A 144,179-nucleotide genomic window follows, 5' to 3' on the forward strand; every position below is an offset into this window, starting at 1 on the left:
CCTCCCTGTCTGTCTTCCCTGCTCCTCTGTTCTCATCTCTTTCCCTGTCTGTATTCCCTGCTTCTCTGTTCTCATCTCTTTCCCTGTCTGTATTCCCTGCTTCTCTGTTCTCACCTCCTTCCCTGTCTGTCTTCCCTGCTCCTCTGTTCTCATCTCTTTCCCTGTCTGTCTTCCCTGCTCCTCTTTCTCCCACCTCTCTCCCCACCTCCTCTTTCTCACACCTCTCTCCCCACCTCCTCTTTCTTCCTCTGTTTTTATAATGCATGTCACGATCGTTTAATGACTCGTGGAACCAAGGCGCAGCATGATAAGCGCACATATTTTATTTGTAGTACACAACACGAACAAAACAAACAAACGAAACGTGAAGTCCTAGGTTACACAACACAAACCTTTACGGAACAAGATCCCACACCGACTAGTGCCAAACAGGCTGCCTAAGTATGGTCCCCAATCAGAGACAACGAGTTACAGCTGCCTCTGATTGGGAACCACCCTGACCAACATAGATCCACACGATCTAGAACTAACATAGAAAATAATACATAGAAACTCCACACCCTGGCTCAACATTTAAGAGTCCCCAGAGCCTGGCCGGAGCTGGACTGGACACCGGTGGAGCGGATTGCTCTGGCTCCGGAGTGGATCCGCTGACTGGAGTTGGACCGGACCCCGGTGGAGCGGATTGCTCTGGCTCCGGACCAGGCACCGGTGGAACAGGCACGGGCCGTGCCGGACTGGACACGCGCACCACTGGCTTGGTGCGGTGAGCAGGAACGGGCCGGACCGGGCTGGCAACGCGCACCACTGGCTTGGTGCATGGAGCAGGAACGGGCCGGACCGGGCTGGCGACGCGCACCACTGGCTTGGTGCGAGGGGCAGGAACAGGCCGGACCGGGCTGGCGACGCGCACCACTGGCTTGGTGCGAGGGGCAGGAACAGGCCGGACCGGGCTGGCGACGCGCACCACTGGCTTGGTGCGAGGGCAGGAACAGGCCGGACCCGGGCTGGCGACGCGCACCACTGTCTTGGTGCGAGGGGCAGGAACAGGCTGGACCGGGCTGGCGACGCGCACCACTGGCTTGGTGCGAGGGGCAGGAACAGGCCGGACCGGGCTGGCGACGCGCACCACTGTCTTGGTGCGAGGGACAGGAACGGGCCGGGCTGGACTGGGAATACGCACCACTGGCTTGGTGCGGGGAGCAGGAACGGGCCGGGCCGGACTGGGAACATGCACCACTGGCTTAGTGCGAGGAGCAGGAACGGGTCGGGCCGTACTGGGAACACGCACCACTAACTTAGTGCGGGGAGCAGGAACGGGCCGGACCGTTCTGGGAACACACACCACTGGCCTTGTGCGGGAAGCAGGAATGGGTCTGGCCGTACTGGGAACACGCACCACTGGCTTAGTGCGGGGATCAGGAACGTGCCGGACCGGACTGGTGACACACACCACTTGCTTGGTCAGAGGAGCGGGACTGGGTTTCCTTATAAACCTCCGCTCCTTCTGCTGCCTAACCAGCTCCTCTCACCGTGCCTCTACACTCTCCTTCTCCCTTAACGCCTCCTGTAGCTCCTCCCTCTGACCAATTAACTCCTGCTCCCTCTGGACCAATAGCCCCCGTAACCTGGTGGCCTCCTCTCCTAATCTGCAGCTTCGCCCTGTCGCTGCCTCCTGCCGCCTCGTCGTCCACGCCGTGTGCCCCCCCCAAAAAAATTCTTGGGGTTGCCTCTTGGGTGTCCGTCGTCGGCACGGTTGGCGCCGTTTCTCCTCTCCTGCCTGGGCATTTACCTTTGCCCATGGCCCTTTCCCCGCGAATATCTCATCCCATGACCACCATTTGCCCACCTGAGACATCGCTATTTTTCCTTCCTGGCCACGCTGCTTGGTCCTCTTTTGGTGGGATCTTCTGTCACAATCGTTTAATGACTCGTGGAACCAAGGCGCAGCGTGATAAGCGTACATATTTTATTTGTAGTACACAACACGAACAAAACAACAAACAAATGAAACGTGAAGTCCTAGGTTACACAACACAAACCTTTACGGAACAAGATCCCACACCGACTAGTGCCAAACAGGCTGCCTAAGTATGGTCCCCAATCAGAGACAACGAGTTACAGCTGCCTCTGATTGGGAACCACCCTGGCCAACATAGATCCACACGATCTAGAACTAACATAGAAAAGAATACATAGAAACTCCACACCCTGGCTCAACATTTAAGAGTCCCCAGAACCAGGGCGTGACAATGCACACCAGATGTGCATTGAAGTACAGATTGAACTTGTATTTATAATATATTACAATTATATTTATAATGCATGTATTATGTATTTATAACACTTGGATAATGAACTTCTTTCTACTGGTTGAAATTAAGTCTCTCAGTTGATGAAAAACTACACCTATCCTGTGTCAGATCAGTGCAGACGAAGGAAGTTAGATATTGAGATAAACCTGTTTTAGAGTATTTACATGATACATAGGAAGTGTAGTGTACTGTTTTTTCAATTCTGGTTCCATATATATGAATTACAAATCATCCTTTAACTAGTTAAATCATGTTTTCTAGCTATTGCATAGTTACAATGTGTAAGCATTGATGTCCCAGGACCAGGATTGGTAAACACTGTTGAAGTGTATAATTGTAATACATACATGCAGACAAAGACTGGAGTTTGGTATTGGATATGACTGAAAAAGAATGTCTCACAGACATTCATACCTGAACCACACCTTTTTTTGCCAAGGTAGTGTACATGATCAGTGAATATATTCAATGTACAGGCTACAATGTGGGGGAACTTGATAACTACATGTCCAGTGCATTCGGAAAGTATTCAGACCCCTTAACCTTTTCCACTTTGTTACATCACAGCCTTATTCTAAAATTGTTAAATTATTTTTTCCCCCTCATCAATCTACACAAAATAACTCATAATGGCAAAGTGAAAACAGGTTTTTAGGAATTTTTTGCACATTTATTAAAAATAAAAAAACAGAAATACCTTATTTACATAAGTATTCAGACCCTTTGCTTTGACACTCGAAATTGAGCTCAGGTGCATCCTGTTTCCATTGATCATCGTTAAGATGTTGCTACAACTTGATTGGAGTCCACCTGTGGTAAAGTCAATTGATTGGACATGATTTGGAAAGGCACACACCTGTCTATATAAGGCCCCACAGTTGACACTTATCTCCCTCATTAACTTTAAGCATCAGTTGTCAGAGCAGCTTACCGATCACTGCACCTGTACACAGCCCATCTGTAATTAGCCCACCCAACTACCTCATCCCCATATTGTTATTTACATTGTTATTTATTTTGCTCATTTGCATCCCAGTATCTCTATTTGCACATCATCTCTTGCACATCTATCATTCCAGTGTTAATACTAAATTGTAATTATTTTGCACTATGGCCTATTTATTGCCTTACCTCCATAACTTACTACATTTGCACACACTGTATATAGATTTTCTATTGTGTTACTGACTGTACGTTTAGTTTATTCCATATATAACTTATGTTTTTATCACACTGCTTTGCTTTATCTTGGCCAGGTCGCAGTTGTAAATGAGAACTTGTTCTCAACTGGCTTCCTGGTTAGATAAAGGTGAAATAAATAAATAAATAAACAGTGCATGTCAGAGCAAAAACCAAGTCATGAGGTCGAAGGAATTGTCCATAGAGCTCAGAGACAAGATTGTGTTTAGGCACAGATCTGTGGAAGGGTACCAAAACATTTCTGTAGCTATATGCAGATGACCAACTAGCTCGATGGAAAATGTTTGTTGAAAAAGGGTTGTACAGAGCTAAATCCGTCCAGTTATCTAATATAATATGTATACATCTGGCCCTTCATTGGACACTGTGTTAACAAACCTCCAAACGAGCTTCAATGCCATACAACACTCCTTCAGTAGCCTCCAACTGCTCTTAAACACTAGTAAAACTAAATGCATGCTTTTCAATCGAACGCTGCTGGCACCCGCCCACCCGACTAGAATCACCACTCTCGACGGGTCTGACCTAGAGTATGTGGACAACTACAAATACCTAGGTGTCTGGTTAGACTGTAAACTCTCCTTCCAGACTCACATTAAGAATCTCCAATCCAAAGTTAAATCTAGAATCGGCTTCCTATTTCGCAACAAAGCCTCCTTCACTCATGCTGCCAAACATGCCCTCGTAAAACTGACTATCCTACCGATCCTTGACTTCGGCGATGTCATTTAGAAAATAGCCTCCAACACTCTACTCAGCAAATTGGATGTAGTCTATCACAGTGCCATCCGTTTTGTCTCCAAAGCCCCATACGCTACCCACCACTGTGACCTGTACGCTCTTGTTGGCTGATCCTCACTACATGTTCGTCGTCAAACCCACTGGCTCCAGGCCATCTATAAATCACTGCTAGGCAAATCCCCGCCTTATCTTAGCTCATTGGTCACCATAGCAGCACCCACCCGTAGTCTGCGCTCCAGCAGGTATATCTCACTGGTCATTCCCAAAGCCAACACCTCCTTTGGCCGCCATTCCTTCCAGTTCTCTGCTGCCAATGACTGGAACGAATTGCAAAAATCTCTGAAGCTGGAGACTCTTATCTCCCTCACTAACTTTAAGCATCAGTTGTCAGAGCACCTTACCGATCACTGCACCTGTACACAGCCCATCTGAAATTAGCCCACCCAACTACCTCATCCCTATATTGTTATTTATTTTGCTCATTTGTACCCCAGTATCTCTATTTGCACATCATCTCTTGCACATCTAGCATTCCAGTGTTAATACTAATTGTAATTATTTTGCACTATAGCCTATTTATTGCCTTACCTCCATAACTTGCTACATTTGCACACACTGTATATATATTTTCTGTTGTATTTTTGACTTTATGTTTTTTACCCCATATGTAACTGTGTTGTTTTTATCGCACTGCTTTGCTTTATCTTGACCAGGTCGCAGTTGTAAATGAGAACTTGTTCTCAACTGGCTTACCTGGTTAAATAAAGGTGAAATAAAAATAAATAAAAAATAAGTTAACTGCTTAACATTACCCTGAATTGTGAATTTCTCTGCCCCCTACAAATGTTGCGCCTCTTCATCTATATTTTTCATAGCTGTCTATTTACCACCACAAACCAATGCTGGCATTAAGATTGCACTGAATGAGCTGTATAAGGCCATAAGTCAACAGGAAAACACTCATCCAGAGGCAGCGCTCCTGGTGGCCGGGGTCTTTAATGCAGGGAAACTTAAATCCATTCTACCTAATTTCTACCAGCATGTTAAATGTGCAACCAGAGGAAAAAAAACTCTGGACCACCTTTACTCCACACACAGAGACGCATACAAAGCTCTCCCTCGCCCTCCATTTGGCAAATCTGACCATAACTCTATCCTCCTGATTCCTGCTTATCAGCAAAAACTAAAGCAGGAAGCACCAGTGACTCAGTTAATAAAAAAGTGGTCAGATGACGCAGATGCTAAGCTAAAGGACTGTTTTGCTAGCACAGACTGGAACATGTTCTGGGATTCTTCAGATGGCATTGAGGATTACACCACATCAGTCACTGGCTTCATCAATGAGTGCATCGATGACGTCGTCCCCACAGTGACCGAACATACATACCCCAACCAGAAGCCATGGATTACAGGAAACATCCGCACTGAGCTAAAGGGTAGAGCTTCCGCTTTCAAGGAGCGGGACTCTAACCCGGACGCTTATAAGAAATCCCGCTATGCCCTCCGACGAACCATCAAACAGGCAAAGGGTCAATACAGGACTAAGATTGAATCGTACTAAACCGGCTCCGACGCTCGTCAGATGTGGCAGGGCTTGAAAACTATTACAGACTACAAAGGGAAGCCCAGCCGCGAGCTGCTCAGTGACACAAGCCTACCAGACGAGCTAAACCACTTCTATGCTCGCTTCGAGGCAAGCAACACTGAAGCATGCATGAGAGCACCAGCTGTTCCGGATGACTATGTGATCACGCTCTCCGTAGCCGATGTGAGTAAGACTTTTAAGCAGGTCAACATTCACTAGGCCGCAGGGCCAGACGGATTACCAGGACGTGTACTCCGAGCATGTGCTGACCAACTGGCAAGTGTCTTCACTGACATTTTCAACATGTCCCTGACTGAGTCTGTAATACCAACATGTTTCAAGTAGACCACCATAGTCCCGTGCCCAAGGACACTAAGATAACCTGCCTAAATGACTACCGACCCGTAGCACTGACGTCTGTAGCCATGAAGTGCTTTGAAAGGCTGGTCATGGCTCACATCAACACCATTATCCCAGAAACCCTAGACCCACTCCAATTTGCATACCACTCCAACAGATCCACAGATGATGCAATCTCTATTGCACTCCACACTGCCCTTTCCCACCTGGACAAGAGGAACACCTACGTGAGAATGCTATTCATTGACTACAGCTCAGCATTCAACACCATAGTGCCCTCAAAGCTCATCACTAAGCTAAGGATCCTGGGACTAAACACCTCCCTCTGCAACTGGATCCTGGACTTCCTGACGGGCCGCCCCCAGGTGGTAAGGGTAGGTAACAACACATCTGCCAAACTGATCCTCAACACGGGGGCCCCTCAGGGGTGCGTGCTCAGTCCCCTCCTGTACTCCCTGTTCACCCATGACTGCATGGCCAGGCACGACTCCAACACCATCATTAAGTTTGCCGACGACACAACAGTGGTAGGCCTGATCACCGACAACGATGAGAGAGCCTATAGGGAGGAGGTCAGAGACCTGGCCGTGTGGTGCCAGGATAACAACCTCTCCCTCAACGTGACCAAGACAAAGGAGATGATTGTGGACTACAGGAAAAAAAAGAGGACTGAGCACGCCCCCATTCTCATCGACGGGGCTGTAGTGGAACAGGTTGAGAGCTTCAAGTTCCTTGGTGTCCACATCACCAACGAACTATCATGGTCCAAACACACCAAGACAGTCGTGAAGAGGGCACGACAAAGCCTATTCCCCCTCAGGAGACTGAAAAGATTCGGCATGGGTCCTCAGATCCTCAAAAAATTCTACAGCTGCACCATCGAGAGCATTGTGGTATCGCGTCGATGCTGGTACCTATTGCTGTCAAACAAAGAGTCCGCTCATACTGAACTTTGATCATAAGGTTTATTCATATCACAAGATTTCAGCATGAGCTTACAGGTGTCAAGATCACCCGGAGAACGGCATCCCCCGAATTGCAATGGCCGCTCTAACCTCTTCTTCGCTTTTTACCCAGTATATATAATCTTCCCAAGATGTGGGTGGCTCCCTCTACTGTCCAATCCCCTGTCTACAACACACACTTCCTGTCTGTTGTATGTGGCGTTACACTAAAACATTCCCTCTTGATACTAAAATAAACATCCTCAAAGGTTCCACTTAAACCCATTAAGAAAGTCATAATCTTAATACACTACAGCATCCTGACTGGTTGCATCACCGCCTGGTATGGCAACTGCTTGGCCTCCGACCGCAAGGCACTACAGAGGGTAGTGCGTACGGCCCAGTACATCACTGGGGCAAAGCTTCCTGCCATTCAGGACCTCTATACCAGGCGTTGTCAGAGGAAGGCCCTCAAAATTGTCAAAGACTCCAGCCACCCTAGTCATACTGTTCTCTCTGCTACCGCACGGCAAGCGGTACCGGAGTGCCAAGTCTAGGTCCAAAAGACTTCTCAACAGCTTCTACCCCCAAGCCATAAGACTCCTGAACAGCTAATCATAGCTACCCGGACTATTTGCACTGCCCCCCCACCCCATCTTTTTACGCTGCTGCTACTCTGTTAATTATTTATGCATAGTCACTTTAACTCTACCCACATGTACATATTACTTCAACTACCTCAACTAGCCAATGCCCCCGCACATTGACTCTGCACCGGTACCCCCCTGCTGTTATTTTATTTTACTTCTGCTCTTTTTTTCTCAACACTTTTTTGTTGTTGTTTTATTTTACTTTTTTATTAAAAATAAATGCACTGTTGGTTAAGGGCTGTAAGTAAGCATTTCACTGTAATGTCTGCACCTGTTGTATTCAGCGCATGTGGTCAATAAGATTAGATTAGATTTGTCGAGATCAGTGGTGCCTTCATAGTACTTCGCCTGGTTGGAAAGATAAAATAAAATCTCCTCGATGGATGCCATTGAAGTGCAAGCTAAATACAAACAGAAAGCTACAATAACAGTCTGCTAAATAAAACTGGCTGGCTAGCTAGCTAGCTGGTTAGCTGACTAGGCAGGCTGAGTACAGTAGCTAGCTAAATAAAGTGGGGAAAACAAGTATTTGATACACTGCCGATTTTGCAGGTTTTCCTACTTACAAAGCATGTAGAGGTCTGTAATTTTTATCATAGGTACACTTCAACTGTGAGAGACGGAATCTAAAACAAAAATGATCACATTGTATGATTTTTAAGTAATTAATTTGCATTTTATTGCATGACATAAGTATTTGATCACCTACCAACCAGTAAGAATTCCGGCTCTCACAGACCTGTTAGTTTTTCTTTAAGAAGCCCTCCTGTTCTCCACTCATTACCTGTATTAACTGCACCTATTTGAACTCGTTACCTGTATAAAAGACACCTGTCCACACACTCAATCAAACAGACTCCAACCTCTCCACAATGGCCAAGACCAGAGAGCTGTGTAAGGACATCAGGGATCAAATTGTAGACCTGCACAAGGCTGGGATGGGCTACAGGACAATAGGCAAGCAGCTTGGTGAGAAGGCAACAACTGTTGGCGCAATTATTAGAAAATGGAAGAAGTTCAAGATGACGGTCAATCACCCTCGGTCTGGGGCTCCATGCAAGATCTCACCTCGTGGGGCATCAATGATCATGAGAAAGGTGAGGGATCAGCCCAGAACTACACGGCAGGACCTGGTCAATGACCTGAAGAGAGCTGGGACCACAGTCTCAAAGAAAACCATTAGTAACACACTACGCCGTCATGGATTAAAATCCTGCAGCGCACGCAAGGTCCCCCTGCTCAAGCCAGCGCATGTCCAGGCCCGTCTGAAGTTTGCCAATGACCATCTGGATGATCCAGAGGAGGAATGGGAGAAGGTCATGTGGTCTGATGAGACAAAAATAGAGCTTTTTGGTCTAAACTCCACTCGCCGTGTTTGGAGGAAGAAGAAGGATGAGTACAACCCCAAGAACACCATCCCAACCGTGAAGCATGGAGGTGGAAACATCATTCTTTGGGGATGCTTTTCTGCAAAGGGGACAGGACGACTGCACCGTATTGAGGGGAGGATGGATGGGGCCATGTATCGCGAGATCTTGGCCAACAACCTCCTTCCCTCAGTAAGAGCATTGAAGATGGGTCGTGGCTGGGTCTTCCAGCAGCCAGTCTCCAGACCTGAACCCAATAGAAAATCTTTGGAGGGAGCTGAAAGTCCGTATTGCCCAGCGACAGCCCCGAAACCTGAAGGATCTGGAGAAGGTCTGTATGGAGGAGTGGGCCAAAATCCCTGCTGCAGTGTGTGCAAACCTGGTCAAGACTTACAGGAAATGATCTCTGTAATTGCAAACAAAGGTTTCTATACCAAATATTAAGTTCTGCTTTTCTGATGTATCAAATACTTATGTCATGCAATAAAATGCAAATTAATTACTTAAAAATCATACAATGTGATTTTCTGGATTTTTGTTTTAGATTCCGTCTCTCACAGTTGAAGTGTACCTATGATAAAAATTACAGACCTCTACCTCTACATGCTTTGTAAGTAGGAAAACCTGCAAAATCGGCAGTGTATCAAATACTTGTTCTCCTCACTGTAAGTACAGTAGCTAGCAACGTCAATCTAAAAACAGCTTAAATTATTTATTCCTATTTAACCATATTTTCTTATAAAATAAAAATACAGTGGGGAAAAAAAGTATTTAGTCAGCCACCAATTGTGCAAGTTCTCCCACTTAAGAAGATGAGAGAGGCCTGTAATTTTCATCATAGGTACACGTCAACTATGACAGACAAATTGAGAAAAATAAATCCAGAAAATCACATTGTAGGATTTTTTATGAATTTATTTGCAAATAATGGTGGAAAATAAGTATTTGGTCGCCTACAAACAAGCAAGATTTCTGGCTCTCACAGACCTGTAACTTCTTCTTTAAGAGGCTCCTCTATCCTCCACTCGTTACCTGTATTAATGGCACCTGTTTGAACTTGTTATCAGTATAAAAGATACCTGTCCACAACCTCAAACAGTCACACTCCAAACTCCACTATGGCCAAGACCAAAGAGCTGTCAAAGGACACCAGAAACAAAATTGTAGACCTGCACCAGGCTGGGAAGACTGAATCTGCAATAGGTAAGCAGCTTGGTTTGAAGAAATCAACTGTGGGAGCAATTATTAGGAAATGGAAGACATACAAGACCACTGATAATCTCCCTCGATCTGGGGCTCCACGCAAGATCTCACCCCGTGGGGTCAAAATGATCACAAGAACGGTGAGCAAAAATCCCAGAACCACACGGGGGGACCTAGTGAATGACCTGCAGAGAGCTGGGACCAAAGTAACAAAGCCTACCATCAGTAACACACTACGCCGCCAGGGACTCAAATCCTGCAGTGCCAGACGTGTCCCCCTGCTTAAGCCAGTACATGTCCAGGCCCGTCTGAAGTTTGCTAGAGTGCATTTGGATGATCCAGAAGAGGATTGGGAGAATGTCATATGGTCAGATGAAACCAAAATAGAACTTTTTTGGTAAAATCTCAACTCGTCGTGTTTGGAGGACAAAGAATGCTGAGTTGCATCCAAAGAACACCATACCTACTGTGAAGCATGGGGGTGGAAACATCATGCTTTGGGGCTGTTTTTCTGCAAAGGGACCAGGACGACTGATCCGTGTAAAGGAAAGAATGAATGGGGCCATGTATCGTGAGATTTTGAGTGAAAACCTCCTTCCATCAGCAAGGGCATTGAAGATGAAACGTGGCTGGGTCTTTCAGCATGACAATGATCCCAAACACACCGCCCGGGCAACGAAGGAGTGGCTTCGTAAGAAGCATTTCATGGTCCTAGAGTGGCCTAGCCAGTCTCCAGATCTCAACCCCATAGAAAATCTTTGGAGGGAGTTGAAAGTCCGTGTTGCCCAGCGACAGCCCCAAAACATCACTGCTCTAGAGGAGATCTGCATGGAGGAATGGGCCAAAATACCAGCAACAGTGTGTGAAAACCTTGTGAAGATTTACAGAAAACGTTTGACCTGTGTCATTGCCAACAAAGGGTATATGACAAAGTATTGAGAAACTTTTGTTATTGACCAAATACTTATTTTCCACCATAATTTGCATATAAATTCAATAAAAATCCTACAATGTGATTTTCTGGATTTTTTTTTCTCATTTTGTCTGTCATAGTTGACGTGTACCTATGATGAAAATTACAGGCTTCTCTCATCTTTTTAAGTGGGAGAACTTGCACAATTGGTGGCTGACTAAATACTTTTTTCCCCCACTGTATATGTTAAAGAAAGAGTGTTCTCTTTCCAGTCTTTTCGGTCCTCTGAAGCAGTAGGTGACCGTCAAAAACACCATCCTTGGAGAGCAATTCTGAGGTAATAATTTTGCACGAACTGAGCGAGCTCTTATGAGGTGAAATAGAACTAGAACTGCCCGCATCCTCCGTCCTCCGCGACCGCTACGAGGTAAAATAAAGCCAAGCAACCAGTACAGCAACGTACGCTTTGGTTCATTACGTAGGCCTGTCAGAATTGTGCAAGTTCTAGCAACAGCCCTAGCAACGGAAGCTAGAACTCATCGAATCCCATTGTGACGCATGGGGGGACACTATTTGGCATGACAGGCCCCTTAAAATTATCAATTGTATTTTCTGGAATTCTGTTAAGTTTTATTTTTCACCGTTTATTTCAATATTACAATTATTCATAGAGAAACAACGAACATTGATGTTCTGAGTGCATGTCAACGCTTAAATCACATCAGATTTACATTTCCTGTAATTCCCCTTTAATTGCGCATTGTGGGAAATTATTTTCTTATAACTAGATTACATTTTACATTTTAGTCATTTAGCAGACGCTCTTATCCAGAGCGACTTACAGGAGCAATTAGGGTTAAGTGCCTTGCTCAAGGGCACATCGACAGATTTTTCACCTAGTCGGCTCGGGGATTAGAACCAGCGACCTTTCGGTTACTGGCACAACGCTCTTAACCACTAAGCTACCTGCCGCCCAGATGATGCCTAGCTTAGAAAGAATGCATTAATGATTAAACATAAAAGGTTTGTACTGTACTGATATAAATTGTTTAACCTAACAAGCTGTGATTAATGTGAGGAGCTGTTTTAGGGAGTAGGGGGAGATAAGAACTTGTGTCTCACATACACGAACACTGACTCTTTGTGATCTATGAACCGTCCAAGGACGTAGGTACAAGGAGTACAGGGGAACTGTGTCTATGGGTGCTGACTCGGGACAAGGTGTGATGATAACGACTTATGCCTGGCAACAGTGAAGCGCCAAGGGAGTGGGACCAGCCTGTGCGCCAACGATAGGCTGAGTAAGTCTAAACCACGCTCAGTCTCTACTCTGATAGGCCAGCAGGGAGCGGGAACTATCTCTATCAGAGTATTTAGGGAAGAACTTAGAACAATGGACCAGTTCTCTGTCTGCCCTGCGTGGTATTTCAGTGAGCCCGTATACGAACTCTCATACTTACCATTTAAGCATTTGCATTAATAAATACTAGACTAACTTGGATACTGTGCAATGACCTCTTTTGTTCCCAAATACCAGATTTGAATTGACGCAACTTTTCAGCATTTAGAAAGAGAGAACTGTGTCGGTCTGGCGACGTTTCTGTTAGGCCTACTGCTGCAGCATATGTTATGGCAGAGTTTGCAAAACAGTGACCACCCAGTTGAACCAAATAATCATGATATCTTTGTCAGTTAAGCCTACTTTGCAGTTAACATTTAATTGAGAAGGTTTTTGGGCAAAGTCTTTCTGTCTACCCACAAGACCATTATTATTACTAGCATCGCTAATTGGCTACATATTGAGTGATCGACAAATGCGCTCACCAAACAGACAGACGGGCAATATTGCTGGAAATTATTTGGCAGATAGCTATTGTGTTAGGTTAGGCTTTTTAAGCCAATAGTGGCTAACCAGGGGTGGGATAATGCCAATGTGGCTTTGATTGGATAGTAGCTGGGAGATGTCTGTTTATGACAGTTTGCGATGGAACAAATGAAAAAATTGCATGTACTTTCAGACAGTGTTGCCAACTTAGCGACTTTGTCGCTATATTTAGCGAGTTCAGACCCCTCTAGCGACACATCTTCATAAAAGCGACTAGCGACAAATCTAGCGACTTTCTCTGGTGTTATTGGAGACTTTTGGAGACTCTGACGTGAAAGCACGTATCGTTCTTACTCTTCTCAACGAGCAGCGGGTGCTGCCGTGGGCCCCGGGCCCCACCCCCAGTCCCAAAGCACTCCCAGGCGACCCAGTCCTCGCGCAGCAGTCCCTCCCAGCTGCAGTCAGAGCAGGAGACGTTCACCCCTCCGCGTCCAGACTGCAAATGAATCACGCATGCGGGATCCCGCCCTGGCTGATCCCATCCTGGCTTACATTCAGGGGGGATGTAAATGTGGGGTGTTTTTTACTCACTTTTTGTCTCTCCTACAGCGTTATTCCTCTTTCCTACAGCATTATTCCTCTCTCCTACAGCGTTGTGCCTCTCTCCTACAGCGTTGTGCCTCTCTCCTACAGCGTTGTGCCTCTCTCCTACAGCGTTGTTCCTCCCTCCTACAGCGTTATTCCTCTCTCCTACAGCGTTGATCCTCCCTCCTACAGTGTTATTCCTCCTCTCTCCTACAGCGTTATTCCTCTCTCCTACAGCGTTGTTCCTCCCTCCTACAGCGTTGTGCCTCTCTCCTACAGCGTTGTGCCTCTCTCCTACAGCGTTGTGCCTCTCTCCTACAGCGTTGTGCCTCTCTCCTACAGCGTTGTGCCTCTCTCCTACAGCGTTGTGCCTCTCTCCTACAGCGTTGTGCCTCTCTCCTACAGCGTTGTGCCTCCCTCCTACAGCGTTATTCCTCCTCTCTCCTACAGCGTTGTTCCTCTCTCCTACAGCGTTGTGCCTCTCTCCTACAGCGTTATTCCTCTCTCCTACAGCATTATTCCTCTCTCCTACAGCGTTGTGCCTCTCTCCTACAGCGTTATTCCTCCCTCCTACAGCGTTGTGCCTCCCTCCTACAGCGTTGTGCCTCCCTCCTACAGCATTATTCCTCTCTCCTACAGCATTATTCCTCCCTCCTACAGCGTTATTCCTCTTTCCTACAGCGTCCATCACAATTACATGCACATGGCCAATTATGCAAATTAGGTGATGATGTCATTTAGTGACTTTTAGGACAGCCAATAGCTGCCTTCCTTCCTGAGGAGTCGGCAACTGCTTCAGAATTGCTTGGTGTGCCATAGGTGGGCTGGTCGCTGGGGATCTACCTGTTGGAGACCATGGCTCTGGACTATACACAATAACGACAGTACACAATAACGACAGTACACAAGCTGCTTTCCATTTGGGAGATTTATAAAATAGAAAATACACTTTTGTTTCAGGTGTGACTTGCAACATCTTTTTCAAGTAATTTGAGATGCTTTAAGAGAATTTAACAAAAACACTATGTTCTTGCGTTACTTTATGGCACAACGGGTCCTTAACTCCAACTCACCAACAACAGAAGAATGGTTTAGAATACCCAGAACAGAATGCTACAAACGTTTCTATTAACAAAGACCCCCTGAGAGATCTCTAAGTAAAGCAAGGCAGGTTCTGTTGTATTATGTTGAGGGCGTTTCAACTAAAATATGTATAAAGCATTAAAAAGGCAGTATGAAATACATTGTCCCTCCCTCACCCATAATCTTCACATTTCTACTTCTTATATATCATTTCATTAAAATATTTATTTTCTACAAAAATGTACATTCTTGTGTCTGATATTCATGGTTAAAACCATATAGCGGTACAGCTGTTTTAACAATGGTCCAACTGACAACATGACGTCCTGAAGGGACCAATAACAGGTGAGGATCTCTCCCTCGGACTGGTACTAATATTAAAAGATACTACACAGGATACAATGTTTTTGTCAAATTTTTGCGTTGTAAATTCAGACTGTGTGACTGTGTTATCTAGTGGAAATTGCTCTGTCATTCCCTGGTTGCTAAAGTTCTACACTGTTCGCTCAATTTCAATTGATGTGAGAAAAGCACTTAATAGTATAGGGAATCATTGTACCATTTAAGTTGCTGTGAAATATATTTTCAATAACCCAAAAAATATTTTATAAAGCCGTTTGAAGCTTAATAGGCGAATATCACAGTCTTCTGCAGATATATTATGGACATTTTCTGAAATTACAATGTAAAAATTCCAAAAAATCCCATGTGTAGCACCTTTAATATCAAACTGAAACCTGGATAGAAAGCCCTTTAACATGATGTCCCCTTTACGCTTGAAACTAGAACCAGCTGTCCTCTGAAATAACTTCTAGAATGACTGAGCTGTCCTTTGAAATAAATTAAAATAATCTTTCTAGACAGTTCTGTACTGATGAAAACTGGACCAGGACAAAGCCTCCGTGCTGATACCACCAGTAGGGGCGCTCTCTTCAACAGCATGACCTTCATTCATCCCCACACCAAAAACAGTCAGAGATTCCAGCAAGGCACACTCAAAAGAACTGCCTGAATAGCTCTGCTTGTTGAAGGTTGACGGTCTGTCAGTCTGACAGGCATTAGATATAACGTCTAGCTGTTTAAGACAATGACCATCTTAAATTGGGGAAAGTCACCTGCTAACACTTGTAACACATTTCACCATTTACCATGAGGCTAGTGATGTCATGGCAACAGGCCAAAAGTCTACCTTAGACTGAAGATCATCCATCATCATGGACACATCATTGAACTGACAGGAATTGAAATAGACAACAGACGTTCTACAGCTGTAAACAGGTGTAGCTTCTATCTAATATCATTACTGTTACATCTATATACACATCCTCCTTATTAACAGGATATTAATGATAATAAAAACATAACGTCATAGAAGAAAACAATGTACATCTTTGGGATCCAGAACCAGGATCAAACATTCCTCAGTAAAAGGTCTTAGCATGTCCTAGTGTAGGTTAGTCAGTCCGTGCTATTCAATGTAAACACTATGGAGAGAGAGTCTGTTGCTTTGGGATCCAACCAATCACAGCCTTCTCTATGTTTGGCTTGGCCAGCTCTGATTGGCTGAGGAGGAGATGAGGTAATGTGGCATGTTTTCACTGGTCCACACTGTGTGTTTCCATGTTTCCATACCGTCTGTATGTTAGAGGCATGTTACCAGAGATAACATAACTGGACTGAGACAGCTCAGAGATAAAAATGGCTTAGGGCAGGCTGGGGGCTAGAGTTGGAGGGGTCTTCAACCGACTGGTAGAGTAGGAGCAGGCTGGGGGCTAGAGTTGGAGGGGTCTTCAACCGACTGGTAGAGTAGAAGCAGGCTGGGGGCTAGAGTTGGAGGGGTCTTCAACCGACTGGTAGAGTAGAAGCAGGCTGGGGGCTAGAGTTGGAGGGGTCTTCAACCGACTGGTAGAGTAGGAGCAGGCTGGGGGCTAGAGTTGGAGGGGTCTTCAACCGACTGGTAGAGTAGAAGCAGGCTGGGGGCTAGAGTTGGAGGGGTCTTCAACCGACTGGTAGAGTAGGAGCAGGCTGGGGGCTAGAGTTGGAGGGGTCTTCAACCGACTGGTAGAGTAGAAGCAGGCTGGGGGCTAGAGTTGGAGGGGTCTTCAACCGGCTGGTAGAGTAGGAGCAGGCTGGGGGCTAGAGTTGGAGGGGTCTTCAACCGACTGGTAGAGTAGAAGCAGGCTGGGGGCTAGAGTTGGAGGGGTCTTCAACCGACTGGTAGAGTAGGAGCAGGCTGGGGGCTAGAGTTGGAGGGGTCTTCAACCGACTGGTAGAGTAGAAGCAGGCTGGGGGCTAGAGTTGGAGGGGTCTTCAACCGACTGGTAGAGTAGAAGCAGGCTGGGGGCTAGAGTTGGAGGGGTCTGGGGGGAGTAGAAGTATTAGGTCACCAGTAAGGGACGCTGTGTTTGAGGCTGGGCTGATCTGGGACAGCTCTACAGTTTCCCCTGTTTCAGCCCTACAGTTTCCCCTGTTTCAGCCCTACAGTTTCCCCTGTTTCAGCCCTACAGTTTCCCCTGTTTCAGCCCTACAGTTTCCCCTGTTTCAGCCCTACAGTTTCCTCTGTTTCAGCCCTACAGTTTCCTCTGTTTCAGCCCTACAGTTTCCCCTGTTTCAGCCCTACAGTTTCCCCTGTTTCAGCCCTACAGTTTCCCCTGTTTCAGCCCTAGTTTCCCCTGTTTCAGCCCTACAGTTTCCCCTGTTTCAGCCCTACAGTTTCCTCTGTTTCAGCCCTACAGTTTCCTCTGTTTCAGCCCTACAGTTTCCCCTGTTTCAGCCCTACAGTTTCCCCTGTTTCAGCCCTACAGTTTCCCCTGTTTCAGCCCTACAGTTTCCCGTTTCAGTCTATGTGTTTCAGCTCTACAGTTTCCCCTGTTTCAGCTCTACAGTTTGCCCTGTTTCAGTCCCTGTTTCAGCCCTACAGTTTCCACTGTTTCAGCCTAAAGTTTCCCCTGTTTCAGCCCTACAGTTTCCCCTGTTTCAGCCCTACAGTTTCCCCTGTTTCAGTCTCTATGTGTTTCAGCTCTACAGTTTCCCCTGTTTCAGTCTCTATGTGTTTCAGCTCTACAGTTTGCCCTGTTTCAGTCTGTGTTTCAGCTCTACAGTTTCCCCTGTTTCAGCTCTACAGTTTGCCCTGTTTCAGTCCCTGTTTCAGCCCTACAGTTTCCCCTGTTTCAGCCTACAGTTTCCCCTGTTTCAGCCCTACAGTTTCCCCTGTTTCAGCCCTACAGTTTCCCCTGTTTCAGTCTATGTGTTTCAGCTCTACAGTTTCCCCTGTTTCAGTCTCTATGTGTTTCAGCTCTACAGTTTGCCCTGTTTCAGTCTGTGTTTCAGCTCTACAGTTTCCCCTGTTTCAGTCTCTATGGTGTTTCAGCTCTACAGTTTCCCCTGTTTCAGTCTCTATGGTGTTTCAGCTCTACAGTTTCCCCTGTTTGTCTGTGTTTCAGCTCCACAGTTTCCCCTGTTTCAGTCTCTATGGTGTTTCAGCTCTACAGTTTCCCCTGTTTGTCTGTGTTTCAGCTCCACAGTTTCACCTGTTTCAGCTCTACAGTTTCCCCTGTTTCAGCCGCTCTATGTGGTGACACAGCTTCAGGGCGGGGCCCAGCTTCAGACCCATGTACTTCATCACCATGTCACTCCTCAGCAGCATCAGGGCCTTGCCATCAATCTCCTGAGGATGGACAGACACGCAGGCAGACAGAGAGCCAGGCAGGGAGAGAGACAGGCAGAGAGCCAGGCAGGGAGAGAGACAGGCAGACAGAGAGAGACAGGCAGGGAGAGAGACAGGCAGACAGAGAGAGAGACAGGCAGACAGAGAGAGAGACAGGCAGACAGAGAGAGAGACAGGCAGACAGAGAGAGACAGGCAGGCAGACAGGCAGACAGAGAGAGAGACAGGCAGACAGAGAGAGAGACAGGCAGACAGAGAGAGAGACAGGCAGACAGAGAGAGAGACAGGCAGACAGAGAGAGAGACAGGCAGACAGAGAGAGAGACAGGCAGACAGAGAGAGAGACAGGCAGGCAAGAGAGAGAGACAGGCAGACAGAGAGAGAGACAGGCAGACAGAGAGAGAGACAGGCAGACAGAGAGAGAGACAGGCAGACAGAGAGAGAGACAGGCAGACAGAGAGAGAGACAGGCAGGCAGACAGGCAGACAGAGAGAGAGACAGGCAGACAGAGAGAGAGACAGGCAGACAGAGAGAGAGACAGGCAGGCAGACAGGCAGACAGAGAGAGAGACAGGCAGACAGAGAGAGAGACAGGCAGACAGAGAGAGAGACAGGCAGACAGAGAGAGAGACAGGCAGACAGAGAGAGAGACAGGCAGACAGAGAGACAGGCAGACAGAGAGACAGGCAGACAGAGAGACAGGCAGACAGAGAGAGAAATCAGCCAGGATTAGCATAATTTAGAAAAACTCCATCGTCAGTAAAAACAGTGGTTATAACTCTATGGTCAGTAATAACAGTGGTTATAACTCTATGGTCAGTAATAACAGTGGTTATAACTCTATGGTCAGTAATAACAGTGGTTATAACTCTATGGTCAGTAATAACAGTGGTTATAACTCTATGGTCAGTAATAACAGTGGTTATAACTCTATGGTCAGTAATAACAGTGGTTATAACTCTATGGTCAGTAATAACAGTGGTTATAACTCTATGGTCAGTAATAACAGTGGTTATAACTCTATGGTCAGTAATAACAGTGGTTATAACTCTATGGTCAGTAATAACAGTGGTTATAACTCTATGGTCAGTAATAACAGTGGTTATAACTCTATGGTCAGTAATAACAGTGGTTATAACTCTATGGTCAGTAATAACAGTGGTTATAACTCTATGGTCAGTAATAACAGTGGTTATAACTCTATGGTCAGTAATAACAGTGGTTATAGCTCTATGGTTAGTAATAACAGTGGTTATAACTCTATGGTCAGTAATAACAGTGGTTATAACTCTATGGTCAGTAATAACAGTGGTTATAACTCTATGGTCAGTAATAACAGTAGTTATAACTCTATGGTCAGTAATAACAGTAGTTATAACTCTATGGTCAGTAATAACAGTGGTTATAACTCTATGGTCAGTAATAACAGTAGTTTTCCCTCTACTCTATGGTCAGACGTCACTCACGTGTTTCCTGAACAGCTCAGCATGCGGGGCCAGGGCTGAGGGGTCGGCGTCGCTCACAAACTGCATGACCTCATCGATGGACCAGGTAGAGGGGTTCCTGCCCAACCCTGCCCCCCTGGGGGTCTGTCTGTCTGGGGCCGGGGGCTCGGGGCCCGTGGTGGAGCTGGCAGCTGGAGAACAAAAACAACCGAGCAGTAAGACTATAGTCTACAGCTTATAGTAGCATCAGAGATACACAGTAGGGAATAAAATGGTTATTCCTTGTGGTACTCCACAGATATTAGTTTTGGGTTTGGACAGTGACCGGTTCACATCCACCATTTCAATACGCCCCTTAAGATAGGATCTGAGACATTTCATGTCCGAGTTGTTTAAACCCAGGGCTCGTAATCTGAACATTAAGATGATTTACTGTTGCAAATGCCACTACGCTCCTTCAAAGAGATTGCAATGATCATATATTCCAGGGATTTGGGTCTTCAACTAAAAGCCAACCCAGTAGCAGCAACCAGACTGACACGGAGAGCAGAGTAGGGTTTTGGATATAGCAACACACCATGGGGAGAGACTGGCTCCTACAGGACTTACCTTCCACTCCTCTGTTGGTGTGTGTGGAGGGGAGGTCCGCAGGGTTGGAGGCGTGGCGGTGCAGTGGCGTGCTGTGGGCGCGTCCGGAGCCATGGCATGGGTAATAGGGGCTGCTGGCCTGGGAGTGGATGTGGCCAGAGTGGGTGTGGTAGTCGGAGGTGCTGCGCAGAGTCTGGGGGCGTGGCGTCATGGAGTTTGAGTCCATGAAGCACTGCTCCTTCAGAAGGCTGTTCTCCTCATGGGGCAGGGTATCTGCAGGAGAAATACACATCACCCTCTGCTTTATAAGACCCTTACTCTAACCTATCTGCCCAATCCAAATATACAGCGTATTCGGAAAGTATTCAGACCTCTTGACTTTTTCCACATTTTGTTATGTTACAGCCTTATTCTAAAATTGATTAAATAGTTTTTTTCCCTCAGCTATCTACACACAATACCCCATAATGACAAAGCAAAAACAGGTTTTTAGAATTGTTAGCAAATGTATTAAAAATAAAAAACGGAAATATTACATTTACATAAGTATTCAGACCCTTTACTCAGTACTTTGTTGAAGCACCTTTGGCAGTGATTACAGCCTCAAGTCTTCTTGGGTATGGCGCTACAAGCTTGGCACACCTGTATTTGGTGAGTTTCTCCCATTCTTCTCTGCAGATCCTCTCAAGCTCTGTCAGGTTTGAAGGGGAGCGTCGCTGCACAGCTATTTTCAGGTCTCTCCAGAGACGTTCGATCGGGTTCAAGTCCGGAATCTGGCTGGGCCACTCAAGGACATTCAGAGACTTGTCCCGAAGCCACTCCTGCGTTGTCTTGGCTGTTTGCTTAGGGTCGTTGTCCTGTTGGAAGGTAAACCTTCGCCCCAGTCTGAGGTCCTGAGTGCTCTGGAGCAGGTTTTCATCAAGGATCTCTCTGTACTTTGCTCCGTTCATCTTTCCCTCGATCCTGACTAGTCTCCCAGTCCCTGCCGCTGAAAGACATCCCCACACCATGACGCTGCCACCACCATGCTTCACCGTAGGGATGGTGCCAGGTTTCCTCCAGACGTGACGTTTGTCATTCAGGCCAAAGAGTTTAATCTTGGTTTCATCAGACCAGATAATCTTGTTTCTCATGGTCTGAGTCCTTTAGGTACCTTTTGGCAAACTCCAAGCAGGCTGTCATGTGCCTTTTACTGAGGAGTGGCTTCCGTCTGCCCACTCTACCATAAAGGCCTGATTGGTGGAGTGCTGCAGAGATGGTTGTCCTTCTGGAAGGTTCTCCCATCTCCACAGAGGAACTCTGTCAGAGTGACCATCGGGTTCTTGGTCACCTCCTGACCAAGGCCCTTCTCCCCCGATTGCTCAGTTTGGCTGGGCGGCCAGCTCTAGGAAGAGTCTTGGTGGTTCCAAACGTCTTCCATTTAAGAATGATGGAGGCCACTGTGTTCTTGGGGACCTTCAATGCTGCAGATATTTTTTGGTACCCTTCCCCAGATCTGTGCCGACACAATCTTGTTTCGTAGCACTACCGACAATTCCTTCGACCTCATGGCTTCGTTTTTGCTCTGACATGCACTGTCAACTGTGGGACCTTATATAGACAGGTGTGTGCCTTTCCAAATCATGTCCAATCAATTGAGTTTACCACAGGTGGACTCCAATCAAGTTGTAGAAACATCTCAAGGATGATCAATGGAAACAGGATGCATCTGAGCTCAATTTCAAGTCTCATAGCAACGGGTCTGAATAGTTATGTAAATAAGGAATTTCGTTTTTTTTTTTTTTTTTTATACATTTGCAAACATTTCTAAAAACCTGTTTTTGCTTTGTCATTATGGGATATTGTGTGTAAATTGATGAGGAAAAAACCAAATTGAATCCATTTTAGAATGAGGCTGTCAGTAAATGTCTGAATACTTTCCGAATGCACTGAATATGACCTTGGTGGACCTCTGTGGGACATTTTGATAGATGGAACAAACAGTTGTTTTTTAGGTGATTTTTATTATCATGGATGAACTACCATTCAGCTGTTGTGATCATCTAAAAATCTTATCTTGGACATCCAAAAATGTGATCTGGGACTTGGTCACCTGATCATCAAAAGGTCTTGACTTGTTTCTCCAACCTCTATATATGATTTGTGTTGATGTATTGTATGCGTGTACTGTGAGCCAGTAGACGGTGGTGCTAGGTGCTGATTGGCTGGTGTTACCTTCTGAAAGGTGTGCCTCGGTGCGCAGTAGTTTAGGGGAAAGAGGGGCTGCGTAGGGGGATGAGTCTCTGGAGAGACGTTTACTCCCCCGGCTCAGTGATGGGGCCTCCAATGCCTCCTCCTTCACTGGAACAGACAGACAAAGATATGTTGTTACAGCTACAGACATACTGCTAGTACAGACACACAGGGAAGATATGTTGTTACTGCTACAGACATACTACTACAGACACACAGGGAAGATATGTTGTTACAGCTACAGACATACTGCTAGTACAGACACACAGGGAAGATATGTTGTTACAGCTACAGACATACTGCTAGTACAGACACACAGGGAAGATATGTTATTACAGCTACTGACATACTGCTACAGACACACAGGGAAGATATGTTATTACAGCTACTGACATACTGCTACAGACACACAGGGAAAATATGTTGTTACAGCTACTGACACACAGGGAATATATGTTATTACAGCTACAGACATACTGCTACAGACACACAGGGAAGATATGTTGTTACAGCTACAGACATACTGCTACAGACACACAGGGAAGATATGTTGTTACAGCTACTGACATACTGCTACAGACACACAGGGAAGATATGTTGTTACAGCTACTGACACACAGGGAAGATATGTTGTTACAGCTACAGACATACTGCTACAGACACACAGGGAAGATATGTTATTACAGCTACTGACATACTGCTACAGACACACAGGGAAGATATGTTGTTACAGCTACAGACATACTGCTAGTACAGACACACAGGGAAGATATGTTGTTACAGCTACAGACACACAGGGAAGATATGTTATTACAGCTACTGACATACTGCTAGTACAGACACACAGGGAAGATATGTTGTTACAGCTACAGACATACTGCTACAGACACACAGGGAAGATATGTTGTTACAGCTACAGACACACAGGGAAGATATGTTGTTACTGCTACAGACACACAGGGAAGATATGTTGTTACAGCTACTGACACACAGGGAAGATATGTTGTTACAGCTACTGACACACAGGGAAGATATGTTATTACAGCTACTGACACACAGGGAAGATATGTTGTTACTGCTACAGACACACAGGGAAGATATGTTGTTACAGCTACTGACACACAGGGAAGATATGTCGTTACAGCTACTGACACACAGGGAAGATATGTTGTTACTGCTACAGACATACTGCTAGTACAGACACACAGGGAAGATATGTTGTTACAGCTACAGACATACTGCTACAGACACACAGGGAAGATATGTTATTACAGCTACTGACACACAGGGAAGATATGTTGTTACAGCTACAGACATACTGCTAGTACAGACACACAGGGAAGATATGTTATTACAGCTACTGACATACTGCTAGTACAGACACACAGGGAAGATATGTTGTTACAGCTACAGACATACTGCTACAGACACACAGGGAAGATATGTTGTTACAGCTACAGACACACAGGGAAGATATGTTGTTACTGCTACAGACACACAGGGAAGATATGTTGTTACAGCTACTGACACACAGGGAAGATATGTTGTTACAGCTACTGACACACAGGGAAGATATGTTATTACAGCTACTGACACACAGGGAAGATATGTTGTTACTGCTACAGACACACAGGGAAGATATGTTGTTACAGCTACTGACACACAGGGAAGATATGTTGTTACAGCTACTGACACACAGGGAAGATATGTTGTTACTGCTACAGACATACTGCTAGTACAGACACACAGGGAAGATATGTTGTTACAGCTACAGACATACTGCTACAGACACACAGGGAAGATATGTTATTACAGCTACTGACACACAGGGAAGATATGTTGTTACAGCTACAGACATACTGCTAGTACAGACACACAGGGAAGATATGTTATTACAGCTACAGACATACTGCTAGTACAGACACACAGGGAAGATATGTTGTTACAGCTACAGACATACTGCTAGTAGACACACAGGGAAGATATGTTATTACAGCTACAGACATACTGCTAGTACAGACACACAGGGAAGATATGTTGTTACAGCTACAGACATACTGCTACAGACACACAGGGAAGATATGTTGTTACAGCTACAGACATACTGCTAGTACAGACACACAGGGAAGATATGTTATTACAGCTACTGACACACAGGGAAGATATGTTATTACAGCTACAGACATACTGCTACAGACACACAGGGAAGATATGTTGTTACAGCTACAGACACACAGGGAAGATATGTTGTTACTGCTACAGACACACAGGGAAGATATGTTGTTACAGCTACTGACACACAGGGAAGATATGTTGTTACAGCTACTGACACACAGGGAAGATATGTTATTACAGCTACTGACACACAGGGAAGATATGTTGTTACTGCTACAGACACACAGGGAAGATATGTTGTTACAGCTACTGACACACAGGGAAGATATGTTGTTACAGCTACTGACACACAGGGAAGATATGTTGTTACTGCTACAGACATACTGCTAGTACAGACACACAGGAAGATATGTTGTTACAGCTACAGACATACTGCTACAGACACACAGGGAAGATATGTTATTACAGCTACTGACACACAGGGAAGATATGTTGTTACAGCTACAGACATACTGCTAGTACAGACACACAGGGAAGATATGTTATTACAGCTACAGACATACTGCTAGTACAGACACACAGGGAAGATATGTTGTTACAGCTACAGACATACTGCTAGTAGACACACAGGGAAGATATGTTATTACAGCTACAGACATACTGCTAGTACAGACACACAGGGAAGATATGTTGTTACAGCTACAGACATACTGCTACAGACACACAGGGAAGATATGTTGTTACAGCTACAGACATACTGCTAGTACAGACACACAGGGAAGATATGTTATTACAGCTACTGACACACAGGGAAGATATGTTATTACAGCTACAGACATACTGCTACAGACACACAGGGAAGATATGTTGTTACAGCTACAGACATACTGCTACAGACACACAGGGAAGATATGTTGTTACAGCTACAGACATACTGCTACAGACACACAGGGAAGATATGTTGTTACAGCTACAGACATACTGCTAGTACAGACACACAGGGAAGATATGTTGTTACAGCTACAGACATACTGCTACAGACACACAGGGAAGATATGTTGTTACAGCTACTGACACACAGGGAATATATGTTGTTACAGCTACAGACATACTGCTAGTACAGACACACAGGGAAGATATGTTATTACAGCTACTGACATACTGCTACAGACACACAGGGAAGATATGTTGTTACTGCTAGTAGACACACAGGGAAGATATGTTGTTACAGCTACAGACATACTGCTAGTACAGACACACAGGGAAGATATGTTATTACAGCTACAGACATACTGCTAGTACAGACACACAGGGAAGATATGTTATTACAGCTACAGACATACTGCTAGTACAGACACACAGGGAAGATATGTTATTACAGCTACAGACATACTGCTAGTACAGACACACAGGGAAGATATGTTGTTACTGCTACAGACATACTGCTAGTACAGACACACAGGGAAGATATGTTGTTACTGCTAGTAGACACACAGGGAAGATATGTTGTTACAGCTACTGACATACTGCTAGTACAGACACACAGGGAAGATATGTTGTTACAGCTACAGACACACAGGGAAGATATGTTGTTACAGCTACTGACACACAGGGAAGATATGTTGTTACAGCTACTGACACACAGGGAAGATATGTTGTTACTGCTAGTAGACACACAGGGAAGATATGTTATTACAGCTACTGACATACTGCTAGTACAGACACACAGGGAAGATATGTTGTTACAGCTACTGACATACTGCTAGTACAGACACACAGGGAAGATATGTTATTACAGCTACTGACATACTGCTAGTAGACACACAGGGAAGATATGTTGTTACAGCTACTGACATACTGCTAGTACAGACACACAGGGAAGATATGTTGTTACAGCTACTGACATACTGCTAGTAGACACACAGGGAAGATGACTGTAAGTCGCTTTGAATAAAAGCGTCTGCTAAATGGCATATTATTATTATTATAAGATATGTTGTGAAACACGGCTACTAACATACAGCTGCACGTAGTCACAGTGCCCTGTCCGAGCCGCTGCACGTATTCATAGTGCCCTGTCCGAGCCGCTGCACGTATTCATAGTGCCCTGTCCGAGCCAACCTTTATCAATGAATGTACTTCCTTGAGAACTATGTCAGGGTCTTACAAGATTCCATAAAAGGGATGGCCAAATTCTAATAGGCACTTTGTTACCTGTCTTGGTCCTGTCTAGGTTAAGTTAAAGTGTTACCATAGTTACCTGACTTGGTGGTGCTGTAGGTGTAGTTACGGTGTAGTTACCATAGTTACTGTAGGTGTATATGTGGCTGAAGGGCTGGGAGCTGAAGAGGAAGTGACTCTGCAGCGTGCGACACAGCGTCTCCAGGAAGCGGAGCACGAAGGAGGCGCTGGAGGCTGAGGGCAGCTTCACCAGACGAACCCCACCATCCATCCTCACTAGGGGCAGAGGTCAACACAGAGTCATTTTCAGCTGACTGGCGATAAGACAGACTGGTGTCTCTGGACAGTAGAAGGGCACTTTCTTCAAAAGGTCTGTGGTGTGTCAGTATAGATCTGTGGTGTGTCAGTAAAGGTCTGTGGTGTGTCAGTAAAGGTCTGTGGTGTGTCAGTATAGATCTGTGGTGTGTCAGTAAAGGTCTGTGGTGTGTCAGTAAAGGTCTGTGGTGTGTCAGTAAAGGTCTGTGGTGTGTCAGTAAAGGTCTGTGGTGTGTCAGTAAAGGTCTGTGGTGTGTCAGTATAGATCTGTGGTGTGTCAGTATAGGTCTGTGGTGTGTCAGTATAGATCTGTGGTGTGTCAGTATAGATCTGTGGTGTGTCAGTATAGATCTGTGGTGTGTCAGTATAGGTCTGTGGTGTGTCAGTATAGATCTGTGGTGTGTCAGTATAGGTCTGTGGTGTGTCAGTATAGATCTGTGGTGTGTCAGTATAGGTCTGTGGTGTGTCAGTATAGATCTGTGGTGTGTCAGTATAGGTCTTTGGTGTGTCAGTATAGATCTGTGGTGTGTCAGTATAGATCTGTGGTGTGCCAGTATAGATCTGTGGTGTGTCAGTATAGATCTGTGGTGTGTCAGTATAGATCTGTGGTGTGTCAGTATAGGTCTGTGGTGTGTCAGTATAGATCTGTGGTGTGTCAGTATAGATCTGTGGTGTGTCAGTATAGATCTGTGGTGTGTCAGTATAGATCTGTGTCAGTAGCCATCTCCTCACCACTGACGACCTCTCCTCCCCCAGCGTGTGCCTGTAGAGTTCTGAGCAGCACCTTGGGTTGGTAACAACAGTCTAGACAGTTCTGAACTGCCTGTTGCAGAACCACGTTAACAGGACCTGGCCCAAAGTGGTCCGGCAGACGCTGCATCTGCTTCCTGTCCAGGTGAGGCCCACAGGTCCCATGCTTGTTCACATACACGCACACTGATATAACGCACACACACACAAAGACAAACAATTAAAATGGTGGTACACACTGATAACACACACACATAAAGAGAAATATCAGGACTTGACATTAACTATTATAGCCACAAGTAGGACAGATTTTTTACTTGTTCAAAAGCTCAAGTAATTTGTTATTTTGGACCTTAGCTTATCGCCTGCCTTCCCAGGTCCTCTGTAGCTCAATTGGTAGAGCATGGCGCTTGTAACGCCAGGGTAGTGGGTTCGATCCCCGGGACAACCCATACGTAAAAATGTATGCGCACATGACTAAGTCGCTTTGGATAAAAGCGTCTGGTAAATGGCATATTATTATTATTCCCGGGCTTTGGGACAACGACTCCCATTGTTAGGGATTAGACATGAGCATCTCGTCATTATATACAGATCTCTGGACGGATACACTTTTACACCTGCTATATTAGGTTAGATACACACACTACATAGACCGCATGAAAGAGGAAGGTACACAACACATAGATGACACAGTTCCTGAAAGTATGTCTTATCTACTTTGAAGAACTAGTCAAATGATTTAGTCAGACAGCTCTACAGACTAGCTAAATAGGATGACTAAAGACAGGACGGGGAGCACAGAGATAACGTTGTCTGGCTGGCTGCTACTGCCTGAGCAGAGATGATTACTTTAAGGAATTAAAAATTATAAAGTAATCAAATAAAAACTAAGTAATATACACAACTGAAATATTGTCTTATTTCATAGTAATTTACCATTGTTCTATTGATGTCTACCAATGTGGACCTGACAGAGACCATGGAATATTTTCAATGTTTTGGCAATTGAACGTTCACCATTTTGCGCTTTGGAATTTCTGTTAAAAAGCTCCACAATCATTCTAACGTCATTATTTCATAAAATGCATTTCATGTTAAAAAAAATGTTTGGTTCGATTACAATCGACCTGAAACCAAACCAACCTCAAAAAGCACTAATCACTCAACACTATTGACCACCCTTGCTAGCCTATAAAATATTGCAACATCACAATTACAACCAAATACTTTGTATGTCTTTATAAAATAATTCCCTCCAGCGCTCGAAATTAAGGGCGTCCCATCGTCCCTGGGACGATATCAAATATGTCTGCGGTTCAAAACAGACTCTGGGACAGTTCTGGGACGACAGATCCAAACTTCATACAACCACTACGCATTAAAACATATTTAAAAAGTAATGAGGCTGATGCAACAGATCAGACGTTTAGCTTAACATTTTCAGTTTTATTTCTTCATATTATAAGCTCAACAACGCGTACATGGCTATAGGCTGTGAATGTTTCAAAATGCAATTCGTGGGAAAACACACTTCTCAAAAGCACACCACACACACAAGCGGTTTCATGTAACAGATATTAAGATATCCATTCGAAATTAAGAAAGAGGGAAGATCTAAAGATGTATCAACTAATATTTATGGTTAAATAGTTTTAAAACGCTGACCCCCTCTGCTCAGATTCAAGCTGGGTGATGTGCTTAAAAAGGCACTGTCCATCACTCTCCGGTCTGATGCCCATTTGATTTGAACGAACCGTGCCTCGAGTATGTCAACAGAATCAAGCCTTTAGACGATAATGTTAATTATCCTTCATTATATTTGTCAAACGTAGCCTATAATTTAAAAAGTCTCATTAAAAGTTTGGCTACATTAGGGCCTCCCGAGTGGCGCCGTGGTTTAAGGCTAGAGATCCTGGTTCGTGTCCAGGCTCTGTCGCAGCCGGCCACGACCAGTAGACCCAAGGAGCGGCGCACAATTGGCCCAGCGTCATCCAGGTAAGGGGAGGGTTTGGCACGGCAGGGATGTTCTTGTCCCATCGCGCACTAGCTACTCCTGTGGCGGGCCGGGTGCATGCACGCTGACACGGTCGCCAGGTGTACGGTGTTTCCTCCGACACATTGGTGCGGCTGGCTTCCGGATTTTATGTTTATTTTTATTTAACCTTTATTTAACTAGGCAAGTCAGTTAAGAACACATTTTTATTTACAATGATGGCCTACAACGGCCAAACCCGGACGACGCTGGGCCAATTGTGCACCGCCCTATGGGACTCCCAATCACGGCTGGTTGTGATACAGCCTGGAATCGAACCAGGGGGTCTGTAGTGACGCCTCAAACACTGAGATGCAGTGCCTTAGACTGCTGCTCCACTCGGGGTTAAGCGGACATTGTGTCAAGAAGCACTGTGGCTTGGCTAGGTTGTGTTGTGTTTCGGAGGACGCACAGCTCTTGACCTTCGCCTCTCCTGAGTCCGTACGGGAGTTTCAGTGATGGGACAAGACTTTAACTACCAATTGGATACCACGGAATTGGGGAGAAAAACGGGGTAAAAATTAATTAATAAATTACAAAAAAACTGGAAAAGTTTGGCTACATTTTCTGTCACCTCCCTCATGTCAGCATCAGTTTGGAAATGAGGCTGTAGAATATGCATATAACCTACACTTTTACTTTTTATTTACAGTGCATTCGGAAAGTATTCAGACCACTTTACTTTTTCCACATTTTGTTATGTTATAGCATTATTATAAACTGGATTAAATAGATTTTTCCCATCAATCAATCTACACACAATACCCCATAATGACAAAGCAAAAACTGGTTTAAAAAAAATAAAAAACTGAAATATCACATTTACATAAATATTCTGACCCTTTTCTCAGTACATTGTTGAAGTGATTACAGCCTCGAGTCTTCTTGGGTATGACGCTACAAGCTTGGCACACCTGTATTTGGGGAGTTTCTCCCATTCTTCTCTGCAGATCCTCTCAAGCTCTGTCAGGATGGATGGGGAGCGTCGCTGCATAGCTATTTTCAGGTCCAGCTATGTTTGATCGGGTTCAAGTCCGGGCTCTGGCTGGGCTACTCAAGGACATTCAGAGACTTGTCCTGAAGCCACTCCTGCGTTGCCTTGAATGTGTGCTTAGGGTCGTTGTCCTGTTGGAAGGTGAACCTTTTCCCCAGTCTGAGGTCCTGAGCACCCTGGAGCAGGTTTTCATCAAGGATCTCTCTGTACTTTGCGCCGTTCATCTTTCCCTCGATCCTGACTAGTCTCCCTGCCGTTGAAAGACATCCCCACACCATGACGCTGCCACCACCATGCTTCACCGTAAGGATGGTGCCAGGTTTCCTGCAGACGTGACGCTTGGCATTCAGGCCAAAGAGTTCAATCTTGGTTTCATCAGACCAGAGAATCTTGTTTCTCATGGTCTGAGATTCTTTAGGTGCCTTTTGGCAAACTCCAAGCGGGCTATCATGTGCCTTTTACTGAGGAGTGGCTTCCGTCTGGCCACTCTACCATAAAGGCCTGATGGTTGTCCTTCTGGAAGGTTCTCCCATCTCCACAAAGGAACTGGAGCTCTGTCAGTGTGACCATCGGGTTCTTGGTCACCTCCCTGACCAAGGCCCTTCTCTCCGATTGCTCAGTTTGGCAGGGCGGCCAGCTCTAGGAAGAGTCTTGGTAGTTCCAAACTTCTTCCATTTAAGAATGATGGAGGCCACTGTGTTCTTAGGTACCAAGAAATATCAGCAGCATTGAAGGTCCCCTTCCCCAGATCTGTGCCGACACAATCCTGTCTCAGAGCTCTACGGACAAGTCCTTCGACCTCATGGCTTGGCTTTTGCTCTGACATGCACTGTCAACTGTGGGACCTTATATAATAATAATATGCCATTTAGCAGACGCTTTTATCCAAAGCGACTTACAGTCATGCGTGCATACATTTTTTGTGTATGGGTGGTCCCGGGGATCGAACCCACTACCTTGGCGTTACAAGCGCCGTGCTCTACCAGCTGAGCTACAGAGGACCACATATAGACAGGTGTGTGCCTTTCAAAATCAGGTCCAATCAATTGAATTTACCACAGGCGGACTCCAATCAAGTTGTAGAAACATCTCAAGGATGATCAATGGAAACAGGATGCACCTGAGATCAATTTCGAGTCTCATAGCAAAGGGTCTGAGAATAGTTATGTAAATAAGATATCCGTTTTTTATTTGTAACAAATTTGATAAAATTTATAAAAACCTGTTTTTGCTTTGACATACAAGTGCTCTAACCAATTGTGCTATTGTGTGTTTTTTCGCGTTATTTGTAACTTATTTTATACATAATGTTTCTGCCATCGTCTCTTATGACCGAAAAAAGCTTCTGGATATCAGAACAGCGATTTATCACCTCGTACTGGATGAAGATTTTTTCTTTAACGAAACGGACGTGAAGGATTTACTTCAGACACCGGACAAGGCCCAAATCCCTGTCATTCACATGAAGAAGAGATGGAGATATAGGGGACGTAGGTCGGGGTGCCTTGTAAGAATCCGACGGCGACCGGGTAACCTGCCTCTACCCTCCATACTATTAGCCAACGTGCAATCATTGGATAATAAACTGGATGAGCTCCAATCAAGTGCCTTGTAAGGATCCGACGGTGAGCGAGTAAACTGCCGCTCCCATCAATCCTATTAGCCAATCTTCAATCATTTGAGAATAAATTGGATGACCTAAGATTACGGTTATCCTACCAACGGGACATTAAAAACTGTAACATTTTATGTTTCACAGAGTCGTGGCTGAACGACGACATGGAAAACATACAGCTGGGTTTAAGATAGATCAGCTGTATTTGTAAACAACAGAACGGAATCTAATATTAAGGAAGTCTCTAGGTTTTGCTCGACTGAGGTAGAGTATCTCATGATAAGTTGTAGACCACACTATTTACCAAGAGCATTTTCATCTATATTTTTCATAGCGGTCTATTTACCACCACAAGCCGATGCTGGCACTAAGACCACACTCAACAAGCTGTATAAGGCCATAAGCAAACAAGAAAATGCTCATCCAGAGGCAGCGCTCCTAGTGGCCGGGGACTTTTATGCAAGGAAACTTAAATCCGTTCTACCTCATTTCTACCAGCATGTTACATGTGCAACTAGAGGAAAAAAAACTCTAGACCACCTTTACTCCACACACAGAGACGCATACAAAGCTCTCCCTCGCCCTCTATTTGTCAAATCTGACCATAAAAATATCCTGATTCCTGCTTACAAGCAAAAAATAAAATCAGGAAGAACCAGTGACTCGCTCAATACGGGAGTGGTCAGATGACATCTATTCCCCCTCAGGAGACTGAAAAGATTTGGCATGGGTCCTCAGATTCTAAAACCGTTATACAGATACACCGTCGAGAGCATCCTGACTGGTTGCATCACCGCCTGGTATGGCAACTGCTCGGCCTCCGACCGCAAGGCACTACAGAGGGTAGTGCGTACGGCCCAGTAAATCGCTTGGGCCAAGCTTCCTGCCATCCAGGACCTCTATACCAGGCGGTGTCAGAGGAAGGCCATAGAAATTGCGAAAGACTCCAGCCAGCCTAGTCATAGACTGTTCTCTCAAGCGGTACCGGAGTGCCAAGTGTAGGTCCGCCACAACCCTGGCGTTGCAAGCGCCATGCTCAACCAACTGAGCTACACGGGACTATACCTACCCTTTCCACCTGGTGGCGGCCCGTCAGGAAGTCCAGGATCCAGTTGCAGAGGGAGGTCTTTAGTCCCATGGTCCTTAGCTTAGTGATGAGCTTTGAGGGCACTATGGTGTTGAACACTGAGCTGTAGTCAATGAATAGCATTCTCATGTAGGTGTTCCTCTTGTCCAGGTGGGAAAGGGCAGTGTGGAGTACAATAGAGATTGGATCATCTGTGGATCTGTTGGGGTGGGAATGCAAATTGGAGTGGGTCTAAGGTTTCTGGGATAATGGTGTTGATGTGAGAGCCTTTTAAAGCACTACAGACGTGAGTGCTACGGGTCGGTAGTCATTTAGGCAGGTTTTCTTAGTGTTCTTGGGCACAGGGACTATGGTGGTCTGCTTGAAACATGTTGGTATTACAGACTCAGACAGGGAGAGGTTGAAAACGTCAGTGAAGACACTTGCCAGTTGGTCAGCGCATGCTCGGAGTACACGTCCTGGTAATCCGTCTGGCCCTGCGTCCTTGTGAATGTTGACCTGCTTAAAAGTCTTACTCACATCGGCTACGCAGAGCGTGATCACAGTCATCCGAAACAGCTGATGCTCTCATGCATGCTTCAGTGTTGCTTGCCTCGAAGCGAGCATAGAAGTGGTTTAGCTCGTCTGGTAGGCTTGTGTCACTGGGCAGCTCGCGGCTGTGCTTCCCTTTGTAGTCAGTAATAGTTTGCAAACCCTGCCACATCCGACGAGCGTCGGAGCCGGAGTAGTACGATTCAATCTTAGTCCTGTATTGACTCTTTGCCTGTTTGATGGTTCGTCAGAGAGCATAGCGGGACTTCTTATAAGCGTCCGGGTTAGAGTCCCGCTCCTTGAAAGCGGCAGCTCTACCCTTTAGCTCAGTGCGGATGTTTCCTGTAATCCATGGCTTCTGGTTGGGGTATGTACGTACGGTCACTGTCGGGACGACGTCATCGATGCACTTATTGATGAAGCCAGTAACTGATGTGGTGTACTCCTCAATGCCATCGGAAGAATCCCGGAACATATTCCAGTCTGTGCCAGCAAAACAGTCCTGTAGCTTAGCATCTGCGTCATCTGACCACTTCCTTATTAACCGAGTCACTGGTGCTTCCTGCTTTAGTTTTTGCTTATAAGCAGGAATCAGGAGGATAGAGTTATGGTCAGATTTGCCAAATGGAGGGCGAGGGAGAGCTTTGTAGCGTCTCTGTGTGTGGAGTAAAGGTGGTTTAGAGTTTTTTCCCCTCTGGTTGCACATTTAACATGCTGGTAGAAATTAGGTAGAACAGATTTAAGTTCCCCTGCATTAAAGACCCCGGCCACCAGGAGCGCTGCCTCTGGATGAGCGTTTTCCTGTTTGCTTATGGCCTTATACAGCTCATTCAGTGCAATCTTAATGCCAGCATCGGTTTGTGGTGGTAAATAGACAGCTACGAAAAATATAGAAGAAAACTATTTTGGTAAATAGTGTGGTCTACAGCTTATCATGAGATACTCTACCTCAGGAAAGCAAAACCTTGAGACTTCCTTAGTATTAGATTTTATGCACCAGCTGTTGTTTACAAATACACATAGACCGCCACCCCTTGTCTTACCGGAGTCAGCCGTTCTATCCTGCCGATGTAGCGTATATCCCACCAGCTGTATGTTATCCATGTCGTAAGATATTACAGTTTTGAATGTCCCGTTGGTAGGATATCCTACCATTTTGTTTTCCAATGATTTAGCCAACGTACATAGGATTGACGGAAGAGGCAGTTTACTCGCTCGCCGTCGGATCCTTACAAGGCACCCCGACCTAAATCCACAATATCTCTGTCCCTTTCTCATGCGAATGACAGGGATTTGGGCCTTGTCGGGTGTCTTTGGAATATCCTTTGCTGTCCAATAGGAGGTGAGTAATCACTGTCCTGATATCCAGAAGCTCTTTTTGGTCATAAGAGACGGTGGCAGAAACACACATAATAGTACAATTGGTTAGAGGGCTGTAAAACGGCAGCCATCTCCTCCGGTGCCATCTGTGTTTATCCAAATCCATCGGATGTAGTGATCACAATATAGTAGACATATCAAGAAAAACCAAAGTTCCAAAGGCTGGGCCTAATATAGTGTATAAGAGGTCATACAAGAAGTTCTGTAGTGATTCCTATGTTGATGATGTGAAGAATATTTGCTGGTCTGTGGTGTGTAATGACGAGCAACCAGACGCTGCACTTGACACATTTAGGAAATTGCTTATCTCAGTTACTAATAAACATGCACCCATTAAGAAAATGACTGTAAAAACTGTTAAATCCCCATGGATTGATGAGGAATTGAAAAATTGTATGGTTGAGAGAGATGAGGCAAAAGATATGGCAAATAGGTCTGGCTGTACAACTGATTGGCAAACATACTGCAAATTGAGAAATCATGTGACTAAACTGAATAAAAATAAGAAACTACACTGAAACAAAGATAAATGACAAAGAATTATGGTAAAAAGCTTTGGAGCACCTTCAATTAAATTTTGGGCAAAAAGGCCATCATTCATTGAATCAGATGGCTCATTCATCACAAAAACCACTGATATTGCCAACTACTTTAATGATTTTTTAATTGGCAAGATTAGCAAACTTAGGCATGACAAGCCAGCAACAAACGCTGACACTACACATCCAAGTATATCTGACCAAATTATGAAAGATAAGCATTGTAATTTTGAATTCCGTAAAATAAGTGTGGAAGAGGTGAAAAAATTGTCGATCAACAATGGACAAGCCACCGGGGTCTGACAACTTGGATGGAAAATTACTGAGGATAATAGCGGACGATATTGCCACTCCTATTTGCCATATCTTCAATTTAAGCCTACTAGAAAGTGTATGCCCTCAGGCCTGGAGGGAAGCAAAAGTCATTCCCCTACCTAAGAATAGTAAAGCCCCCTTAACTGGCTAAAAAAGCCAACCAATCAGCCAACCAATGGCGTTTGACCAAATACAATGCTATTTCACAGTAAACAAATTGACAACAGAGTTTCAGCACGCTTATAGGGAAGGACATTCAACAAGCACAGCACTTACACAAATGACTGATGATTGGCTGAGAGAAATTGATGATAAAAAGATTGTGGGGGCTGTTTTGTTAGACTTCAGTGCGGCTTTTGACATTATCAATCATAGTCTGTTGCTGGAAAAACTTGTGTTATGGCTTTACACCCCCTGAAATATTGTGGATAAAGAGTTAGCTGTCTAACAGAACACAGAGGGTGTTCTTTAATGGAAGCCTCTCAAAAAAATCCAGGTAGAATCAGGAATTCCCCAGGGCAACTGTCTAGGACCCTTCTTTTTAAATTATTTACTAATGACATGCCACTGGCTTTGAGTAAAGCCAGTGTGTCCATGTATGCGGATGACTCAACACTATACACGTCAGCTACTACAGCGACTGAAATGACAGCAACACTTAACAAAGAGCTGCAGTTAGTTTCAGAATGGGTGGCAAGGAATAAGTTAGCCCTAAATATTTCAAAAACAAAAAGCATTGTATTTGGGACAAATCATTTAATAAACCCTAAACTTCAACTAAATTGTGTAATGAATAATGTGGAAAGTGAGCAAGTTGAGGAGACTTTGCTTGGACGGGGCTCTGGATTCTTAACAGCACTATCAACAAGGCAGGTCCTACTGGCCCTAGTTTTGTCGCACCTGGACTACTGTTCAGTCATGTGGTCAGGTGCCACAAAGAGGGACTTAGGAAAATTGCAATTGGCTCAGAACAGGGCAGCACGGCTGGACCTTGGATGTACACAGAGAGCTAACATTGATTTCAATCTCTCCTGGCTCAAAGTGGAGGAGAGATTGACTTCATCACTACTTGTATTTGTGAGAGGTATTGACATGTTGAATGAACGGAGCTGTCTGTTTAAACTGCTGGCACACAGCTCGGCCACCCATGTATACCCCACAAGACATGCCACCAGAGGTCTCTTCACAGTTCCCAAGTCAAGAACAGACTATGGGAGGCGCACAGTACTACATAGAGCCATGACTACATGGAACTCTATTCCACATCAAGTAACTCATGTCAGCAGTAAAATTTGATTTAAAAAACAGATTAAAATACACCTTATGGAACAGCGGGGACTGTGAAGCAACACAAACATAGACACATGATAAGACACGCACTATACACACACGTACACATGGATTTTGTGTTGTAGATATTTGGTAGTAGAGTAGTGGCCTGAGGGAACACACTTAATATGTTATGAAATCTGTTATGAATGTATTGTAATGTTTTTAAAATGTATAACTGCCTTAAATTTGCTGGACCCTAGGAAGAGTAGCTGTTGCCTTGGCAGCAGCTAATGGGGATCCATAATAAATACAAATACCCCCAAGCCATAAGACTCCTGAACAGCTAATCAAATGGCAACCCGGACTATTTGCATTGACACCCCACCCCCCATTTTTACACTGCTGCTAGTCCATCTATGCATAGTCACTTCACCTCTACCTACATGTACATATTACCTCAACTAACATGTGCCCCCGCACATCGACTCTGTACCGGTACCCCCTGTATATAGCCTCATTACTGTTATTTTATTGTTGCTCTTTAATTCTTTGCTTCTTTCTCTCTCTTTCTTTCTTTCTTCAGTTTATTTTAGTAAATACTTTCTTAACACTTATTTTTCTTAAAACTGCATTGTTGGTTAAGGGCTTGTAAGTAAGCATTTCACTGTAAGGTCTACATACAACAGGTGTGAAACGCTTACTTACTCTTAACCAACAATGCAGTTTTAACATTTACATTTTAGTCATTTAGCAGACGCTCTTATCCAGAGCGACTTGCATGAGCAATTAGGGTCAAGTGCCTTGCTTAAGGGCACATCAACATTTTTCACCTAGTCGGCTCGGGGATTAGAACCAGCGACCTATCGGTTACTGGCACAACGCTCTTACCCACTAAGCTACCTGCCGCCCTGTTTTAAGAATGAAAAACAAAAAATAAAACAAAAAAATACAATATAAAATACAAAATAAAAGTAACAAATAAATAAACAGCAGCAGTAAAAATAACAATAGCGAGGCTATATACAGGGGGTACCGGTACCGAGTCAATGTGCGGGAGCACCGGTTAGTCGAGGTAATTGAGGTAATATGTACATGTAGGTAGAGTTATTAAAGTGACTATGCATAAATAATAAACAGAGAGTAGCAGCAGCGTAAAAGAGGGGGGGGGTCAATGCAAATAGTCTGGGTAGCCATGATTAGCTGTTCAGGAGTCTTATGGCTTGGGGGTAGAAGCTGTTTAGAAGCCTCTTGGACCTAGACTTGGCGCTCCGGTACCGCTTGCCGTGTGGTAGCAGAGAGAACAGCCTATGACTAGGGTGGCTGGAGTCTTTGACCATTTTTAGGGTCTTCCTCTGACACCGCCTGGTATAGAGGTCCTGGATGGCAGGAAGCTTGGCCCCAGTGATGTACTGTGCCGTACGCACTACCCTCTGTAGTGCCTTGCGGTCGGAGGCCAAGCAGTTGCCATACCAGGCGGTGATGCAACCAGTCAGGATGCTCTCGATGGTGCAGCTGTAGAACCTGTTGAGGATCGGAGGACACATGCCAAATCTTTTCAGTCTCCTTAGGGGGAATAGGTTTTGTCGTGCCCTCTTCACAACTGTCTTGGTGTGCTTGGACCATGTTAGTTTGTTGGTGATGTGGACACCAAGGAACTTGAAGCTCTCAACCAGCTCCACTACAGCCCCGTCGATCAGAATGGGGGCGTGCTCGGTCCTCTTCTTTTTCCTGTAGTCCACAATCATCTCCTTTGTCTTGATCACGTTGAGGGAGAGGTTGTAATCCTGGCACCACACGGCCAGGTCTCTGACCTCCTCCCTATAGGCTGTCTCGTCGTTGTCGGTGATCAGGCCTACCACTGTGTGATTCATGACCAGCCTTTCAAAGCACTTCATGGCTACAGACGTGAGTGCTACGGGTCAGTAGTCATTTAGGCAAGTTACCTTAGTGTTCTTGGGCACAGGGACTATGGTGGTCTTTGATGTACCATCTCCTGTCGAATACCTGTTAGACAACTGTATAAAACACATGTGGTCAACCCTCAGTCTGGAGAGATACTGGGTGTGCAGGCTTTTGATCATGCGCTGCTCAAACACTTCAGAGACAGTTTATCAAGGACCGGTTGAGCAGCTAATTTCTAAAATGTGGTTTGTTAGAGGGGAATAAAAGCCTGCACACCCATTAGCTCTCCTGGAGGATGCTAGACCACCCATTAGCTCTCCTGGAGGATGGTTGCCCACCCATTAGCTCTCCTGGAGGATGCTAGACCACCCATTAGCGCTCCTGGAGGATGCTAGACCACCCATTAGCTCTCCTGGAGGATGGTTGCCCACCCATTAGCTCTCCTGGAGGATGCTAGACCACCCATTAGCTCTCCTGGAGGATGGTTGCCCACCCATTAGCTCTCCTGGAGGATGCTAGACCACCAATTAGCTCTCCTGGAGGATGGTTGCCCACCCATTAGCTCTCCTGGAGGATGCTAGACCACCCATTAGCTCTCCTGGAGGATGCTAGACCACCCATTAGCTCTCCTGGAGGATGGTTGCACACCCATTAGCTCTCATTTATATTTAACCTTTATTTAACTAGGCAGTTAAGAAAAAAATCTTATTTACAATGACAGCCTACCCCGGCCAAACCCGGACGACGCTGGGCCAATTGTGTGCCACTCTATGGGACTCCCAATCACGGCTGGATTGTGATACAGCCTAGAATCGAACCAGGGTCTGTAGTGACGCCTCTAGCACTGAGATGCAGTGCCTTAGACCGCTGCGCCACTCGGGAGCCCATGAATAATGGTGGTGGACCACCCTTGATGTATAACATTGCAACAATACAGCCAAATACCTTTTATGACTTTGGAAATGATTCACTCATTCAATATATCAAAGATCAAATGGCTATGGTAGGCTACACATCTTTTTATACAGCTGTAGCCCACAAATGTTCAGGGAATTTACCTTTTCTAGTTCAGTCATATACACTGAGTTTACAAAACATTAAGAACACCTGCTCTTTCCATGACAGACTGACCAGGTGAATCCAGGTGAAAGCTATGATCCCTTATTGATGTCACCTGTTAAATCCACTTCAATCAGTGTAGATGAAGGGGAGGAGACGGGTTAACGAAGGATTTTAAAGCCTTGAGACAATTGAGACTTGGATTGTGTATGTGTGCCATTCAGAGGGTGAATGGGCATGACAAAACATTGAAGTGCCTTTGAACGGGGTATGGTAGTAGAGTGAGTCAAGAACTGCAACGCTGCGTTGTTTTTCACACAACAGTTTCCCGTGTGTATCAAGAAAGGTCCACCACCCAAAGGACAACCAGCCAACTTGACAACTGTGGGAAGCATTGGAGTCAACATGGGCCAGCAATCCTGAGGAATGCTTTCAACACCTTCTAGAGTCCATGCCCCGACGAATTGAGGCTGTTCTGAGGGCAAAAGGAGGGGGGTGCAACTCAATATTAGGAAGGTGTCCTTAATGTTTTGTACACTCTTAGCTACCTTATATCTTAGCTACCTTAGAAATGTTTACTTTGCAGGCTGACTAGCATCTATTGAGTTGCAATGTCCCATATTCTGGATGGCCAAATCAACTGGAAGTATTTACAAAACAGGTTGAAGCCACATAATCCAAAAGAAAGGAGACATCAAAACGTGTTTCTTAAATTTTACTTTTTATTTTATTTTGATTCACATGATTCGATTCACCGTGATTGAACCGAATCACAACGGTGAAGTGAATCATTCGTTTCGTCAAAAATAATTGTTTAAATTAATCATATGAATTGTTCAAAAAAGAAAACTGACGTGACGGAAACATTAAAACTTGCTAATAATAGCTCAACAGTTAACTATACAAGATATGTTTTGAATTGGCTACCTACTAGTTAGTCTGATCTCTATCATAGTTTATAGGCTAAGCCTACCTGCTCTACTGTGATGGTCTGCCTCTCCTTGACCAACGGCCCACTCATCCCAAACGCAGCCAGGTGATGCTCCCAAACGCATGCAGGTGTTGCCCCCAAACGCATGCAGGTGATGCTCCCAAACGCATGCAGGTGATGCTCCCAAACGCAGGCAGGTGATGCTCCCAAACGCAGGCAAGCAACACTGAAGCATGCATGAGAGCACCAGCTGTTCCGGATGACTATGTGATCACACTCTCTGTAGCCGATGTGAGTAAGACTTTTAAGCAGGTCAACATTCACAAGGCTGCAGGGCCAGACGGATTACCAGGACGTGTACTCCGAGCATGTGCTGACCAACTGGCAAGTGTCTTCACTGACATTTTCAACATGTCCCTGACTGAGTCTGTAATACCAACATGTTTCAAGCAGACTACCATAGTCCCCGTGCCCAAGAACTCTAAGATAACCTGCCTAAATGACTACCGACCCGTAGCACTGACGTCTGTAGCCATGAAGTGCTTTGAAAGACTGATCATGGCTCACATCAACAGCATAATCCCAGAAACCCTAGACCCACTCCAATTTGCATACCACCCCAACAGATCCACAGATGATGCAATCTCTATCGCACTCCACACTGCCCTTTCCCACCTGGACAAGAGGAACACCTACGTGAGAATGCTATTCATTGACTACAGCTCAGCATTCAACACCATAGTGCCCTCTAAGATCATCACTAAGCTAAGGATCCTGGGACTAAACACCTCCCTCTGCAACTGGATCCTGGACTTCCTGACGGGCCGCCCCCAGGTGGTAAGGGTAGGTAACAACACATCTGCCACACTGATCCTCAACACGGGGGCCCCTCAGGGGTGCGTGCTCAGTCCCCTCCTGTACTCCCTGTTCACCCGATGACTGCATGGCCAGGCACGACTCCAACACCATCATTAAGTTTGCCGACGACACAACAGTGGTAGGCCTGATCACCGACAACGATGAGACAGCCTATAGGGAGGAGGTCAGAGATCTGGCCGTGTGGTGCCAGGACAACAACCTCTCCCTCAACGTGACCAAGACAAAGGAGATGATTGTGGACTACAGGAAAAAAAAAGAGGACTGAGCACGCCCCCATTCTCATCGACGGGGCTGTAGTGGAACAGGTTGAGAGCTTCAAGTTCCTTGGTGTCCACATAACCAACAAACTATCATGGTCCAAACACACCAAGACAGTCGTGAAGAGGGCACGACAAAGCCTATTCCCCCTCAGGAGACTAAAAAGATTTGGCATGGGTCCTCAGATCCTCAAAAAATTCTACAGCTGCACCATCGAGAGCATCCTGACTGGTTGCATCACCGCCTGGTATGGCAACTGCTTGGCCTCCGACCGCAAGGCACTACAGAGGGTAGTGCGTACGGCCCAGTACATCACTGGGGCAAAGCTTCCTGCCATCCAGGACCTCTATACCAGGCGGTGTCAGAGGAAGGCCCTCAAAATTGTCAAAGACTCCAGCCACCCTAGTCATAGACTGTTCTCTCTGCTACCGCACGGCAAGCGGTACCGGAGTGTCAAGTCTAGGTCCAAAAGACTTCTCAACAGCTTCTACCCCCAAGCCATAAGACTCCTGAACAGCTAATCATGGCTACCCGGACTATTTGCACTGCCCCCCCACCCCATCCTTTTTACGCTGCTGCTACTCTGTTAAGTATTTATGCATAGTCACTTTAACTCTACCCACATGTACATATTACCTCAACTACCTCAACTAGCCGGTGCCCCCGCACATTGACTCTGCAACGGTACCCCCCTGTATATATAGCCTCCCTACTGTCACTTTATTTTACTTCTGCTCTTTTATTTCTCAACACTTTTTTTGTTGTTGTTTTATTTTTAGCCAGGTGATGCTCCCAAACACAGCCAGGTGATGCTCCCAAACACAGCCAGGTGATGCTCCCAAACGCAGCCAGGTGATGCTTCCAAACACAGCCAGGTGATGCTCCCAAACACAGCCAGGTGATGCTCCCAAACACAGCCAGGTGATGCTCCCAAACACAGCCAGGTGATGCTCCCAAACACAGCCAGGTGATGCTCCCAAACACAGCCAGGTGATGCTCCCAAACACAGCCAGGTGATGCTCCCAAACACAGCCGACCTAAAGTGTCATTCCCATCCTGGCTGATATGTTGATTTGTATTTGATTGATCAAATATTTGTAAAAATGTGCCTAACTAAATTTCATTAAGTGAAAATATGAAAACACCATTTCAAAATTCCATGACCATGGTGTTACACACTGTTTAGTGCTAACAGTCATTTAAAACAGGAAAAATGTAGGTAAGTTTATAGGTGTGTGTTGGTTGGTATGCTGAGGGAGGTGATTGGTGTAATGTAAGGTTAGAGAGGTGGGATGGAGGTGGAGGTGTTTAGAGGGGTGGGATGGAGGTGTTTAGAGAGGTGGGATGGAGGTGGAGGTGGTTAGAGAGGTGGGATGGAGGTGGAGGTGTTTAGAGAGGTGGGATGGAGGTGGAGGTGTTTAGAGAGGTGGGATGGAGGTGGTTAGAGAGGTGGGATGGAGGTGGAGGTGGTTAGAGAGGTGGGATGGAGGTGGAGGTGGTTAGAGAGGTGGGCTGCAGGTGGAGGTGGTTAGAGAGGTGGGATGGAGGTGGAGGTGGTTAGAGAGGTGGGATGGAGGTGGTTAGAGAGGTGGGATGGAGGTGGAGGTGATTAGAGAGGTGGGATGGAGGTGGAGGTGTTTAGAGAGGTGGGGTGGAGGTGGAGGTGGTTAGAGAGGTGGGCTGGAGGTGGAGGTGGTTAGAGAGGTGGGGTGGAGGTGGTTAGAGAGGTGGGATGGAGGTGGAGGTGGTTAGAGAGGTGGGATGGAGGTGGTTAGAGAGGTGGGATGGAGGTGGTTAGAGAGGTGGGATGGAGGTGGTTAGAGAGGTGGGATGGAGGTGGTTAGAGAGGTGGGATGGAGGTGGAGGTGTTTAGAGAGGTGGGATGGAGGTGGTTAGAGAGGTGGGATGGAGGTGGAGGTGTTTAGAGAGGTGGGATGGAGGTGGAGGTGGTTAGAGAGGTGGGATGGAGGTGGAGGTGGTTAGAGAGGTGGGATGGAGGTGGTTAGAGAGGTGGGATGGAGGTGGTTAGAGAGGTGGGATGGAGGTGGTTAGAGAGGTGGGATGGAGGTGGTTAGAGAGGTGGGATGGAGGTGGAGGTGTTTAGAGAGGTGGGATGGAGGTGGTTAGAGAGGTGGGATGGAGGTGGAGGTGTTTAGAGAGGTGGGATGGAGGTGGAGGTGTTTAGAGAGGTGGGATGGAGGTGGAGGTGGTTAGAGAGGTGGGATGGAGGTGGAGGTGTTTAGAGAGGTGGGATGGAGGTGGAGGTGGTTAGAGAGGTGGGATGGAGGTGGAGGTGGTTAGAGAGGTGGGATGGAGGTGGAGGTGGTTAGAGAGGTGGGATGGAGGTGGAGGTGTTTAGAGAGGTGGGATGGAGGTGGAGGTGGTTAGAGAGGTGGGATGGAGGTGGAGGTGGTTAGAGAGGTGGGATGGAGGTGGTTAGAGCGGTGGGATGGAGGGGGTTAGAGAGGTGGGATGGAGGTGGTTAGAGAGGTGGTTAGAGAGGTGGGATGGAGGTGGTTAGAGAGGTGGGATGGAGGTGGTTAGAGAGGTGGGATGGAGGTGGTTAGAGAGGTGGGATGGAGGTGGTTAGAGAGGTGGGATGGAGGTGGTTAGAGAGGTGGGATGGAGGTGGTTAGAGAGGTGGGATGGAGGTGGTTAGAGAGGTGGGATGGAGGTGGTTAGAGAGGTGGGATGGAGGTGGTTAGAGAGGTGGGATGGAGGTGGTTAGAGAGGTGGGATGGAGGTGGTTAGAGAGGTGGGATGGAGGTGGTTAGAGAGGTGGGATGGAGGTGGTTAGAGAGGTGGGATGGAGGTGGTTAGAGAGGTGGGATGGAGGTGGAGGTGGTTAGAGAGGTGGGATGGAGGTGGAGGTGGTTAGAGAGGTGGGATGGAGGTGGAGGTGGGATGGAGGTGGTTAGAGAGGTGGGATGGAGGTGGAGGTGGTTAGAGAGGTGGGATGGAGGTGGAGGTGGTTAGAGAGGTGGGATGGAGGTGGTTAGAGAGGTGGGATGGAGGTGGTTAGAGAGGTGGGATGGAGGTGGTTAGAGAGGTGGGATGGAGGTGGAGGTGGTTAGAGAGGTGGGATGGAGGTGGTTAGAGAGGTGGGATGGAGGTGGTTAGAGAGGTGGGATGGAGGTGGTTAGAGAGGTGGGATGGAGGTGGAGGTGGTTAGAGAGGTGGGATGGAGGTGGAGGTGGTTAGAGAGGTGGGATGGAGGTGGAGGTGGGATGGAGGTGGTTAGAGAGGTGGGATGGAGGTGGAGGTGGTTAGAGAGGTGGGATGGAGGTGGAGGTGGTTAGAGAGGTGGGATGCAGTCAAGTTTACCTGTAGAGACCACAGTGCTGAGACAGTCCTGTTGACCCCCTGACAGCCTGGTATCCGCAGCGTTCTGGAGCACCTTGGGCTTCCTCTTGCTGCCAGGTTTAGGCCCTCTCTTCTTGTGAGGCCTGGGAGTCAGCTGTGAGTTAGAGGTTGGAGCCGTACCGTTCTGAGCTGCTGCCTCCGCTACAGCCTTCAGCAGGGCGATGGTCTCACTCTTGGGGCGTCGCCCCCGCACCCCCTTCCTGACAGGCAGTGGGGGCAGGGGGGTGGGAAGCCGGTAGAGCGCCGGCATGGAGCGTCGGCTAGGCTTGGAGGGGATCTGGGATGCTGGTAGGACCTGCAGGTTCTTTGGCAGGGTGACTGCAAAAACAACAACCACCACCACCACATGGCAGAATGAGCGAAAGAGAGACACCTCCAGGACCCTGAAAAACTTCATATGGCTTTGGGAAAACTGGGACGGAAGAGCAGAAACCAGGGGAGGGGCTGGGGAGGGAGGGGCTGGGGAGGGAGGGGCTGGGGAGGGAGGGGAGGGGGGGAGGGGCTGGGGAGGGAGGGGCTGGGGAGGGAGGGGCTGGGGAGGGAGGGGCTGGGGAGGGAGGGGCTGGGGGGGAGGGGCTGGGGAGGGAGGGGCTGGGGAGGCCTGGCAAGGGATGAGGAAAGACAGCTGCAGAGGGGGTAGAACATAGAGCTACTGACACGGAGGAGGGATACGCTGGACTACAGCCTCTATACTGACACGGAGGAGGGATACGCTGGACTACAGCCTCTATACTGACACGGAGGAGGGATACGCTGGACTACAGCCTCTATACTGACACGGAGGAGGGATACGCTGGACTACAGCCTCTATACTGGCTGAGAGAGGAGGGATACGCTGGACTACAGCCTCTATACTGACACGGAGGAGGGATACGCTGGACTACAGCCTCTATACTGACACGGAGGAGGGATACGCTGGACTACAGCCTCTATACTGACACGGAGGAGGGATACGCTGGACTACAGCCTCTATACTGACACGGAGGAGGGATACGCTGGACTACAGCCTCTATACTGGCTGAGAGAGGAGGGATACGCTGGACTACAGCCTCTATACTGACACGGAGGAGGGATACGCTGGACTACAGCCTCTATACTGACACGGAGGAGGGATACGCTGGACTACAGCCTCTATACTGGCACGGAGGAGGGATACGCTGGACTACAGCCTCTATACTGACACGGAGGAGGGATACGCTGGACTACAGCCTCTATACTGGCACGGAGGAGGGATACGCTGGACTACAGCCTCTATACTGACACGGAGGAGGGATACGCTGGACTACAGCCTCTATACTGACACGGAGGAGGGATACGCTGGACTACAGCCTCTATACTGACACGGAGGAGGGATACGCTGGACTACAGCCTCTATACTGACACGGAGGAGGGATACGCTGGACTACAGCCTCTATACTGACACGGAGGAGGGATACGCTGGACTACAGCCTCTATACTGACACGGAGGAGGGATACGCTGGACTACAGCCTCTATACTGACACGGAGGAGGGATACACTGGACTACAGCCTCTATACTGACACGGAGGAGGGATACGCTGGACTACAGCCTCTATACTGACACGGAGGAGGGATACGCTGGACTACAGCCTCTATACTGGCTGAGAGAGGAGAGGAGGGATACGCTGGACTACAGCCTCTATACTGACACGGAGGAGGGATACGCTGGACTACAGCCTCTATACTGACACGGAGGAGGGATACGCTGGACTACAGCCTCTATACTGGCTGAGAGAGGAGAGGAGGGATACGCTGGACTACAGCCTCTATACTGACACGGAGGAGGGTTACGCTGGACTACAGCCTCTATACTGGCTGAGAGAGGAGAGGAGGGATACGCTGGACTACAGCCTCTATACTGACACGGAGGAGGGATACGCTGGACTACAGCCTCTATACTGACACGGAGGAGGGATACGCTGGACTACAGCCTCTATACTGACACGGAGGAGGGATACGCTGGACTACAGCCTCTATACTGACACGGAGGAGGGATACACTGGACTACAGCCTCTATACTGACACGGAGGAGGGATACGCTGGACTACAGCCTCTATACTGACACGGAGGAGGGTTACGCTGGACTACAGCCTCTATACTGGCTGAGAGAGGAGAGGAGGGATACGCTGGACTACAGCCTCTATACTGACACGGAGGAGGGATACGCTGGACTACAGCCTCTATACTGACACGGAGGAGGGATACGCTGGACTACAGCCTCTATACTGACACGGAGGAGGGATACGCTGGACTACAGCCTCTATACTGACACGGAGGAGGGATACACTGGACTACAGCCTCTATACTGACACGGGAGGAGGGATACGCTGGACTACAGCCTCTATACTGACACGGGAGGAGGGATACGCTGGACTACAGCCTCTATACTGACACGGAGGAGGGATACGCTGGACTACAGCCTCTATACTGACACGGAGGAGGGATACGCTGGACTACAGCCTCTATACTGACACGGAGGAGGGATACACTGGACTACAGCCTCTATACTGGCTGAGAGAGGAGGGATACACTGGACTACAGCCTCTATACTGGCTGAGAGAGGAGGGATACGCTGGACTACAGCCTCTATACTGACACGGAGGAGGGATACGCTGGACTACAGCCTCTATACTGACACGGAGGAGGGATACACTGGACTACAGCCTCTATACTGACACGGAGGAGGGATACGCTGGACTACAGCCTCTATACTGACACGGAGGAGGGATACGCTGGACTACAGCCTCTATACTGACACGGAGGAGGGATACGCTGGACTACAGCCTCTATACTGACACGGAGGAGGGATACGCTGGACTACAGCCTCTATACTGACACGGAGGAGGGATACACTGGACTACAGCCTCTATACTGACACGGAGGAGGGATACGCTGGACTACAGCCTCTATACTGACACGGAGGAGGGATACGCTGGACTACAGCCTCTATACTGACACGGAGGAGGGATACGCTGGACTACAGCCTCTATACTGACACGGAGGAGGGATACGCTGGACTACAGCCTCTATACTGACACGGAGGAGGGATACACTGGACTACAGCCTCTATACTGACACGGAGGAGGGATACACTGGACTACAGCCTCTATACTGACACGGAGGAGGGATACGCTGGACTACAGCCTCTATACTGACACGGAGGAGGGATACGCTGGACTACAGCCTCTATACTGACACGGAGGAGGGATACGCTGGACTACAGCCTCTATACTGACACGGAGGAGGGATACGCTGGACTACAGCCTCTATACTGACACGGAGGAGGGATACGCTGGACTACAGCCTCTATACTGACACGGAGGAGGGATACGCTGGACTACAGCCTCTATACTGACACGGAGGAGGGATACGCTGGACTACAGCCTCTATACTGACACGGAGGAGGGATACGCTGGACTACAGCCTCTATACTGACACGGAGGAGGGATACACTGGACTACAGCCTCTATACTGACACGGAGGAGGGATACGCTGGACTACAGCCTCTATACTGACACGGAGGAGGGATACGCTGGACTACAGCCTCTATACTGACACGGAGGAGGGATACGCTGGACTACAGCCTCTATACTGACACGGAGGCGGGATACGCTGGACTACAGCCTCTATACTGACACGGAGGAGGGATACACTGGACTACAGCCTCTATACTGACACGGAGGAGGGATACGCTGGACTACAGCCTCTATACTGGCTGAGAGAGGAGAGGAGGGATACGCTGGACTACAGCCTCTATACTGACACGGAGGAGGGTTACGCTGGACTACAGCCTCTATACTGACACGGAGGAGGGTTACGCTGGACTACAGCCTCTATACTGGCTGAGAGAGGAGAGGAGGGATACGCTGGACTACAGCCTCTATACTGACACGGAGGAGGGATACACTGGACTACAGCCTCTATACTGACACGGAGGAGGGATACGCTGGACTACAGCCTCTATACTGACACGGAGGAGGGATACGCTGGACTACAGCCTCTATACTGACACGGAGGAGGGATACGCTGGACTACAGCCTCTATACTGGCTGAGAGAGGAGAGGAGGGATACGCTGGACTACAGCCTCTATACTGACACGGAGGAGGGATACACTGGACTACAGCCTCTATACTGACACGGAGGAGGGATACGCTGGACTACAGCCTCTATACTGACACGGAGGAGGGATACGCTGGACTACAGCCTCTATACTGACACGGAGGAGGGATACGCTGGACTACAGCCTCTATACTGACACGGAGGAGGGATACGCTGGACTACAGCCTCTATACTGACAAGGAGGAGGGATACGCTGGACTACAGCCTCTATACTGACACGGAGGAGGGATACGCTGGACTACAGCCTCTATACTGACACGGAGGAGGGATACACTGGACTACAGCCTCTATACTGACACGGAGGAGGGATACGCTGGACTACAGCCTCTATACTGACACGGAGGAGGGTTACGCTGGACTACAGCCTCTATAATGGCTGAGAGAGGAGAGGAGGGATACGCTGGACTACAGCCTCTATACTGACACGGAGGAGGGATACACTGGACTACAGCCTCTATACTGACACGGAGGAGGGATACGCTGGACTACAGCCTCTATACTGACACGGAGGAGGGATACGCTGGACTACAGCCTCTATACTGACACGGAGGAGGGATACGCTGGACTACAGCCTCTATACTGGCTGAGAGAGGAGAGGAGGGATACGCTGGACTACAGCCTCTATACTGACACGGAGGAGGGATACACTGGACTACAGCCTCTATACTGACACGGAGGAGGGATACGCTGGACTACAGCCTCTATACTGACACGGAGGAGGGATACACTGGACTACAGCCTCTATACTGACACGGAGGAGGGATACGCTGGACTACAGCCTCTATACTGACACGGAGGAGGGATACACTGGACTACAGCCTCTATACTGGCTGAGAGGAGGGATACGCTGGACTACAGCCTCTATACTGACACGGAGGAGGGATACGCTGGACTACAGCCTCTATACTGACACGGAGGAGGGATACGCTGGACTACAGCCTCTATACTGACACGGAGGAGGGATACGCTGGACTACAGCCTCTATACTGACACGGAGGAGGGATACACTGGACTACAGCCTCTATACTGACACGGAGGAGGGATACGCTGGACTACAGCCTCTATACTGACACGGAGGAGGGATACGCTGGACTACAGCCTCTATACTGACACGGAGGAGGGATACGCTGGACTACAGCCTCTATACTGACACGGAGGAGGGATACGCTGGACTACAGCCTCTATACTGGCTGAGAGAGGAGGGATACACTGGACTACAGCCTCTATACTGACACGGAGGAGGGATACGCTGGACTACAGCCTCTATACTGACACGGAGGAGGGATACGCTGGACTACAGCCTCTATACTGACACGGAGGAGGGATACGCTGGACTACAGCCTCTATACTGACACGGAGGAGGGATACACTGGACTACAGCCTCTATACTGACACGGAGGAGGGATACGCTGGACTACAGCCTCTATACTGACACGGAGGAGGGATACGCTGGACTACAGCCTCTATACTGACACGGAGGAGGGATACGCTGGACTACAGCCTCTATACTGACACGGAGGAGGGATACGCTGGACTACAGCCTCTATACTGACACGGAGGAGGGATACACTGGACTACAGCCTCTATACTGACACGGAGGAGGGATACGCTGGACTACAGCCTCTATACTGACACGGAGGAGGGATACGCTGGACTACAGCCTCTATACTGACACGGAGGAGGGATACACTGGACTACAGCCTCTATACTGACATGGAGGAGGGATACGCTGGACTACAGCCTCTATACTGACACGGAGGAGGGATACACTGGACTACAGCCTCTATACTGACACGGAGGAGGGATACGCTGGACTACAGCCTCTATACTGACACGGAGGAGGGATACGCTGGACTACAGCCTCTATACTGACACGGAGGAGGGATACGCTGGACTACAGCCTCTATACTGACACGGAGGAGGGATACGCTGGACTACAGCCTCTATACTGACACGGAGGAGGGATACGCTGGACTACAGCCTCTATACTGACACGGAGGAGGGATACGCTGGACTACAGCCTCTATACTGACACGGAGGAGGGATACGCTGGACTACAGCCTCTATACTGACACGGAGGAGGGATACGCTGGACTACAGCCTCTATACTGACACGGAGGAGGGATACGCTGGACTACAGCCTCTATACTGACACGGAGGAGGGTTACGCTGGACTACAGCCTCTATACTGGCTGAGAGAGGAGAGGAGGGATACGCTGGACTACAGCCTCTATACTGACACGGAGGAGGGATACACTGGACTACAGCCTCTATACTGACACGGAGGAGGGATACGCTGGACTACAGCCTCTATACTGACACGGAGGAGGGATACGCTGGACTACAGCCTCTATACTGACACGGAGGAGGGATACGCTGGACTACAGCCTCTATACTGACACGGAGGAGGGATACACTGGACTACAGCCTCTATACTGACACGGAGGAGGGATACGCTGGACTACAGCCTCTATACTGACACGGAGGAGGGATACGCTGGACTACAGCCTCTATACTGACACGGAGGAGGGATACGCTGGACTACAGCCTCTATACTGACACGGAGGAGGGATACACTGGACTACAGCCTCTATACTGGCTGAGAGAGGAGAGGAGGGATACGCTGGACTACAGCCTCTATATTGACACGGAGGAGGGATACGCTGGACTACAGCCTCTATACTGACACGGAGGAGGGATACGCTGGACTACAGCCTCTATACTGACACGGAGGAGGGATACGCTGGACTACAGCCTCTATACTGACACGGAGGAGGGATACACTGGACTACAGCCTCTATACTGGCTGAGAGAGGAGAGGAGGGATACGCTGGACTACAGCCTCTATACTGACACGGAGGAGGGATACGCTGGACTACAGCCTCTATACTGACACGGAGGAGGGATACGCTGGACTACAGCCTCTATACTGACACGGAGGAGGGATACACTGGACTACAGCCTCTATACTGACACGGAGGAGGGATACGCTGGACTACAGCCTCTATACTGACACGGAGGAGGGATACGCTGGACTACAGCCTCTATACTGACACGGAGGAGGGATACGCTGGACTACAGCCTCTATACTGACACGGAGGAGGGATACGCTGGACTACAGCCTCTATACTGACACGGAGGAGGGATACGCTGGACTACAGCCTCTATACTGACACGGAGGAGGGATACGCTGGACTACAGCCTCTATACTGACACGGAGGAGGGATACGCTGGACTACAGCCTCTATACTGACACGGAGGAGGGATACGCTGGACTACAGCCTCTATACTGACACGGAGGAGGGATACGCTGGACTACAGCCTCTATACTGACACGGAGGAGGGATACGCTGGACTACAGCCTCTATACTGACACGGAGGAGGGATACGCTGGACTACAGCCTCTATACTGACACGGAGGAGGGATACGCTGGACTACAGCCTCTATACTGACACGGAGGAGGGATACGCTGGACTACAGCCTCTATACTGACACGGAGGAGGGATACGCTGGACTACAGCCTCTATACTGACACGGAGGAGGGATACGCTGGACTACAGCCTCTATACTGACACGGAGGAGGGATACGCTGGACTACAGCCTCTATACTGACACGGAGGAGGGATACGCTGGACTACAGCCTCTATACTGACACGGAGGAGGGATACGCTGGACTACAGCCTCTATACTGACACGGAGGAGGGATACGCTGGACTACAGCCTCTATACTGACACGGAGGAGGGATACGCTGGACTACAGCCTCTATACTGACACGGAGGAGGGATACGCTGGACTACAGCCTCTATACTGACACGGAGGAGGGATACGCTGGACTACAGCCTCTATACTGACACGGAGGAGGGATACGCTGGACTACAGCCTCTATACTGACAGGAGGAGGGATACGCTGGACTACAGCCTCTATACTGACACGGAGGAGGGATACGCTGGACTACAGCCTCTATACTGACACGGAGGAGGGATACGCTGGACTACAGCCTCTATACTGACACGGAGGAGGGATACGCTGGACTACAGCCTCTATACTGACACGGAGGAGGGATACGCTGGACTACAGCCTCTATACTGACACGGAGGAGGGATACGCTGGACTACAGCCTCTATACTGACACGGAGGAGGGATACGCTGGACTACAGCCTCTATACTGACACGGAGGAGGGATACGCTGGACTACAGCCTCTATACTGACACACGGGGAGGGATACGCTGGACTACAGCCTCTATACTGACACGGAGGAGGGATACGCTGGACTACAGCCTCTATACTGACACGGAGGAGGGATACGCTGGACTACAGCCTCTATACTGACACGGAGGAGGGATACGCTGGACTACAGCCTCTATACTGACACGGAGGAGGGATACGCTGGACTACAGCCTCTATACTGGACACGGAGGAGGGATACGCTGGACTACAGCCTCTATACTGACACGGAGGAGGGATACGCTGGACTACAGCCTCTATACTGACACGGAGGAGGGATACGCTGGACTACAGCCTCTATACTGACACGGAGGAGGGGGATACGCTGGACTACAGCCTCTATACTGACACGGAGGAGGGATACGCTGGACTACAGCCTCTATACTGACACGGAGGAGGGATACGCTGGACTACAGCCTCTATACTGACACGGAGGGAGGATACGCTGGACTACAGCCTCTATACTGACACGGAGGAGGGATACGCTGGACTACAGCCTCTATACTGACACGGAGGAGGGATACGCTGGACTACAGCCTCTATACTGACACGGGAGGAGGGATACGCTGGACTACAGCCTCTATACTGACACGGAGGAGGGATACGCTGGACTACAGCCTCTATACTGACACGGAGGAGGGATACGCTGGACTACAGCCTCTATACTGACACGGAGGAGGGATACGCTGGACTACAGCCTCTATACTGACACGGAGGAGGGATACGCTGGACTACAGCCTCTATACTGACACGGAGGAGGGATACGCTGGACTACAGCCTCTATACTGACACGGAGGAGGGATACGCTGGACTACAGCCTCTATACTGACACGGAGGAGGGATACGCTGGACTACAGCCTCTATACTGACACGGAGGAGGGATACGCTGGACTACAGCCTCTATACTGACACGGAGGAGGGATACGCTGGACTACAGCCTCTATACTGACACGGAGGAGGGATACGCTGGACTACAGCCTCTATACTGACACGGAGGAGGGATACGCTGGACTACAGCCTCTATACTGACACGGAGGAGGGATACGCTGGACTACAGCCTCTATACTGACACGGAGGAGGGATACGCTGGACTACAGCCTCTATACTGACACGGAGGAGGGATACGCTGGACTACAGCCTCTATACTGACACGGAGGAGGGATACGCTGGACTACAGCCTCTATACTGACACGGAGGAGGGATACGCTGGACTACAGCCTCTATACTGACACGGAGGAGGGATACGCTGGACTACAGCCTCTATACTGACACGGAGGAGGGATACGCTGGACTACAGCCTCTATACTGACACGGAGGAGGGATACGCTGGACTACAGCCTCTATACTGACACGGAGGAGGGATACGCTGGACTACAGCCTCTATACTGACACGGAGGAGGGATACGCTGGACTACAGCCTCTATACTGACACGGAGGAGGGATACGCTGGACTACAGCCTCTATACTGACACGGAGGAGGGATACGCTGGACTACAGCCTCTATACTGACACGGAGGAGGGATACGCTGGACTACAGCCTCTATACTGACACGGAGGAGGGATACGCTGGACTACAGCCTCTATACTGACACGGAGGAGGGATACGCTGGACTACAGCCTCTATACTGACACGGAGGAGGGATACGCTGGACTACAGCCTCTATACTGACACGGAGGAGGGATACGCTGGACTACAGCCTCTATACTGACACGGAGGAGGGATACGCTGGACTACAGCCTCTATACTGACACGGAGGAGGGATACGCTGGACTACAGCCTCTATACTGACACGGGAGGAGGGATACGCTGGACTACAGCCTCTATACTGACACGGAGGAGGGATACGCTGGACTACAGCCTCTATACTGACACGGAGGAGGGATACGCTGGACTACAGCCTCTATACTGACACGGAGGAGGGATACGCTGGACTACAGCCTCTATACTGACACGGAGGAGGGATACGCTGGACTACAGCCTCTATACTGACACGGAGGAGGGATACGCTGGACTACAGCCTCTATACTGACACGGAGGAGGGATACGCTGGACTACAGCCTCTATACTGACACGGAGGAGGGATACGCTGGACTACAGCCTCTATACTGACACGGAGGAGGGATACGCTGGACTACAGCCTCTATACTGACACGGAGGAGGGATACGCTGGACTACAGCCTCTATACTGACACGGAGGAGGGATACGCTGGACTACAGCCTCTATACTGACACGGAGGAGGGATACGCTGGACTACAGCCTCTATACTGACACGGAGGAGGGATACGCTGGACTACAGCCTCTATACTGACACGGAGGAGGGATACGCTGGACTACAGCCTCTATACTGACACGGAGGAGGGATACGCTGGACTACAGCCTCTATACTGACACGGAGGAGGGATACGCTGGACTACAGCCTCTATACTGACACGGAGGAGGGATACGCTGGACTACAGCCTCTATACTGACACGGAGGAGGGATACGCTGGACTACAGCCTCTATACTGACACGGAGGAGGGATACGCTGGACTACAGCCTCTATACTGACACGGAGGAGGGATACGCTGGACTACAGCCTCTATACTGACACGGAGGAGGGATACGCTGGACTACAGCCTCTATACTGACACGGAGGAGGGATACGCTGGACTACAGCCTCTATACTGACACGGAGGAGGGATACGCTGGACTACAGCCTCTATACTGACACGGAGGAGGGATACGCTGGACTACAGCCTCTATACTGACACGGAGGAGGGATACGCTGGACTACAGCCTCTATACTGACACGGAGGAGGGATACGCTGGACTACAGCCTCTATACTGACACGGAGGAGGGATACGCTGGACTACAGCCTCTATACTAGACACGGAGGAGGGATACGCTGGACTACAGCCTCTATACTGACACGGAGGAGGGATACGCTGGACTACAGCCTCTATACTGACACGGAGGAGGGATACGCTGGACTACAGCCTCTATACTGACACGGAGGAGGGATACGCTGGACTACAGCCTCTATACTGACACGGAGGAGGGATACGCTGGACTACAGCCTCTATACTGGCGAGGGAGGAGGGATACGCTGGACTACAGCCTCTATACTGACACGGAGGAGGGATACGCTGGACTACAGCCTCTATACTGACACGGAGGAGGGATACGCTGGACTACAGCCTCTATACTGACACGGAGGAGGGATACGCTGGACTACAGCCTCTATACTGACACGGAGGAGGGATACACTGGACTACAGCCTCTATACTGGCTGAGAGAGGAGGGAGGGATACGCTGGACTACAGCCTCTATACTGACACGGAGGAGGGATACGCTGGACTACAGCCTCTATACTGACACGGAGGAGGGATACGCTGGACTACAGCCTCTATACTGACACGGAGGAGGGATACGCTGGACTACAGCCTCTATACTGACACGGAGGAGGGATACGCTGGACTACAGCCTCTATACTCGAGACACGGAGGAGGGATACGCTGGACTACAGCCTCTATACTGACACGGAGGAGGGATACGCTGGACTACAGCCTCTATACTGACACGGAGGAGGGATACGCTGGACTACAGCCTCTATACTGACACGGAGGAGGGATACGCTGGACTACAGCCTCTATACTGACACGGAGGAGGGATACGCTGGACTACAGCCTCTATACTGACACGGAGGAGGGATACGCTGGACTACAGCCTCTATACTGACACGGAGGAGGGATACGCTGGACTACAGCCTCTATACTGACACGGAGGAGGGATACGCTGGACTACAGCCTCTATACTGACACGGAGGAGGGATACGCTGGACTACAGCCTCTATACTGACACGGAGGAGGGATACGCTGGACTACAGCCTCTATACTGACACGGAGGAGGGATACGCTGGACTACAGCCTCTATACTGACACGGAGGAGGGATACGCTGGACTACAGCCTCTATACTGACACGGAGGAGGGATACGCTGGACTACAGCCTCTATACTGACACGGAGGAGGGATACGCTGGACTACAGCCTCTATACTGACACGGAGGAGGGATACGCTGGACTACAGCCTCTATACTGACACGGAGGAGGGATACGCTGGACTACAGCCTCTATACTGACACGGAGGAGGGATACGCTGGACTACAGCCTCTATACTGACACGGAGGAGGGATACGCTGGACTACAGCCTCTATACTGACACGGAGGAGGGATACGCTGGACTACAGCCTCTATACTGACACGGAGGAGGGATACGCTGGACTACAGCCTCTATACTGACACGGAGGAGGGATACGCTGGACTACAGCCTCTATACTGACACGGAGGAGGGATACGCTGGACTACAGCCTCTATACTGACACGGAGGAGGGATACGCTGGACTACAGCCTCTATACTGACACGGAGGAGGGATACGCTGGACTACAGCCTCTATACTGACACGGAGGAGGGATACGCTGGACTACAGCCTCTATACTGACACGGAGGAGGGATACGCTGGACTACAGCCTCTATACTGACACGGAGGAGGGATACGCTGGACTACAGCCTCTATACTGACACGAGGAGGAGGGATACGCTGGACTACAGCCTCTATACTGACACGGAGGAGGGATACGCTGGACTACAGCCTCTATACTGACACGGAGGAGGGATACGCTGGACTACAGCCTCTATACTGACACGGAGGAGGGATACGCTGGACTACAGCCTCTATACTGACACGGAGGAGGGATACGCTGGACTACAGCCTCTATACTGACACGGAGGAGGGATACGCTGGACTACAGCCTCTATACTGACACGGAGGAGGGATACGCTGGACTACAGCCTCTATACTGACACGGAGGAGGGATACGCTGGACTACAGCCTCTATACTGACACGAGAGGAGGGATACGCTGGACTACAGCCTCTATACTGGCTGAGAGAGGAGAGAGGGATACGCTGGACTACAGCCTCTATACTGACACGGAGGAGGGATACGCTGGACTACAGCCTCTATACTGACACGGAGGAGGGATACGCTGGACTACAGCCTCTATACTGAGACACGGAGGAGGGATACGCTGGACTACAGCCTCTATACTGCTGAGACACGGAGGAGGGATACGCTGGACTACAGCCTCTATACTGACACGGAGGAGGGATACGCTGGACTACAGCCTCTATACTGACACGGAGGAGGGATACGCTGGACTACAGCCTCTATACTGACACGGAGGAGGGATACGCTGGACTACAGCCTCTATACTGACACGGAGGAGGGATACGCTGGACTACAGCCTCTATACTGACACGGAGGAGGGATACGCTGGACTACAGCCTCTATACTGACACGGAGGAGGGATACGCTGGACTACAGCCTCTATACTGACACGGAGGAGGGATACGCTGGACTACAGCCTCTATACTGACACGGAGGAGGGATACGCTGGACTACAGCCTCTATACTGACACGGAGGAGGGATACGCTGGACTACAGCCTCTATACTGACACGGAGGAGGGATACGCTGGACTACAGCCTCTATACTGACACGGAGGAGGGATACGCTGGACTACAGCCTCTATACTGACACGGAGGAGGGATACGCTGGACTACAGCCTCTATACTGACACGGAGGAGGGATACGCTGGACTACAGCCTCTATACTGACACGGAGGAGGGATACGCTGGACTACAGCCTCTATACTGACACGGAGGAGGGATACGCTGGACTACAGCCTCTATACTGACACGGAGGAGGGATACGCTGGACTACAGCCTCTATACTGACACGGAGGAGGGATACGCTGGACTACAGCCTCTATACTGACACGGAGGAGGGATACGCTGGACTACAGCCTCTATACTGACACGGAGGAGGGATACGCTGGACTACAGCCTCTATACTGACACGGAGGAGGGATACGCTGGACTACAGCCTCTATACTGACACGGAGGAGGGATACGCTGGACTACAGCCTCTATACTGACACGGAGGAGGGATACGCTGGACTACAGCCTCTATACTGACACGGAGGAGGGATACGCTGGACTACAGCCTCTATACTGACACGGAGGAGGGATACGCTGGACTACAGCCTCTATACTGACACGGAGGAGGGATACGCTGGACTACAGCCTCTATACTGACACGGAGGAGGGATACGCTGGACTACAGCCTCTATACTGACACGGAGGAGGGATACGCTGGACTACAGCCTCTATACTGACACGGAGGAGGGATACGCTGGACTACAGCCTCTATACTGACACGGAGGAGGGATACGCTGGACTACAGCCTCTATACTGACACGGAGGAGGGATACGCTGGACTACAGCCTCTATACTGACACGGAGGAGGGATACGCTGGACTACAGCCTCTATACTGACACGGAGGAGGGATACGCTGGACTACAGCCTCTATACTGACACGGAGGAGGGATACGCTGGACTACAGCCTCTATACTGACACGGAGGAGGGATACGCTGGACTACAGCCTCTATACTGACACGGAGGAGGGATACGCTGGACTACAGCCTCTATACTGACACGGAGGAGGGATACGCTGGACTACAGCCTCTATACTGACACAGAGGAGGGATACGCTGGACTACAGCCTCTATACTGACACGGAGGAGGGATACGCTGGACTACAGCCTCTATACTGACACGGAGGAGGGATACGCTGGACTACAGCCTCTATACTGGCACGAGAGGAGGGATACGCTGGACTACAGCCTCTATACTGACACGGAGGAGGGATACGCTGGACTACAGCCTCTATACTGACACGGAGGAGGGATACGCTGGACTACAGCCTCTATACTGACACGGAGGAGGGATACGCTGGACTACAGCCTCTATACTGACACGGAGGAGGGATACGCTGGACTACAGCCTCTATACTGACACGGAGGAGGGATACGCTGGACTACAGCCTCTATACTGACACGGAGGAGGGATACGCTGGACTACAGCCTCTATACTGGCTGAGAGAGGAGGGATACGCTGGACTACAGCCTCTATACTGACACGGAGGAGGGATACGCTGGACTACAGCCTCTATACTGACACGGAGGAGGGATACGCTGGACTACAGCCTCTATACTGACACGGAGGAGGGATACACTGGACTACAGCCTCTATACTGACACGGAGGAGGGATACGCTGGACTACAGCCTCTATACTGACACGGAGGAGGGATACGCTGGACTACAGCCTCTATACTGACACGGAGGAGGGATACACTGGACTACAGCCTCTATACTGACACGGAGGAGGGATACGCTGGACTACAGCCTCTATACTGACACGGAGGAGGGATACGCTGGACTACAGCCTCTATACTGACACGGAGGAGGGATACGCTGGACTACAGCCTCTATACTGACACGGAGGAGGGATACACTGGACTACAGCCTCTATACTGGCTGAGAGAGGAGGGATACGCTGGACTACAGCCTCTATACTGACACGGAGGAGGGATACGCTGGACTACAGCCTCTATACTGACACGGAGGAGGGATACGCTGGACTACAGCCTCTATACTGACACGGAGGAGGGATACGCTGGACTACAGCCTCTATACTGACACGGAGGAGGGATACGCTGGACTACAGCCTCTATACTGACACGGAGGAGGGATACGCTGGACTACAGCCTCTATACTGGCTGAGAGAGGAGGGATACGCTGGACTACAGCCTCTATACTGGCTGAGAGAGGAGGGATACGCTGGACTACAGCCTCTATACTGACACGGAGGAGGGATACGCTGGACTACAGCCTCTATACTGACACGGAGGAGGGATACGCTGGACTACAGCCTCTATACTGACACGGAGGAGGGATACACTGGACTACAGCCTCTATACTGACACGGAGGAGGGATACGCTGGACTACAGCCTCTATACTGACACGGAGGAGGGATACGCTGGACTACAGCCTCTATACTGGCTGAGAGAGGAGAGGAGGGATACACTGGACTACAGCCTCTATACTGACACGGAGGAGGGATACGCTGGACTACAGCCTCTATACTGACACGGAGGAGGGATACGCTGGACTACAGCCTCTATACTGACACGGAGGAGGGATACGCTGGACTACAGCCTCTATACTGGCTGAGAGAGGAGAGGAGGGATACACTGGACTACAGCCTCTATACTGGCTGAGAGAGGAGAGGAGGGTTACGCTGGACTACAGCCTCTATACTGGCTGAGAGAGGAGAGGAGGGATACGCTGGACTACAGCCTCTATACTGGCTGAGAGAGGAGAGGAGGGATACACTGGACTACAGCCTCTATACTGACACGGAGGAGGGATACACTGGACTACAGCCTCTATACTGACACGGAGGAGGGATACACTGGACTACAGCCTCTATACTGGCTGAGAGAGGAGAGGAGGGATACGCTGGACTACAGCCTCTATATTGACACGGAGGAGGGATACACTGGACTACAGCCTCTATACTGGCTGAGAGAGGAGAGGAGGGATACACTGGACTACAGCCTCTATACTGACACGGAGGAGGGATACACTGGACTACAGCCTCTATACTGACACGGAGGAGGGATACGCTGGACTACAGCCTCTATACTGGCTGAGAGAGGAGAGGAGGGATACGCTGGACTACAGCCTCTATACTGACACGGAGGAGGGATACGCTGGACTACAGCCTCTATACTGACACGGAGGAGGGATACACTGGACTACAGCCTCTATACTGACACGGAGGAGGGATACGCTGGACTACAGCCTCTATACTGACACGGAGGAGGGATACACTGGACTACAGCCTCTATACTGACACGGAGGAGGGATACACTGGACTACAGCCTCTATACTGACACGGAGGAGGGATACACTGGACTACAGCCTCTATACTGACACGGAGGAGGGATACGCTGGACTACAGCCTCTATACTGGCTGAGAGAGGAGGGATACACTGGACTACAGCCTCTATACTGACACGGAGGAGGGATACACTGGACTATAGCCTCTATACTGACACGGAGGAGGGATACGCTGGACTACAGCCTCTATACTGACACGGAGGAGGGATACACTGGACTACAGCCTCTATACTGACACGGAGGAGGGATACACTGGACTACAGCCTCTATACTGACACGGAGGAGGGATACGCTGGACTACAGCCTCTATACTGACACGGAGGAGGGATACGCTGGACTACAGCCTCTATACTGACACGGAGGAGGGATACACTGGACTACAGCCTCTATACTGACACGGAGGAGGGATACGCTGGACTACAGCCTCTATACTGACACGGAGGAGGGATACACTGGACTACAGCCTCTATACTGACACGGAGGAGGGATACGCTGGACTACAGCCTCTATACTGACACGGAGGAGGGATACGCTGGACTACAGCCTCTATACTGACACGGAGGAGGGTTACACTGGACTACAGCCTCTATACTGACACGGAGGAGGGATACACTGGACTACAGCCTCTATACTGACACGGAGGAGGGATACGCTGGACTACAGCCTCTATACTGGCTGAGAGAGGAGGGATACACTGGACTACAGCCTCTATACTGACACGGAGGAGGGATACGCTGGACTACAGCCTCTATACTGACACGGAGGAGGGATACGCTGGACTACAGCCTCTATACTGACACGGAGGAGGGATACGCTGGACTACAGCCTCTATACTGACACGGGAGGAGGGATACACTGGACTACAGCCTCTATACTGACACGGAGGAGGGATACACTGGACTACAGCCTCTATACTGACACGGAGGAGGGATACACTGGACTACAGCCTCTATACTGACACGGAGGAGGGATACGCTGGACTACAGCCTCTATACTGACACGGAGGAGGGATACACTGGACTACAGCCTCTATACTGACACGGAGGAGGGATACGCTGGACTACAGCCTCTATACTGACACGGAGGAGGGATACGCTGGACTACAGCCTCTATACTGACACGGAGGAGGGATACACTGGACTACAGCCTCTATACTGACACGGAGGAGGGATACGCTGGACTACAGCCTCTATACTGACACGGAGGAGGGTTACGCTGGACTACAGCCTCTATACTGGCTGAGAGAGGAGAGGAGGGTTACGCTGGACTATAGCCTCTATACTGGCTGAGAGAGGAGAGGAGGGTTACGCTGGACTACAGCCTCTATACTGGCTGAGAGAGGAGGGTTACGCTGGACTACAGCCTCTATACTGGCTGAGAGAGGAGGGTTACGCTGGACTACAGCCTCTATACTGGCTGAGAGAGGAGAGGAGGGTTACGCTGGACTACAGCCTCTATACTGGCTGAGAGAGGAGAGGAGGGTTACGCTGGACTACAGCCTCTATACTGGCTGAGAGAGGAGAGGAGGGTTACGCTGGACTACAGCCTCTATACTGGCTGAGAGAGGAGAGGAGGGTTACGCTGGACTACAGCCTCTATACTGGCTGAGAGAGGAGAGGAGGGTTACGCTGGACTACAGCCTCTATACTGGCTGAGAGAGGAGAGGAGGGTTACGCTGGACTACAGCCTCTATACTGGCTGAGAGAGGAGAGAGAGGGTTACGCTGGACTACAGCCTCTATACTGGCTGAGAGAGGAGAGGAGGGTTACGCTGGACTACAGCCTCTATACTGGCTGAGAGAGGAGAGGAGGGTTACGCTGGACTACAGCCTCTATACTGGCTGAGAGAGGAGAGGAGGGTTACGCTGGACTACAGCCTCTATACTGGCTGAGAGAGGAGAGGAGGGTTACGCTGGACTACAGCCTCTATCCTGGCTGAGAGAGGAGAGGAGGGTTACGCTGGACTACAGCCTCTATACTGGCTGAGAGAGGAGAGGAGGGTTACGCTGGACTATAGCCTCTATACTGGCTGAGAGAGGAGAGGAGGGTTACGCTGGACTACAGCCTCTATACTGGCTGAGAGAGGAGAGGAGGGTTACGCTGGACTACAGCCTCTATACTGGCTGAGAGAGGAGAGGAGGGTTACGCTGGACTACAGCCTCTATACTGGCTGAGAGAGAGGAGACGCTGGACTACAGCCTCTAGGCTGAGAGGAGAGGAGGGTTACGCTGGACTACAGCCTCTATACTGGCTGAGAGAGGAGAGGAGGGTTACGCTGGACTACAGCCTCTATACTGGCTGAGAGAGGAGAGGAGGGTTACGCTGGACTACAGCCTCTATACTGGCTGAGAGAGGAGAGGAGGGTTACGCTGGACTACAGCCTCTATCCTGGCTGAGAGAGGAGAGGATGGTTACGCTGGACTACAGCCTCTATACTGGCTGAGAGAGGAGAGGAGGGTTACGCTGGACTATAGCCTCTATACTGGCTGAGAGAGGAGAGGAGGGTTACGCTGGACTATAGCCTCTATACTGGCTGAGAGAGGAGAGGAGGGTTACGCTGGACTACAGCCTCTATACTGGCTGAGAGAGGAGAGGAGGGTTACGCTGGACTACAGCCTCTATACTGGCTGAGAGAGGAGAGGAGGGTTACGCTGGACTACAGCCTCTATAATGGCTGAGAGAGGAGGGTTACGCTGGACTACAGCCTCTATACTGGCTGAGAGAGGAGAGGAGGGTTACGCTGGACTATAGCCTCTATACTGGCTGAGAGAGGAGAGGAGGGTTACGCTGGACTACAGCCTCTATACTGGCTGAGAGAGGAGGGTTACGCTGGACTACAGCCTCTATACTGGCTGAGAGAGGAGAGGAGGGTTACGCTGGACTCAAACCTCTATACTGGCTGAGAGAGGAGAGGAGGGTTACGCTGGACTACAGCCTCTATACTGGCTGAGAGAGGAGAGGAGGGTTACGCTGGACTACAGCCTCTATACTGGCTGAGAGAGGAGAGGAGGGTTACGCTGGACTACAGCCTCTATACTGGCTGAGAGAGGAGAGGAGGGTTACGCTGGACTACAGCCTCTATACTGGCTGAGAGAGGAGAGGAGGGTTACGCTGGACTACAGCCTCTATACTGGCTGAGAGAGGAGAGGAGGGTTACGCTGGACTACAGCCTCTATACTGGCTGAGAGAGGAGAGGAGGGTTACGCTGGACTACAGCCTCTATACTGGCTGAGAGAGGAGAGGAGGGTTACGCTGGACTACAGCCTCTATACTGACACGGAGGAGGGATACGCTGGACTACAGCCTCTATACTGGCTGAGAGAGGAGGGATACACTGGACTACAGCCTCTATACTGACACGGAGGAGGGATACACTGGACTATAGCCTCTATACTGACACGGAGGAGGGATACGCTGGACTACAGCCTCTATACTGACACGGAGGAGGGATACACTGGACTACAGCCTCTATACTGACACGGAGGAGGGATACACTGGACTACAGCCTCTATACTGACACGGAGGAGGGATACGCTGGACTACAGCCTCTATACTGACACGGAGGAGGGATACGCTGGACTACAGCCTCTATACTGACACGGAGGAGGGATACACTGGACTACAGCCTCTATACTGACACGGAGGAGGGATACGCTGGACTACAGCCTCTATACTGACACGGAGGAGGGATACGCTGGACTACAGCCTCTATACTGACACGGAGGAGGGATACACTGGACTACAGCCTCTATACTGACACGGAGGAGGGATACACTGGACTACAGCCTCTATACTGACACGGAGGAGGGATACGCTGGACTACAGCCTCTATACTGGCTGAGAGAGGAGGGATACACTGGACTACAGCCTCTATACTGACACGGAGGAGGGATACGCTGGACTACAGCCTCTATACTGACACGGAGGAGGGATACGCTGGACTACAGCCTCTATACTGACACGGAGGAGGGATACGCTGGACTACAGCCTCTATACTGACACGGAGGAGGGATACGCTGGACTACAGCCTCTATACTGACACGGAGGAGGGATACACTGGACTACAGCCTCTATACTGACACGGAGGAGGGATACACTGGACTACAGCCTCTATACTGACACGGAGGAGGGATACACTGGACTACAGCCTCTATACTGACACGGAGGAGGGATACGCTGGACTACAGCCTCTATACTGACACGGAGGAGGGATACACTGGACTACAGCCTCTATACTGACACGGAGGAGGGATACGCTGGACTACAGCCTCTATACTGACACGGAGGAGGGATACACTGGACTACAGCCTCTATACTGACACGGAGGAGGGATACACTGGACTACAGCCTCTATACTGACACGGAGGAGGGATACGCTGGACTACAGCCTCTATACTGACACGGAGGAGGGTTACGCTGGACTACAGCCTCTATACTGGCTGAGAGAGGAGAGGAGGGTTACGCTGGACTATAGCCTCTATACTGGCTGAGAGAGGAGAGGAGGGTTACGCTGGACTACAGCCTCTATACTGGCTGAGAGAGGAGGGTTACGCTGGACTACAGCCTCTATACTGGCTGAGAGAGGAGAGGAGGGTTACGCTGGACTACAGCCTCTATACTGGCTGAGAGAGGAGAGGAGGGTTACGCTGGACTACAGCCTCTATACTGGCTGAGAGAGGAGAGGAGGGTTACGCTGGACTACAGCCTCTATACTGGCTGAGAGAGGAGAGGAGGGTTACGCTGGACTACAGCCTCTATACTGGCTGAGAGAGGAGAGGAGGGTTACGCTGGACTACAGCCTCTATACTGGCTGAGAGAGGAGAGGAGGGTTACGCTGGACTACAGCCTCTATACTGGCTGAGAGAGGAGAGGAGGGTTACGCTGGACTACAGCCTCTATACTGGCTGAGAGAGGAGAGGAGGGTTACGCTGGACTACAGCCTCTATACTGGCTGAGAGAGGAGAGGAGGGTTACGCTGGACTACAGCCTCTATACTGGCTGAGAGAGGAGAGGAGGGTTACACTGGACTACAGCCTCTATACTGACACGGAGGAGGGATACACTGGACTACAGCCTCTATACTGACACGGAGGAGGGATACGCTGGACTACAGCCTCTATACTGACACGGAGGAGGGATACACTGGACTACAGCCTCTATACTGACACGGAGGAGGGATACGCTGGACTACAGCCTCTATACTGACACGGAGGAGGGATACACTGGACTACAGCCTCTATACTGACACGGAGGAGGGATACACTGGACTACAGCCTCTATACTGACACGGAGGAGGGATACGCTGGACTACAGCCTCTATACTGACACGGAGGAGGGTTACGCTGGACTACAGCCTCTATACTGGCTGAGAGAGGAGAGGAGGGTTACGCTGGACTATAGCCTCTATACTGGCTGAGAGAGGAGAGGAGGGTTACGCTGGACTACAGCCTCTATACTGGCTGAGAGAGGAGGGTTACGCTGGACTACAGCCTCTATACTGGCTGAGAGAGGAGGGTTACGCTGGACTACAGCCTCTATACTGGCTGAGAGAGGAGAGGAGGGTTACGCTGGACTACAGCCTCTATACTGGCTGAGAGAGGAGAGGAGGGTTACGCTGGACTACAGCCTCTATACTGGCTGAGAGAGGAGAGGAGGGTTACGCTGGACTACAGCCTCTATACTGGCTGAGAGAGGAGAGGAGGGGTTACGCTGGACTACAGCCTCTATACTGGCTGAGAGAGGAGAGGAGGGTTACGCTGGACTACAGCCTCTATACTGGCTGAGAGAGGAGAGGAGGGTTACGCTGGACTACAGCCTCTATACTGGCTGAGAGAGGAGAGGAGGGTTACGCTGGACTACAGCCTCTATACTGGCTGAGAGAGGAGAGGAGGGTTACGCTGGACTACAGCCTCTATACTGGCTGAGAGAGGAGAGGAGGGTTACGCTGGACTACAGCCTCTATACTGGCTGAGAGAGGAGAGGAGGGTTACACTGGACTACAGCCTCTATACTGGCTGAGAGAGGAGAGGAGGGTTACGCTGGACTACAGCCTCTATCCTGGCTGAGAGAGGAGGGTTACGCTGGACTACAGCCTCTATACTGGCTGAGAGAGGAGAGGAGGGTTACGCTGGACTATAGCCTCTATACTGGCTGAGAGAGAGAGAGGAGGGTTACGCTGGACTACAGCCTCTATACTGGCTGAGAGAGGAGAGGAGGGTTACGCTGGACTACAGCCTCTATACTGGCTGAGAGAGGAGAGGAGGGTTACGCTGGACTACAGCCTCTATACTGGCTGAGAGAGGAGAGGAGGGTTACGCTGGACTACAGCCTCTATACTGGCTGAGAGAGGAGAGGAGGGTTACGCTGGACTACAGCCTCTATACTGGCTGAGAGAGGAGAGGAGGGTTACGCTGGACTACAGCCTCTATACTGGCTGAGAGAGGAGAGGAGGGTTACGCTGGACTACAGCCTCTATACTGGCTGAGAGAGGAGAGGAGGGTTACGCTGGACTACAGCCTCTATCCTGGCTGAGAGAGGAGAGGATGGTTACGCTGGACTACAGCCTCTATACTGGCTGAGAGAGGAGAGGAGGGTTACGCTGGACTATAGCCTCTATACTGGCTGAGAGAGGAGAGGAGGGTTACGCTGGACTACAGCCTCTATACTGGCTGAGAGAGAGAGAGGAGGGTTACGCTGGACTACAGCCTCTATACTGGCTGAGAGAGGAGAGGAGGGTTACGCTGGACTACAGCCTCTATAATGGCTGAGAGAGGAGGGTTACGCTGGACTACAGCCTCTATACTGGCTGAGAGAGGAGAGGAGGGTTACGCTGGACTATAGCCTCTATACTGGCTGAGAGAGGAGAGGAGGGTTACGCTGGACTACAGCCTCTATACTGGCTGAGAGAGGAGGGTTACGCTGGACTACAGCCTCTATACTGGCTGAGAGAGGAGAGGAGGGTTACGCTGGACTCAAACCTCTATACTGGCTGAGAGAGGAGAGGAGGGTTACGCTGGACTACAGCCTCTATACTGGCTGAGAGAGGAGAGGAGGGTTACGCTGGACTACAGCCTCTATACTGGCTGAGAGAGGAGAGGAGGGTTACGCTGGACTACAGCCTCTATACTGGCTGAGAGAGGAGAGGAGGGTTACGCTGGACTACAGCCTCTATACTGGCTGAGAGAGGAGAGGAGGGTTACGCTGGACTACAGCCTCTATACTGGCTGAGAGAGGAGAGGAGGGTTACGCTGGACTACAGCCTCTATACTGGCTGAGAGAGGAGAGGAGGGTTACGCTGGACTACAGCCTCTATACTGACACGGAGGAGGGATACGCTGGACTACAGCCTCTATACTGGCTGAGAGAGGAGGGATACACTGGACTACAGCCTCTATACTGACACGGAGGAGGGATACACTGGACTATAGCCTCTATACTGACACGGAGGAGGGATACGCTGGACTACAGCCTCTATACTGACACGGAGGAGGGATACACTGGACTACAGCCTCTATACTGACACGGAGGAGGGATACACTGGACTACAGCCTCTATACTGACACGGAGGAGGGATACGCTGGACTACAGCCTCTATACTGACACGGAGGAGGGATACGCTGGACTACAGCCTCTATACTGACACGGAGGAGGGATACACTGGACTACAGCCTCTATACTGACACGGAGGAGGGATACGCTGGACTACAGCCTCTATACTGACACGGAGGAGGGATACGCTGGACTACAGCCTCTATACTGACACGGAGGAGGGATACACTGGACTACAGCCTCTATACTGACACGGAGGAGGGATACACTGGACTACAGCCTCTATACTGACACGGAGGAGGGATACGCTGGACTACAGCCTCTATACTGGCTGAGAGAGGAGGGATACACTGGACTACAGCCTCTATACTGACACGGAGGAGGGATACGCTGGACTACAGCCTCTATACTGACACGGAGGAGGGATACGCTGGACTACAGCCTCTATACTGACACGGAGGAGGGATACGCTGGACTACAGCCTCTATACTGACACGGAGGAGGGATACGCTGGACTACAGCCTCTATACTGACACGGAGGAGGGATACACTGGACTACAGCCTCTATACTGACACGGAGGAGGGATACACTGGACTACAGCCTCTATACTGACACGGAGGAGGGATACACTGGACTACAGCCTCTATACTGACACGGAGGAGGGATACACTGGACTACAGCCTCTATACTGACACGGAGGAGGGATACGCTGGACTACAGCCTCTATACTGACACGGAGGAGGGATACGCTGGACTACAGCCTCTATACTGACACGGAGGAGGGATACGCTGGACTACAGCCTCTATACTGACACGGAGGAGGGATACACTGGACTACAGCCTCTATACTGACACGGAGGAGGGATACACTGGACTACAGCCTCTATACTGACACGGAGGAGGGATACGCTGGACTACAGCCTCTATACTGACACGGAGGAGGGTTACGCTGGACTACAGCCTCTATACTGGCTGAGAGAGGAGAGGAGGGTTACGCTGGACTACAGCCTCTATACTGGCTGAGAGAGGAGAGGAGGGTTACGCTGGACTACAGCCTCTATACTGGCTGAGAGAGGAGGGTTACGCTGGACTACAGCCTCTATACTGGCTGAGAGAGGAGAGGAGGGTTACGCTGGACTACAGCCTCTATACTGGCTGAGAGAGGAGAGGAGGGTTACGCTGGACTACAGCCTCTATACTGGCTGAGAGAGGAGAGGAGGGTTACGCTGGACTACAGCCTCTATACTGGCTGAGAGAGGAGAGGAGGGTTACGCTGGACTACAGCCTCTATACTGGCTGAGAGAGGAGAGGAGGGTTACGCTGGACTACAGCCTCTATACTGGCTGAGAGAGGAGAGGAGGGTTACGCTGGACTACAGCCTCTATACTGGCTGAGAGAGGAGAGGAGGGTTACGCTGGACTACAGCCTCTATACTGGCTGAGAGAGGAGAGGAGGGTTACGCTGGACTACAGCCTCTATACTGGCTGAGAGAGGAGAGGAGGGTTACGCTGGACTACAGCCTCTATACTGGCTGAGAGAGAGAGAGGAGGGTTACGCTGGACTACAGCCTCTATACTGGCTGAGAGAGGAGAGGAGGGTTACGCTGGACTACAGCCTCTATCCTGGCTGAGAGAGGAGAGGAGGGTTACGCTGGACTACAGCCTCTATACTGGCTGAGAGAGGAGAGGAGGGTTACGCTGGACTATAGCCTCTATACTGGCTGAGAGAGGAGAGGAGGGTTACGCTGGACTACAGCCTCTATACTGGCTGAGAGAGGAGAGGAGGGTTACGCTGGACTACAGCCTCTATACTGGCTGAGAGAGGAGAGGAGGGTTACGCTGGACTACAGCCTCTATACTGGCTGAGAGAGGAGAGGAGGGTTACGCTGGACTACAGCCTCTATACTGGCTGAGAGAGGAGAGGAGGGTTACGCTGGACTACAGCCTCTATACTGGCTGAGAGAGGAGAGGAGGGTTACGCTGGACTACAGCCTCTATACTGGCTGAGAGAGGAGAGGAGGGTTACGCTGGACTACAGCCTCTATACTGGCTGAGAGAGGAGAGGAGGGTTACGCTGGACTACAGCCTCTATACTGGCTGAGAGAGGAGAGGAGGGTTACGCTGGACTACAGCCTCTATCCTGGCTGAGAGAGGAGAGGATGGTTACGCTGGACTACAGCCTCTATACTGGCTGAGAGAGGAGAGGAGGGTTACGCTGGACTATAGCCTCTATACTGGCTGAGAGAGGAGAGGAGGGTTACGCTGGACTACAGCCTCTATACTGGCTGAGAGAGGAGAGGAGGGTTACGCTGGACTACAGCCTCTATACTGGCTGAGAGAGGAGAGGAGGGTTACGCTGGACTACAGCCTCTATAATGGCTGAGAGAGAGAGGGTTACGCTGGACTACAGCCTCTATACTGGCTGAGAGAGAGAGAGGAGGGTTACGCTGGACTATAGCCTCTATACTGGCTGAGAGAGGAGAGGAGGGTTACGCTGGACTACAGCCTCTATACTGGCTGGAGAGAGGAGGGTTACGCTGGACTACAGCCTCTATACTGGCTGAGAGAGGAGAGGAGGGTTACGCTGGACTCAAACCTCTATACTGGCTGAGAGAGGAGAGGAGGGTTACGCTGGACTACAGCCTCTATACTGGCTGAGAGAGGAGAGGAGGGTTACGCTGGACTACAGCCTCTATACTGGCTGAGAGAGGAGAGGAGGGTTACGCTGGACTACAGCCTCTATACTGGCTGAGAGAGGAGAGGAGGGTTACGCTGGACTACAGCCTCTATACTGGCTGAGAGAGGAGAGGAGGGTTACGCTGGACTACAGCCTCTATACTGGCTGAGAGAGGAGAGAGGAGGGTTACGCTGGACTACAGCCTCTATACTGGCTGAGAGAGGAGAGGAGGGTTACGCTGGACTACAGCCTCTATACTGGCTGAGAGAGGAGAGGAGGGTTACGCTGGACTACAGCCTCTATACTGGCTGAGAGAGGAGAGGAGGGTTACGCTGGACTACAGCCTCTATACTGGCTGAGAGAGGAGAGGAGGGTTACGCTGGACTACAGCCTCTATACTGGCTGAGAGAGCAGGAGACAACAGGAGGCGGAGGGACACAACAGAAAACAGAGCAGGAGACAACAGGAGACGGAGGGACACAACAGAGCAGGAGACAACAGGAGACAGAGGGACACAACAGAGAACAGAGCAGGAGACAACAGGAGACGGAGGGACACAACAGAGAACAGAGCAGGAGACAACAGGAGACGGAGGGACACAACAGAGGAGGAGACAACAGGAGACAGAGGGACACAACAGAGCAGGAGACAACAGGAGACGGAGGGACACAACAGAGAACAGAGGAGGAGACGGAGGGACACAACAGAGAACAGAGGAGGAGACTGAGGGACACAACAGAGAACAGAGCAGGAGACAACAGGAGACGGAGGGACACAACAGAGAACAGAGCAGGAGACGGAGGGACACAACAGAGAACAGAGCAGAAGACAACAGGAGACGAGGGACAAAACAGAGAACAGAGCAGGAGACAACAGGAGACGGAGGGACACAACAGAGAACAGAGCAGGAGACAACAGGAGACGGAGGGACACAACAGAGAACAGAGCAGGAGACAACAGGAGACAGAGGGACAAAACAGAGAACAGAGCAGGAGACAACAGGAGACGGAGGGACACAACAGAGGAGGAGACAACAGGAGACAGAGGGACACAACAGAGCAGGAGACAACAGGAGACGGAGGGACACAACAGAGAACAGAGGAGGAGACAGAGGGACACAACAGAGAACAGAGGAGGAGACGGAGGGACACAACAGAGAACAGAGGAGGAGACAACAGGAGACGGAGGGACACAACAGAGAACAGAGCAGGAGACAACAGGAGACGGAGGGACACAACAGAGAACAGAGCAGGAGACGGAGGGACACAACAGAGAACAGAGCAGGAGACAACAGGAGACGGAGGGACACAACAGAGAACAGAGCAGAAGACAACAGGAGACGAGGGACAAAACAGAGAACAGAGCAGGAGACAACAGGAGACGGAGGGACACAACAGAGGAGGAGACAACAGGAGACAGAGGGACACAACAGAGAACAGAGCAGGAGACAACAGGAGACGGAGGGACACAACAGAGAACAGAGGAGGAGACAACAGGAGACGGAGGGACACAACAGAGGAGGAGACAACAGGAGACAGAGGGACACAACAGAGAACAGAGCAGGAGACAACAGGAGACGGAGGGACACAACAGAGGAGGAGACAACAGGAGACAGAGGGACACAACAGAGAACAGAGCAGGAGACAACAGGAGACGGAGGGACACAACAGAGGAGGAGACAACAGGAGACAGAGGGACACAACAGAAAACAGAGCAGGAGACAACAGGAGACGGAGGGACACAACAGAGAACAGAGGAGGAGACAGAGGGACACAACAGAGAACAGAGCAGGAGACAACAGGAGACAGAGGGACAGAACAGAGAACAGAGCAGGAGACAACAGGAGACGGAGGGACACAACAGAGAACAGAGCAGGAGACAACAGGAGACGGAGGGACACAACAGAGAACAGAGCAGGAGACAACAGGAGACAGAGGGACACAACAGAGAACAGAGGAGGAGACAACAGGAGACAGAGGGACACAACAGAGAACAGAGGAGGAGACAACAGGAGACGGAGGGACACAACAGAGAACAGAGCAGGAGACAACAGGAGACAGAGGGACACAACAGAGAACAGAGGAGGAGACAACAGGAGACAGAGGGACACAACAGAGAACAGAGGAGGAGACAACAGGAGACAGAGGGACACAACAGAGAACAGAGCAGGAGACAACAGGAGACAGAGGGACAGAACAGAGAACAGAGCAGGAGACAACAGGAGACGGAGGGACACAACAGAGGAGGAGACAACAGGAGACGGAGGGACACAACAGAACAGAGCAGGAGACAACAGGAGACAGAGGGACACAACAGAGAACAGAGGAGGAGACAACAGGAGACAGAGGGACACAAAAGAGAACAGAGGAGGAGACAACAGGAGACGGAGGGACACAACAGAGAACAGAGCAGGAGACAACAGGAGACAGAGGGACAGAACAGAGAACAGAGCAGGAGACAACAGGAGACGGAGGGACACAACAGAGGAGGAGACAACAGGAGACGGAGGGACACAACAGAGAACAGAGCAGGAGACAACAGGAGACGGAGGGACACAACAGAGAACAGAGCAGGAGACAACAGGAGACAGAGGGACACAACAGAGAACAGAGCAGGAGACAACAGGAGACGGAGGGACACAACAGAGAACAGAGGAGGAGACAACAGGAGACGGAGGGACACAACAGAGAACAGAGCAGGAGACAACAGGAGATGGAGGGACAGAACAGAAAACAGAGCAGGAGACAACAGGAGACGGAGGGACACTACAGAAGGGTCACGCTGTTCAAGTGAAACATTGCTATTGAATAAAAAAACAAAAATAACAAAATCTGTCATATTCATCTCATAAAGGAACATGAAAGGCTCCAATACTCTAAGACTGGTGAGACCCAGAGAACCTGCTGCTACCAGACTCTGCAGAATAATGGTTCAAACAGCTATAAGACTGGTGAGACCCAGAGAACCTGCTGCTACCAGACTCTGCAGAATAATGGTTCAAACAGCTATAAGACTGGTGAGACCCTAGAGAACCTGCTGCTACCAGACTCTGTAGAATAATGGTTCAAACAGCTATAAGACTGGTGAGACCCAGAGAACCTGCTGCTACCAGACTCTGCAGAATAATGGTTCAAACAGCTATAAGACTGGTGAGACCCAGAGAACCTGCTGCTACCAGACTCTGTAGAATAATGGTTCAAACAGCTCTAAGACTGGTGAGACCCAGAGAACCTGCTGCTACCAGACTCTGTAGAATAATGGTTCAAACAGCTATAAGACTGGTGAGACCCAGAGAACCTGCTGCTACCAGACTCTGCAGAATAATGGTTCAAACAGCTATAAGACTGGTGAGACCCAGAGAACCTGCTGCTACCAGACTCTGTAGAATAATGGTTCAAACAGCTATAAGACTGGTGAGACCCAGAGAGAACCTGCTGCTACCAGACTCTGTAGAATAATGGTTCAAACAGCTTATTACAACAGTAGGCTTAAATTGACCAGTGTTTCATCATCCTTGTCCAGGGGACCCAAAGGGGAGCACTACACACCTGATTTACCTAATAAACTCATCACCAAACCTTTGATTAGTGGAATCAGGGGTGTATTCACTAGGAACCAAACGAAAGCAAGCAGCACATAACGGAGAGGGACCTACCTGACTTTGTCCAACAGAAATGCTTCTTTGCTCGCAAAACATTTTGCTACGGTCTGCACTAATGAATACACCCCAGGTCAGGTGTGTAGTGCTTTGGGTCCCCAGGACCAATATGAAGAAACACTGGGCTATACAGTTGCTGAGGATTCCAGACTAGTTTGGATGAGATCTGTATTTAATGTCAGAACAATTAACTGTAGACTATGAACCAGACGTTTATCGCCCCCTAGAAGAGGACAAGAGGATTCCCTTCTACACTTTGGAAATACGTGGATTTAATAACGCCCTCATGTGTCATCCTCTGGAATGGCTTTGTACTTTTACATTGTTAAAAACATCGTTTTTTGTTACACCAAAATCAATCAATCAATCCATCCATCCAACCAACCAATCAATGAACAGGTTGATAACAGGACTCCACTCACCACTGTTGCCAGGCTTCTGAAGGCTGTGTTTGGTAACGGCGCACCATCCAACAGGGAAGAGATCTCTGGAGTGGTGTTTACACCAGTAGTCAAACGCCCCCCTCCACCCGTCAAACATCACAAACACTTCCTCCCCCTTCACCTCTCCGATGGTAGCAGGACAGATGAGGTAGGGGTTCTTCTTATCAACTGCTTCCAGCTTCATCCCTGGCTTAAAGTTGTTCTGAGACAGCCGTGGAGGCTCCTACACACACAGATAAACAATGATACACACACTGATACACAGAGACACAATGATACACAGATACACAGAGACACACACAGATACACAGAGACACACTGAAACACAGAGACACACACTGATACACAGAGACACACAGATACACAGAGACACACAGATACACACAGAGACACACACTGATACACACAGAGACACACACTGATACACAGAGACACACACTGATACACAGAGACACACACTGATACACAGAGATACACACTGATACACAGAGACACACACTGATACACAGAGACACACACTGATACACAGAGACACACACTGATACACAGAGACACACACTGATACACAGAGACACACACTGATACACAGAGACACACACTGATACACAGAGACACACACTGATACACAGAGACACACAGATACACAGAGACACACACTGATACACAGAGACACACACAGACACTGATACACAGAGACACACACTGATACACAGAGACACACACTGATACACACAGACACACTGATACACAGAGACACACACTGATACACAGAGACACACACTGATACACACAGACACACACTGATACACAGAGACACACACTGATACACACAGACACACACTGATACACACAGACACACACTGATACACAGAGACACACTGATACACAGAGACACACTGATACACACAGACACACTGATACACAGAGAAAATGCCAAACAGAGGAACTAATCATGTACAACAATGTTGTCATCATTAGATTTCAATACCCTGAATGGCTGATTTATAGATACAATTACATGTCATGTGGCTAGTATATGAAGGTCTGGGTACCTTTTTAATCTATACATGAAGTTCTGGGTACCTTTCTAATGTATATACAGTACCAGTCAAAAGTTTGGACACACCAACTCATTCAAGGGTTGAGTACATTGTAGAATAATAGTGAAGACATCAAAACCACGAAATAACACATAACGAATCATGTAGTAACCACAAAGGTAAACAAATTGAAATATATTTGATATTTTTCAAAGTAGCCACCCTTTGCCTTGATGACAGCTTTGCACACTCTTGGCATTCTCTCAACCAGCTTCACCTGGAATGCTTTTCCAACAGTCTTGAAGGAGTTCCCACATATGCTGAGCACTTGTTGGCTGCTTTTCCTTCACTCTGCGGTCCGATTCATCCCAAACCATCTCAATTTGGTAGAGGTCGGGGGATTGTGGAGGCCAGGTCATCTGATGCAGCACTCCATCACTCTCTTTCTTGGTCAAATAGCCCTTACACAACCTGGAGGTGTGTTGGGTCATTGTCCCGTTGAAAAACAAATGATAGTCCCACTAAGCGCAAACCAGATGGGATGGCGTATCGCTGCAGAATGCTCTGGTAGCCATGCTGGTTAAGTGTGCCTTGAATGCAAAATAAATCACAGACAGTGTCACCAGCAAAGCACCCCCACACCATAACACCTCCATGCTTTACGGTGGGAACTACACATGCAGAGATCATCCGTTCACCTACTCTGCGTCTCACAAAGACACAGCGGTTGGAACCAAAAATCTCACATTTGGACTCAAGACCAAAGGACAAATTTCCACCGGTCTAATGTCCATTGCTTGTGTTTCTTGGCCCAAGCAAGTCTCTTCTTCTTATTGGTGTCCTTTAGTAGTGGTTTCTTTGCAGCAATTCGACCATGAAGGCCTGATTCATGCAGTCTCCTCTGAACAGTAGATGTTAAGATGTGTCTGTTAGTTGAACTCTGTGAAGCATTTATTTGGGCTGCAATTTCTGAGGCTGGTAACTCTAATGAACTTATCCTCTGCAGCAGAGGTAACTCTGGGTCTTCCATTCCTGTGGCGGTCCTCGTGAGAGCCAGTTTCATCATAGCACTTGATGGTTTTTGTGACTGCAGTTGAAGAAACTTTCAAAGTTCTTGAAATTTTCAGGATTGACTGATCTTCATGTCTTAAAGTAATGATGGACTGTCCTTTCTCTTTGCTTATTTGAGCTGTTCTTGCCATAATATGGACTTGGTCTTTTACCAAATAGGGCTATCTTCTGTATAACCCCCCTCCCCACACACACACACACACACACACCTTGTCACAACACAACTGATTGGCTCAAACGCATTAAGAAGGAAAGAAAGTCCACAAATTAACTTTTAACAAGGCACACCTGTTAATTGAAATGCATTCCAGGTGACTACCTCATGAAGCTGGTTGAGAGAATGCCAAGAGTGTGCAAAGCTGTCATCAAGGCAAAGGGTGGCTATTTGAAGAATCTCAAATACAAAATATATTATGATTTGTTTAACACTTTTTAGGTTACTACATGATTCCATATGTGTTATTTCATAGTTTTGATGTCTTCACTATTATTCTACAATGTAGAAAATGGTAAAAATAAAGAAAAACTCTTGAATTTTTTAACTCAGTTTTTCACAATTCCTGACATTTAATCCTTGTAAAAATTCCCTGTCTTAGGTCAGTTAGGATCACCACTTTATTTTAAGAATGTGAAATGACAGAATAATAGTAGAGAGAATTATTTATTTCAGCTTTTATTTCCTTCATCACATTCCCAGTGGGTCAGAAGTTTACATACACTCACTTAGTATTTGGTAGCATTGCCTTTAAATTGTTTAACTTCGGTCAAACGTTTCGGGTAGCCTTCCACAAGCTTCCCACAATAAGTTGGGTGAATTTTGGCCCATTCCTCCTGACAGAGCTGGTGTAACTGAGTCAGGTTTGTAGGCCTCCTTGCTCGCACACGCTTTTTCAGTTCTGCCCACAAATGTTCTTTAGGATTGAGGTCAGGGCTTTGTGATGGCCACTCCAATACATTGACTTTGTTGTCCTTAAGCCATTTTGCAAGTATGCTTGGGGTCATTGTCCATTTGGAAGACCCATTTGCGACCAAGCTTTAACTTCCTGACTGATGTCTTGAGATGTTGCTTCAATATATCCACATCATTTTCCTTCCTCATGATGCCATCTATTTTGTGACGTGCACCAGTTCCTCCTGCAGCAAAGCACCCCCACAGCATGATGCTGCCACCCCCGTGCTTCACGGTTGAGATGGTGTTCTTCGGCTTGCAAGCCTTCCCTTTTTTCCTCCAAATATAACGATGGTCATTATGGCCAAACAGTTCTATTTTTGTTTCATCAGACCAGAGGACATTTCTTCAAAAAGTACGATCTTTGTCCCCATGTGCAGTTGCAAACCGTAGTCTGGCTTTTTTATGGCGGTTTTGGAGCAGTGGCTTTTTCCTTGCTGAGCGGCCTTTCAGGTTACGTCAATATAGGACTTGTTTTACTGTGGATATAGATACTTTTGTACCCGTTTCCTCCAGCATCTTCACAAGGTCCTTTGCTGTTGTTCTGGGATTGATTTGCACTTTTCGCACCAAAGTACGTTCATCTCTAGGAGACAGAACGCCTCTCCTTCCTGAGTGGTATGATGGCTGTGTGGTCCCATGGTGTTTATACTTGCATACTATTGTTTGTACAGATGAACGTGGTACCTTCAGGCGTTTGGAAATTGCTCCCAAGGATGAACCAGACTTGTGGAGGTCTACAAATTGGAATTGTGATACAGTGAATTATAAGTGGAATAATCTGTCTGTAAAAAATTGTTGGAAAAATGACTTGTGTCATGCACAAAGTAGATGTCCTAACCGACTTGCCAAAACTATAGTTTGTTAACAAGAAATTTGTGGAGTGGTTGAAAACCGAGTTTTAATGACTCCAACCAAAGTGTAAGTAAACTTCCGACTTCAACTGTATGTATATGAAGGTTTGGATACCCTTTTCCTCTACACTGAGTGTACAAAGCATTAAGGACAAGTTCCTAATATTGAGTTGCACCGCCTTTTTCCCTCAGAACAGCCTCAATTCGTCGGGGCATGGACTCTACAAGGTGTCGAAAGCGTTCCAAAGGGATGCTGGCCCATGTTGACTCCAATGCTTCCTACAGTTGTGTCAAGTTGGCTGGATGTCCTTTGGGTGGTGGACCATTCTTGATACACACAAGAAACTGTTGTGTGTGAAAAACCCAGCCGTGTTGCAGTTCTTGACACACAAACCAGTGTGCCTGGCACCTACTACCATACCCCGTTCAAAGGCACTTAAATCTTTTGTCTTGCCCATTCGCCCTCTGAATGGCACACATACACAATCCATGTCTCAATTGTCTCAAGGATTAAAATCCTTCTTTAAAACTGTCTCCTCCCCTTCACCTACACTGATTGAAGTGGATTTAACAAGTGACATAAATAAGGGATCATAGCTTTCACCTGGATTCACCTAGTCATGAAAAAAGCAGGTGTTCCTAATGTTTTGTACACTCAGTGTATAGATTAAGGTTTGCGTACCTTTTTAAAAGCGGTAGCCGGGGCCATCTCTGCTCCATTCAGGGTTCTCAGCAGAAACATGGGCCAGGAGGACGCGTTCATTCTGAAGCCTGCAGAATACACACAGAATGTTTAGAAAGGCTCTAATTCTAATGATTCTTTAGTTGTGGACACTACATCACCACACTCCCTCTCTTACTCTTGGTCCTCATCTTTGTAAGTCACCTTGATTTAGCACCTGTGTGTTTTATCAGTTTCTTTATGAAAATATTTAGCAAACTCCATGACAGTAGCTAAAGCAAGGGGCTATAGCAACACACAAGTAGACTACAAATGCATGATGGGCCGGGAATGCCCTGAGCTGGTGAAGTGACCGGTACTGGAGCAAAATTGGAACGGGGGAGAAGGCCGACACTCCAGCCTTTGGGAAACTCGCTCAGCGCTCCAGTAGAATTTGGCACGCTCCACTCCAGCTCCTCGCTCTGCAACGGCTCTGCTCACATACTCTGCGCCGGATGCAATGTTTCGTGCTCTGTTCTCCCAATTTCTGCAGAGCGCACCGGAGTAGAATTGTATTGCATTGACCGGCACAAGCAGTCTTATTCCATCACCAGGGACCGGCTGCACCAGTTGGTCGTAAGCCCTTCTATGAGCTACGCCCAGTTGGTCGTAAGCCCTTCTATGAGCTACGCCCAGTTGGTCGTAAGCCCTTCTATGAGCTACGCCCAGTTGGTCGTAAGCCCTTCTATGAGCTACGCCTGTGGGATTAATATCCTAACAGGGAGCAGGCATAGGGTGTTCAATGGCGACCATCTTCATCATGACACGTATAGAAAAAAAAAAAAATCTATATTTTCTAACGCATTTGAGTCTCAGGTTCACATTCCACAAACTCCACAGGCTTTTGGAGTTGTATATGCGTGAGTCAATAGCAAATAGCCAACACGTAATTTAGGCTACATTAACAAGCCGAGAGTCTTCACACTTCGCAGAAATACCCTCGGCTACACATATACAGTGTATTCGGAAAGTATTCAGACTCCTTTACTTTTTCCACATTTTCTTACGTTACCTTCTTTTTCTAAAATGGATAAAAAATTATTATTTTTTTTTCTCATCAATGTACACAAAACACCCCATAATGACAAAGCAAAAACAGGTTTTTGCAAATGTATAAATAAATAAATAAATGGAAATATCACATTTACATACGTATTCAGACCCTTTACCCAGTACTTTGTTGAAGCACCTTTGGCAGTGATTACAGCCTCGAGTCTTCTTGGGTATGACGCTACAAGCTTGGCACACCTGTATTTGGGGAGTTTCTCCCATTCTTCTCTGCAGATCCTCTCAAGCTCTGTCAGATTGGATGGGGAGCGTCGCTGCACAGCTATTTTCAGGTCTCTCCAGAGATGCTCGATCTGGTTCAAGTCCGGGCTCTGGCTGGGCCACTCAAGGACATTCAGAGACTTGTCCCGAAGCCACTCCTGCGTTGTCTTGGCTGTGTGCTTAGGATTGTTGTCCTGTTGGAAGGTAAACCTTCGCCCCAGTCTGAGGTCCTGAGCGCTCTGGAGCAGGTTTTCATCAAGGATCTCTCTGTACTTTGCTCCATTTATCTTTTCCTTGATCTTGACTAGTCTCCCAGTCCCTGCCGCTGAAAAACATCACCACAGCATGATGCTGCCACCACCATGCTTCATCGTAGGGATGGTTCCAGGTTTCCTCCAGACGTGACGCTTGGCATTCGGGCAAAGAGTTCAATCTTGGATTCATCAGACCATAGAATCTTGTTTCTCATGGTCTGAGAGTCCTTTAGGTACCTTTTGGCAAACTCCAAGAGAGCCGTCATGTGCCTTTTACTAAGGAGTGGCTTCCGTCTGGCCACTCTACCATAAAGGCCTGATGGTTGTCCTTCTGGAAGGTTCTGGAAGGTTCTCCCAGCCTTCCTTCTTCAAGATCCCTTTTACCCTGTACAAATCTCCCACTTTACCACCACCAAAGCACCCCCAGACCATTACATTGCCTCCACCATGCTTGGCAGATGGCATCAAGCACTCCTCCAGCATCTTTTCATTTGGTCTGCGTCTAACAAATGTTCTTCTTTGTGATCCGAACACCTCAAACTTCGATTAGTCTGTCCATAACACTTTTTTCCAATCTTCCTCTGTCCAGTGTCTGTGTTCTTTTGCCCATCTTAATCTTTTATTGGCCAGTCTGAGATATGGCTTTTTCTTTGCAACTCTGCCTAGAAGGTCAGTATCCCGGAGTCGCCTTTTCACTGTTGACGTTGAGACTGGTGTTTTGCAGGTACTATTTAATGAAGCTGAGGACCTGTGAGGCGCCTGTTACGCAAACTAGACACTAATGTATTTGTCCTCTTGCTCAGTTGTGCACCGGGGCCTCCCACTCCTCTTTCTATTCTGGTTAGAGCCAGTTTGCGCTGTTCTGTGAAGGGAGTAGTACACAGCGTTGTACGAGATCTTCAGTTTCTTGGCAATTTCTCGCATGGAATAGCCTTCATTTCTCAGAACAAGAATAGACTGACGAGTTTAAGAAGAAAGTTATTTGTTTCTGGCCATTTTGAGCCTGTAATCGAACCCACAATTGCTGATGCTCCAGATACTCAACTAATCTCAAGAAGGCCAGTTTTATTGCTTCTTTAATCAGCACAACAGTTTTCAGCTGTGCTAACATAATTGCAAAAGGGTTTTCTATTTATCAATTAGCCTTTTAAAATGATAAACTTGGATTAGCAAACTCAACATGCCATTGGAACACAGGACTGATGGTTGCTGATAATGGGCCTCTGTACGCCTATGTAGATATTCCATAAAAAAATCAGCCATTTCCAGCTACAATAGCCATTTACAACATTAACAATGACTACACTGTATTTCTGATCAATTTGATATTTTAATGGACAATAAAATTCCTTTCGAAAACAAGGACATTTCTAAGTGACCCCAAACTTTTGAACGGTAGTATATATGTGTAAGTGTGTGTGTGTGTGTATATATATATATATATACACACACACACACACACACACACATACACACACACACAAGAAAAAAGTATTTGATCCCCTGCTGATTTTGTACGTTTGCCCACTGACAAAGAAATGATCAGTCTATAATTTTAACGGTAGGCTTATTTGAACAGTGAGAGACAGAATAACAACAAAAAAATCCAGAAAAACGCATTGAAAAATGTTATAAATTGATTTGCATTTTAATGAGGGAAATAAGTATTTGACACCCTCTCAATCAGAAAGATTTCTGGCTCCCAGGTGTCTTTTATACAGGTAACGAGCTGAGATTAGGAGCACACTCTTAAAGGGAGTGCTCCTAATCTCAGCTTGTTACCTGTATAAAAGACACCTGTCCACAGAAGCAATCAATCAATCAGATTCCAAACTCTCCACCATGGCCAAGAACAAAGAGCTCTCCAAGGATGTCAGGGACAAGATTGTAGACCTACACAAGGCTGGAATGGGCTACAAGACCATCGCCAAGCAGCTTGGTGAGAAGCTGACAACAGTTGGTGCGATTATTCGCAAATGGAAGAAACACAAAATAACTGTCAATCTCCCTCGGCCTGGGGCTCCATGCAAGATCTCACCTTGTGGAGTTGCAATGATCATGAGAACGGTGAGGAATCAGCCCAGAACTACACGGGAGGATCTTGTCAATGATCTCAAGGCAGCTGGGACCATAGTCACCAAGAAAACAATTGGTAACACACTACGCCGTGAAGGACTGAAATCCTGCAGCGCCCGCAAGGTCCCCCTGCTCGAGAAAGCACATATACAGGGCCATCTGAAGTTTGCCAATGAACATCTGAATGATTCAGAGGAGAACTGGGTGAAAGTGTTGTGGTCAGATGAGACCAAAATCGAGCTCTTTGGCATCAACTCAACTCGCCGTGTTTGGAGGAATGCTGCCTATGACCCCAAGAACACCATCCCCACCGTCAAACATGGAGGTGGAAACATTATGCTTTGGGGGTGTTTAACTGCTAAGGGTACAGGAAGACTTCACCCGCATCAAAGGGACAATGGACGGGGCCATGTACCGTCAAATCTTGGGTGAGAACCTCCTTCCCTCAGCCAGTTCATTGAAAATGGGTTGTGGATGGGTATTCCAGCATGACAATGACCCAAAACACATGGCCAAGGCAACAAAGGAGTGGCTCAAGAAGAAGCACATTAAGGTCCTGGAGTGGCCTAGCCAGTCTCCAGACCTTAATCCCATAGAATCTGTGGAGGGAGCTGAAGGTTCGAGTTGCCAAACGTCAGCCTCGAAATCTTACTGACTTGGAGAAGATCTGCGAAGAGGAGTGGAACAAAATCCCTCCTGAGATGTGTGCAAACCTGGTGGCCAACTACAAGAAACATCTGACCTCTGTGATTGCCAACAAGGGTTTTGCCACCAAGTACTAAGTCATGTTTTGCAGAGGGGTCAAATACTTATTTCCCTCATTAAAACGCAAATCAATTTATAACATTTTTGACATGCGTTTTTCTGGATTTTTTTTGCTGTTATTCTGTCTCTCACTGTTCAAATAAACCTACCATTAAAATTATAGACTGATCATGTCTTTGTCAGTGGGGGATCAAATACTTGTTTCCCTCACTGTATGTATGTATGTACAGTGGGGGGAAAAAGTATTTAGTCAGCCACCAATTGTGCAAGTTCTCCCACTTAAAAAGATGAGAGAGACCTGACATTTTCCACCATAATTTTAAACATCAACTATGACAGACAAACATTTTTTCCAGAAAATCACATTGTAGGATTTTTTATGAATTTATTTGCAAATTATGGTGGAAAATAAGTATTTGGTCAATAACAAAAGTTTCTCAATACTTTGTTATATACCCTTTGTTGGCAATGACACAGGTCAAACGTTTTCTGTAAGTCTTCACAAGGTTTTCACACACTGTTGCTGGTATTTTGGCCCATTCCTCCATGCAGATCTCCTCTAGAGCAGTGATGTTTTGGGGCTGTCGCTGGGCAATATGGACTTTCAGCTCCCTCAAAAGATTTTCTATTGGGTTCAGGTCTGGAGACCGGCTAGGCCACTCCAGGACCTTGAGATGCTTCTTACGGAGCCACTCCTTAGTTGCCCTGGCTGTGTGTTTCGGGTCGTTGTCATGCTGGAAGACCCAGCCACGACCCATCTTCAATGCTCTTACTGAGGGAAGGAGGTTGTTGGCCAAGATCTCACAATACATGGCCCCATCCATCCTCCCCTCAATACAGTGCAGTCGTCCTGTCCCCTTTGCAGAAAAGCATCCCCAAAGAATGATGTTTCCACCTCCATGCTTCACGGTTGGGATGGTGTTCTTGGGGTTGTACTCATCCTTCTTCTTCCTCCAAACACGGCGAGTGGAGTTTAGACCAAAAAGCTCTATTTTGTCTCATCAGACCACATGATCTTCTCCCATTCCTCCTCTGGATCATCCAGATGGTCATTGGCAAACTTCAGACGGGCCTGGACATGCGCTGGCTTGCGTGCGCTGCAGGATTTTAATCCATGACGGCGTAGTGTGTTACTAATGGTTTTCTTTGAGACTGTGGTCCCAGCTCTCTTCAGGTCATTGACCAGGTCCTGCCGTGTAGTTCTGGGCTGATCCCTCACCTTCCTCATGATCATTGATGCCCCACGAGGTGAGATCTTGCATGGAGCCCCAGACCGAGGGTGATTGACCGTCATCTTGAACTTCTTCCATTTTCTAATAATTGCGCCAACAGTTGTTGCCTTCTCACCAAGCTGCTTGCCTATTGTCCTGTAGCCCATCCCAGCCTTGTGCAGGTCTACAATTTTATCCCTGATGTCATTACACAGCTCTCTGGTCTTGGCCATTGTGGAGAGGTTGGAGTCTGTTTGATTGAGTGTGTGGACAGGTGTCTTTTATACAGGTAACGAGTTCAAACAGGTGCAGTTAATACAGGTAATGAGTGGAGAACAGGAGGGCTTCTTAAAGAAAAACTAACAGGTCTGTGAGAGACGGAATTTTTACTGGTTGGTAGGTGATCATATACTTATGTCATGCATTAAAAAGCAAATTAATTACTTAAAAATCATGCAATGTGATTTTCTGGATTTTTGATGATTTTCTGGACCTATGATAAAAATTACAGACCTCTACATGCTTTGTAAGTAGGAAAACCTGCAAAATCGGCAGTGTATCAAATACTTGTTCTCCCCACTGTATACACACACACTCATTCAAGGGTTTATTTATTTTTACTATTTTTTTTTTACATTGTAGAATAATAGTGAAGACCTCAAATCTACACTGCTCAAAAAAATAAAGGGAACACTTAAACAACACAATGTAACTCCAAGTCAATCACACTTCTGTGAAATCAAACTGTCCACTTAGGAAGCAACACTGATTGACAATAAATTTCACATGCTGTTGTGAAAATGGAATAGACAACAGGTGGAAATTGTAGGCAATTAGCAAGACACCCCCAATAAAGGACTGGTTTGCAGGTGTTGACCACAGACCACTTCTCAGTTCCTATGCTTCCTGGCTGATGTTTTGGTCACTTTTGAATGCTGGTGGTGCTTTCACTCTAGTGGTAGCATGAGATGGAGTCTACAACCCACACAAGTGGCTCAGGTAGTGCAGCTCATCCAGGATGGCACATCAATGCGAGCTGTGGCAAGAAGGTTTGCTGTGTCTGTCAGCGTAGTGTCCAGAGCATGGAGGTGCTACCAGGAGACAGGCCAGTACATCAGGAGACGTGGAGGAGGCCGTAGGAGGGCAACAACCCAGCAGCAGGACTGCTACCTCCGCCTTTGTGCAAGGAGGAGCAGGAGGAGCACTGCCAGAGCCCTGCAAAATGACCTTCAGCAGGCCACAAATGTGCATGTGTCTGCTCAAACGGTCAGAAACAGACTCCATGAGGGTGGTATGAGGGCCCGACGTCCACAGGTGGGGGTTGTGCTTACAGCCCAACGCCGTGCAGGACGTTTGGCATTTGCCAGAGAACACCAAGATTAGCAAATTCACCACTGGCGCCCTGTGCTCTTCACAGATGAAAGCAGGTTCACACTGAGCACGTGACAGACGTGACAGAGTCTGGAGACGCCATGGAGAACGTTCTGCTGCCTGCAACATCCTCCAGCATGACTGGTTTGGGGGTGGGTCAGTCATGGTGTGGGGTGGCATTTCTTTGCGGGGCCGCACAGCCCTCCATGTGCTCGCCAGAGGTAGCCTGACTGCCATTAGGTACCGAGATGAGATCCTCAGACCCCTTGTGAGACCATATGCTGGTGCGGTTGGCCCTGGGTTCCTCCTAATGCAAGACAATGCTAGACCTCATGTGGCTGGAGTGTGTCAGCAGTTCCTGCAAGAGGAAGGCATTGATGCTATGGACTGGCCCGCCTGTTCCCCAGACCTGAATCCAATTGAGCACATCTGGGACATCATGTCTCGCTCCATCCACCAACACCACGTTGCACCACAGACTGTCCAGGAGTTGGCGGATGCTTTAGTCCAGGTCTTGGAGGAGATCCCTCAGGAGACCATCCGCCACCTCATCAGGAGCATGCCCAGGCGTTGTAGGGAGGTCATACAGGCACATGGAGGCCACACACACTACTGAGCCTCATTTTGACTTGTTTTAAGGACATTACATCAAAGTTGGATCAGCCTGTAGTGTGGTTTTCCACTTTAATTTTGAGGGTGACTCCAATTCCAGACCTCAATGGGTTGATAAATTTGATTTCCATTGATAATTTTTGTGTGATTTTGTTGTCAGCACATTCAACTATGTAAAGAAAAAAATATTTAATAAGATTATTTCATTTATTCAGATCTAGGATGTGTTATTTTAGTGTTCCCTTAATTTTTTTGAGCTGTGTATGAAATAACACATAAGGAATCATGTAGTAACCAAAAAAGTGTTAAATCAAAATATATTTTATATTTCAGATTCTTCAAATAGCCAACCCCAGCCTTGATGACAGTTTTGCACACTCTTGGCATTCTCTCAACCAGCTTCACCTGGAATGCTTTTTCAACAATCTTGAAGGATTTCCCACATATGCTGAGCAATTTTTGGCTGCTTTTCCTTCACTCTGCCGTCCGACTCATCCCAAACCATCTCAATTGGGTTGATGTCGGGGGAATTGTGGAGGCCAGGTCATCTGATGCAGCACTCCATCACTCTCCTTCTTGGTCAAATAGCCCTTAAACAGCCTGGAGGTGTGTTGGGTCATTGTCCTGTTGAAAAACAAATGATAGTCCCACTAAGCCCAAACCAGATGGGATGGCGTATCGCTGCAGAATGCTGTGGTAGCCATTCTGGTTAAGTGTGATTTGAATTCTAAATAAAATCACAGACAGTGTCACCAGCAAAGCACCCCCACACCATAACACCTCCTCCTCCTCCATGCTTTATGGTGGGAACTACACATGCAGAGATCATCCGTTCCCCTACACCACGTCTCAAAGACACAGCGGTTCGAACCAAAAATCTCAAATTTGGACTCCTGACCAAAGGACACATTTCCACCTTTCTAATGTCCATTGCTCGTGTTTTTTGGCCCAAGCAGGTCTCTTCTTCTTATTGGTGTCCTTTAGTAGTGGTTTCTTTGCAGCAAAATCGACCATGAAGGCCTGATTCACACAGTCCCCTCTGAACAGTGGTTGTTGAGATGTGTCTGACTTGAACTCTGTGAAGCAATTTCTGAGGCTGGTAACTGTAATGAACTTATCCTCTGCAGCAGAGGTAACTCTGGGTCTTCCTTTCCTGTGGCAGTCCTCATGAGAGCCAGTTGAGAACCAGTGCTTGATGGTTTTTGCAACTGCACTTGAAGAAACTTTCAAAGTTCTTGAAATGTTCCGGATTGACTGACGTTCATGTCTTAAAGTAATGATGGACTGTCATTTCTCTTTGCTTATTTGAGCTGTTCTTGCCATAATATGGACTTGGTCTTTTACCAAATAGGGTTATCTTCTGTATACACCCCCTACCTTGTCACAACACAACTGATTGGCTCAAACGCATTAAGAAGGAAAGAAATTCCACAAATTCACTTTTAAGAAGGCACACCTGTTAATTGAAATGTATTCCAGGTGACTACCTCATGAAGCTGGTTGAGAGAATGCCAAGAGTGTGCAAAGCTGTCATCAAGGCAAAGGGTGGCTATTTGAAGAATCTCAAATACAAAATATATTATGATTTGTTTAACACTTTTTTGGTTACTACATGATTCCATATGTGTTATTATTCTACAATGTAAATTATTTTTTTACAAATAAAGAAAACCCCCTGGACTGAGTATGTCAAACGTTTATGTCCTGAGCCTAGACATACGACAGACAATTCAAAACATTGTTCCTTATGATTTATTTTTTTGCGATTTATAACTGTGCTATTCAATGTGTTTCTACGGCTATAGTAGTAAATGCTAGACTTAATATTTTATTTGTAAAAAAAGTAGATATTTGTATTATACCTAAAGGCGTCCTAAAATTCTAAATCAAATAACTAAATGATCCATGGTATGACCATCTTAAAACAATTCCATATGTTAGCTTAGTACCCTACCCCCAACGGCTTAGACTTTTAGAAGTTAACGTACCCAGTGGGTTAGGGCCGTAATTCTCCCATATTTTTTTTATTTTTTGAAGGAACTCAGTACGGCTTTAAACGTACTGTTGAAAGTTGTAATAGTAGAATGCACAAGGTGCCATTTCTATATTGGATAGTGGATCATCAGTTCCTCTTGTCATGTTAGTCATTACAGACCTTAGAGAGATATTTATAACTGGTCAGAAATGTCCAGATCAACTAGCCCATGTCAGCTAACGTTTTTTTTTAATGATTTTTTTAGCCCATAGATATTGTTGTAATTTTTTGGTCACTCAAATATCACATGAACACACATTAGACCTGGTAAAATGTATAGAATTGTAAGAAAATGTGTTTTAAAACTGCAACATTTTCTTTGCACCCCATGACAAAATGTGTAGAATTGCAGGAAATAAGTTTAAACCTGCAAAAGTCTCTCCACCAACCAGAGGGTGTGAACAGTTTGTGTCATGAATAGCGCCCGTACAACAGCGCCCGTACAACAGCGCCCGTACAACAGCGCCCGTACAACAGCGCCCGTACAACAGCGCCCGTACAACAGCGCCCGTACAACAGCGCCCGTACAACAGCGCCCGTACAACAGCGCCCGTACAACAGCGCCCGCAACACGCGTGTTGCCCCCCCCCCGGTGAAGAAGTTTGGGTAGGGTTATGGTTAACGTACCCAGTGGGTTATGGTTAGGGTTAGGGTTATGGTTAACGTACCCAGTGGGTTATGGTTATGGTTATGGTTAACGTACCCAGTGGGTTATGGTTATGGTTAGGGTTATGGTTAACGTACCCAGTGGGTTATGGTTAGGGTTAGGGTTATGGTTAACGTACCCAGTGGGTTATGGTTATGGTTATGGTTAACGTACCCAGTGGGTTATGGTTATGGTTAGGGTTATGGTTAACGTACCCAGTGGGTTATGGTTAGGGTTAGGGTTATGGTTAACGTACCCAGTGGGTTATGGTTAGGGTTATGGTTAACGTACCCAGTGGGTTATGGTTATGGTTATGGTTAACGTACCCAGTGGGTTATGGTTAGGGTTATGGTTAACGTACCCAGTGGGTTAGGGTTAGGGTTATGGTTAACGTACCCAGTGGGTTATGGTTAGGGTTAGGGTTATGGTTAACGTACCCAGTGGGTTATGGTTATGGTTATGGTTAACGTACCCAGTGGGTTAGGGTTAGGGTAGGGTTATGGTTAGGGTTATGGTTAGGGTTAACGTACCCAGTGGGTTAGGGTTATGGTTATGGTTAACGTACCCAGTGGGTTATGGTTATGGTTAGGGTTAACGTACCCAGTGGGTTATGGTTAGGGTTATGGTTAGGGTTAACGTACCCAGTGGGTTAGGGTTATGGTTATGGTTAACGTACCCAGTGGCGGCTGCAGCATGTCCCCATTCTTTTCACAGGTTCCTATAGGCTGGATGTCTGAGGAGTCGACCAGCCTCCAGAAGTCATTGGTGTTGTCACTGCCATCCAGACGGAGACGCAGCCGCACACCCGTCATGCCCATCACCGTGGCGATGCACACCGAGGTGGAGTTCCGAGGGTCATGGACTTCCAGCTTCATCCCCACCTTGAAGTCATTGGAGGGAGGGACTCTGGACTGGAGAGAGACACCGTACTGTCACTTAGCCTTCTCTGCTGTCACTGGACACATACCTGTCTGAAGAAGCTAGGGGGAGCCGGGGGAGATGGACACATAACTGTCTGAAGAAGCTAGGGGGAGCCGGGGTAGATGGACACATACCTGTCTGAAGAAGCTAGGGGGAGCCGGGGTAGATGGACACATACCTGGCCGGGGTAGATGGACACATACCTGGCCGGGGTAGATGGACACATACCTGGCCGGGGTAGATGGACACATACCTGGCCGGGGTAGATGGACACATAACTGTCTGAAGAAGCTAGGGGGAGCCGGGGTAGATGGACACATACCTGTCTGAAGAAGCTAGGGGGAGCCGGGGTAGATGGACACATACCTGTCTGAAGAAGCTAGGGGGAGCCGGGGTAGATGGACACATACCTGTCTGAAGAAGCTAGGGGGAGCCGGGGGAGATGGACACATACCTGTCTGAAGAAGCTAGGGGGAGCCGGGGTAGATGGACACATAACTGTCTGAAGAAGCTAGGGGGAGCCGGGGTAGATGGACACATACCTGTCTGAAGAAGCTAGGGGGAGCCGGGGGAGATGGACACATACCTGTCTGAAGAAGCTAGGGGGAGCCGGGGTAGATGGACACATACCTGTCTGAAGAAGCTAGGGGGAGCCGGGGTAGATTGACACATACCTGTCTGAAGAAGCTAGGGGGAGCCGGGGTAGATGGACACATACCTGTCTGAAGAAGCTAGGGGGAGCCGGGGTAGATGGACACATACCTGGCCGGGGTAGATGGACACATACCTGTCTGAAGAAGCTAGGGGGAGCCGGGGTAGATGGACACATAACTGTCTGAAGAAGCTAGGGGGAGCCGGGGTAGATGGACACATACCTGTCTGAAGAAGCTAGGGGGAGCCGGGGTAGATTGACACATACCTGTCTGAAGAAGCTAGGGGGAGCCGGGGTAGACGATGTTTCCTTCAGGTACTCCTCCCAACTGAACGACTCTGAGACAGAAACAAGAAAGGGTTAATAGTCCTGACAGACCTACATGTATATATTGATGTAACAGGAGTACAAAATAGACACAGAACATTTTATTTAATAAATCGAAGTTACTTTGCAGTTATATAAAAGTTTGAACAACACGTTCAAACTTTTAAAATGGTAAAAGCTAGCGGTCATCTCTACTAGGAGTCTAACGTTACCTTTAGCAGGAGAAGGACCTGGAGGAAGGAGTCTTCCTGCTTGCTCCATCTGATCTGAAAACACAAACACATCAACACTGACCCCGCCCGTGTTCATAACCAAGTGGGAAGGTGGTATTTACCACATGACAGAAATATCCACTTGAACGGCCCTCCAAGTGGTAATTACTAGTTGGAAACTCGTCTATCATCCCTGAGCTCCGACTTCTCTCACATGCTGACCTCAGCTTGTTGCCATTAGCCATTCTGCATTTCTCAACGAGTTTAATGCACGTGAATGCATCCACCTCATATTTCTACTTCACAACTGGAAATGATCACCTTCCCACTTGGTTATGAACACAGCATTAGGCCGTGTTCCAGAGCTTCAAAATCGTGATGTATCATGGGTAAATTGTGACTGACTGACTGAGTAGTATGATGCAGCTAACGTTAGCTGCTCTGTGGAAGTCATCAGCTAACGTTAGCTGCTCTGTGGAAGTTACCAGCTAACGTTAGCTGCTCTGTGGAAGTTATCAGCTAACGTTAGCTGCTCTGTGGAAGTTATCAGCTAACGTTAGCTGCTCTGTGGAAGTTATCAGCTAACGTTAGCTGCTCTGTGGAAGTTATCAGCTAACGTTAGCTGCTCTGTGGAAGTTACCTTGACTTGCTAGAAAGTAAGAGAAGCAAGTTTAGGAAAAAGCAACTCAACATGTTTTATTATCACCTAAAACAATGGTTCTCCTGTCTTCTCCTGTCAATTTCCCAAAATAAATGTGATCTCTGAAGAAATAAGGCTCTCCTCCATCTTGCGTTACAAACACTACTATTGTCCGAACACTAAGACTGCTGGAAAATGAGGAAAGAATTCTGGCCATTTGTGTACCAGGCGATACAGTAATGAAATCCAATGGCACACTAAATAAGCAGGCTGCAGTGTCCATGCTCATGTTTCCTTACCTTTGAGTGAAGTCCTGCCCATGATGGCTCCTGGGTAATGTGGTTCTTCTACAAGGCAAAGGGAATGACAGACAGGTGGTCCACCCAGTGTGCAACTACGGCCCTGTAGTACTGATCTGGAATAGACAACAGACTGTTATTCTATAAGGTAGCAGGTTGTAAAACATCAAGCTGTGATCCTATAAAGGTAGCAGGTTATAAAACATAAAGCTGTGATCCTATAAGGTAGCAGGTTATAAAACATCAAGCTGTGATCCTATATGGTAGCAGATATCTCTGTGGTGGTATAAAGTAGCAGGTATCCAATAAGGTAGAAGGTATGTACTCCCTGTTCACCCACGACTGCGTGGCCAAGCACGACTCCAATACCATCATTAAGTTTGCTGACGATACAACAGTGGTAGGCCTGATCACCGACAACGATGAGACAGCCTATAGGGAGGAGGTCAGAGACCTGGCCGTGTGGTGCCAGGACAACAACCTCTCCCTCAATGTGAGCAAGACAAAGGAGATGATTGTGGACTACAGGAAAAGGAGGGCCGAACAGGCCCCCATTCTCATCGACGGGGCTGTAGTGGAACAGGTTGAGAGCTTAAAGTTCCTTGGTGTCCACATCACCAACAAACTATCATGGTCCAAACACACCAAGACAGTCGTGAAGAGGGCACGACAACACCTTTTCCCCCTCAGGAGACTGAAAAGATTTGGCATGGGTCCGCAGATCCTCAAAAGGTTCTACAGCTGCACCATCGAGAGCATCCTGACCGGTTGCATCACCGCCTGGTATGGCAACTGCTCGGCATCCGACCGCAAGGCACTACAGAGGGTAGTGCGTACGGCCCAGTACATCACTGGGGCCAAGCTTCCAGCCATCCAGGACCTATGTACTAGGCAGTGTCAGAGGAAGGCCCTAAAAATTGTCAAAGACTCCAGTCACCAAAGTCATAGACTGTTCTCTCTGCTACCGCACGGCAAGCGGTACCGGAGCGCCAAGTCTAGGTCCAAAAGGCTCCTTAACAGCTTCTACCCCCAAGCCATTAGACCTCAGGAGGCTGAAGAAATTTGGCTTGGCCCCTTAACCCCTCACAAACTTTTACAGCTGCACAATTGAGAGCATCCTGTTGGGCTGCATCACAGCCTGGTACGGCAACTGCACCGCCCGTAACCACAGGGCTCTCCAGAGGGTGGTGCGGTCTGCCTAATGCATTACCGGGGACAAACTACCCGCCCTCCAAGACACATACAGCACCCGATGTCACAGGAAGGCCAAAAAGATCAAGGACATCAACCACCCGAGCCACTGCCTGTTCACCCCGCTATCATCCAGAAGGCGAGGTCAGTACAGGTGCATCAAAGCTGGGACCTAGAGAATGAAAAACAGCTTCTATCTCAAGGCCATCAGACTGTTAAATAGCCATCACTAGCAGGCCTCCACCCAGTACCCTGCCCTGAACTTAGTCACTGTCACTAGCCAGCTACCACCCGGTTACTCATCCCTGCACCTTAGAGGAAGCTGCCCTATGTACATAGACATGGAATCACTGGTCACTTTAATAATGTTTACATACTGTTTTACTCATCTCATATGTATATACTGTATTATAGTCATATAGTAATAGTGTATTATAGTCATAACAGTTATTATTGCTTGTCCTAATATATATATATATTTCTTAATTCCGTTATTTTAATTTGAGATGTGTGTATTGTTGTGAATTGTTAGATACTACTGCACTGTTGGAACTAGGAACACAAGCACTTCGCTACACGCGCAATAACATCTGCTAAATATGTTTATGTGACCAAATTTTATTTGATTCGAAGTGTCTCTGTTGTAGCAGGATCCTAGAAGGTAGCAGGTATCCTATAAAGTAGCAGGTATCCTATAAGGTAGCAGGTATCCCTGTAGTAGCAGGTATCATGTAAGGAAGCAGGTATCATGTAAGGAAGCAGGTATCCTATGAGGTAGCAGGTATCCTATGAGGTAGCAGGTATCCTATGAGGTAGCAGGTAGCAGGTATCATGTAAGGAAGCAGGTATCATGTAAGGAAGCAGGTATCCTATGAGGTAGCAGGTATCCTATAAAGTATCAGGTATCCTATGAGGTAGCAGGTATCCCTGTAGTAGCAGGTAAACTGTACATACAGCAGTATGTGCACACCTCTTCAAATCAGTGGATTCAGCTATTTCAGCCACACCCGTTGCTGACAGGTGTAGAAAATCGAGCACACAGCCATGCAATCTCCATAGACAAACAGTGGCAGTATAACAGCCTTACTGAAGAGCTCAGTTACTTTCAACATGGCACCGTCATAGGATGCCACCTTTCCAACAAGTCAGTTCATCAAATTTCTGCCCTGCTAGAGCTGCCCTGGTCAACTGTAAGTACTGATATTATGAAGTGGAAACGTCTAGGAGCAACAACTGCTCAGCCGCGAAGTGGTAGACCACACAAGCTAACAGAACGGGATCGGGACCGCCGAGTGCTGAAGCGCGTAGCAACACTCACTGCCGAGTTCCAAACTGCCTCTGGAAGCAACGTCAGCACAAGAACTGTTCGTCGGGAACTTTATGAAATGGGTTTCCATGGCCGAGCAGCTGCACACAAGCCTAAGATCACAATGCGCAATGCCAAGCGTCGGCTGGAGTGGTTTAAAGCTTGCCACCATTGGACTCTGGAGCAGTGGAAACACATTCTCTGGAGTGATGAATCACACTTCACCATCTGGCAGTCCAACGGACTAATCTGGGTTTGGCAGATGCCAGGAGAACGCTACCTGCCCCAATGCATAGTGCCAACTGTAAGGTTAAGCGGAGGAGGAATAATGATCTGGGGCTGTTTTTCATGGTTCGGGCTAGGCCCCTTAGTTCCAGTGAAGGCAAATCTTCTAGACGATTCTGTGCTTACAAATTTGTGGCAACAGTTTGGGAAGGCCCTTTCCAGTTTCAGCATGACAATGCTCCCGTCCACAAAGCGAGGTCCATACAGAAATGGTTTGTTGAGATCGGTGTGGAAGAACTTGACTGGTCTGCACAGAGCCCTAACCTCAACACCATTGAACACCTTTGGGATGAATAGGAACGCTGACTGCGAGATAGGCCTAGTCGCCCAACATCAGTGCCCGACCTCACTAACGCTCGTGGCTGAATGGAAGCAAGTCCCCGAAGCAATGTTCTAACATCTCGTGGAAAGCCTTCCCAGAAGAATGGAGGCTGTTATAGCAGTAAAGGGGGGTCCAACTCCATATATAATAGCTGGTATCCTACAAGGTAGCAGGTATCCTACAAGGTAGCAGGTATCCTATAAGGTAGCATTTGTAGGTCAAAATAGAGGGACTAACAGTACAGGTAGATAGCAATAAAAACTGTACCATAGAGGCACAGAATAAGTTAGAGGAAAAACAAAAAGAAATGGAGGAACTTATTCAAGAAAGATCAAGTGTAATATACATTGCTCAAAAAATTAAAGGGAACACTAAAATAACACATCCTAGATCTGAATGAATGAAATAATCTTATTAAATACTTTTTTCTTTACATAGTTGAATGTGCTGAAAACAACATCACACAAAAATTATCAATGGAAATCAAATGTATCAACCCATGGAGGTCTGGATTTGGAGTCACCCTCAAAATTAAAGTGGAGTAGTGTGTGTGGCCTCCACGTGCCTGTATGACCTCCCTACAACGCCTGGGCATGCTCCTGATGAGGTGGCGGATGGTCTCCTGAGGGATCTCCTCCCAGACCTGGACTAAAGCATCCGCCAACTCCTGGACAGTCTGTGGTGCAACGTGGCGTTGGTGGATGGAGCGAGACATGATGTCCCAGATGTGCTCAATTGGATTCAGGTCTGGGGAACGGGCGGTCCATAGCATCAATGCCTTCCTCTTGCAGGAACTGCTGACACACTCCAGCCACATGAGGTCTAGCATTGTCTTGCATTAGGAGGAACCCAGGGCCAACCGCACCAGCATATGGTCTCACAAGGGGTCTGAGGATCTCATCTCGGTACCTAATGGCAGTCAGGCTACCTCTGGCGAGCACATGGAGGGCTGTGCGGCCCCGCAAAGAAATGCCACCCCACACCATGACTGACCCACCGCCAACCCGGTCATGCTTGAGGATGTTGCAGGCAGCAGAACATTCTCCATGGCGTCTCCAGACTCTGTCACGTCTGTCACATGTGCTCAGTGTGAACCTGCTTTCATCTGTGAAGAGCACAGGGCGCCAGTGGCAAATTTGCCAATCTTGGTGTTCTCTGGCAAATGCCAAACGTCCTGCACGGTGTTGGGCTGTAAGCACAACCCCCACCTGTGGACGTCGGGCCCTCATACCACCCTCATGGAGTCTGTTTCTGACCGTTTGAGCAGACACATGCACATTTGTGGCCTGCTGGAGGTCATTTTGCAAGGCTCTGGCAGTGCTCCTCCTGCTCCTCCTTGCACAAAGGCAGAGGTAGCGGTCCTGCTGCTGGGTTGTTGCCCTCCTACGGCCTCCTCCACGTCTCCTGATGTACTGGCCTGTCTCTTGGTAGCGCCTCCATGCTCTGGACACTACGCTGACAGACACAGCAAACCTTCTTGCCACAGCTCGCATTGATGTGCCATCCTGGATGAGCTGCACTACCTGAGCCACTTGTGTGGGTTGTAGACTCCGTCTCATGCTACCACTAGAGTGAAAGCACCGCCAGCATTCAAAAGTGACCAAAACATCAGCCAGGAAGCATAGGAACTGAGAAGTGGTCTGTGGTCACCACCTGCAAAACCAGTCCTTTATTGGGGGTGTCTTGCTAATTGCCTATAATTTCCACCTGTTGTCTATTCCATTTGCACAACAGCATGTGACATTTATTGTCAATCAGTGTTGCTTCCTAAGTGGACCGTTTGATTTCACAGAAGTGTGATTGACTTGGAGTTACATTGTGTTGTTTAAGTGTTCCCTTTATTTTATTGAGCAGTGTATTATAAAAAATAAAACGAACTGGATGGAAAAATACACATGGAAATGCTACCAAAAAATAAATGTACTTGTTACAAATGACGGAGTCAACCATGATTCACAAAACAATATTTTGAAAGAGGAAGCAAAGTACATATGTTTTCGTTTCAGTCTCCATCTCCACTAACCAAAGTTAATTGTAGGGAAATGTTTTTCTATTAATAATGTAAAATTAACAGCTGTATAGAAAGACTCATGCCAAATTACAGAGAAGGAACTTCCTTTAAGTCCGAGAAAAGGCCAGGGCTGGATGGCATACCAGTTGAGGTATACCAAACCTTTTACGATGTACTTAGAGTACTGTTATTAGCATGTTTTAACCACTCCTATGTAAATGGTAGATTATCAGACACTCAACAACAAGGTCCGATTTCATTATTACTGAAACCGGACTCATGTGGGAAATATAAAGATCCAGTCCATTAAAAAAATTGGAGGCCCCTTACACTTGTGATGCAAAAATTATGGCAAAATGCATAGCGCATAGAATTAAAAAGGTATTGTCGGATATTATTCATTCTAATCAGACAGGTTTTTTTACATGGATGATACATTGGAGAAATCTAAAGACAAGTACTGGAAAAAATAGAACAGGATGAAAAATCTGGGAAACCAGGCCTGGTATTTATAGCTGACTTTGAAAAGGCTTTTGATAAAGTACAACTGGAATTGATATATAAATGCCTATAAGGTAGCAAGTATCCTATAAGGTAGCATGTATTCCTGTAGTGGCAGGTTTCCTATAAAGGCAGAAGGTATCTCTGTAGTAGCAGGTATCCTAGAAGGTAGCAGGTATCCTAGAAGGTAGCAGGTATCCTAGAAGGTAGCAGGTATCCTAGAAGGTAGCAGGTATCCTAGAAGGTAGCAGGTATCCTAGAAGGTAGCAGGTATCCTAGAAGGTAGCAGCTCCAGTGTATTCGGAAATTATTCAGACCCCTTGACTTTAACATTTTGTTACGTTACAGCCTTATTCAAAAATTGATTAAATTGATTTTTTCCCTCAATCTACACACAATGACAAAACTAAAACATGTTCAGACATTTTTGAAAATGTATTAAAAATAAAACTGAAATACCTTATTTACATAAGTATTCAGACCCGTTGCTATGAGACCCGAAACTGAGCTCAGGTGTATCTTGTTTCCATTGATCATCCTTGAGATGTTTCTACAACTTGATTGGAGTCAACCTGTGGTAAATTCAATTGATTGGACATGATTTGGAAAGGCACACACCGGTCTATATAGTTGACAGTGCATGTCAGAGCAAAAACCAAGCCATGAGGTTGAAGGAATTGTCAGTAGAGCACCGAGACAGGATTGTGTCGAGGCACCGATCTGGAGAAGGGTACCAAAACATTTCTGCAGCATTGAAGGTACTCAAGAACACAGTGGATTCTTAAATAAGAAGTTTGGAACCACCAAGACTCTTCCTAGAGCTGGCCGCCCGGCCAAACTGAGCAATCGGGGGAGAAGGGCCTTGTTCAGGGAGGTGACCAAGAACCCGATGGTCACTCCAGAGTTCCTCTGTGGAGATGGGAGAACCTTCCAGAAGGTCAACCATCTCTGCAGCACTCTACCAATCAGGCCTTTATGGTAGTGGCCAGACGCAAGCCTCTCCTCAGAAAAAGGCACATGACAGCCTGCTTGGAGTTTGCCAAAAGGCACCTAAAGGACTTTCAGACCATGAGAAACAAGATTCTCTGGTCTGATGAAAGCAAGATTGAACTCTTTGGCCTGAATGCCAAGCATCACGTCTGGAGGAAACCAGGCACCGCTTATCCCCTGTTCAATACCATCCCTACGGTGAAGCATGGTGGTGGCAGCATCATGCTGTGGGGATGTCTTTCAGCGGCAGGGACTGGGAGACTAGTCAGGAAAGAGGGAAAGATGAAGGGCGCAAAGTACAGAGAGATCCTTGATGAAAACATGCTCCAGAGTGCTCAGGACCTCAGACTGGGGCGAAGGTTCACCTTCCAACAGGACAACAACCCTAAGCACACAGCCAAGGCAATGCAGGAGTGGCTTCGGGACAAGTCTCTGAATGTCCTTTAGTGGCCCAGCCAGCGCCTGGACTTGAACCCGATCTAACATCTCTGGAGAGACCTGAAAATAGCTGTGCAGCGAAGCTCCCCATCCAACCTGACAGAGCTTGAGAGGATCTGCAGAGAAGAATGGGAGAAACTCCCCAAATACAGGTGTGCCAAGCTTATAGCGTCATACCCAAGAAGACTCGAGGCTGTAATCGCTGCCAAAGGTGCTTCAAAGGGTCTGAATACTTATGTAAATGTAATATTTCCATTTTTTTTATTTTTTATAAATTGTTTTTAAAAAATAAAAACCTGTTTTTGCTTTGTCGTTATGGGGTATTGTGTGTAGATTGATGAGGGGGAAAAATATTTAATCTATTTTAGTATAAGGCTGTAACGTAACAAAAGGTGGAAAAAGTAAAGGGGTCTGAATACTTTCTGAATGCACTGTACAGCATACACAAAGGCCTCTACTGTCTCATCCGAATGCACTGTACAGCATACACAAAGGCCTCTACTGTCTCATGTCTAGTTATGTCACTCTAGTATGTATGACCTGGAAGCAGAAGCCTAAGTATTGTTGTCCATTTGTTTACTCCAATTTGGGGAGGGGTGGTAGGGTTAGGGGGAAATATTATTATTATTATATTTTTTACCAATTTCTACATTGTAGAACAAAACTGAATCAAATCAAATTTTATTTGCCACATGCGCCGAACACAACAGGTGTAGACATTACAGTGAAATGCTTACTTACAAGCCCTTAAACAACAATCCAGTTGTTGTTTTTTTAAATTAAAAATTTAATTTAAAAAATAGATAAGTAAAATATAAATGGAAATAACTAAAGAGCAGCAGTAAAATAAAATAACAGTAGGGAGGCTATATACAGGAGGGTACCGGTACAGAGTCAATGTGCGGGGACACCGGCTAGTCGAGGTAATATGTAAAGTTAAAGTGACTATGCATAAATAATAAACAGAGTAGCAGCAGCGTAAAAGAGGGGGATGAGGTGGGGTGGGGGGGACAATGCAAATAGTCCAGGTAGCCATGATTAACTGTTCAGGAGTCTTATGGCTTGGGGGTAGAAGCTGTTGAGAAGCCTCTTGGACCTAGACTTGGCGCTCCGGTACCGTTTGCCGTGTGGTAGCAGAGAGAACAGTCTATGACTAGGGTGGCTGGAGTCTTTGACAATTTTGAGGGCCTTCCTCTGACACCGCCTGGTATAGAGGTCCTGGATGGCAGGAAGCTTGGCCCCAGTGATGTACTGGGCCGTACGCACTACCCTCTGTAGTGCCTTGCGGTCGGAGGCCGAGCAGTTGCCATACCAGGCGGTAACGCAACCAGTCAGGATGCTCTCGATGGTGCAGCTGTAGAACTTTGAGGATCTGAGGACCCATGCCAAATCTTTTCAGTCTCCTGGGGGGGAATAGGCTTTGTCGTGCCCTCTTCACGACTGTCTTGGTGTGTTTGGACCATGATAGTTTGTTGGTGATGTGGACACCAAGGAACTTGAAGCTCTCAACCTGTTCCACTACAGCCCGGTCTATGGAGAATGGGGGCGTGCTCAGTCCTCTTTTTTTTCCCTGTAGTCCACAATCATCTCCTTTGTCTTGATCACGTTGAGTGAGAGGTTGTTATCCTGGCACCACACGGCCAGGTCTCTGACCTCCTCCCTATAGGTTGTCTCATAGTGGTCGATAATCAGGCCTACCACTGTTGTGCCGTCGGCAAACTTAATGGTTAATGTTAAATGGGCTCCCGAGTGGCGCAGCGGTCTAAGGCACTGCATCTCAGTGCTTGAGGCGTCACTACAGACCCCCTGGTTCGATTCCAGGCTGTATCACAACCGGCCATGATTGGGAGTCCCATAGAGCGGCGCACAATTGGCCCAGCGTCGTCCGGGTTTGACCGTCATTGTAAAAAAGAATTTGTTCTTAACTGACTTGACTAAATAAAGGTAAAATGATGGTGTTGGAGTCGTGCCAGGCCATGCAGTCATGAGTGAACAGGGAGTACAGGAGGGGACTGAGCACGCACCCCTGAGGGGCCCCCGTGTTGAGGATCAGTGTGGCAGATGTGTTGTTACCTACCCTTACCACCTGGGGGCGGCCCGTCAGGAAGTCCAGGATCCAGTTGCAGAGGGAGGTGTTTAGTCCCAGGGTCCTTAGCTTAGTGATGAGCTTTGAGGGCACTATGGTGTTGAATGCTGAGCTGTAGTCAATGAATAGCATTCTCACGTAGGTGTTCCTCTTGTCCAGGTGGGAAAGGCCAGTGTGGAGTGCAATAGAGATTGCATCATCTGTGGATCTGTTGGGGCGGTATGCAAATTGGAGTGGGTCTAGGGTTTCTGGGATAATGGTGTTGATGTGAGCCATGACCAGCCTTTCAACGCACTTCATGGCTACAGACGTGAGTGCTACGGGTCGGAAGTCATTTAGGCAGGTTACCTTAGTGTTCTTGGGCACAGGGACTATGGTGGTCTGCTTGAAACATGTTGGTATTACAGACTCAGTCAGGGACATGTTGAAAATGTCAGTGAAGACACTTGCCAGTTGGTCAGCGCATGCTCGGAGTACACGTCCTGGTAATCCGTCTGGCCCTGCGGCCTTATGAATGTTGACCTGCTTAAAAAGTCTTACTCACATCGGCTACGGCGAGCGTGATCACATAGTCATCCGGAACAGCTGATGCTCTCATGCATGCTTCAGTGTTGCTTGCCTCGAAGCGAGCATAGAATTGATTTAGCTCGTCTGGTAGGCTTGTTTCACTGGGCAGCTCGCAGCTGTGCTTCCCTTTGTAGTCTGTAATAGTTTTCAAGCCCTGCCACATCCGACGAGCATCAGAGCCGGTGTAGTACGATTCAATCATAGTCCTGTATTGACTCTTTGCCTGTTTGATGGTTCGTCGGAGAGCATAGCGGGATTTCTTATAAGCGTCCGGGTTAGAGTCCCGCTCCTTGAAAGCGGCAGCTCTACCCTTTAGCTCAGTGCAGATGTTGCCTGTAATCCATGGCTTCTGGTTGGGGTATGTACGTACGGTCACTGTGGGGACGATGTCATCGATGCACTTATTGATGAAGCCAGTGACTGATGTGGTGCACTCCTCAATGCCATCTGAAGAATCCTGGAATATATTCCAGTCTGTGCTAGCAAAACAGTCCTGTAGCTTAGCATCTGCTTCATCTGACCACTTTTTTATTAACCGAATCACTGGTTCTTCCTGATTTAGTTTTTGCTTATAAGCAGGAATCAGGAGGATAGAGTTATGGTCAGATTTGCCAAATGGAGGGCGAGGGAGAGCTTTGTATGCGTCTCTGTGTGTGGAGTTTTTTTTCCCCTCTGGTTGCACATTTAACATGCTGGTAGAAATTAGGTAGAATGGATTTAAGTTTCCCTGCATTAAAGTCCCCGGCCACTAGGAGTGCTGTCTCTGGATGAGCGGTTTCCTATTGACTTATGGCCTTATACAGCTCATTGAGTGCAATCTTAGTGCCAGCATCGGTTTGTGGCGGTAAATAGACAGCTACGAAAAATAGATAAACTCTCTTGGTAGATAGTGGGTCTACAGCTTATCATGAGATACTCTACCTCCGGTGAGCAAAACCTCGAGACTTCCTTAGTATTTGATTTTATGCACCAGCTGTTGTTTACAAATATACACAGACCGCCACCCCTTGTCTTACCGGAGTCAGCCGTTCTATCCTGCCGATGTAGCGTATAGCCCGCTAGCTGTATGTTGTCGTTCAGTCACGACTCGGTGAAACATAAGATATTACAGTTTTTAATGTCCCGTTGGTAGGATAACCGTAATCTTAGGTCGTCCAATTTGTTTTCAAATGATTGAAGATTGGCTAATAGGATTGATGGAGGAGGCAGTTTACTCGCTCGCCGTCGGATCCTTTACATTTACATTTTAGTCATTTAGCAGACGCTCTTATCCAGAGCGACTTACAGGAGCAATTAGGGTTAAGTGCCTTGCTCAAGGGCACAGACAGATTTTTCACCTAGTCGGCTCGGGGATTAGAACCAGCGACCTTTCAGTTACTGGCACAACGCTCTAAACCACTAAGCTACCTGCCGCCTTACAAGGTACCCCGACCTACGTCCACGATATCTCAGTCTATTTCTCATACGAATGACGGGGATTTGGGCCTTGTCGGGCGTCTGTAGGATATCCTTCGCGTCCGACTCGTTAAAGAAAAAATCTTCATCCAATACGAGGTGAGTAATCGCTGTCCTGATATCCAGACTATGAAATATACAAATAACACATTTGGAATCATGTAGTAACCAACAAAGTGTTAAACAAATCAAAATATATTTTATGTGAGAGATTCTTCAAAGTAGCCACCCTTTGCCTTGATGACAGCTTTGCACACTCTTAGCATTCTCTCAACCAGCTTCACCTGGAATGCTTTTTCCAACAGTCTTGAAGGAGTTCCCACATATGCTGAGCACTTGTTGGCTGCTTTTCCTTCACTGTGCTGTCCAACTCATCCCAAACTATATCAATTGGGTTGAGGTTGGGTGATTGTGGAGGCCAGGTCATCTGATGCAGCACTCCATCACTCTCCTTGGTCAAATAGCCCTTACACAGCCTGGAGGTGTGTTTTGGGTCATTGTCCTGTTGAAAAACAAATGATAGTCCCACTAAGTCCAAACCAGATGGGATGGCGTATCGCTGCAGAATGCTGTGGTAGCCATGCTGGTTAAGTGTGCCTTGAATGCTAAATAAATCACTGACAGTGTCACCAGCAAAGCACCCCCACACCATAAAACCTCCTCCTCCATGCTTTACGGTGGGAACCACACATGCAGAGATCATCCGTTCACCCACACTGCGTCTCACAAAGACACGGCGGTTGGAACCAAAAATCTCAAATTTGGACAAATCAGACCAAAAGAAAAATTTCCACCAGTCTAATGTCCATTGCTCATATTTCTTGGCCCAAGCAAGTCTCTTCTTCTTATTGATGTCCTTTAGTAGTGGTTTCTTTGCAGCAATTCGACCATGAAGGCCTGATTCACACAGTGTCCTCTGAACAGTTGATGTTGAGATGTGTCTGTTACTTGAACTCTGTGAAGCATTTATTTGGACTGCAATCTGAGGTGCAGTTAACTCTAATGAACTTATCCTCTGCAGCAGAGGTAACTCGGTCTTCCTTTCCTGTGGCGGTCCTCATGAGAGCCAGTTTCATCATAGCTATTGATGGTTTTTGCAACTGCGCTTGAAGAAACTTTCAAAGTTCTTGACATTTTCCAGATTGACTGAACTTCATGTCTTAAAGTAATGATGGACTGTCGTTTCTCTTTGATTATTTGAGCTGTTCTTGCCATAATATGGACTTTTTCCAAATAGGGCTATCTTCTGTATAACACCCCTACCTTGTCACAACACAACTGATTGGCTCAAACGCATTGAGACGGAAATAAATTCCACAAATTAACTTTTAACAAGGCACACCTGTTCATTGAAATGCATTCCAGGTGACTACCTCATGAAGCTGGTTGAGAGAATGCCAAGAGTGTGCAAAGCTGTCATCAAGGCAAAGGGTGGCTACTTTGAAGAATCTCAAATACAAAATATATTTTGATTTGTTGAACACTTTTTTGGTTACTACATGATTCCATATGTGTTATTTCCTAGTTTTGATGTCTTCACTATTATTCTACAATGTAGAAAATAGTACAAATAAAGAAAAACCCTTGAATGAGTAGGTGTTCTAAAACTTTTGACTGGTACTGTATATGTATATAATTTATATGGGATTGGAAATTATACAGACAATTACATTGATAGAAGCAACAATCTGCAATATTAAAGCTGATCTACCCACTGAAAAAGTTTCATGAAAAGCCAGGAAACTCAGTAGGTTGGTGTGTTGTAGTCTCTCTGGAAAGTCCTAAAATATGTCCCTGACCACCGTGGTGGAGGTCGCTAAGTACGTATATGAGCAAGTTGCTCGTTTGAAGATCTCTAAGATACAACTGCCACAAACTTCTTCAACTAGTACCATGGAAATACTTTTAGCCAGCGGAGTCCAAAGTTTTCAGGAATGTCCTTTTGAAATCTCAAATTGATAAAGTTGTAATAAACTGATTCTGTTCACTGCAGATCTGATCCATCACAACACTAAGCATTTCACTGTAAGGTCTACACCTGTTGTATTCGGTGCATGTGGCAAATCAAATGTGATTTGATTCAAGAGGACCACTACGCTCCAGATCACCTTCTGTTCTCAGAAGTCCTTGATGAGGATTTTTTTTTTTTTTTTTTCACCTTTATTTAACCAGGTAAGCCAGTTGAGAACAGGTTCTCATTTACAACTGCGACCTGGCCAAGATAAAGCAAAGCAGTGCGATAAAAACAACACAGAGTTACATATGGGGTAAAAAAAAAACATAAAGTCAGAAATACAACAGAAAATATATATACAGTGTGTGCAAATGTAGCAAGTTATGGAGGTAAGGCAATAAATAGGCTATAGTGCAGAATAATTACAATAGTATTAACACTGGAATGCTAGATGTGCAAGAGATTATGTGCAAATAGAGATACTGGGGTGCAAAAGAGCAAAATAAATAACAATATAGGGATGAGGTAGTTGGGTGGGCTAATTTCAGATGGGCTGTGTACAGGTGCAGTGATCGGTAAGGTGCTCTGACAACTGATGCTTAAAGTTATTGAGGGAGATAAGAGTCTCCAGCTTCAGAGATTTTTGCAATTCGTTCCAGTCATTGGCAGCAGAGAACTGGAAGGAATGGCGGCCAAAGGAGGTGTTGGCTTTGGGAATGACCAGAGAGATATACCTGCTGGAGCGCAGACTACGGGTGGGTGCTGCTATGGTGACCAATGAGCTAAGATAAGGCGGGGATTTGCCTAGCAGTGATTTATAGATGGCCTGGAGCCAGTGGGTTTGACGACGAACATGTAGTGAGGACCAGCCAACAAGAGCGTACAGGTCACAGTGGTGGGTAGTGTATGGGGCTTTGGAGACAAAACGGATGGCACTGTGATAGACTACATCCAATTTGCTGAGTAGAGTGTTGGAGGCTATTTTGTAAATGACATCGCCGAAGTCAAGGATCGGTAGGATAGTCAGTTTTACAAGGGCATGTTTGGCAGCATGAGTGAAGGAGGCTTTGTTGCGAAATAGGAAGCCGATTCTAGATTTAACTTTGGATTGGAGATTCTTTATGTGAGTCTGGAAGGAGAGTTTACAGTCTAACCAGACACCTAGATATTTGTAGTTGTCCACATACTCTAGGTCAGACCCGTCGAGAGTGGTGATTCTAGTCGGGTGGGCGGGTGCTAGCAGCGTTCGATTGAAAAGCATGCATTTAGTTTTACTAGTGTTTAAGAGCAGTTGAAGGCTACTGAAGGATTGTTGTATGGCATTGAAGCTCGTTTGGAGGTTTGTTAACACAGTGTCCAATGAAGGGCCAGATGTATACAAAATGGTGTCGTCTGCGTAGAGGTGGATCTGAGAGTCACCAGCAGCAAGAGCGACATCATTGATATACACGGAGAAAAGTGTCGGCCCAAGAATTGAACCCTGTGGCACCCCCATAGAGACTGCCATAGGTCCAGACAACAGGCCCTCCGATTTGACACACTGAACTCTATCTGAGAAGTAGTTGGTGAACCAGGCGAGGCAGTCATTTGAGAAACCAAGGCTATTTAGTCTGCCAATAAGAATGCGGTGGTTGACAGAGTCGATCTACCCCATCACACCACTCTTATTAATCAAATAATACAATGGGCCTTTATATACTCTGTCCCCGTCTTTCTATGCATGTAATGTCTGGGGGTGAATTATGAAACAATTACTTTATGCAGATATGTAAACAATTGTGATGTAGATTTGTTCTTGCCATTGCTTGATCTATTTTAAATGTAAGAATATGTTGCAGATTAACTTTAATTGCTGACTATGGAAACAAATAGAAATGCAATGAACAATGCTGTCAATACCAAACTTTATCCTCTGCAATACTTTTTACAGTACACTCTTAGAAAAAAAGGTGCTATGTAGAACCTAAAAGGGTTCTTCAGCTGTCCCCATAGGAGAACCCTTTTTGGTTCCAGGTAGAACCCTTTTTGGTTCCAGGTAGAACCCTTTTTGGTTCCAGGTAGAACCCTTTTTGGTTCCAGGTAGAACCCTTTTTGGTTCCAGGTAGAACCCTTTTTGGTTCCAGGTAGAACCCTTTTTGGTTCCAGGTAGAACCCTTTTTGGTTCCAGGTAGAACCCTTTTTGGTTCCAGGTAGAACCCTTTTTGGTTCCAGGTAGAACCCTTTTTGGTTCCAGGTAGAACCCTTTTTGGTTCCAGGTAGAACCCTTTTGGTTCCAGGTAGAACCCTTTTTGGTTCCAGGTAGAACCCTTTTTGGTTCCAGGTAGAACCCTTTTTGGTTCCAGGTAGAACCCTTTTTGGTTCCAGGTAGAACCCTTTTTGGTTCCAGGTAGAACCCTTTTTGGTTCCAGGTAGAACCCTTTTTGGTTCCAGGTAGAACCCTTTTTGGTTCCAGGTAGAACCCTTCCAGTGGGTTCTACATGGCACCCAAAAGGATTCTACGTGGAAACAAAAAGGCATCTCCCTGGAACCAAGAAGGGTTCTACCTGGAACCAAAAAGGGTTCTACCTGGAACCAAAAAGGGTTCTACCTGGAACCAAAAAGGGTTCTCCTATGGGGACAGCTGAAGAACCCTTTTGGAAACCTTTTTTATAAGAGTGAAGACTGTAGAAGATTATAAATGAGGTAATAAACTGTAGTCAGGTGGTCATTACCATGTTATGATGAGGTCTTAACTACATAATATAGCACATAATATAGCAGTCACAATTATGACCAACTGGTCGTATGGTGGTTTATGACCAACTGGTCGTATGGTGGTTTATGACCAACTGGTCGTATGGTGGTTTATGACCAACTGGTCGTATGGTGGTTTATGACCAACTGGTCGTATGGTGGTTTATGACCAACTGGTCGTATGGTGGTTTATGACCAACTGGTCGTATGGTGGTTTATGACCAACTGGTCGTATGGTGGTTTATGACCAACTGGTCGTATGGTGGTTTATGACCAACTGGTCGTATGGTGGTTTATGACCAACTGGTCGTATGGTGGTTTATGACCAACTGGTCGTATGGTGGTTTATGACCAACTGGTCGTATGGTGGTTTATGACCAACTGGTCGTATGGTGGTTTATGACCAACTGGTCGTATGGTGGTCAGAAAAAGACTCAGTCTGGTCAGTTAAAATACATAAAACCAGTTCACCTTTTCAACCAGTTTGCGACCAGAATAAGACGTCATAAAAATATCTTATACTAGCTAGGTTTCCATCCAATTGCCGACAGATTTTCATGCAAATATTCTCTAATCCGCATAAAGACAATATGCAAATTGTCCTACCAGTGGTGTGTTTCCACCAAACTGACTTGTTGCGGATAAAAATCAGTTTGTAATGACGTAGTGAACACAAAATGTACTTTTTCTCTAATCTAAAGTTCAATGTGTTTCCATCGCATTTTTAACTCTACCGATAGTTGGGCTGTAGCCAACAGCTCACAGATACAGGCCTAGGCTGTGCGGGAAGGCCAGTCTACATAATGAGATTAACAGTCCACAGATACAGCCCTAGGCTGTGCGGGAAGGCCAGTCTACATAATGAGATTAACAGTCCACAGATACAGCCCTAGGCTGTGCGGGAAGGCCAGTCTACATAATGAGATTAACAGTCCACAGATACAGCCCTAGGCTGTGCAGGAAGGCCAGTCTACATAATGAGATTAACAGTCCACAGATACAGCCCTAGGCTGTGCGGGAAGGCCAGTCTACATAATGAGATTAACAGTCCACAGATACAGCCCTAGGCTGTGCGGGAAGGCCAGTCTACATAATGAGATTAACAGTCCACAGATACAGCCCTAGGCTGTGCGGGAAGGCCAGTCTACATAATGAGATTAACAGTCCACAGATACTGCCCTAGGCTGTGCGGGAAGGCCAGTCTACATAATGAGATTAACAGTCCACAGATACAGCCCTAGGCTGTGCGGGAAGGCCAGTCTACATAATGAGATTAACAGTCCACAGATACAGCCCTAGGCTGTGCGGGAAGGCCAGTCTACATAATGAGATTAACAGTCCACAGATACAGCCCTAGGCTGTGCAGGAAGGCCAGTCTACATAATGAGATTAACAGTCCACAGATACAGCCCTAGGCTGTGCGGGAAGGCCAGTCTACATAATGAGATTAACAGTCCACAGATACAGCCCTAGGCTGTGCATGAAGGCCAGTCTACATAATGAGATTAACAGTCCACAGATACAGGCCTAGGCTGTGCGGGAAGGCCAGTCTACATAATGAGATTAACAGTCCACAGATACAGCCCTAGGCTGTGCGGGAAGGCCAGTCTACATAATGAGATTAACAGTCCACAGATACAGCCCTAGGCTGTGCGGGAAGGCCAGTCTACATAATGAGATTAACAGTCCACAGATACAGCCCTAGGCTGTGCGGGAAGGCCAGTCTACATAATGAGATTAACAGTCCACAGATACAGCCCTAGGCTGTGCGGGAAGGCCAGTCTACATAATGAGATTAACAGTCCACAGATACAGGCCTAGGCTGTGCGGGAAGGCCAGTCTACATAATGAGATTAACAGTCCACAGATACAGCCCTAGGCTGTGCGGGAAGGCCAGTCTACATAATGAGATTAACAGTCCACAGATACAGGCCTAGGCTGTGCGGGAAGGCCAGTCTACATAATGAGATTAACAGTCCACAGATACAGCCCTAGGCTGTGCGGGAAGGCCAGTCTACATAATGAGATTAACAGTCCACAGATACAGGCCTAGGCTGTGCGGGAAGGCCAGTCTACATAATGAGATTAACAGTCCACCGATACAGCCCTAGGCTGTGCGGGAAGGCCAGTCTACATAATGAGATTAACAGTCCACAGATACAGGCCTAGGCTGTGCGGGAAGGCCAGTCTACATAATGAGATTAACAGTCCACAGATACAGGCCTAGGCTGTGCGGGAAGGCCAGTCTACATAATGAGATTAACAGTCCACAGATACAGCCCTAGGCTGTGCGGGAAGGCCAGTCTACATAATGAGATTAAGGATAAGAGCAAGATTTTTTCCTTCTTCTCAAAACGGCAGTCAAGCGTCGATAATCATGTCACCAGAATCAGACCCTCAATATTTATTGGAAAGGAGCATCAAGATCACTGTTCATGAGTTATTTCATCTGTAGCCTAATTTTTGTTATTTTGAAGGAACTCAGTACGGATTTAAACTTACTGTTGAAAGTTGTAATAGTAGAATGCACAAGATGCCATTTCTATATTGGGTCGTGCATCAGCAGTTCCTCTTGTCATGTTAGTCATTACAGACCTTAGAGAGATATTTATAACTTGTCAGAAATGTCCAGATCAACTAGCCCATGTCAGCTAACGTTTTTTTACTTAGGTTTTTTAGCCCATAGATATTGTTGTAATTTTTTAGTCACTCAAATATCACATGAACACACATTAGGCATGGCAAAATTTTAAAAGGCAAAATGTTCTCTGCACCCCATGACAAAACAGAATTGAAGGAAATACGCTTTAAACCTGCAAAAGTCTCTCCACCAACCAGAGGGGTGTGAGCAGTTTGTGTCATGAACGGTGCCTGTGCCCACAGAAATAGACGTGGCGCGGGATGTTCCCCAATGCTGGAAGGGGGCCGAGTGAAAAAGTTTGGGAACCCCTGGCCTAATAAAAAGCATTGTTTCCCCGAGTCATAGTGGGTGGACCACAACACAACATCTCATTGCGTGACTCCAAGCTTACTTCCATATGATGGTTTTTATATCAATATTTGCGCATAAAGAAGTTTCCACTGCCATTTATCGCATACATTTATTTGCAGACACCAAAAGATACCACCATGTCAAACGAAAAAATTATCTGTCCGCATTTACATAATTATTTTTTATACAGCATGACTTTACTCGCATGAAAACTGGATGGAAACATGCTTACTGACGTTTTTTCAAACAGGTTTTGCCAACTGGGAAGGGGGGCTGGCTGTAAACTGGGTATACCCTGAACCAGAATCTGGCTTTACATGAGGCGTTGATATGGCATTTCTCCAGAAAGCAGCCATTCACCAGCATTTTAATGTCAAAATACGTTCCTTACTCACCAAATATGGAGTTTCGATGAGCAACTATCGTCATTTGCTGACATCACAGCGGGTAGGTACTTCCAAAAAAGGTCCAAATAAAAATGTATAGGCAACCGAAATGTAAATCACTCATTACTACCATCCACAGGTCGGAATACAATACATTGGAGGTGCCATTTTTTCAGTTACACTTAATTTGGACCTTTTTTGGAAGTAGCTACATACCGGCCGTGATGGCAGTAAATTACTATAGTTGCTCATCGAAACTCCATATTTGGTGAGTAACGAACGTATTTTGACAATAAAATGCTGTTGAATGGCAAGTTGAATGACTGCTTCCTGGGCTTAAAGGAGAATCTCCATATCAACGTCTCTTGTAAGGCCAGATTCTGGTTCATGTATAGTTGCCCCACTTCGGTTCTTGAGAGCTAACGTTAGTAGCTAGCAAAACAAATTAGTTAGCTAGGGCTAAAGCTGGGTAGCTTGCTACATCATCACTGGCGTTGTCTGTAGTTAGCCAGTCAGATGTGAACTGGTGCTAGGCCAATGTAGATAATATTAGATAGCTAGCTAAATAGATCAATTCTTCATTCTACCGACAGTACTGGACAAATAGACCTGTTAGCTCGGTAACTAATGTCTCTTTAGCGCCTGCCTGCAAGTGTTAACAACGTTAGCTTGCTAATGCAAGCTAGTTTAGCTAGCGAGCGACCTTTAAGTTAATGTCTTTTTTTCGATTCATTACTAATTTAATCAAAATGTTCAAACCGTGGTGGTTTGGGATGTTGTTTGGAATGAGAAGAAATTACTTACCAGGGCAGCTTTTTAACGAAATTGATCAGATCCCAACACTTTTTTTCTAGGAGTCGTCAGCCGCCATATTTCGTAGTTTTGAGTCGGTGCGCATGCTCACCAGACAGCACAACCTGCGGTGGAATCATTCATCCAAACAGTTGCAAAACGACAGTTTCTATTGTACAAATTCAGGTAAGTCCCTCCCTTTTCGTTCTGTTTGCTTCCGTTTAAGAAACGTTTTGCCACAGCCCCAGGGGTGTATTCATTACACCGATTCTGTTGCAAAACGTTTCGTCATTGCTAAACGTTTTGAATCAGAAACCGTTTACTCTTCTTCTTCAGTGGGGTTTATCGGTGGTTGGCATCCAACGTTATGGCGCATTACCGCCACCTACTGTACTGGAGTGTGGGCCAGAGACAGGGAGAAAAATCTGTCTAAATCCTACCTGCCAGCCCCGTTGCTCTTAAAAAAGATAACACAATATTTCAGACTATATCTAATGACGTTCTACTCAATATACTCTTTAAACTAATTTACTGTATCCCCTTCTCCCTCATACTAGATCTCATCCTCTCTCTTTCTCTCTGATACTGCCCACACTGTAGCAATACATGCTCCACGGTCTCTGTTTCCTGACAATAATCACATTTTCCTGTTGGATGCTTTCCTATCACATTTTAATTTTTTTACATTTACGTCATTTAGCAGACGCTCTTATCCAGAGCGACTTACAAATAGGTGCATTCACCTTATAGCCAGTGGGATAACCACTTTACAAAGTTTTATTTTATTTTATTATATTTTGGGGGGGGGGGGGTAGAAGGATTACTTTATCCTATCCCAGGTATTCCTTAAAGAGGTGGGGTTTCAAATGTCTCCGGAAGGTGGTGAGTGACTCCGCTGTCCTGGCATCGTGAGGGAGCTTGTTCCACCATTGGGGTGCCAGAGCAGCGAACAGTTTTGACTGGGCTGAGCGGGAACTATGCTTCCGCAGAGGTAGGGGAGCCAGCAGGCCAGAGGTGGATGAACGCAGTGCCCTCGTTTGGGTGTAGGGACTGATCAGAGCCTGAAGGTACGGAGGTGCCGTTCCCCTCACAGCTCCGTAGGCAAGCACCATGGACTTGTAGCAGATGCGAGCTTCAACTGGATGCCAGTGGAGTGTGCGGAGGAGCGGGGTGACGTGAGAGAACTTGGGAAGGTTGAACACCAGACGGGCTGCGGCATTCTGGATGAGTTGTAGGGGTTTAACATGTATCACATGTAATGTCTTATTCAACTGGCTGTGTCCCACCCTTAATCTTGTAAAAATAGCCTCCTCTCTTCTGTCCCTTCCTGCCGTCCTCCCCTCCCCGACATTCCTCTGTACTTGAAATAAATCCCTTCCCTTATTATCTCTATTCCACTGCTCCTGTCATCTCTGCACCATCACTGTATATATCAGTCTTTTTGCCTCTGCCTTGCTCATTGAAACTTCAACATCAACATCCCCACTACTAAGTGCTTATTTAGCCTGTTCATCTACTGCCTCGTTCCCCTCCACCCCCACATGGGCTGGGACCCAAGTAAATCTTATCTGTATACCCATCTGTTTAATCCTGCCATGGGTTTGTAGCACCTCATAAAGCAGGTATTGTCTGCCTTGTGAGCTAAAGGACTGGAGACTCATTAACACTGCACATGAATCAGAGCAAATAACTACTCTGTCTGGCTTGACTTCCTCCACCCACTGCAAGGCCAACAGTATGGCCATCAGCTCCGCCGTATATACAGCCAGATGATCTGTAATACGTTTCCTGACTTCCACCCCACATTCCTGCGCTACAAATGCTGACCCAGTACGTCCTGTCCTTGGCTCTTTTGAACCATCTGTGTAAATGGCCACAACATCCTTATACACAGTTTCCAGACGTCTATTAAACAAATCAGATGGATCAACCCCCTCCCTATCTCTCTGTAGTCTCTCCAACACTTCCAGATCAACTACTGGAGGCGGGAGTAGCCATGGTGGATTTACAGGAATAACTACCATTGGACTAAACTCCCTTCCATACAGTCCCATCTCCTTCGCCTGGGTATTATCCACCCACCCAAAGCTCGTGTTCTGTCTTCACTCATGTTCCCAGCATGCCTGTAAAATCCCTTTCACAGGATGAGACACCCCATGTCCTTGTAGGTTGACCCAGTAATTCATTGCCAGCTGCTGTCTCCTAATCTGCAACGGCATGTCCCCCATCGCCACCTGTAATGCAGCCACTGGGGACGTCCGAAACGCCCCACTACATATTCTGAGTCCTTGCCCCTGTATGACATCTAGCCTTTCCAGTGAGGTCCGGGCTGCCGAACCATATGCTATACTGCCATAGTGATCAATGCAACATACATGGTCTTCAATGAGGAACGCCCAGCCCCCCACTCCTTCCCTGTCAGACAGCGCATCACATTTAGCACCTTCTTACACTTTCCCACCACTCTCTCAATGTGTTCTGCACAGGTCAGTCTAGTATCAAAGTATACCCCAAGGAACCTGAAGGCCCCCACCCTCTCCAAGTTTCTCCCATATAACCTCATCTCCCACCTTCCTCCTGGTAAAGAACACTGTTTGAGTTTTCTCTACAGAGAACCTGAATCCCCACATTAATGCCCACCGCTCTACCTCATCAATTGCTTCCTGTACCTTCCTGACTATGTATGGCACATTTCTTCCCCTCTTCCATAAGGCCCCATCATCTGCAAATAACGACCTCCCTATATCCAGCTGTACCTGAGAGTAAACATCATTGATCATGATTGAGAACAACAGAGGACTAATCACACTTCCCTGCGGTGTAAAACAGTTTACTCCAAACAGAAAATGTTTTTCAACTAAAACGAGAGATTCTATTGGACCAATTGGGCGTAGTCTTTCCCTGTTTCATTCCGTTGGCTTCGTTTGGTTCTTAAATGGTAAACTTTAAACGGTTTCCTTTGCAAGACGTAACGAATACACCTCTGTACTGTACCAACGACAGCACAGTATGAAAATATGCAGAAACAAATGATGTAAGGTTTGATACCGGAGCGAAGAGGCATGCGTCGAAATCGCTACCCACTCAGCATGTGACATCATCCATGGACATCGAATTATGGGCGATATCAGGTCCGTCTGTGGTATCAGGTCCGTCTGTGGTATCAGGTCCGTCTGTGGTATCAGGTCCGTCTGTGGTATCAGGTCCGTCTGTGGTATCAGGTCCGTCTGTGGTATCAGGTCCGTCTGTGGTATCAGGTCCGTCTGTGGTATCAGGTCCGTCTGTGGTTGACGCTATTTCGCCCAAAAAGAGTCGTTCCAAATTGGGCTATGTTTAGTCCATCCGAAGATCAGCCCGACTCTACTGAACTCATTGAAAACATGAGATCCACGAAAATAGTCATCTATTGCACAGCCTATATTGATTAAATGATGGTGGCTTCATGGAAATATCCACAATAAAATATTAATAAAATGTTGTTTTTCGACAAATTTAGCTTGTCAAGTTGTCAGCTGTTCTGACATAGGGCAGAATATGACTGAAAATGGCCTGTACATTTATGGGTGCACAATTTAACAACTGAATTTATAACAATTTGAATTATATTTTAACCACCATTTGCTCCTCTTGCTGTTAGGCCTACTGCTGCTAGGTAGCTCTCTCTCTGCTCTCTCCCTCCCCTCTGTCTGTCCTTGATTGCAGGAGTGAAGTCTGGTGTGCGGGAGTCAGGGTTCCAGCTGCAGCTCATTCACCATAATCACCTCAGCCTTTAAGACCCGGTCAAACTTACTACTCATCGTCAGATCATAGTCAAGACGACCATGTTAGTCTCGCTGCCGACTCAACCTGTTTATTTTTGCTCTTTGTGTTTTGGCCTGTTCTATTTACTTTTTCTCCTGTGCCACAGATATTTGGAACCTGACTCCTGCCTCCGCTTCACTCCTGCCACCACCATCCTGCTCTATACTACCGGACCTCTCTTTTGGACTCACCACGGACACTAGGACATTACGGTACCACACCTGCCCTGACCTGGATCTGTTACCCTCCCTGTAACCTGGACTCGCTCATCCCCTATTATTGGAAACCTGGATTATTGAACATTTTAAATAAACCTGTTAAACCTTCTCTGGCTTGGTGTACTTGTCTGCATTTGGGTTCTAATACTGGTAAATCATAACAGTATGATCTGACCATCATGAACCCAGCAGACAGTAGCTCGGATACCACCCCAGAGTGCACTCAAATTTGGACTGCCATAGCCAATCAGGGCATTTTACTTGGCCAACATGATACCCTGTTTAAGACGATTGCTGAGGACAGTCAGGTGCTGCTTAATCAGGTTCAATTACTCACCAATCAAGTGTCTGCCCTTACTACCCCTTCAGCTCAGATCAGAGAGCCTTTTGTTCCTGCTCCAGAGCGCTATGACGGGAACATGGGAACCTGTGGCGATTTTTTGACTCAATGCTCGTTAGTGTTTGAACAACAGCCCCTCACCTACGCCTCAGAAAGAGCCCGTATTGCCTACCTTATCAACTCTACTAGCGGTTCCGCTCGTGCCTGGGGATCCGCGGTCTGGGAGAGTCAGTCGGACATTTGCAACGCTTACGTTGCCTTCACCACTGAGATGAGGAAGGTTTTTGACCACCCCGTACGAGGCAAGGAGGCTGCGAAACGGTTGTTTTCTCTTCGGCAGGGGGCTCGCAGTGTGGCGGAGATGGCAGTGGAGTTTCGGACTTTAGCAGCAGTGAGTGGTTGGAATGACGAGTCATTACAAGGAGTGTTCATCAATGCTTTGTCTGAGATTTTAAAAGATGAATTGGTGTCATATGATGAATCGCCTACGCTGGATAATCTTATTTCACTCACCATCAGGTTGGATAATCGGATTCGGGAGCGCCGCCGGGAGAGGAGTGTTAGTTCCAAGCAACCTGTCTGTCATCAACAAACTCCTCCCCGCATCTTCCCTACGGAGAAAGCCGTGTCTTCCCGAGTCGATACGAGGAGCACTGAACCCGAAGCCATGGAGGTGGGTCGTGCACGGTTGTCCTCAGAGGAGCGTGCACGTCGCATTCAGGCTCGGGTCTGCCTGTATTGTGGAGAAGCTGGTCATTTCGTTCCTTCCTGCCCAATTCGTCCGGGGAAAAGGGCCGGCTCATCATTAATGGGAGAAGTTTTGGTGAGCCGAGCAGCGGATTCTTCCTCTTCTCCCCGCATTCTGCTCCAGGCATCCCTCCAGTGGCAGTTCCAGAATCTCTCTGTTAGTGCGCTGATTGACTCTGGTGCAGACGAAAGCTTTTGGATAGAGAGTGGGCTCAACAAATGGATTTGGAGACTGTTCCTATGGACTGTCCGCTGCAGGCTAAGGGTCTGAATGGACAATTGTTGACCCATATTACCCATCAGACTGTTCCTGTTTGTCTTAGAGTGTCGGGAAATCATCAGGAGAACATTCAATTCCATATTATCGACTGCCCACAGACCCCTCTGGTCCTTGGTATCCCCTGGCTCATAAGACACAATCCACACATTGATTGGTTGACAGGTAGAATTGTTTCATGGAGCACATTTTGTCATGTGAATTGTTTGTGTTCTGCTCTGACTCCTGCCAGTACTGTGCCTCGACCTCCACTGGAGTCCATGGATCTTTCTAATGTTCCTGACGTGTATCATGACCTGGCATCCGTTTTCTGCAAACACAGAGCTACTTCTCTTCCTCCTCACCGGCCTTACGACTGCGCCATTGACCTCCAGCCAGGAGCCCCGCTCCCCAGCAGTCGCCTGTACAATCTCTCCCGGCCGGAGACGGAGGCTATGGAGAACTACATTCGGGACTCCTTGGCGGCAGGTATTATGCGTCCTTCCTCGTCACCTGTAGGAGCGGGATTCTTTTTTGTTGCTAAGAAGGATAAGACCCTCAGACCCTGTATTGATTACCGTGGACTTAACAACATCACCATTAAGAACAAGTATTCTCTGCCTTTGATTAATTCTGCTTTTCCCCTCCTTCATGGTGCTACCATCTTTACGAAACTGGATCTACGAAATGCGTATCACCTGGTGCGCATTCGTAAGGGTGATGAATGGAAGACTGCCTTCAACACACCCTTGGGACATTTTGAGTATCGGGTTATGCCTTTTGGGTTGTCTAATGCCCCTGCTGTTTTTCAGGCACTAGTCAATGATGTCCTTCGGGACATGTTGAATCGGTTTGTTTTTGTCTATCTGGATGATATCTTGATTTTCTCAGAGTCCTCCCAGGAACATGAACTGCATGTGCGCCAGGTGTTGCAAAGGTTGTTGGAGAACAAACTGTTTGTGAAGATGGAGAAATGTGAATTTCATGTGTCTGAGACCTCTTTTTTTGGGTTACATCATAGCTCAGGGGGAGCTGCGGATGGACCCAGCTAAGATCTCTGCTGTCACGGACTGGCCAGCTCCCTCTACCCGCAAACAACTTCAACGATTCCTGGGGTTTGCGAACTTCTATAGGAGGTTCATCAAGGACTACAGCCGCATTGCGGCGCCACTCACCGCTCTCACCTCCATCTCACGACCGTTCGCTTGGAATGAAGGGGCCGAATCAGCGTTCGAAGAACTGAAACATCGCTTCGCCTCGGCTCCCATTCTGATGCAGCCGGACCCCGACCGCCAGTTTGTCGTGGAGGTGGATGCATCCGACACTGGGGTAGGTGCGGTGTTGTCACAGCGTTCTTCTGAAGATAACAAACTGCATCCCTGTGCTTTTCTCTCAAGGAAACTTTCTCAGGCAGAGAGGAATTATGATGTTGGCAATCGTGAACTGCTCGCCGTTAAGCTGGCTCTCGAGGAGTGGCGACATTGGTTGGAGGGGCGGAACAACCCTTCATCGTTTGGACGGATCATAAGAATCTGGCTTACCTCCAGTCAGCGAAGCAGCTCAACCCCCGTCAAGCCAGGTGGGCACTATTTTTTGGGAGATTCAATTTTTCTCTGTCTTACCGTCCTGGGTCACGCAACGTCAAGCCTGACGCCCTGTCTCGTGTTCATTCGGCTGTTGATACTGGTAGTAACCCTGAACCCATTTTGCCTCCTACCTGCAGTATTGCGGTCGTCACATGTGACATCGAGGGGATTGTTAGACAGGCTCAACATCATCAAGCTGACCCTGGGAGGGGTCCTCCTAACCGGATGTTTGTCCCTGAGTCTGCTCGCTCCCAGGTACTTCAGTGGGCTCACTCGTCTCCCCTTACCTGTCACCCTGGAGTTTCGCGGACCCTTGACTTTGTGCGACGGAAGTTCTGGTGGGCCACGATGGAGGCGGACACTCGAGCCTTCATTGCTGCTTGTACGGTATGTGCACGAAGTAAGAACTCCACCCAGGCCAGCGCTGGTCATCTACGACCTCTACCTATACCCAGCCGGCCCTGGTCGCATATCGCTATGGATTTTGTCACTGGACTTCCCCCTCGTCTGGAAAGACTGTAATTCTTACGGTGATTGATCGTTTTTCTAAGTTCGCTCATTTTTTGGCCCTACCTAAACTGCCCACTGCCAGAGAGACGGCTGATATTTTGGTTGAACATGTGTTCCGCTCTCATGGTCTACCCACGGATATTGTCTCTGACAGGGGTCCCCAGTTTGTCTCCCAGGTGTGGAAAGCTTTCTGTAAAGCTTTGGGCATTACATCCAGCCTGTCCTCTGGATATCACCCCCAGACCAACGGGCAAGCCGAGAGAGCGAACCAGGAGATGGAGACCGCTCTTCGCTGTGTCACAGGGTCTAACCCTGGGTCATGGAGCTCCATGCTCCCCTGGGTGGAATATGCTCATAACACCTTGACTAACGCTTCCTCTGGTTTGTCTCCTTTTCTGTGTGCTCTGGGTTATCAACCTCCCCTGTTCCCTTCTCAAGAGAGGGAACTGGCGGTACCCTCGGTGCAGTCCCACATGCGCCGCTGCTTCAAGGTCTGGAGGAAGGCCAGGGTAGCTCTGTCCCGAGCTTCGGCGTACATGCAGAGGCAAGCCAACCGTCACCGGTCCCAGGCTCCCCGGTTACTCTCCTGGTCAAGAGGTATGGCTGAAGTCACGGGACCTTCCATTGAAGGTGGAGTCTAAGAAGATGGCGCCTCGTTTTATAGGACCGTTCAAGATACTGTCTATTGTTAACCCCTGCGCGGTTAAGCTACAGCTTCCTGCCTCCCTACGGGTTCATTCCACCTTTCATGTTTCCCAGATTAAGCCTGTGTCGGTTAGCCATCTGTGCCCGCCCTCTCGTCCCCCTCCTCCGCCCAGGATCGTGGGTGGGGGTCCGGTCTACACTGTCCGGCGACTTCTGGATGTTCGCCGCCGGGGTCGTGGTTTCCAGTACCTGGTGGATTGGGAGGGTTATGGTCCTGAGGAACGTTCCTGGGTGCCCAGGAGCTTCATTGTGGATCCTGCTCTGGTCCGAGAGTTTCATAGGTTACATCCCGATAAACCCCGTCGGCCGCCAGGTGGCGTCCGTAGAGGGGGGCGTACTGTTAGGCCTACTGCTGCTAGGTAGCTCTCTCTCTGCTCTCTCCCTCCCCTCTGTCTGTCCTTGATTGCAGGAGTGAAGTCTGGTGTGCGGGAGTCAGGGTTCCAGCTGCAGCTCATTCACCATAATCACCTCAGCCTTTAAGACCCGGTCAAACTTACCACTCATCGTCAGATCATAGTCAAGACGACCATGTTAGTCTCGCTGCCGACTCAACCTGTTTATTTTTGCTCTTTGTGTTTTGGCCTGTTCTATTTACTTTTTCTCCTGTGCCACAGATATTTGGAACCTGACTCCTGCCTCCGCTTCACTCCTGCCACCACCATCCTGCTCTATACTACCGGACCTCTCTTTTGGACTCACCACGGACACTAGGACATTACGGTACCACACCTGCCCTGACCTGGATCTGTTACCCTCCCTGTAACCTGGACTCGCTCATCCCCTATTATTGGAAACCTGGATTATTGAACATTTTAAATAAACCTGTTAAACCTTCTCTGGCTTGGTGTACTTGTCTGCATTTGGGTTCTAATACTGGTAAATCATAACACTTGCGACCACACAGAAGCAACACAGCAGCACAGTGACGACTCTCAAAAGGTTGAGGACAAGCAAGAGTGGGGACTGTAAGTACACATTTTTGTCCGAATAATTTGAATAACATTTTGTAATCTGTTGAGGTCGCAAACTATTATTTTCTCTAAACTTTTCTCTAGAATGCAGATGCTAGCTAGCTAGCTAACGTTACAACACAGACAGAAGTGGATAGCTAAATATATTTGGCTAGCTACAAGGGGGGAAAGCATAGCTAACTGACTGAGAGGGGTCCAGCTGAGACATCATCCCTCAGAGCAGTCATCCCTCAGAGCAGTCATCCCTCAGAGCAGTCATCCCTCAGAGCAGTCATCTCTCAGAGCAGTCATCCCTCAGAGCAGTCATCCCTCAGAGCAGTCATCCCTCAGAGCAGTCATCCCTCAGAGCAGTCATCCCTCAGAGCAGTCATCCCTCAGAGCAGTCATCCCTCAGAGCAGTCATCCCTCAGAGCAGTCATCCCTCAGAGCAGTCATCCCTCAGAGCAGTCATCTCTCAGAGCAGTCATCCCTCAGGGTCTTTATGCAGGTCATCTCTCAGAGCAGTCATCCCTCAGAGCAGTCATCCCTCAGAGCAGTCATCCCTCAGAGCAGTCATCCCTCAGGGTCTTTATGCAGGTCATCTCTCAGAGCAGTCATCCCTCAGGGTCTTTATGCAGGTCATCTCTCAGAGCAGTCATCCCTCAGGGTCTTTATGCAGGTCATCTCTCAGAGCAGTCATCCCTCAGGGTCTTTATGCAGGTCATCTCTCAGAGCAGTCATCCCTCAGGGTCTTTATGCAGGTCATCTCTCAGAGCAGTCATCCCTCAGGGTCTTTATGCAGGTCATCTCTCAGAGCAGTCATCCCTCAGGGTCTTTATGCAGGTCATCTCTCAGTGCATCTCTGTGCAGCTCTCAGGTCTCCTGAGTGGCGCAGTGGTCTAAGGCACTGCATCGCAGTGCTAGCTGTGCCACTAGAGATCCTGGTTCGAATCCAGGCTCTGTCGCAGCCGGCCGCGACCGGGAGACTCATGGGCGGCGCACAATTGGCCCAGCGTCATCCAGGGTAGGGGAGGGAATGGCCGGCAGGGATGTAGCTCAGTTGATAGAGCATGGCGTTTGCAACGCCAGGGTTGTGGGTTCGATTTCCACGGGGTATTCACTAACTGTAAGTCGCTCTGGATAAGAGCGTCTGCTAAATGACGTAAATGTAAATGTAAATCTCTCAGGAAAAGTGGCCGTTTCAAATGGAACCATATAAAGAGAAGTAGGGGTTTAGAAACGTGCCACTTAAGACGTCGTTTGGGTTATCGGACGTTAGTCATGGTCTGCAGAGATGACAGTAAGGAATTTAAGTTATGCCAAAAAAAAATGTCTATTCACTCACTGTGGGCTGTGTCTTTACTGATACTAATAATGGCGCCGGAGAAGATGGCTGCCGTTTTACAGCCCTCTAACCAATTGTACTATTATGTGTGTTTTTCCGCGTTATTTGTAATTTATTTTGTACATAATGTTTCTGCCATCGTCTCTTATAACCAAAAAGAGCTTCTGGATATCAGGACAGCGATTACTCACCTCGTATTGGACGAAGATTTTTTCTTCAACGAGTCGGACGCGAAGGATATCCTACAGACACCCGACAAGGCCCAAATCCCCGTCATTCGTATGAGAAATAGACTGAGATATCGTGGACGTAGGTCGGGGTACCTTGTGAGGCGGCAGGTAGCTTAGTGGTTTAGAGCGTTGTGCCAGTAACTGAAAGGTCGCTGGTTCTAATCCCCGAGCCGACTAGGTGAAAAATCTGTCTGTGCCCTTGAGCAAGGCACTTAACCCTAATTGCTCCTGTAAGTCGCTCTGGATAAGAGCGTCTGCTAAATGACTAAAATGTAAATGTAAAGGATCCGACGGCGAGCGAGTAAACTGCCTCCTCCAACAATCCTATTAGCCAATCTTCAATCATTTGAAAACAAATTGGACGACCTAAGATTACGGTTATCCTACCAACGGGACATTAAAAACTGTAATATCTTATGTTTCACCGAGTCGTGACTGAACGACAACATACAGCTAGCGGGCTATACGCTACATCGGGCAGGATAGAACGGCTGACTCCGGTAAGACAAGGGGTGGCGGTCTGTGTATATTTGTAAACAACAGCTGGTGCATAAAATCAAATACTAAGGAAGTCTCGAGGTTTTGCTCACCGGAGGTAGAGTATCTCATGATAAGCTGTAGACCCACTATCTACCAAGAGAGTTTATCTATTTTTCGTAGCTGTCTATTTACCGCCACAAACCGATGCTGGCACTAAGATTGCACTCAATGAGCTGTATAAGGCCATAAGTCAATAGGAAACCGCTCATCCAGCGACAGCACTCCTAGTGGCCGGGGACTTTAATGCAGGGAAACTTAAATCCATTCTACCTAATTTCTACCAGCATGTTAAATGTGCAACCAGAGGAAAAAAAACTCTATACCACCTTTACTCCACACACAGAGACGCATACAAAGATCTCCCTCGCCCTCCATTTGGCAAATCTGACCATAACTCTATCCTCCTGATTCCTGCTTATAAGCAAAAACTAAATCAGGAAGAACCAGTGATTCGGTTAATAAAAAAGTGGTCAGATGAAGCAGATGCTAAGCTACAGGACTGTTTTGCTAGCACAGACTGGAATATATTCCAGGATTCTTCAGATGGCATTGAGGAGTGCACCACATCAGTCACTGGCTTCATCAATAAGTGCATCGATGACATCGTCCCCACAGTGACTGTACGTACATACCCCAACCAGAAGCCATGGATTACAGTCAACATCCGCACTGAGCTAAAGGGTAGAGCTGCCGCTTTCAAGGAGCGGGACTCTAACCCGGACGCTTATAAGAAATCCCGCTATGCTCTCCGACGAACCATCAAACAGGCAAAGAGTCAATACAGGACTAAGATTGAATCGTACTACACCGGCTCTGACACTCGTCGGATGTGGCAGGACTTGAAAACTATTACAGACTACAAAGGGAAGCACAGCTGCGAGCTGCCCAGTGAAACAAGCCTACCAGACGAGCTAAATCAATTCTATGCTCGCTTCGAGCCAAGCAACACTGAAGCATGCATGAGAGCATCAGCTGTTCCGGATGACTATGTGATCACGCTCGCCGTAGCCGATGTGAGTAAGACTTTTTAAGCAGGTCAACATTCATAAGGCCGCAGGGCCAGACGGATTACCAGGACGTGTACTCCGAGCATGCGCTGACCAACTGGCAAGTGTCTTCACTGACATTTTCAACATGTCCCTGACTGAGTCTGTAATACCAACATGTTTCAAGCAGACCACCATAGTCTCTGTGCCCAAGAACACTAAGGTAACCTGCCTAAATGACTTCCGACCCGTAGCACTCACGTCTGTAGCCATGAAGTGCTTTGAAAGGCTGGTCATGGCTCACATCAACACCATTATCCCAGAAACCCTAGACCCACTCCAATTTGCATACCGCCCCAACAGATCCACAGATGATGCAATCTCTATTGCACTCCACACTGCCCTTTCCCACCTGGACAAGAGGAACACCTACGTGAGAATGCTATTCATTGACTACAGCTCAGCATTCAACACCATAGTGCCCTCAAAGCTCATCACTAAGCTAAGGACCCTGGGACTAAACACCTCCCTCTGCAACTGGATCCTGGACTTCCTGACGGGCCGCCCCCAGGTGGTAAGGGTAGGTAACAACACATCTGCCACACTGATCCTCAACACGGGGGCCCCTCAGGGGTGCGTGCTCAGTCCCCTCCTGTACTCCCTGTTCACCCATGACTGCATGGCCTGGCACGACTCCAACACCATCATTAAGTTTGCCGACGACACAACAGTGGTAGGCCTGATCACCGACAACGATGAGACAGCCTATAGGGAGGAGGTCAGAGACATGGCCGTGTGGTGCCAGGATAACAAAATCTCCCTCAACGTGACCAAGACAAAGGAGATGATTGTGGACTACAGGAAAAAAAAGAGGACTGAGCACGCCCCCATTCTCAACGACGGGGCTGTAGTGGAACAGGTTGAGAGCTTAAAGTTCCTTGGTGTCCACATCACCAACAAACTATCATGGTCCAAACACACCAAGACAGTTGTGAAGAGGGCACGACAAAGACTATTCCCCCTCAGGAGACTGAAAAGATTTGGCATGGGTCCTCAGATCCTCAAAAAATTCTACAGCTGCACCATCGAGAGCATCCTGACTGGTTGCATCACCGCCTGGTATGGCAACTGCTTGGCCTCCGACCGCAAGGCACTATAGAGGGTAGTGCATACGGCCCAGTACATCACTGGGGCCAAGCTTCCTGCCATCCAGGACCTCTATACCAGGCGGTGTCAGAGGAAGGCCCTCAAAATTGTCAAAGACTCCAGCCACCCAAGTCATAGACTGTTCTCTCTGCTACCGCACGGCAAGCGATACCGGAGTGTCAAGTCTAGGTCCAAAATACTTCTCAACAGCTTCTACCCCCAAGCCATAAGACTCCTGAACAGCTAATCATGGCTACCCGGACTATTTGCACTGCCCCCCACCCCATCCCATCTTTTTACGCTGCTGCTACTCTGTTAATTATTTATGCATAGTCACTTTAACTCTACCCACATGTACATATTACCTCAACTACCTCAACTAGCCGGTGCCCCCGCACATTGACTCTGCACCGGTACCCCCCTGTATATATAGCCTCCCTACTGTTATTTTATTTTACTGCTGCTCTTTTTTTCTCAACACTTTTTTGTTGTTTTATTTTACTTTTTTATTAAAAAATAAATGCACTGTTGGTTAAGGGCTGTAAGTAAATGTTTCACTGTAATGTCTGCACCTGTTGTATTCGGCGCATGTGGCCAATAAAATTTGATTTGATTTGATTTGAATGTTACCTACCGGTAGCCATGAATGTAACGTTACGTTTTTCATAAATGTAAATGCTAGCTAATGTTAGCTACCTTAACTTATTTTTAAAAAACATTAATTTTACAATGTATTATGTATTATTGAATATTTGAAATAATAATTAAAATATCAAGTCATGGCGGTTCTAGTAGTTATGGAATTCCAGCGCTTCTAGTGTTGACTCCTTTCAAAACCCCCACTTCTCTTTATATGGTTCCTTTCTAAACCCCCACTTCTCTTTATATGGTTCCTTTCAAAACCCCCACTTCTCTTTATATGGTTCCATTCAAAACTCCCACTTCTCTTTATATGGTTCCTTTCAAAACCCCCACTTCTCTTTATATGGTTCCATTCAAAACCCCCACTTCTCTTTATATGGTTCCTTTCAAAACCCCCACTTCTCTTTATATGGTTCCATTCAAAACCCCCACTTCTCTTTATATGGTTCCTTTCAAACCCCCACTTCTCTTTATATGGTTCCTTTCAAAAACCCCCACTTCTCTTTATATGGTTCCTTTCGAAACCCCCACTTCTCTTTATATGGTTCCTTTCAAAACCCCCACTTCTCTTTATATGGTTCCTTTCGAAACCCCCACTTCTCTTTATATGGTTCCTTTCAAAACCCCCACTTCTCTTTATATGGTTCCATTCAAAACTCCCACTTCTCTTTATATGGTTCCTTTCAAAACCCCCACTTCTCTTTATATGGTTCCATTCAAAACCCCCACTTCTCTTTATATGGTTCCTTTCAAAACCCCCACTTCTCTTTATATGGTTCCATTCAAAACCCCCACTTCTCTTTATATGGTTCCTTTCGAAACCCCCACTTCTCTTTATATGGTTCCTTTCAAAACCCCCACTTCTCTTTATATGGTTCCTTTCGAAACCCCCACTTCTCTTTATATGGTTCCTTTCAAAACCCCCACTTCTCTTTATATGGTTCCATTCAAAACCCCCACTTCTCTTTATATGGTTCCTTTCAAAACCCCCACTTCTCTTTATATGGTTCCTTTCGAAACCCCCACTTCTCTTTATATGGTTCCTTTCGAAACCCCCACTTTTCCTGAGAGATTAGATTACTTGTCAGTATATGGTAGCATAGAGACCCTGAGGGATGAAGTCGCAGCTGGACCCTATTGAACTGATTTGATAACTATATAACTTGCTGTATGGGTTAACTACCTATCTAACTAGCTGTCATAGTTCGTGAGAGAGGGGCATTAATAAGCCACTAAGAAGGGGAGACGAGGACAATGAGTTGCCCAAATGTAGCTAGCTACTGCTGGTGTTTAGCTAGTCATTGGTGTTGTGTGCGTGTAGCTAACTAACGGTAGTTATGTAGCTAGCTAGCTAGCTAATGTTAGCAAACAATGTTTTTCTCTAGCAGATAACGCCTCCTGCGGGGACAGGGGCTGGGATTAAAAATATAGGACAAAACACACATCACGACAAGAGAGACACCACAACACTACATAAAGAGAGACGCCACAACACTACATAAAGAGAGACACCACAACACTACATAAAGAGACACCACAACACTACATAAAGAGAGACGCCACAACACTACATAAAGAGAGACCTAAGACAACAACACAGCATGGCAGCAACACATGACAACATAGCATGGCAGCAACACAACATGACAACAACATGGTAGCAGCACAACATGGCAGCAGCACAACATGGTACAAACATTATTGGGCACAGACAACAGCACAAAGGGCAAGAAGGTAGAGACAACAATACATCACGCGAAGCAGCCACAACTGGCAGTAACAGTGTCCATGATTGAGTCTTTGAATGAAGAGATGGAGATAAAACTGTCCAGTTTGAGTGTTTTTTGCAGCTCGTTCCAGTCGCTAGCTGCAGCGAACTGAAAAGAGGAGCGACCCAGGGTGTGTCCTTTGGGGACCTTTAACAGAATGTGACTGGCTGTGCTGTGCTGCTGTGTGTGGGACTACATGACAGGTACACCCCCAACACTACGGCATGGTATTGTGTCACACCATCAGAACTGTTTTCACTACTTTCTCCGGGTTGTATTCATTTGAGAAATGAAAACATTTTTCCTAGGAAAACGACTGAGCATTTTGTTATGGGAAGTGTCCATGTAGTCCCGCTTTGTTGAAGTCCGTTTTCTTCTGCTTGGTGCTTAATGATCACGACCATCATGTTCTTCCCCCTGTCAGAGCTGCTGCAGTGCATGCTGGGAGAGATGCAGAGCCACCGTGTGAGGGGCATGGTATCTCTGCACCAGTATAGGCATCAAGCCAAAGGGAATCTCAAATATAAAATATATTTTGATTTGTTTAACACTTTTTTGGTTACTACATGATTCCATATGTGTTATTTCATAGTTTTGATGTCTTCACTATTATTCTACAATGTAGAAAAAAGTAAAAATAAAGAAAAACCCTTGAATGAGTAGGTGTGTCCAAACTTTTGACTGGTACTGTATATATATATATAAAAAAAATTGTACCCCCTTTTTCTCCCCAATTTCGTGATATCCAATTGCGATTTTTCTCATTGCTGCAACTCCCCAACGGGCTCGGGAGAGGCGAAGGTCGAGTCATGCGTCCTCCGAAACATGACCCGCGATGCCGCGCTGCTTCTTCACACCCGCTCGATTAACCCGGGAAGCCAGCTGCACCAGTGTGTCGGAGGAAACCGACGTCAGATTGCAGGCGCCCAGCCCGCCACAAGGAGTCGCTAGAGCGCGATGAGCCAAGTAAAGCCCCCCCGGCCAAAACCTCCCCTAACCCGGACAACGTTGGGCCAATTGTGCGCTGCCCTATGGGACTCCTGTTCACGGCTGGTTGTGACACAGCGTGGGATCGAACCCCAGGCTGTATTGACGCCGCAACACTGCGATGTAGTGCCTTAGACCGCTGCGCCACTCGGGAGGCCCCTGAAGTTTTATATTTAATTCAAATCATTACAACTTAATTAATCTTCCCATGGGCAGTTAAGAAAGCATGGTATATAGCTTGACAGCTTGTAGTCCTAAAAACCTGAAGTGAGTTACCTCTGGTTCGTTCAGCCATTCCTATGGGGAAAGAATAGGGTTTTGGGATGAACGCCGAAAATAATGTCTGAGGCTAACAGAGCTTATACATTTCGTTCTATGAGATAATAGCAGTCAGTTAACATGACCTTTATGAATTATTAACAATTTATGTGCTTTGTATAATTACATAAATGCTTCAAAATTCACAAAAAGTGACATTGGCTGATGAAGATTCTCATAGAACAAAACGTATAAGATCTCCTAAGCCTGTGTTTACCACAGACCTTATTTTCGGCGTTTAAAAAAATAAAAAATAAAAATAAAAAAAATAAAAACGTATATTTACGACGCAACAAACATAAGAGGATAAAAAGAAGAATAACAATTAATACTGAACGACTAAAAGCACCATAAGGAAAAGCAGAGCTAAAAAGGTGTTTTAAGATCTCTTAAATATGTCCACAGTTTCAGCCCCCCTCAGGTTCTCTGGCAGGCTGTTCGAGAGGCTGGGGGCATAGTAACTAAAGGCTGCCTCTCCATGCCTCTTGGTCCTGGGTTTGGGATAGTTAAAAGGCCAGTGTCACGAACAGAAGAGGACCCAAGAGCGCAAGTTCAAATTCAGAGTTCTTTATTCAAGGTTACAGGCGGGAAGAGGAGTCCCAGGGGTGTCAGGGGTCTTTCAGGGTCCTCCTGTGGGTACCTGTGCTCCGGGGGTCACCAAATGTCCGGGGGTGTCCAGTCCAAGTGCTTAGTGTGTGTGTTCCCCAGTGATGGAGCGGCGTATCGGGCTGAGGGTGGTGAAACGTCTGGGCACGCTCATCTGGTGGTCGGAGACCGGAGGGGCTGAAGATCGGAGAGTAGTCGAGGTCCAGAAGGCAGGTTGGGATAGACGGGGCAGTAGAACAAGGAGGCAGTCAAGAAAGGATCGGTATCACAAACAGGAGTCAGAGCGCAGACAGGCAGGTTACTGGTCCGGGTTTGAAGACGATCTGACAGGGCTTGGCTGAAAACCAGGGCTTGATATACTGGGAGAGGTAGTGGGGAAATGCAGTTCAGCTGGCAGAGTAATTAGAACAGAGTGAGGCAAGGTGAGGATGGTGAGTGGGAAATGCAGTGCAGCTGGCCAGGTAACAAGAGCAGAGCAGGGCAGGTGGAGCTAGTTAGGCTGAGTAGAGAGAGGGAGGTGAGCAGAGTGGAAGATAATTGAATGCAATTAATGTTGCTACCAGGGAGAGAGAGTGCTCATGACAGGACCCCCCTCCAAGGGACGGCCCCAGAAGTCCCAAGAACAACATCATGCCGGGAGGGTGGAGGGGAGCAGGCGGCGGGTCAGAACTCCTCCGAGCGGTCCGAGTGAATCTCCTCATCCTCAGAAGGAGCTGGAGGGTCACGGTCGGGGAGACAGGACAGGCACTGAGACAGGAGCAGGGGCGGGCCGGACGGCTAGGAACCCCTCTTGGACGGCCCCTACGGATTGCAGGCTGATCAGGATGTAGTCGGTGGAAGTCAGTGATAAGGGTCCGGTCCACTATCCTCCTGGCCGGGATCCAGGTCCTCTCCTCTGGACCATATCCCTCCCAATCAACGAGGTACTGGAGACCCCTACCCCTTCGCCTAGAGCGGAGCAGCCGCCGGACGGTGAAGACAGGACCGCCATCTACGAGGCGCGGAGGAGGTGGCGCCGGAGCTGCAGGGACCAGGGGACTTTCATGGACCGGCTTGACCTTGGAGACGTGGAAGGTGGGGTGGACCCGCATGGAAGCGGGCAACTGAAGTCGGACCGCCGTTGGACTGATGACTTTCTGCACAGGAAAAGGACCAATGAAGCGAGGGGCCAGCTTTCGTGATACAACCCGCAGCGGCAGATCCCGGGCAGACAGCCAGACCTTCTGACCAACCCGGTAAGTAGGTGCTGGGGTCCTCCGTCGGTTGGCACCGACGGCGTAGCTGGTTCCAGACTTCAGGAGCACAGTGCGAGCCTGGGCCCAAGTGCGGCGGCAGCGGCGGGCATACGCAAGAGCAGACGGACAGGTGGCATCCGCCTCCTGGCTGGCAAACAGTGGAGGTTGATACCCGTGAGACACACTGAAAGGGGGGAGAGCCCGGTGGAGGAACTGGTGAGTGAATTATGGGCATATTCCACCCAGAGCAGGTGTTGAGCCCAGGCCCGGGGATTTTGGGAAGCCACACACCTCAGTGCCTTCTCCAGCTCCTGGTTCATGCGTTCAGTCTGGCCGTTTGACTGCGGGTGGAATCCAGACGATAGGCTGGCGGTGGCCCCAAGGAGATGACAGAACTCCTTCCAAAAGGTTGCTGAGAATTGCGGGCCCCGGTCTGACACTATATCCTGGGGTAGGCCATGGATACGAAACACATGTTCCAGGACCACCTGGGAGGTCTCTTTAGCAGAGGGTAGTTTGGGAAGGGGCACGAAGTGGGTCATCTTACTAAAGCGGTCAACAATGGTAAGGATGACTGTGTGTCCGTCAGAGGGCGGAAGGCCCGTAACAAAGTCCAGTGAAACGTGGGACCAGGGCCTCTTGGGTATGAGTAGGGGTTGCAGCAACCCAGCAGGAGGCTGGTTGGGAGTCTTGTTTCGGTTACAAGTGGGACAAGCTCGGATGAATTCTCGGACATCCCGTCTCATCCCCCGCCACCAGAACCGCTGGCGGACCAGATGAAGGGTGCGAGTGATGCCGGGATGACAGGCCAGACGGGATTCGTGCCCCCACTGAATCACAGGTGACCTGAGATTTGCTGGAACAAACAGACGGTTGGGGGCGCTGGTGCTTGGACCTGGCTGGTCCCGAAGAGCCTCCATGACCTGCTTCTCGATCTCCCAGGTGAGGGCCGCTACGACCAAGTGGCTGGGAAGAATGGGAGCTGTCATGGCGGTGGTCTCGTCCTTCTGAAACATCCGGGAAAGAGCATCAGGTTTGATGTTGCGAGATCCCGGGCGGTAGGAGAGCGTGAAATTGAAGCGCGTAAAGAACAGAGACCACCGCTGTTGACGGGAGTTCAGCCTCCTGGCTGTTTGGATATACTCCAGGTTCTTGTGGTCTGTCCACACTACGAATGGTTCCTTTGACCCCTCTAACCAGTGCCGCCATTCTTCAAGGGCGAGCTTGACAGCCAACAGCTCGCGGTTCCCAATGTCGTAGTTGCATTCGGCAGGGGTTAGCCGACGGGAGTAGAAGGCACAGGGGGTGCATCTTGCCATCCTCAGCTGCTCTTTGAGAAAGCACTGCACCCACTCCCACGTCCGAAGCATCTACCTCCACCACAAACTGCCTTGCTGCATCTGGCATCTGGAGGATGGGAGCAGAAGTGAAACATGTCTTGAGGATATTGAAGGCCTTATCAGCAGCTGATGTCCATTGGTACGGTTGTTTAGTGCTGGTTAGCGCCGTGAGGGGTGCAGCCACTGTGCTATAGTTTCTGATGAATCTCCTATAAAAGTTGGCAAAGCCCAGGAACTGTTGCAACTTCTTCCGAGACTCAGGAACTGGCCAGGAAGTGACAGCCGACACCTTCGTGAGATCCATCTGAATGCTGCCCTCGGTCACCACATACCCCAGGAATGAAACGGTCTTGGCATGGAACTCGCACTTCTCTGCCTTCACGAAAAGAGAGTTCTCCAGCAGGCGGCGCAGGACCAACCGGACGTGGTGCGTGTGTTCTGACAGAGTCTTTGAGAATATTAAAATATCGTCCAAGGTACACAAATACGAACGTATTTAGCATGTCCCTGAGGATATCATTCACTAGGGCTTGAAAAACTGCTGGGGCATTGGTGAGGCCGAAGGGCATGACGAGATATTCATAGTGGCCGGTTGGTGTGTTGAACGCTGTCTTCCATTCGTCTCCCTCCCTCATCCGCACCAGATGGTAGGCATTGCGAAGGTCCAGCTTAGTGAATACAGTGGCTCCCTGCAGCAGTTCGAAGGCAGACGAAAGTAAGGGCAGTGGGTAGCGATTCTTAACCGTGATGTCGTTCAGACCCCGGTAATCTATGCATGGACGAAGAGAACCGTCCTTCTTGCCGACAAAGAAGAATCCGCTCCTGCGGGGAAGACGACGGTCTAATTATCCCGGAGGCAAGAGAGTCGTTAATGTAGTCCTCCATGGCCTTTCTTTCCGGGGCTGACAGTGAATACAGACGACCCTTGGGAGGTGCTGTGCCAGGCAGGAGATCAATCGCGCAGTCATAGGGTCTGTGTGGGGGGTAGAGATGTCGCCTTGGATTTGTTGAACACCTCTTTCAGGCTGTGGTAACAGGCCGGAACATTGGATATGTCGGAGGTAGCGCTAGATCCTTCCCGGTGAACGGGCAGGGTGGCCCCCCTTAAACAGGTCTGGTGACAACTCCTTCCCCACTCACGGACTGTTCCTGTCTCCCAGTCGATGTGGGGGTTGTGCTGACGGAGCCACGGGTATCCAAGAATGAGTGGTTGGCCAGGTGAGTGTAGGAGGTGAAACTGGATGGACTCCTGGTGGTTTCCTGACAGCAGGATTGTCACAGGGGCGGAGATATGAGTGACAGTGCCAAGATGATGCCCATCCAGGGCTCGTGCAGGAATGGGTTGTGTCAGTTGATGATGGTTCACGCCCAGTTGCTGTGCAAGCTCAGGGTCCATGATGTTTGCTTCGGCTCCGGAATCCACAAGGGCGGCCAATGTATGAGTCTTGTCAGAAAGCTGAAGGCGGAGATGAAGCAGGGTCTTTCGGATGGAGGGAGACTGAAGGCTTGTTGAGCTCACCCGGATCTCCCCTACACCTGGTGAGCTGCGGCTTTGCCGGACAAGTAGCGACACGGTGATTCTCGCCACCACAGTAGAGGCAAAGGTTGGAGCTTAGACGGCGCCGACGCTCCTCGGGAGTCAGAGAGGCACGGCCAATCTCCATGGGCTCAGGCTGATTGAGTTGGCTATGGGACTTGACAGGCAGGGGCTGGACAGAAGCGGTATCGACCCGAGTACGGATGGCAGGTTGACTGAGACGGCCCTTCTCCCTCCTCCGGGTCTGTATACGGCGGTCAATGCGAACGGCAAGGTCAATGGCGGCATCAAGCGTTGAGGGCGGGTCATGGGAAACAAGCTCGTCCTTGATATAGTCCGCCAGGCTATGGAGGAAGGCTTGCACCAGTGCCTCTGGGTTAAACGAGCTTTGACTGGCCAGGGTACGAAAGTCAATGGAGAAGTCTGCCACTGTCCGATTGCCCTGACGGATGGTGAGCAGAGCTTGTGACGCTTCGGCTGTTGGCGAGCCTAGGTCAAAGACCTTTAACATCTCCTCCTCAAAGGCACTGAAGGAGGCACAGGCTGGGGGTTTGCCGGTCGAATTCCGCCGTTCCCCACAACCGAGCTCGACCGGTGAGATGTGTGATGACATACCCCACCTTGGCTCCCTCTGTTGAGAAAGTCCTGGGCTGTAGTGCAAACTGGATTCGGCAGCTGCTCAAGAATGGTCTTACTTGCTTCTGGTTGCCATCAAAACGTTCCGGGTTCCCAATCCTTGGTTCAGGAGCGTGGGGATCTGGTGGCAGCACTGCCGGGCCTGCAGCATTGGGACCTCCAGCGGAGGGATGAAGGAGTATCGGTGGTACAGGAACAAAAGGACCAGGGGGGGGTGCAGGTGGAGTAGCCGGGCTTGAGAGTAGTTGCAGGGCTTGGGCTAGCTGTTGTTGCTGCAGTTGGAACTGTTGTTGCTGCTGGTTGAATAGCTGGAGAAGGGAAGCGATGTCGCCAGCCATCCGATTTATGTCTCCCTCAGAGCGTTCCAGTCGCTGTAGGGCAGTCCTCTCTGGCTCTTCCTCCATCGTGGTCAGATCGTTCTGTCACGAACAGAAGAGGACCCAAGAGCGCAAGTTCAAATTCAGAGTTCTTTATTCAAGGTTACAGGCGGGAAGAGGAGTCCCAGGGGTGTCAGGGGTCTTTCAGGGTCCTCCTGTGGGTACCTGTGCTCGGGGGTCACCAAATGTCCGGGGGTGTCCAGTCCAAGTGCTTAGTGTGTGTGTCCCCAGTGATGGAGCGGCGTATCGGGCTGAGGGTGGTGAAACGTCTGGGCACGCTCATCTGGTGGTCGGAGACCGGAGGGGCTGAAGATCGGAGAGTAGTCGAGGTCCAGAAGGCAGGTTGGGATAGACGGGGCAGTAGAACAAGGAGGCAGTCAAGAAAGGATCGGTATCACAAACAGGAGTCAGAGCGCAGACAGGCAGGTTACTGGTCCGGGTTTGAAGACGATCTGACAGGGCTTGGCTGAAAACCAGGGCTTGATATACTGGGAGAGGTAGTGGGGAAATGCAGTTCAGCTGGCAGAGTAATTAGAACAGAGTGAGGCAAGGTGAGGATGGTGAGTGGGAAATGCAGTGCAGCTGGCCAGGTAACAAGAGCAGAGCAGGGCAGGTGGAGCTAGTTAGGCTGAGTAGAGAGAGGGAGGTGAGCAGAGTGGAAGATAATTGAATGCAATTAATGTTGCTACCAGGGAGAGAGAGTGCTCATGACAGCCAGTGCCAGAGGACCTGAGGGACTTACTGGGTACATAACTTAAAAGCATGTCTGACATGTATTGGGGTGCACAATCGTGGAGTGATTTAAAAACCAATAGAAGAATCTTTAAATTAATTCTAAAACTCACAGGCAGCCAGTGCAGAGACTTTAAAACCGGTGTAATGTGTGCTCTCCGCCTGGTCTTGGTCAGTACCCGTGCTGCAGCATTCTGTATGTTTTGCAGTTGACCAATGGCTTTCTTGGGTAGACCAGACAGGAGAGCATTACAGTAGTCAAGCCTGCTTGTAATAAAAGCATGGATGAGTCTCTCTGTATCAGCCTGAGCGAGAAACGTCCACAGCTTGGCAATATTCCTCAGGTGGTAAAAAGCTATTTTGGTCACATTCCTAATGTGTGATTTAAAATTTAGTTCAGAATCTAAAATAACAACTAGGTTTTTACCTGTTGTTTTATCTTTATTGCCTGTGAATTAAAATGTGCGTCCAGATTCTCTCTGTGCTTTGGCTCCAACAATAAGTACCTCGGTCTTGTCTTGATTTAGCTGGAGGAAGTTGTGAGCCATCCAAGTATTTAAATCACTAATACAGTCTAATAATTTATCTGTGGCGCTAAAATCCTCTGGTGACACAGAAATGTAAAATGTTGTATCGTCTGCGTAGCAGTGAAAGTCAAGGGTGACAGACTCTAGACTGGTTAAATAGGTCCTAAGGCGGTAGGACGAAGTCAGGCGCAGACACAGAGAGGAGGGTGACGTTTGAGCCCAATAGATCAATCGATCGCAAACCTCGAGCGGCACGTAAATACGACCCTCTGGACACTGGGGGGGAGTGGGCTCGGTATGTAACGCCCGCTCGATGTCCGCGTCAACCTCCCACACCACCGGGGCCACCAGACACGACACCGGAAGTATGGAAGTGGGCTCAATGGACCTCTCCTCTTAGAAAAGAAAGCACAGGGGCGGAGCTTTGGTGGCGTACCCGAGCGCTGAGACAGTACAGCTCCTATCCCAGCTTTGGACGCGTCCACCTCAACCTGGAATGCCAAGGAAGGATCCGGATGAGCCAGCTCTAGAGCCGAGGTAAACAGCTCCTTCAGGCGACTAAAAGCCCTGTACGCCTCAGCTGACCACTGCAGACGCACCGGTCCCCCCTTCAGCAAGGAGGTAATGGGAGGCGCTACCTGACCAAAGCCCCGGATAAACCTCCGGTAGTAGTTGGAAAAACCCAAAAATCGCTGCACCTCCTTCACCGTGGTTGGAGTCAGCCAATTACACACAGCCGAAATGCGGTCAATCTCAATCTCCACCCCTGATGCGGACAGGCGGTGCCCTAGGAAGGAGATGGACTTGGAAGAACAGACATTTCTCCGCCTTCACATACAGGTCATGCTCCAACAGTCTACCAAGCACCCGACGCACCAGGGACACATGCTCGGCCCGTGTAGCGGAGTATATGAGAATGTCATCAATATACACCACTACACCCTTTCCGTGCAGGTCCCTGAAAATCTCATCAACAAAGGATTGGAAGACTGATGGAGCATTCATCAACCCGTATGGCATGACGAGGTACTCATAGTGCCCAGAGGTGGTACTGAATGCTGTCTTCCACTCATCTCCCTCCCGGATACACACCAGGTTGTACGCGCTCCTGAGATCCAATTTGGTGAAGAAGCGCGCCCCGTGCAATGACTCCGTCATACTAGCAATGAGCGGTAGTGGATAACTGTACTTGATAGTGATCTGATTGAGACCCCGGTAGTCAATGCACGGGCGTAAACCTCCAGAGACAGGTGAAGTGGATGGCCGAATGTATCCCTGCCCCAGAGATTCGGAGACATATGTCTCCATAGCCGCTGTCTCTTCCTGTGACAGGGGATACACATGACAGGAATGTGCATGGTGGGAACCTGGTTTGGACTTTCCACCGTAGTTGCCCCTATGGAAACACCTACACACCTCCCCGAGCACTGACTTGACCATCCCTTGAGAGCCCTCTGTTGCCATGAAATCGTGGGGTCATGAAAAGTTAACCAGGGAAGCCCCAACACCACTGGAAACGCAGGAGAATCAATCAGAAAGAGACTAATTTTCTCCTCATGACCCTCCTGCGTTTTCATCCAGAGTGGAGCTGTGACCTCCCTAATCAGGCCTAACCCTATAGGGCGACTATCTAAGGCATGTACAGGGAAGGGCACATCAACAGGAACAATAGGAATCCCTAAACTACGGGAAAACTGACGATCAATAAAGTTCCCAGCTGCGCCTGAATCTACGAGCGCCTTATGCTGGGAGTGAGGAGAAACCTCGGGAAACACAACATTAATACACATATGCGCAACAGGGAGCTCTGGCTCACCTGAGACGGTCCACCAGGGCTCTGCCTACCGCCTCGACTCCTAAAAGACCCTCCCCAGCACCGACCAGCAGTGTGTCCTCCGCGGCCACAGTTGGTGCAGGAGAGGGCCCTTCTTCCGGTCTCCCTAAGTGCAACACCTCCAAGCTCCATCGGAGTAGGGTCGGAGGTGCTGGGGGATGGAATGGACGGCCCCTGATCCGGACGTCCGCGGGTTGCCAACAGGTTATCCAGCCTTACCGACATGTCCACCAGTTGGTCTAGGTTAAAGGTGGTGTCCCTGCAGGCCAGTTCCCGACGAACGTCCTCCCGGAGGCTGCATTGGTAGTGGTCGATCAGGGCCCTCGCATTCCATCCTGCGCTGGCAGCCAGAGTCCTGAAATCCAGTGCAAAGTCCTGTGCGCTCCTCCTCCCCTGTCTGAGGTGGAATAGACGTTCCCCCGCCGCTCTCCCCTCCGGTGGATGATCGAATACCGCCCGAAAGCGGCGGGTGAAATCCTCAGTGTACTGATGCTGTGTCTATTCCTCCCCACTCGGCGTTGGCCCACTCGAGCGCTCTTCCAGACAGACAGGAGATGAGGGCGGACACGCTCTCGTATCCCGAGGGAGCCGGGTGGATGGTAGCCAGGTAGAGCTTTACCTGGAGCAGGAAACCCTGACACCCGGCAGCTGGACCGTCATATGCCCTCGGGAGCGAGAGCCGAATCCCACTGGACCCAGGTGACGAAGGGGTGGACAGCGGTGTGGGTGGTTGTGTAGTTGGAGGAGGTGTAGGACCACCACCTCTCTCCCATCGCGCCATAGTGTTCAACACGCGCTCCATTGCGGTGCCGAGAGTCTGGATCATGGTCGCCTGCTGTTGGACACGTTCCTCCATTGATCCGGACGAAATGAATGTACCTGCTGACTCCATATTATGGTGTGTGTTTCTGTCAGGATGTCAGTGTGATGCGGTAGGATGAAGTCAGGCGCAGGACACAGAGCTAATCGAAAACGTACTTTACTCGTAGGTAACGTAAATAACATAACCTCCACGCAGGGAGGAAACAAACCCGATCACCAGACAACAACCAAACATGAACAAACACGCACAACATACAGTGGGAGCCAGAGGGTTAAATAGGGAAGTAATCAATACCTAATGGGAACCAGGTGTGAACAATAAAGACAAGACAAGCAGAACACAGAAACATAGATCGGCAGCAGCTAGTAATCCGGTGACGACGAACGCCGAAGCCTGCCCGAGCAAGGAGGAGGAGCAGCCTCGGCTGAATCCGTGACAGGATGCAAACTCAAAATTGAATACATTTCAACTCTATATCTGACAGGTACAGGTGTCTTCTTTTTTAAGTCCATGTGTGTGAGGTGTACACTACCAAGAAACACTCCATATGATCCTGATTTAGCCAACTGCAGTTGAAGGTTAAAGATTGTATAAAACAGAGTTTATTAACCCTAAAGAACATTGTTATTATTAACCTTATAGGACACAGCTATCTAGGGTTAAGTATAATACAGGGTTTATTAACCTTATAGGACACCATCACTTCTACTGTTCTCTGCTTGTTAGCAAGCAACTTCCTGTCTGGAGAATGTTTCCTAATATGTTTCCTGTACACAGTGCATTCAGAAAGTATTCAGACCCATTGACTTTCTCCACATTTCGTTACGTTACAGCCTTATTCTAAAATGGATTAAATAAAATAAAATCCTCTTCAACCTACGCACAATACCCCATAATTACAAAGCGAAAACTGGTTTTTAGAATTTTTTGCTAATGTATTAAAAGTAAAAAACAGAAATACCTTATTTACATAAGTATTCAGACCCTTTGCTATGAGACTCGAAATTGAGCTCAGTTGCATCCTGTTTCCATTGATCATCTTTGAGATGTTTCTACAACTTAAATTAAATTAAATAAATACAAATTTTGATTGGAGTCCACCTGTGGTAAATTCAATTGATTGGACATGATTTGAAAAGGCACACACCTGTCTATATAAGGCCCCACAGTTGACAGTGCATGTCAGAGCAAAAACCAAGCCATGAGGTTGAAGGAATTGTCCGTAGAGCTCCGAGACAGGATTGTGTCGAGGCACAGATCTGGGGAAGGGTACCAAAACATTTCTGCAGCATTGAAGGTCCCCAAGAACACAGTGGCCTCCATCATTCTTAAATGGAAGAAGTTTGGAACCACCAAGACTCTTCCTAGAGCTGGCCGCCCAGCCAAACTGAGCAATCGGGGGAGAAGGGCCTTGGTCAGGGAGGTGGCCAAGAACCTGATGGTCACTCTGACAGAGCTCCAGTTCCTTTGTGGAGATGTGAGAACCTTCCAGAAGGACAACCATCTCTGCAGCACTCCACCAAACAGGCCTTTATGGTAGAGTGGCCAGACGGAAGCCACTCCTCAGTAAAAGGCACATGACAGCCCACTTGGAGTTTGCCAAAAGGCACCTAAAGGACTCTCAGTGTAACGATCCCGGCTGTCTGAGTCGGGGTCTGGTCGTAATCTCCAGTTTCCCGAGGGTTCGGGAACGCTCCGGGGAGCGCTCTGGTTTCCGCACCTGATTCCTGTTAGCAATCTGCACACCTGGGCCTAATCAG

General features: G+C 48.2%; 1 protein-coding gene across 5 annotated transcripts; it reads right to left on the reverse strand.

Annotated features, from left to right (window-relative positions):
• Positions 1 to 14,598: 14,598 nt before the first annotated feature.
• Positions 14,599 to 115,791, reverse strand: LOC121534199 (sex comb on midleg-like protein 2). Of its 5 annotated transcripts, none has more exons than XM_041840757.2 (15): positions 115,709 to 115,791; positions 95,688 to 95,803; positions 94,749 to 94,797; positions 94,477 to 94,547; positions 93,313 to 93,547; positions 82,359 to 82,447; positions 77,742 to 77,985; positions 46,183 to 46,539; positions 28,044 to 28,247; positions 27,117 to 27,272; positions 22,683 to 22,808; positions 20,490 to 20,741; positions 19,902 to 20,071; positions 18,302 to 18,438; positions 14,599 to 17,131 (listed from the first exon to the last, which is right to left on the reverse strand). In XM_041840757.2, exons 3-14 carry the CDS (start codon positions 94,795 to 94,797, stop codon positions 18,313 to 18,315), a joined length of 2,079 nt encoding a protein of 692 aa, XP_041696691.1. In that variant the 5' UTR covers positions 95,688 to 95,803; positions 115,709 to 115,791; the 3' UTR covers positions 14,599 to 17,131; positions 18,302 to 18,312. The 5 variants fall into 5 exon arrangements, with proteins under 5 accessions (XP_041696691.1, XP_041696689.1, XP_041696690.1 ...); XM_041840755.2 differs by having other exon boundaries at positions 94,749 to 94,802; XM_041840756.2 differs by having other exon boundaries at positions 14,599 to 17,662; positions 94,749 to 94,802.
• Positions 115,792 to 144,179: the final 28,388 nt, after the last annotated feature.

This window comes from Coregonus clupeaformis, unplaced genomic scaffold (genome assembly GCF_020615455.1).
Source record: "Coregonus clupeaformis isolate EN_2021a unplaced genomic scaffold, ASM2061545v1 scaf0092, whole genome shotgun sequence".
NCBI lineage: Eukaryota > Metazoa > Chordata > Actinopteri > Salmoniformes > Salmonidae > Coregonus > Coregonus clupeaformis.

What these genes read in the sequence shown, in the direction of transcription:
- LOC121534199 (XM_041840755.2), bottom strand. Translation starts at nt 95,709, where the DNA reads ATGGGCAGGACTTCACTCAAAG. An exon ending in CCCCTAGCTTCTTCAGACAG is followed by an intron (nt 93,548 to 94,476) that starts GTATGTGTCAAT and finishes GTCTCTCTCCAG; the next exon opens with TCCAGAGTCCCTCCCTCCAA. An exon ending in CGGCTACCGCTTTTAAAAAG is followed by an intron (nt 77,986 to 82,358) that starts GTACGCAAACCT and finishes CTGTGTGTGTAG; the next exon opens with GAGCCTCCACGGCTGTCTCA.